This window comes from Engystomops pustulosus, chromosome 1, assembly GCF_040894005.1.
Source record: "Engystomops pustulosus chromosome 1, aEngPut4.maternal, whole genome shotgun sequence".
Taxonomy (NCBI): Eukaryota; Metazoa; Chordata; class Amphibia; order Anura; family Leptodactylidae; genus Engystomops; species Engystomops pustulosus.
The window spans coordinates 212,362,329-212,472,987 of record NC_092411.1 but is presented as its reverse complement, the minus strand read 5'-3'; the positions used below and the strand labels follow the sequence as shown (position 1 = coordinate 212,472,987).

At 42.0% G+C, this 110,659-nt stretch overlaps 1 protein-coding gene across 1 annotated transcript; it reads left to right on the top strand.

Moving 5' to 3' along the window:
- Positions 1-15,793: 15,793 nt before the first annotated feature.
- Positions 15,794-78,021, top strand: MCUB (mitochondrial calcium uniporter dominant negative subunit beta). Its single transcript, XM_072119315.1, has 8 exons — positions 15,794-15,992; positions 60,565-60,634; positions 61,530-61,700; positions 62,093-62,197; positions 67,542-67,702; positions 67,874-68,077; positions 70,797-70,913; positions 77,829-78,021. The coding sequence occupies exons 1-8, from the start codon at positions 15,939-15,941 to the stop codon at positions 77,904-77,906; spliced, it is 960 nt and encodes a 319-aa protein (XP_071975416.1). The 5' UTR covers positions 15,794-15,938; the 3' UTR covers positions 77,907-78,021.
- The last annotated feature ends 32,638 nt before the right edge of the window (positions 78,022-110,659 follow it).

The window sequence follows — 110,659 nt, the reverse complement described above, 5'->3', positions numbered from 1 at the left end:
GCACTCAGATTTACTGTCTATGGGAATGCTGAGTACGCTTGTCTTGCTGCTCCACCTATTAGTTGGAATTGGACCCCTGCTGGTCCTGGCTGTCAAACCCTCAATGATCAGTTTATTTCTATCCTGTGGCTTTTCTTACTTTAATTGAAGGATTATCCAACTATTCTGTCCATGTGTGTGTATATACTCCTGTTGTATAGAATGGAAAAAATACTGCTGAACATCATGACTTGACCTCCCCCTTAAAGATCATTTTCTCACTACATGTATTATTGTGGAAAATGATGCAGAGGCAGCAACTGCTGGAAAATATTTACACACATGATGGTGTTTTCTGAGTTTCATTGCTACTTGTAGCTGAAATAACCTTTAATTCACTTGCACTACTGTCTTCATTGTAATCCACATCGGAAAATGACCTTACACAGCAACAGAGGGAATGAGGGAGATGCTGGCTGTGCGACTCGCTGAAAAGAGAATATCTTAGGGAGGGGTAAATTAGAGGGTTGAGAGAGCACTTGCTGAAGAGAATTCCTGAGGGAGGAGTGAATGAGGGAGCCGATTTCTTTTCAGCAAGTTAGTCACACACAAAGAACAGCAAGGGCAGAAAAAGGAGGATCCTTGTCAATCGGGAAGCTGGAGGCGCGGGGGAGTTTGACTCACCATTTATGCATGTACATGTTCTTCAACCTTGGTGATAGTTGTACTGCTGTATAACAGAAGTTTTCAAAGATATGTTTAGTTAGTGTGGGTCAGGTTATCAGATGGGTTCTTTGTAAGTAGCTCTTACATTATAATTGCCAATAACCGATTTATTGTAATAAAATGTATGTGGTAGTATTACTCTTGAAGGGGTTGTCCAGTTTCCACAAATACATTTGTTTTTTTAATGAAAAGTTTATTGTATCTATTCATTACTGGTTTCTACATCTCTGCTTGCTGGATAAAACTGGTCCCGGATCATGTGATGTCACACAGGTGCACGGCTCGTTAGTATCACACAGAGTAATCAGAGCTGTGTGTTATAGCACGGCATGCACCTCTTTGACTTCACATGACCAGGGACCAGTTTCTATCCACAGGATATAAATAATGAAGTTTCCTATAGAATCAAAACAAGCACAGATCCAGAAAAGTGTGAGGAATAGAGACAGGAAGTATACTAGAAAATTGCACTACTTTTCAATACACTAACGGTAACAATTGCTGAAACTGGACCATCCCTTTAAATGTCAGCTATATGTATGATATGGCAATATTAAAATGTAAAATGTTATACAACTCTGACTTATGTTCCACAGCCTTGCTAAGTGACCAAGTAACAAGAATATGGGCCCAATTAGAGCTTAAAGTTAACAAAACGCATGCTTTAATGCAATGTCAACACATGTGTTAACATTGTTTTTGTAAATGTTAACAGCAATGTAGTTGGGGAATTCTCCTCATCTAAGCTGTTGTGGCAAAAAAGTGGTCCCCATCATCATACTGGACACACAGATTACTTTTTTGGCGCAAGCTTATTGACTTCTATGGAAGATGAAGATCTGAAAAACTGCATACAAAACTATGGGTATGTATGGCATCTGTGAAAAAGGGTAGTCTGAAAGAGCCCTTATGCACACATACACTTTGGTGTTGTATAGGCTTATCCTCCTTTTGCGGCAAATTGTTTGCCAAAATGTGCACTAAATTGATAGAGCGGGATATTTATAAGAATTGTATGAGAGCAGAACTGTTCTAGTTGCCCATGGAAACCAATCAGAGCTCAGCTTTTACTATCCCGCAGCTGTTTATAAAATGAAATCTGAGCTCTGGTTGGTTGCCATGGTTCTGCTCTCTGACACTTCTGAGATATCTCCCCCATAGTCACTTACACATAACCCTATCTTGCCACCAAGTCATCATTCCCTTTTCTGTTTTCCCCACAATTTGTCTCAAAATTACTCCAAAAAAAAAATGTCCAAATTACAGACAGCAAACAGACTAACATGTATCATGCACGATGGGAGAACATCATGTATCTGAAACATTTATAGCTGGCAGACAACCAGCAAGAGACAAAACGCAGAATCCATCCCCAGGGAAAGCTGCTGATCATCCCATGTGGATGGCGTAATCCGGACTCTCACTGTCCTTTAGGCCATTTTCATATGAAATTATTCTGGACACAGTGCACATCTATGAATAAATATAATTAAATGCAGTGTAGTTGCAAATATGAAAAAATCTCACTAGTTGAAAAGTATTATTTGGTATTACAAAATCATGGAAATGGGGTGAGTATACAGTACATTGTAGAATTGGATCAAATGTCAAAACTGGCTAATAGTTCAACAAGATGTCAGTCATTGTTTTCACCTTGGGGGTTGTTCAGATGAGTTCTTCACTTGAGGATGCAATAAAGATAAATAATTGGTATATTTGGCTTTTTAACCCCTTAAGGACGCAGCCATTTTGTAGCTTACGGCTCAGCCCGATTTTTTGGATTCTGACTTGCGTCTCTTTATACGGTTATAACTTTTGAACACTGTTACTTATCAAAGCGATTCTGAGATTGTTTTTTCCCCACATGTTGTACTTCATTTTAGTGGTAAATTTTGGCCGATAAGTTTTGCATTTATTTACAAAAAAAAAGAAAATATGATAAATTTTTGGAAAAATTTGCCATTTTCGAAATTCAAAATCATTGCGTTTTCAGGCAGATCGATTTACCACCTAAATAAGTTGCTGAATAACATTTCCCATTTGTCTACTTTACATTTTCATAATTTCTGAAATGTCTGGATAATTTATTTTGATGTCACGCGGCTTACAAATAGAATATCGCTTTTCCGGATTTTCAGAATTGACTATTTTGGGGATAAATACAGTTTGGAATGAAATTTTACATATTTAGCATCAAAACCCCCTATATAACCAACCCATTTTCAAATCTGCACCCCTCAAGCTATCAGAAACAGCTTTTACGAAGATTGTTAACCCCTTGAGATCTTCATAGTAATTGAATCAAAATGGAGGTGAAATTTAGAATGGTCATATTGTTCCCTTATACGTTCATTTAGCCCTAAAATTTACACATTTCCAAAATATAAAAAGAGAAAACCCACCATACAATTTGTTCTGCAATTTCTCCTGAGTACAAAGACCCCCCACATGTGGCTGTGACTTGTGTTATGGGGGCACAGCGAGGCGCAGAAGGGAAGGAGGGCGCTGCAGCTGCCAGGATTTTAGTTTCCTCATTGGCCCCTTTTGAAGGCTATAAAATTTTCGCTTTTTCGTTATTGGGGCCATGTGATGCCATTTTTTTTGCGGGATGAGATGCTTTTTCCAATGTTACCATTTTGGGGTTTGTATCACCTATTGTTGAAAATTTAGGAACGTTTTTTGAGGACAGGAGTAGAAAAGCATCAATTCTGTACTGGATTTTTTACTTCTTTTTTTTTTGGTGTTCACCGTATAGACTAATAATCATGTTAGCTTTATTCTATGGGTCGATACGATTACGGGGATACCAAACATGAATATATTTTCTTACGTTTTACTAAATTTGTCAAACAAAACCCTAATGTGGGGAAAAATCTATCATTTATGTATTGCCGTCTTCCAAGTGGCATAACTTTGTTACTTTTTTGGCTACGGAGCTGGTTGATGGCTTGTTTTTTGCGGGACATGTTGTACATTGCACCAGTATCATGTCGCAGTACATATGGTTTTTTGATCACATTTTATAGCATTTTTTGTGGGATTGAAAAGGTAAAAATCATAATTTTTGGAGGGTTTATAACAGTTTTTTTTTACGGCGTTTATCGTGCGGGTTCAATAATGATTTACTTTTATTCTACGGGTTGTTACGGACGCGGTGATACTATATATGTGGGGTTTGTGTTATGATTTAGACTTTTTTTTGAGTTATATGTCTCTTTATATGTTTTGGGGGTTTGGGGCATTTTTAGTGATTTATGACTTTATTTTTTTATTGAATAACTTTTTTTTTTACTTTTTCACTTTTATACCATGGGACATGGAGAAGCAATCTTCTGATTGCTTCTTCATGATAATATTCTGCAATACTCATGTATTGCAGAGTATTATCAGTGTCAGCCTATACACTTGCATAGGCTGGCACTGTGCCAGTAAGATGACGTCACAGACGCCATCTTACTGGCAATTCTTGCAGGTAACTCTGGGGTCCAGATCGGACCCCAGAGTTACTATAGCAACGATCGGCGCACCCCGAAAACGGTTCGGGGGGGCCGATCGTGGGGGAAAGATCCCCCAGATACATGTTAGATGCCGCGGTCGCGCTGACCGCGGCATTTAACGGGTTAAGCACCCGCGATCGGAGACAACTCCGATCGCGGGTGTTACACTGGGGTGCCGGCTATCAGTCACAGCCGGCACCCCGTCTTTCCCGATGCCGGTTCGGCTCAGATCTTGAGCTGAACCGGCATCAGCTCAGCGTCCGATATATCGGACGCTGAGCGCTAAGTCACTGCGCTCAGCGTCCGATATATCGGACGCTGAGCGTTAAGAGGTTAATCAATCTTTTGCTGTGACCTCGATCAACAAAAGATCCAGCGCCTGTTTTTCAAATGATTGCCCCATGGAACATATCCTATAGCAGCGGTGGCGAACCTATGGCACGCAGAGCCCTCACTGCTGGCACGCGCCCCATCCTCCCAACCACTGTCCACACCTGGTTGTCATGGCTGTTAGCAGTATCGGAGCTACACTCCGATACTGCTAACAGCCATGACAGAGCAGGGCGCTGACACTGCCTGCTCTGTCACACTGATCACTGCAGCGCACAGGATGGTAAGCGTCCCAGCGCTGGCAGCGTAATGATGTCATTACACCGCCAGCGCTGGGCACCTTACTCCGTGTGCGCTGCAGTGATCAGCCGGAGGAATGCGGAGTCTGAGGTGAGTTTTTTTTTTTTTTAATTCAGGGCATCCACGGGGCATAATAGATCAGCAGGAAGACTGATTTCCTGCCCGCTCCCGCCCCTCCCCTAAGCAACCGGCCGACACTCACTGCGCCCGCTACCACAAGCCCTCCCGCGCCCGAACCTCTGCCCGCTATCGCAATAACACCAAAAACTCCCACCCGCCCGAACTCTGGCCGCTCTCACTACCCCCACGCTCAACTCCGGTCACTGCCCCCCATCACCCCCTCCCCTGGAACAAATGCCTCATAACCCCACTGCCCCGAACTCCGGATGCTGCATTATCCCCCCACCCCCTAGCCCTAACTCTGGCCGCCCACCCTCTGCCCATCTACCCTCTGCCACCACTGTCCTATAGGAATTGCATTTAGGGTGTGTCTAGGATGGACTGAAGGTGTTCATACTGTTTCCACCTATCTCAATTAGAAGTTTCAAAAACGTATTTGATGCTGTATCACATGTGGATTCCCATTGTGCAAGGAGATTCACATCTTCTATATCAAAAGAAGGAAAAAACTTGAACCTGCAGACCTCTTGGGATAAAACCTATAGGGTGCTATAACTTAGCCTTCCATCCAGTAATAGTACGTCACCTTTTAACCATATAAAGCAACGTGCATGTCCGATTACAAAAAAATAGGGCGAAGCCTTAAGTCAAAAAAAGGGCCGAGTCTTAAAGGGGTTAATACTATCATTATTATTTCGACAGTGTATATACATATAAATAATATATATGTTTTATGCTCTATTACCATACATTTATGGTAGTTCATACCAACTGTGTTCTATTATTTCTTTTAGTGCATTATTATTGTACACATAATGAAGGGGACAGTCCGTCTCTTGAAATAATACATAAAAGTATTATTTCAAATTTGTATCTCACCGCACATACCCCTGTGACAGTACCAAGGGGACGCAGCCTCTATACCACTGTACAAGTGACACCACCCAGGGCCTATCCTAGCATATTTGCTGCCTGAGGCGAATATAAAAATGCTGCCCCCCCTGTTAAAGAAAACGTTACTAACAATTAACATCCCCACAGACAGCTCCCTGACACTGTGTGACTGGCTACAGGTTCTGAGAGGCATTGGTGGCATCTAGTACCTTATAGATGACAATCTCTTCCATCAGGAGGACTTTATTCAGGGTTCTCCAATGCACAACGTATCACTGCTGAGTTCAAGGCCGGATATCTTCAGCTCCGTGCAGCATCTCCACCCGACGTCCCTAAAAATACCACAGTCACTTACAGTATAAAGTCTCCTGGATAACAACACTGTGCTCCTAAATAATATATACCCAGCTTAGTAATATACTGTACCCCATATACAGCTCCCCAGCTTAGTAATATACTGTATCCCATATACAGCCCCCCAGCTTAGTAATATACTGTACCCCATATACAGCCCCCCAGCTTAGTAATATACTGTACCCAATATACATCCCCCCCAGCTTAGTAATATACTGTACCACATATACAGCCCCAGCTTAGTAATATACTGTATCCCATATACAGCCCCAGCTTAGTAATATACTGTATCCCATATACAGCTCCCCCCAGCTTAGTAATATACTGTATCCCATATACAGCCCCCAGCTTAGTAATATACTGTATCCCATATACTTCCCCCCAGCTTAGTAATATACTGTATCCCATATACAGCTCCCCAGCTTAGTAATATACTGTACCCATATACATCCCCCAGCTTAGTAATATACTGTACCCCATATACAGCCCCCAGCTTAGTAATATACTGCATCCCATATACATCCCCCAGCTTAGTAATATACTGCATCCCATATACATCCCCCCAGCTTAGTAATATACTGCATCCCATATACATCCCCCCAGCTTAGTAATATACTGCATCCCATATACATCCCCCCAGCTTAGTAATATACTGTATCCCATGTACAGCTCCCCAGCTTAGTAATATACTGTATCCCATATACAGCCCCCCAGCTTAGTAATATACTGTATCCCATATACATCCCCCCAGCTTAGTAATATACTGTATCCCATATACAGCCTCCCAGCTTAGTAATATACTGTATCCCATATACAGCTCCCCAGCTTAGTAATATACTGTATCCCATATACATCCCCCCCAGCTTAGTAATATACTGTATCCCATATACAGCCCCCCAGCTTAGTAATATACTGTATCCCATATACATCCCCCAGCTTAGTAATATACTGTACCCCATATACAGCCCCCCAGCTTAGTAATATACTGTAACCCATATACATCCCCCAGCTTAGTAATATACTGTATCCCATATACAGCCTCCCAGCTTAGTAATATACTGTATCCCATATACATCCCCCCAGCTTAGTAATATACTGTATCCCATATACATCCCCCCCAGCTTAGTAATATACTGTACCCCATATACAGCCCCCCAGCTTAGTAATATACTGTACCCCATATACAGCCCCCCAGCTTAGTAATATACTGTATTCCATATACAGCCCCCCAGCTTAGTAATATACTGTATCCCATATACAGCCCCCAGCTTAGTAATATACTGTATCCCATATACAGCCCCCCAGCTTAGTAATATACTGTATCCCATATACATCCCCCCAGCTTAGTAATATACTGTATCCCATATACAGCCTCCCAGCTTAGTAATATACTGTATCCCATATACAGCTCCCCAGCTTAGTAATATACTGTATCCCATATACATCCCCCCCAGCTTAGTAATATACTGTATCCCATATACAGCCCCCCAGCTTAGTAATATACTGTATCCCATATACATCCCCCAGCTTAGTAATATACTGTACCCCATATACAGCCCCCCAGCTTAGTAATATACTGTAACCCATATACATCCCCCAGCTTAGTAATATACTGTATCCCATATACAGCCTCCCAGCTTAGTAATATACTGTATCCCATATACATCCCCCCAGCTTAGTAATATACTGTATCCCATATACATCCCCCCCAGCTTAGTAATATACTGTACCCCATATACAGCCCCCCAGCTTAGTAATATACTGTACCCCATATACAGCCCCCCAGCTTAGTAATATACTGTATTCCATATACAGCCCCCCAGCTTAGTAATATACTGTATCCCATATACAGCCCCCAGCTTAGTAATATACTGTATCCCATATACAGCCCCCCAGCTTAGTAATATACTGTATCCCATATACAGCCCCCCCAGCTTAGTAATATACTGTATCCCATATACAGCCCCCCCCAGCTTAGTAATATACTGTACCCCCCAGCTGAAATCTGACCCCATATAAATATATAACCCCCCCCCCCCCCCAGGAAAAGCAGAATCTGGCCTCATATAATATATACAGCCCCCCAGTATAAAATTATTCTGGCCCCATATAATATATAGAGCACCCCCTGCCCCAGTATAAATGACTCTGGCCCTATATAATATATACTGCATCCCCCCCCAATATAAAACAATTCTTGCCCCATATAATATATACAGCACCCCCTCCACACACACACAGTATACAACAATTCTGGCCCCATATAATATATACCCCCCCCCCCCCACAGTATAAAACAATTCTGGCCCCATTTAATATATACACCCCCCCCCCCCAACACACACACACACAGTATAAAACAAGTATGGCCACATATAAAATATACAGTACTTCCCCCCACGGTATAAAACACGTATGGCCACATATAAAATATACAGTACTTCCCCCCACAGTATAAAACAAGTATGGCCACATATAAAATATACAGTACTTCCCCCCCCTCCCACAATAACACAACACCTCCCCACTTACCCTTATTAGCCAAATAGAATTAATGAAAGTGCATTAAAAAATAATAAAAAATCATACTCACCTGCAGGCAGCTGCTCCCTCGGCGCGTGGCTCTGGTCTTCAAGCGGCTCTCCTGTGAGCCGCGGCTCCACACAGTGACGCCTGTGTCACTGATTACAATGGAGCGACGCAGCTGCCGTAAAGGCGCTGCGTCGCTCCGCATATAAATCGCGTCTGTGTCTTAAAGAGACAGGCGCGATTTATTTAGCTGGTCGGGCGATTCGGGCGTTAACGGGCGCCCGAATCGCCCACTTTAGAGTGGCGAATTTCGCCGCCCTTTACAGGGATCCGCATTCTGCTGCCTGAGGCGAGATTTTCATCTCGCCTCATGGCAGATGCGGCCCTGACACCACCTCTAACCGGGGCGCCGTACGGGTATCCTCCGATTTCTAATATGCAACAAGTGTCAGCTGTACTACACAGCTGACAGCTGCCAAACCCAACCATGGCACCTAGCATGTCTGTTGCGGTGTGCTGCCATCTTTAATTTCTGGTCACGACCTCTGTGACATCTTCAGAGGGCGTCGATCAGCACAATGGGAGCCTATATAATAATAGCAATGTATCTCTATAGTAGTATATAGTAAAGTAATCAGTCCCCCTAGGGTTCAAGTGCCCTAAGAAGGCAGCAATAATAGTAAAATTTTAAAACGTTTTAAATTATAGGGTGAAAAAAACACATCGTTTTCCCTCGGACACTTAAAAAAATAAACAAGTTAATTATAAACATAAAAGATATTGCCACGTCCAAAAATGTCTGATCTATTAAAATATAAAAACAATTATTCTAAGCATGAAACCCATTACGGAAAATAGCGCCTTAATGTCCGAATCACCACTTTTCTGCCATTTGCCTCCAAATCTGAATAAAAAGCGATCAAAAGGTTTTAAAAGTTTTCAAAATGGTTTCTATGAAAACGTTATGGCAAAAAAATTACACCTTTCACAGCTTTTTAATGCAATGGTTTTAAGGTATTGAGACATCCAGTATTATGTCTAGGTGCAGTTCCACTTACTAAAACTACATGTCTGAAAACAGTTGAAAATTAAGAATGCTTAATGAATTGGTTATTCTGGAGGCATTTATACACTTTAATATAATCAGTAGCAGAAGAGGTTCCATCTCCATTCAAGTGTGGGTCAGGTATTCGCTCATGTGGAAAATTGAATGTAGATGGAAGAATTAGTAATAAAAAGACGCAGAGACCAATGTAATTATAAGCTTTTCGTGTGACCTGAACCCTCGTAGCCACTCACTCATCTGTACACCAGACATTGAACAGAGGGGGAGTAAGCGGCACAGCTTGCAGCCATGGACTGGGTGACAGGAAAGGAACTGGAGCAGCTGTTTCCAAAATCACATAATAACGCACGTCTCTCTCTCTTGTCCCCTCTGCATGTCAATAAGGAAAGTGTCTTGTACTAGTAAATGTCTACCACTGTCACGTATGGAAAGTATATTACAAATAAGTTATTTGAAATAAATTTTAATATGTTTGGTAATTATTTTTCTTGTTGCAATCTGTAATGACTTGAAATGAGGAATTAATGAAAAAAAGGTGGATTGTAAGTGCGACAGGGTACTCCATTTAAATAGAGCTCCACCATCACTCCTTTCACTACTACGAGACATTTGTAAGGTCCCATAGAAGTGAATAGAGTTCTGGATGAACATGCAGTAAGACATACACTCACCGGCCACTTTATTAGGTACACCTGTCCAACTGCTTGTTAACACTTAATTTCTAATCAGCCAATCACATGGCGGCAACTCAGTGCATTTAGGCATGTAGACATGGTCAAGACAATCTCCTGCAGTTCAAACCGAGCATCAGTATGGGGAAGAAAGGTGATTTGAGTGCCTTTGAACGTGGCATGGTTGTTGGTGCCAGAAGGGCTGGTCTGAGTATTTCAGAAACTGCTCATCTACATGGATTTTCACGCACAACCATCTCTAGGGTTTACAGAGAATGGTCCGAAAATGAAAAAACATCCAGTGAGCGGCAGTTCTGTGGGCAGAAATGCCTTGTTGATGCCAGAGGTCAGAGGAGAATGGGCAGACTCAAATCGCCACCCGTTACAACCAAGGTAGGCAGAAGAGCATCTCTGAACGCACAGTACGTTGAACTTTGAGGCAGATGGGCTACAGCAGCAGAAGACCACACCTGGTGCCACTCCTTTCAGCTAAGAACAGGAAACTGAGGCTACAATTTGCACAAGCTCATTGAAATTGGACAGTAGAAGATTGGAAAAACGTTGTCTGGTCTGATGAGTCTCGATTTCTGCTGCGACATTTGGATGGTAGGGTCAGAATTTGGCGTCAACAACATGAAAGCATGGATCCATCCTGCCTTGTATCAACGGTTCAGGCTGGTGGTGGTGGTGTCATGGTGTGGGGAATATTTTCTTGGCACTCTTTGGGCCCCTTGGTACCAATTGAGCATCGTTGCAAGGCCACAGCCTACCTGAGTATTGTTGCTGACCATGTCCATCCCTTTATGACCACAATGTACCCAACATCTGATGGCTACTTTCAGCAGGATAATGCGCCATGTCATAAAGCTGGAATCATCTCAGACTGGTTTCTTGAACATGACAATGAGTTCACTGTACTCAAATGGCCTCCACAGTCACCAGATCTCAATCCAATAGAGCATCTTTGGTATGTGGTGGAACGGGAGATTCGCATCATGGATGTGCAGCCGACAAATCTGCGGCAACTGTGCGATGCCATCATGTCAATATGGACCAAAATCTCTGCGGAATGCTTCCAGCACCTTGTTGAATCTATGCCACGAAGAATTGAGGCAGTTCTGAAGGCAAAAGGGGGTCCAACCCGTTACTAGCATGGTGTACCTAATAAAGTGGCCGGTGAGTGTATATATATTGCTTGTACCTCCACCATTCACGCCAGAGGCACTGTGTATTAGATGTGAAAAAAGTGGAAAAAGTAGTGCAACAGCTGCCTGCTTTACCATGTACCAGGAGCCGAGAGGAGAAATGGAGGCCAATGTTCTTCATGGCTTGTTTATTATTATGTTAATTATCACTGAAGTACATTATCATATAAGAGAATTCTACTGATAATATTTCTTCTTTATATCTAATGTATTCTCTACTAGATTAACTTTATGTCTACGAATTTCATTTATGTGAGCGAGACATATTGTTGAATATTTTCTTTTTATTTTGCAGTGAATAAAGCTAATAAAAGTAATTATAACTAGAGATGGCTATTTCTCTTGCAGAGCAATGACATATCAATAAAGGGAGTCTAATAAACTCAACATGAATACAATCATTTTATACATCGAGCAGTTTTGAAAAACACTTTCCAGTTTTGAAAAACAATTTCCAGGCTTTCACTTCCATGAAATAGTCAGCAAAATTTCCCACCTTTTCCAACTGTTAATTTTTAGTAAACATACATGGATAATTCATGTGGTCTGGTAGGTTACATTGTGTTACATATCATTTTGAGGGCGTTTCCTGATACATAGCTTCAAATCACCTAAATCCCTTTGCCTACCCTTAATTATAAAAGTTCTGTCTGAAGTCACTTCTATGGTGAACTCAATATATATGGATTTCTATAGTTATCTTTAAAGGGGTTTTCTCACAAAACAAGTTAGGCCATATCTACAGGATAGGGCAGCGATGGCGATCCTTTTAGGGACCGAGTACCCAAACTGCAACCCTAAAGCCCCCTCATTTATCGTGAGGTGCCAACCAAAAATAAAGCAGTAACTTATTGCTCCCTGTTCTTCAACAACATTCAATCATACTGGCCTCCTGAGGACACCAACACAGTAGAAAAAAAAGATGGAAAATTTGCGTCATTGTAAATTTATTCCAGTGTCCCTCTGTACACAGAGAATCATGGGGCCAGCAGGAGGTCCTCCAAAGATAATTTGGCCCTGTCTATACATTCCCCTCTTCCTACAGTCCCATGTACGTATCACTTTAAAATATCACTAAAGGCAGCATCTTTAAGTTGTTTGGAACTGCAGGAAAATTCCTGGAGTGCTTGGGCGATGGCCGGGTGCCCACTGAAAGAGCTTGGAGTGCCGTCTCTGGCACCTGTGCCATAGGTTCGTCACCACTGCGATAGGGGCTAACTTACTGATAGGTGGGGGTCTCACTGATGAGACTCCCCAGATCATGAGAACAGGGGTTCTGATGGGGTTCGAGGTCCCTCCATCAGACCCCTTGTCCTTCCCCGAGATTGGTGGAGCAGATTGCCGGGCATGTCTGTCTGCTTTAGTCATCCCTATGGAGCTGACGGAGATTGCCAAGCTCTTCTATCCAATGACAACTATCTTGTTACTTAGGGACAAAATGGTGACCAGGAGTGGAGTAAAAATAAGAGGAGGAGCAGCAGCTTCATTGTATAGGTATTAGCATATACAACTGCTTACAAAACTGCATGGGAACACAGCCTAAGGCTGGATTCACACAACCGCAAGGGGGACGTATATACGGCCGATATACGTCCCCCATAGACGGCAATGGGCGCGCGACGCCCTATGGGAACGGTACGGTGCCGCACACGTGCGACATGTCCTATTTTTTCAGGGCATACGGCGCCGTGCGCCATGTATCCTTATGGAGAGGGGCGGGGGTGAGCAGCGCTCTCCCCCTCCTCCTCTCCCCGCGCACTGCCGTGTGCCCGCCGTGCTACGGTACGGCGGGCACCGGTCATGTGAATCCAGCCTAACAGTGATGGCTATGTGTTTGATTTTACTTTGTTTTACTTAAAGGAAATCTACCATCAAAATCCATCATAATAAACAAGAAACACTAACTCATAGATCCAGACACCGTGACTGAGGTAATCTTACATGTGTTATCCATTTCCTCCATCCTTCTAAAACCAATGTTTATAATTATGCTAATGAGCCTGATGGGCTCTGGGGGGATTAACCAGAGTCCCTCAGTGCTGAAGATGTACTGGCTGTTAGAATGAGCAGAGCAGGGTTCCCCTCCCCCTGTACTTCATGCTGCTGCTAGATTACACAGGCAGAAGGAGGAGGGAGAGAGCAGGGGGTTGGGTGCGATATGTTCTGCTCAATGTAACAGCCTGTGAATCTTCAGCACTGAGGGACTCTGCTAACACCCCCAGATCCCTTCATTAGCATAATTTAAAAATTCATTTTAGAAGGAAGGAGGCCATGGATAACACATATAAGAAGATTAGCACAGTCATGTCCCTGGATCTATGAGTAAGTGTCCCTGATTTATCATGCTTATCAGAGCAACAAATTGCCTAGGCCACTTTAACCAAGGGTATAGGCAGTGAACACTGTAACAGAAAGTAGCTCCCAAATGTCCAAAACTCCACTTTTTTGCCATTCTGCAACACATATTTTTTTTTCTTTAAAAGTGACCTAAAGGTCTTATAATCCACAAAATTGTAGCAATGAAAACATCCTCACTTCCTGCAAAAAATGACTCCTTATACAGGTCTGTTTGCTTTGAGTATGAAAAAGTTATTAGCTTCAGAATAAGACAAATTGAAGATAATAGGTTTTCATTTTTTAAAATCTATTAAAACATAATAAAAACTATACAAATTTGCTATTTTTGTTATCATACCAACCAAAGCAATAAAGTGGAGGTGTCATTTGGAGTGTACAGGGAAAAACATAAAAACTGTGTCAACAAAAAAATGGCACAAATGCCCAGCTTACTATAGCCCTCCAATAGCTTTTTAGACAGAAAAGTAAAAAAGTTATAGATTTGGGGGAAGTGAAAAATGGAAATGCAAAAAATGAATATGGCAGGGTCCTTAAGTGTTAACCCCCAACCTAAACACTAAACCTCCAACCCAACCCTGACCCTAAGCGCACCCCCTACTGTGGCCACTATAAATATAATATCAACCTCATTCTCGCTTTCACACTGTACAACATACCCTTCCTGTACCCTAAAACTGAATAATGTCCCTTCCTGTGGCCCTCACATTGTATCATGCCTCTTGCTGTGCCCCTCACAATGTATTATGCCTCTTCCTTCGCCCCCACACTGTATTATGCTACTTTCTGTGCCCCCACACTGTATTATGCCCCTTCCTGTGTCCCCCACACTGTATTATGCCCCTTCCTGTTCCCCTCACACTGTATAATGCCCCTTCCTGTGCCCCTCACACTGTATTATGCCCCTTCCTGTTCCCCTCACACTGTATTATGCCCCTTCCTGTGTCCCCCACACTGTATTATGCTACTTCCTGTGCCCCCACACTGTATTATGCCCCTTCCTGTGTCCCCCACACTGTATAATGCCCCTTCCTGTTCCCCTCACATTGTATAATGCCCCTTCCTGTGCCCCTCACACTGTATTATGCCCCTTCCTGTTCACCTCACACTGTATAATGCCCCTTCCTGTGCCCCTCACACTGTATTATGCCCCTTCCTGTTCCCCTCACACTGTATTATGCCCCTTCCTGTTCCCCTCACACTGTATTATGCCCCTTCCTGTGCCCCTCACACTGTATTATGCCCCTTCCTGTTCCCCTCACACTTTATTATGCCCCTTCCTGTTCCCATAACACTGTATAATGCCCCTTCCTGTGCCCCTCACACTGTATTATACCCCTTCCTGTTCCCCCACACTGTATTATGCCCCTTCCTGTTCCCCTCACATTGTATTATGCCCCTTCCTGTGTCCCCCACACTGTATTATGCCCCTTCCTGTTCCCCTCACACTGTATTATGGGAGCCCGTGGTCTGCAAATGAATGATGCTGGTCCGTGAATAGCGGACATGTGAATAGCCCCATTGAAAATAAAGGGTCAGTGTGCAAGTTGAAAATCTTCTGGAAGTGCCTTTACGCCCCCTGGTGGGTTCATTCTGATGAAACACATATGATTCTGGAAGGTATGTACAGCATAATGTACTATGAATCACAGAGCTGTGTAAAGTAAAGTATTTTCTCGTATTTCCATGTTCTACATGAATGCAGCCTGATGAAAGCGTCTGCTCACGGTGACCTCTTCCCGCTGCGCCCCCTAGCCGCCGAGTGGGCGCCTGCAGCGGCTGAGAGCGGAGGGGGGAGGAGGCTGTGAGAAGTGTCAGGGAGGAAGTGCTGCGCCTCATCCACATCGGCGGCTGCTGGGAGCCGGGAACTTGTGCTATGAGCGGCGGGAGAGCTGGCTGTGTGTGAAGGAGGATGCCCGCACTCCGGGAGCTGTGGAGGAGACTTCCTCTGGCTGCTGCCTACCAGGTGAGACTGGCACAGGGACCCTACAAAGTCCGGCTGTGGCTGTACAGACTTTCCTCAGCGCCCATGCTGACTACTTTATACCGCCGCCCATATCGGCGCTGTGTTTACTCCCTGCCATCCCATGGTGCCACAGCCCAGCCTGGCATCCCATACCGTGTTCTTTCCTCCCATGATATGACTCATCTGGTAATGGCTCTTCTGCTCCTGTCCTGTGTGTTATAGCTGCCATACAAGTAATGCCAGGGCACAGTGCCCCTGCCTTGGCATCAGGATCACTTTCCAGCATGTCTTTCCTGATCACCGCAGGGAAGGTTTGCATTGGAGCCACTATTCCATACATATGAGGAAATTGCATAAAAAGCAATTCCCAGTATAAAGTCACTGGCAGGGGAGAGCCCGAATTATAATACTATTTAGAATTGGAATGGGACCATATATGTAGGATGGGAAAGGATACAGATGAGCTCTCCCTGTATGTCTTAGTCGAGCCAGTTTTAGAACAGGAGATCAAAAACCGCATCACAATGGTTTCTTTTTATAGAGGAAATGAAATTTTTTGTCTGTTTAGTAAATACTTTAAAGGGGTTGTCTGGTTTCCGAATGTATTGTTTGTGTAAGGAGAAATTATACAGCTTTTCAATATACTTTCTGTATCAATACCTCACAGATTTCTAGATCTCTGCTTGCTGTCATTGTAAGCTTTAGTTATATCCCGTGGATAAAAACTGGTCAATGGCCCTGTGATGTCACATATAGGCATAGCCCCATGCAGTAGTGGATTATAATCCCAAACCACCCACCAAATGATATACTCAGAAGGACCATCACCCATGAAATTCTTGTACGTCTGTTCCTGCTCTCAATACACATGTACACTAGAGATGTTTCAGATTGGAAGCAGAAAGAAGGGACGCATTCTGCATCCCCCAAGAATCTTGAATTTAGTACCATATGTAGGAAGTGATTCAGACTTGTAGGGGCTATAATATTCATACAGCCCACAGCCCACGGGAGTCTTAATCTGCCACGGGTCCCATTCCGCTATTTTAATGCTGGAAAATGTCAATATTAGATATACTCTCCATTTAAAGTCTATGCAGATGATGCAGACTGCTCTTAGACTCTCAATGGAACAGTAATATGCCTTCATAGTCGTCCTTTAATTTAATTGGGGACATATGGCCCAATTTTTGTGATTGGAGCTTTAGTAATAAGATAGTTAATCGCTCACTGACTTTACCATTCATCAGATAATGTTAGGAAATGGACTGGCCATGGTTTGCGATGGTAAAATTAGCTGTTTGGTTGATGTCTTAGGAGCTGTACCACATGAATGTCTGTGATCATATAACCCATTTAAAGGGATTGTCTCAAGCTCGAACGTTATGCAGAATCCAGAGCAGTGGTGGCGAGCCTATGTTATGGGTGCCAGAGGTGGCACTCGGTGCACTTTCTGTGGGCAGCCACGCCATCACCCCAGCACAGAGTTTGCAGGCCGGACTCAAAACCTTCTCCTGCTGTCCCTGGCCATCCAGGATGAGATGTGATCAGGGCTATTTTGAAGCTATACAACCTTAGCTGCCTGGGACTAAAGGAGGAGCAGACAATGCTGCATTATTATTGGAGCTCCTGCTCTAGGCCCCCTGATTCTTCCTGTTCATGGGACCCTGGAAGAAAGCTACAATGATAAAATGAATGTCTCATCTTTCTTTCAACTGTATTGTTGTTCTTAAGCCACTGATACAATTAAAAGCTGTGACAAAACATGCAGCAGCATGTTAACGTTTGAATTGGCATGTTGGCACTTTGCATTTAAATAGATGGGTTGGATTGTAGTTTGGGCACTCGGTCTCTAAAAGGTTCGCCATCACTGGCATAGGCAATAAGGTAATCGGTGTGAGTTTAACTTCTGGGACCCCCCTGATCTGCAAAATTTGGATCCCGTTTTCACTAATGTATGGAGTGGCAGGCCGAGCATGCATTCTATCTGTCAAATCACTAAATATAGTGCCAGAGATAGTTGAGCAAAGGTCTCCTCTCTTCCAGGCACGCCCATAGAATAGAATGGAGTGGCAGCGGGCATGTCCAGCCTGCGGCTCCATCCATGAGTGAGGATGGGATCCCCATTCTCATGATCGTGAGGTTCCAGCAGTTGCACCCTCAACGATCACCTTGTTTTCCCCTATGGACAGCACCATGGCTCAGTGGTTAGCACTACAGCCTTGCAGCACTGGGGAACTGGGTTCATGTCCCAGGTCAACATCTGCAAAGAGTTTGAATGATCTTTCCGTGTTTGCATGGGTTTCCTCCGGGTTCTCCGATTTCCTCCCATGCTTCAAAAACATACTGGTAGGCTGATTAGATTGTAAGACCCATTGGGGACAGAGACCGATTTGACAAGCTCTGTGCAGTGCTACATAATCTGTGTGCACTATATAAATAAAGGAATTATTATTATTATCCCGTGGATAAGGGAAAACTTATAAACTCCGGACAACCCCTTTAATTTAAAGTTCTTTAAATAAACTGCGTTTTGAATACCACAAGCCACATTGGGTCATAAACCACTAGTAACAACCAGCCTGAAAAGTTATTCACTTTGCCCTATTGTGTATACTCTTCATTTTTGGGATTTTGTGCACATTTTATTACTGGCTATAGGTATGATCTTGTAACTGCAAATGTCAGGCATGCTTGTTCAGCACATTTATTGTGTACTTTGTGGGTTTGCCTTGAGAATCTTAGCGTTTTTTTATGAGTTTATTATGTTTTGGGGTGAGGCATCTTTTATAAGTAATTTGTATTCTGCACAGTCCTGACCACAACAAGCACAGGAAGCTGCCGACAATTTACTGAGACTGTGTAGAGAGAATTATGTCTGCAATATTTCTTTTCAAAGCATTGCCGCCTGTGAGCAACTATGCAAACAATGGAGCATTCCGCATAATAAATGTATATACTATCACAAAGTACACAGCATTTTTACATAGTATTGTTTATCTCTATTGCACAAAACATTCAAAAATAACTCTACAATATTATGTAATACATGAGGTGGATGCTAAGTTTCAACCAGCATTTGCAGCCATTTCAGTTCTCTGCATGAATTGGAGAACAATGTGTGATTTTTTTTTTTTAGAAATAATGTAATCTCAATTGCTCAACATTTAATGGAATTTTTTTGTAAGGGATACACTATGCCCCTAGTGTTTTACAAAAAAAAACCTAGTATATCAACATAAAACCTTTATCTTACAAAAAATGTAATGATCGTAATTAGACAACTGCAATGACTGAGCACAGAGAAATATTATAAGTACCGTATATACTCGAGTATAAGCCGAGGCCCCTAATTTTACCACAAAAACCTGGTAAAACCTATATTTTTTTCACGCGAGTATAAGCCGAGTTTGGGGTTTCAGCACATTTTTTGTGCTGAAAAACTAGGCTTATACTCGAGTATATATGTACATTTTCTGAAGGTTACAGCAGTCGCCAATCAGTAGGGAGTGTACAGGCCTTTGCTTTGAATGTGTTCAGTCTCTAGTCTCTCACACTGATCCACTCTTTTTCTTGGCCATAATTTAGTCACTATAGATTTTCCAGCGGTTTTCTATTGGGTTTAGATCAGGCCTCTGGGTTGGCCACTTCATTGTTTCAATGTTTTCTGTTTCAAGGAACTGCTTTACCTGGTTTGCTGTATGACAGGGGCATTGCATTAAAATTGCTGGCTGATTGAGTGATGAATGCAAGGAAGGAAGCATGTGTTGTTAACCCCTTAGCGCTCTGCGCCGTAGCTGTACTGCGCTGAGTCCCGCGATTAGCGCTCAGCGCAGTACAGCTACTGCGCAGAGCCGATGCCGGTTCAGCGCTGTATAGCAGCCGAACCGGCATCGTTAGCCGCGGGATTTCAGCGGTAATTTACCGCTGACATCCCCGGCTAACACCCGCGGTCGGAGTGGGCTCCGATCGCGGGTGTTTAACCCGTTAAATGCCGCGGTCAACGCGACCGCGGAATTTAACCTGCCTTCTGGGGGTCTTTACCCCACGATCGGCCCCCCCGCACCGTTTTCGGGGGGGCCGATCGCTGTTTTGGCTCCTCTGGGGTCCGATCGGGACCCCAGAAAAGCCTGGAGGGTTTACCTTTAAGATGGCGTCTGTGACGTCATCTTAAAGGCAAAGTGTCAGCCTATGCATCTGCATAGGCTGGCACTGATAATACCCTGCAATACATTAGTATTGCAGAGTATTATCAAGAACAAGCAATCAGATGATTGCTTGTTCATATCCCATGGTGGATCATGTAAAAAAATGTAAAAAAAAATGTTTTTCAATAAAAAATTACTTGATAAATCACTAAAAATGCCCATAACCCCCAAAACATATACAGAGACATATAACGCTCAAAAAAGTCTAAATCATAACACAAACCCCACATATATAGTATCACCGTGTCCGTAACAATCCATAGAATAAAACTAAATAACTATTGAACCCATATGATGAACGCCGTAAAAAAAAAAACGCCAAAAACCCGCCAAAAATTATGATTTTTACCTATTATATCCCACTAAAAATGCAATAAAAAGTGATCAACAAAACATATGTACTCCAGAATGCTATTGTTGCAAAGAACAACATGTCCCGCAAAAAACAAGCCATCAACCAGCTCTGTAGCCAAAAACGTAACAATGTTATGCCACTTGGAAGACGGCGATGCAAAAATGATAGATTTTTCCCCACATTAGGGTTTTATTTGGCAAATTTAGTAAAACATAAGAAAAAATATTCATGTCTGGTATCCCCGTAATCGTATCGACCCATAGAATAAAGATAACATGATTATTAGGCTATACGGTGAACACAAAAAAAAAAAAAAAGTAAAAAATCCAGTACAGAATTGATGCTTTTCTACTCATGACCTCAAAAAAAGTTCCAAAATTTTCAACAATAGGTGATACCAACCCCAAAATGGTAACACTGGAAAAAGCATCTCGTCCCGCAAAAAAAATGCCATCACATGACCCCAATAACGGAAAAGCGAAAATTTTATAGCCTTCAAAAGGGGGCAACCAGAAAACTAAAATCCTGACAGCTGCAGGGTGCTCCTTCCCTTCTGCGCCTCGCTGTGCCCCCATAATACAAGTAATGTCCACATGTGGGGGGTCGCTGCACTCAGGAGAAATTGTAGAACAAATTTTATAGTGAGTTTTCTCTTTTTATCTTTTGGAAATGTGTAAATTTTAGGGCTAAATGAACGTATAACCGACAAAATTTGACCATTCTAAATTTCACCGCCATTTTGATTCAATTACTATGAAGATCTCAAGGGGTTAACAATCTTTGTAAATGCTGTTTCTGATAGTTTGAGGGGTGCAGATTTGAAAATGGGTTGGTTATATAGGGGGTTTTGTTGCTAAATATGTAAAATTTGATTTCAAACAGTATTTATCCCCAAAATAGTCAATTCCGAAAATACGGAAAATCGCTATTCGATTTGTAGGCCGCGTGACGTCAAAATAAATTATCCAAACATTTCAAAAATTATGAAAATGTAAAGTAGACAAATGGGAAATGTTATTCTGCAAGTTATTTAGGTGGTAAATCTATCTGCCTGAAAACGCGGTGATTTTGAATTTCGAAAATGGCAAATTTTTCTAAAAATTCATCATTTTTTTCTTTTTTTTGTAAATAAACGCAAAACTTATCAGCCAAAATTTACCACTAAAATGAAGTACAACATGTGGGGAAAAAACAATCTCAGAATCGCTTTGATAAGTAACAGTGTTCAAAAGTTATTACCACAGGAAGAGACACTGGTCAAATTTCAAAAAAAAGTTGCGAGCTTTAACCTGCAAACAGGCTGCGTCCTTAAGGGGTTAAAGAAGGTTCTGATCAGAGGTCACACTGACAATTTTTCAGAAGAGTAATAATGCTAATATTTTTGAGGAGTATTTTTATCCGAGGAGGAGTATGAATATTTAACTCATAGCCGTATATAATGTTATTAGATGCCATTAATACAAGAAAATCATTACAACCAGTGTCTTCTGTGCTGAAATAACAAATTGCGGCAGTAAAAGTAATATTACATCTTGCAGTAAGCAAGGAGTACTCAACATTTTTCTGTCTCCTCAAAAAGTTCAACCTCCAGACTATGACTGACCCTGTCGCCGGTGCACCACCTCCCTGATTCCCCTTGTGTCTGATGCCATTACCCCAGTACAAACTGTGGCTGGCAACGGCAACCAGCGACCCCCTCCCCTAATTTGTGTGTTCTTTTTTATGGACTGTTCTTTTATACAGATCACATACAACAGTGATCTTATGGAAACATCCCATAGGATCACTGTTCCCCAATGGGAATGTGTTTATAGGCATTTTTTGGGACACCTATGTGGACAGGGACTTCCTGTGATTTTGTATTTTCTCTGGTGAACCTTCTCCGCTTCTGGCTAAGTGAACTATATAGTTATAGGAGGAGCAGAAGCCGCACAGTGTGACTTGTGCAGTCTCTGCTGACTCATGACTTTACACTGTGTCCGGTACCATATAGGGACATACCGGGCCAGGGGCGGCTGTTTCTCACCCTCTTACCCTGCTTTGAATGATCATGATCCCCAGAAGCAGATGGCGACGAGGAGGCGGCCTCCTCCCTTCTCACAATTCTAACCTATCCTGCTGCTTATATTTCCCTCCTTTGCAGGATAGCAGCCTGTGCTGGACTGATCAAGTAAGGATATGGAAGATGGCACTCAATCCAATTTTGAAAATAAATGCTTTTATTCTTGAACCAATCCACACACCAATCCATACATATACATGACGTTCCAGTCAAAAAGACCTTCCTCAGGTGCTGTGCATAATATATACAGTATCATTAATAGATGCATAGAAATTAATTTCTGTGCATCTATTAATTATTAATTAATTTTTGTGCATCTATTAATGATACTGTATATATTATCCACAGCATCAAAATTGGATTAAGTGCCATCTTTTATATCCTTACTTTCATACTGGGTTGGGACCCTATTTTGGCACCATCAAATACTGAAACAGGAGTGCAGTGGAATTTCTACAAGTATTCTGCCGGTCCGATCGACCTGCGCGCTACAGGGGAATCATTGCCAAGCGTTCTTTTATGCATGGTTATTATTTTGGGGGGTAATGACGCCTTGTCATGTGTCTATGAGACATGGTGAGACGTTAATGCGACCTCTGATTGTGATACACACTTGCATTCTAGGGTGACCAGCCTTCTTGTGGGACTTGAAGGAGTTTGTGATGTTGTAACAATGCCATATTTTAGAAATCCTGGTTTATCTTGTTATGGCCGATAGTAACCCCTTTGTCCTTCATCTGGCCAACCTGCTGCCGGAGGGTTTTAGTCACTTTGCAACGACACAACATTTTTGCAAGGTCAGTGAAAACTGGAAAGTTAGGCCACCAGTTAAATGGGGTTTGTCAGATAATTATGGAAATTAGCACAAGGTGCCAGATTAACACCAGTAACTTGAAGGTATCTGAAAGTGTTTTCTAATTTAGATCAATGCTCTTTTACAATGATCTTGCTTGAGTTTTTATTCTATGCTTTAGAAAATATTCAATTTATGAACTAAGCTTAAGGGAAATCTACAATTTGTTTTTATGCGTTGTGAACCAAACATACCTTAAAAATTCTGTAGTCACACTGATGCAGAAACATATCTTGTTTAATCTCTGAGCCGAGTGGAATTGCTGAAAAAATAATTATAAAATTATGATAATGAGTCTTCCTCGCTTCTGTGGCTGCCCAGCATAAGCTGGGCATAATTACTGTGTTGTCCCTGACAGGCAGAAGCAATCAATCGCTGCACCATCTCCCAGCTGCTGTATATGAGTTATCCAGCTCCGGTTGATTAGTCCTGTCTCAACAGTTGAGGTTGCTCTGTGTGTAATGTGTTTATCTAGGCACCCAGCTTTCCAAAGTTTTTGAATTTTATAAATGTTTTTTCAGCAAAACTCTAGGCTCAGGGATTAAACAAGATATGTTTCTGCCTCAGTGTAGCTACAGCATTCTCAAGGTATGTTTGGTTCACAATGCATGAACACAAATGGTAGATTTCCTTTAAAATACTGTTATTTTACTCATGTGAGGATATATTCACACAGGACTACACAATGATCTTGCTCCTATTAATTAGGACAACCCCCACAAGCTCATAAATATTGAGGACTATTGAGTAGCAAACGCATTATTAAGAGGATTGTGATTAAGAGCTTGTGAATTAATAAGTGGTTTAACTTTATTATGATATAAGGAACCAGAAGTGATTACTTATATCTGTCCATTAGTAAAACATTACATGAGGTTCATAATTTTCCTTCAGTTTTGTATAATATATTTGTTATATAGATTTTTCTTATTTTTTTTTAAGGAGCACATCTGTATTGTACGTTGTTAAGTTACATGAGTTTACCTGCTCTGTAAGTATTGTGTGGGTGTAAACTAGAACTTCTTTCTAGAGTTTCCTGCATACCTTCAGGTCATGGTCTGATGATAAATAACGCTGCCATCATACCCCTGGTTTCTATGAACTATTTTCCATTCTCTACTGTGTCATGTTTAGTGGATCTTTCACCGTATAATCTAGTTAGATGGATGATGTCTCTTAAGAAACCAAGCAATGATCTCACTGCAACATTTTTCGAAGTTTCTATCATTCTTGGGGAAATTTAAATGTATCGAATATTCGCTTGTGTTAGTTTTTCTCATGTTTATATCTTTGATGTTGCCAACCTTTTTTTTAAAATTTATTCACAAGCAAAACTGAAATATCAAGTATTCAGACCATAAGATATGACTGGAATCGACTTGATTAGAAAAGGCACACACCTGTCTATATAAGACCTCACAGTACATGTAAGAACACATGAGAATCATGAGGTCTAATGGCTCATGCACACGACCACCGGCCATAGCTTGCGGCCATACAAACATCCCCCATAGACGGCTATGGTGCACAGTCTCGGTACATTGTGCTCAACGAACTGTAGCCACAAAAAGATAGAGCCTGTTCCATCCCCGAACATATCTACGGCCGTGAGGCTACTATTGTCTATGGAGAGGGGCCAGGCGAGCAGCGCAAAAAAAACATGAAGGAGTCCCAGACTATGAGAAAAATGAATCTCTGGTCTGATGGGACGAAAATTTAACTTTTTGGTGGAGAAAACCAGGCACTGCTTATCACCTTCCAAATACAATCCCAACAATGAAACATGGTGGCAGCATTATGCTATGTCTGTAGGGACATGAAGACTGGTTGCAATTGAAGAAAAGATGAATGTGGCCAAGTACAGAGATATTTTGGATGAAAACCTCTTCCAGAGTGCCCTGGACCTCAGACTGGGCTGAAGTTTCACTTCCAACAAGACTATGACCCTAAGCACACAGCTAATATAACAAAGCAGTTGCTTCAGAACAACTCTGTGATCATTCCTGACTGGCCCAGTCCCCCAGGAACTGGAGAGGATCCCCAAACCAAGATGTGAAAAACTTGTTGCATCATTCCCAGAAAGACTCATGGCTGTACTAGCTCAAAAGCTGCTTCTACTCAATAGTGATCAAAGGGGCTGAGTACTTATGACCATAATAATAATAATCCTTTATTTATATAGCGCATACAGATTACGCAACGCTGCACAAAGCATATTTCAGTTTTTCTGCTTTGATAAATTAGCAAAAATGTACAAAAAAAGAACTTTTTTGATCTTGCCGATTGGCTGCAATGAAACGCAGAGTGAAAAAAAATGTAAAGTTGTCTAAATACTTTGTTCCCACTGTATACATGTATGGCGTGTCCCGTGTCCATGTCCGGTGAGCGTCTGGTGTCCTCCCATCTGAGAAACGCGCATGTATTAAACAAACAGAGCCATATGAAAATTGGGTGCAAATTGGGAATCATTTATGAGTTTACACGATCTATGATGTATATACACAATGGAGGAGATTTATCAGGGCTTTTACAGCAGTTTTCTGATTATTATCTACCTTACACCAGCTTAACACCAAGGGGGTATAGAGGGGCATGAAGGGGGACATGGTCATGGGTGCACTCGCTACTGATGGTGACTGTTAAAACTGAACAGTCGATGGTTAACACCTCACCAGTGTGTGATGTATTAATATGTATATTGGTAGCACACCAAACTTGGATGTTAACCCCTAGATTAAAAGCTGGCATGTTAGCACCCCCATATTGGATTTGTGCCTCGCTTCCCATGACAGCCTGTGGAATTACAGAAGATCTGTTACAATGTGCCAGTACTGCCATACTGTCCGTTACAGTAAAAAAACACACATACAAAATATACTTCAAATTTAGAAGTAAACAATATTACCAAATTAAAAAAAATCCCTTTCTACACTATAAATATATATATATATATATATCTCAAAGCACACAAATTGAAAAATAATTTAAACATAGCAATTTTCTGCTTTTTGTCACTTTAACCCCCAAAAAAGCTAAAAATGAAAAAGGTCCTTTAACCAATACAGGCAGTCCTCGGGTTACTTACAGAATAGGTGCTGTAGGTTTGTTCTTAAAACCTTCAAATGCCTGGGCAGAAAGCTGTTAAGTTTTCTTTATCAACAGGACAGTAAAAATTCCTCCATTAGAAAGCATATCCATTATTTCTGTCACAATGATGCAATTGCTGGAGATTGCATGACAGGAGTTTTAGTTTGGAGACGGTGGGATTGGTCTTGCAGCCTATATGGACTCTGCAGTTCTTCTCGCTCCATCAAGTTACTCAGGCAATGTTAGGGAGGGAACAGCTATTTTGTACTTTCGCCACAAATTCCTCTTTGGATTGAATCCCTCACATTATGGAGTCCTGAGCAGCAGATTAAAATGTCAAGTCCGCTGTTGTTCTGTATTAGATGTCACAGGAATATTGTGCCATTTTGTTAAATATAGCTGAGGTAAAATTCTAAGAGATTATGCTAGTGTCTACTGTTTTCATGAGTAGACTGCAAATACCTCTAAACTTAGGGAAGGGACACAAGCTTAGGTTTTCACATACCAATTTTTTAACCCAAAGCCAGGAGTGTGAAAAACTGCCATCTGTCCATTATGATGCACACTTGGTATAATAAACCTTAAAGGGAACCTATCACCAGGGACCTGATTTTCACTAAAGACAGGTTTCAGAAGTCCATTACATCTGCATTGCAAGTATGCAAAATCAAGCATGATAAACCAGGATCTAATGGATCCATGCTCCATGACTGTGGTAATGGTATTATATTTAATATCCATGGCTGGCTTCCTTCTAAAGATCAACTTTTAAAATTATGCTAATGAACCAGAAAAGATCTGAGGGGCTTTACCAGAACCCCTCCGTGTTGCAGCTTCACATACCTCTACCACTGGGTGAGAATGCATCAAACAGAGGGAGGGGGGAATGCAGAGGGAGCAGCGGGAGGGGACTTCTGCACCGTGTAACAGCCTGTGAAGCTTCAGCATAGAGGGGCTCTTATTTCCTTTAATTCTCAGCAATGAAATGGTGATGTAGAAGTCATTGAAGCTACTGGTTTCCTGCTAAATAGCCCAGATGCCACCTTACTCTCAATGGTGGTAACTGGTCTCAGCAATAGATAGGTCCTATTTGTTCCATGATGTGTAACGCCTACTGGAAATTTGTGAGGTAATTGCCAATATAATAATATATGGGACTAAAAAGACATATGGGTCCAGTGGGGCTTTTGTTGGTAGAGATATTTGTGTGTTAAAGGGAATCTATCAGAAGTTTGACCATATAAAGTTGCAGACAGTATTGGTTAGGAGCACTGGAGATCTATGTTAACCCATACATTTGTGTGTAATTTGTGACAACAGGACTGTGCTGCCTCAAAATTAATACATTTATATTCCAGAATTGTAGTGGGACCTGGTTCACTGTGTGTGTGAGAGCTCTACACAAAACTGCTATGAGTCACTGCTGCAACAGACTTTTGTTTGCATACTACTGCAGTTACTCAAAGGGGTAGCACCACAGTGCTCCTATTCCAGCTTCAATTCACGGATATGAAGGCATTTTTCACAATCCTGCTGCCATTAACTACTCACACACCGGTCTAGATATACAACTCTCTAGGGTCAATACTGGACACTCTCTGCTGCTTTGTATCTGCGAAACTTCAGGTACATTCTCTATAAATAAGACACAATAATAGTATTTCTTTACCCCCACTGAAGTCACATTTGTGACTAAACACATCTCTGCAGCCACCTGCCAGGACACTACACAACATCCAACACAACAATGAACACCTTGAAAAAAACACGAAAGACATCCAAATGTGGAAATTCAGATCCTATTAAGCAGAAAATTACAAATATCCACAGCATATTCATTACATATGCAAAGAGTACAGATACAAAATGTTTCTGAAGAAGTGGATTGAATATCAGGCCGAAAGTGAAACTGAATTTCCCATAGTAAATGTGTATTATAAATGGCACTTATACTTGGCAGCTATTTATTTTTGTCATTTTCTTGGTTGCTGGTGAGAATGATTGTGATGCCGCCAACTGCACTTCTGACACCTGCTATACAATTACACACAGTGAATGATATTACTTACCGTATATTCCGGCGTATAAGACGACCCCCCCCCTACTTTCCTGTTTAAAATATAGAGTTTAAGATATATTCGCCGTATAAGACTACCCCTTTTCCAACGCATACAAAACACCGGTAGAAATTTAAAAAAAAACAGATTTGAATTTAACATGGTCCTTTTTATAATTTAAATTCTTATGACATGCAGGTATATAGCAGGAAAACTGTCGCTCATAAACATAAGGCATACAACAACAACATTACCATCGTCCATTTTACTGTAAATGTTACCATACTGTACCTTAAATTTTTATTTTATTAAATATTCCATGCCATGTACTCAGAAGCTGGAAAAAAATTCCAAATGCAATGAAAATGGTGAAAGAACGCATTTGCGCCATTTTCTTGTGGGCTTGGATATTACGTCTTTCACTGAGCGCCCCAAATGACAAGTCTACTTTATTCTTTGGGTCGGTACGATTACGGGGATACCAAATTTATATATAGGTTTTATGTTTTCATACATTTACAAAAATGAAAACCTCCTGTACAAAAATATTTTTTTTGATTTTGCCAACTTCTGGCGCTAATAACTTTTTTATACTTTGGTGTATGGAGCTGTGGGTGGTGTCATTTTTTGCGAAATTTGATAATATTTTCAATGATATCATTTTTAGGACTGTACGACCTTTTGAGAACTTTTTATAGATTTTTTTTATATTTTTCAAAATGGCAAAGTGCCATTTTCGACTTTGGGCGCTATTGTCCGTTACGGCGTTAAACGCATTGAAAAACCGTTATCATATTTTGATAGATCGGGCATTTTCGGACGCGTCGATACCTGATGTGTTTATGATTTTTACTGTTTATTTATATTTATGTCAGTTCTAGGGAAAGGGGGGTGATTTGAAATTTTAGGTTTTTTTATTATAATTTTTTTTTTTTTAACTTTTTTTTATTTTTATTTATACTATTTTTCAGACTCCCTAGGGTACTTTAACCCTAGGTTGTCTGATCGATCCTATCATATACTGCCATACTACGGTATGGCAGTATATGGGGATTTTCCTCCTCATTCATTACAATGTGCAATCAGCACATTGTAATGAAAGGGTTAAAACGAAATAGCCTCGAGTCTTCGGAAGACCCGAGGCTACCATGGAGACGGATCGGGGAGCGGCGATCCCAGGTAAGATGGCGGCGCCCATGCGCTGCTATCTTTTCCACGCTGTGAAAACACCCGCGATATGCAGCAAAGACTTACCGGCTATGGAGAGGGCTCAGCCCGTGAGCCCTCTCCATGCAGCGCGACCCGACCGCCGCAGTGAATACACGGCGGGCGGTCGGGATTACCGGCGTATAAGACGACCCCAGAGAAGACAGAAGATTTTTCTGTCTTCAAAAGTCGTCTTATACGCCGGAATATACTGTATATATTGGTAGACTCTTTTAATGTTTTCTAGTCTTTTCTTTTAGGCTGCGTTCACATGTTCAACAGCTGAGGAGAGATTTGCCTGATTACATTGTCTTAACATTTGCATTTACAAAACGCAAATATTAACGCAAAAAGCGACTTTTGGCAAAAGTAGTGCAAACTGCATTATGTGCAGGGTGCATTAGATTCATCAAAACTGGCGCTGGGCCGCCATTGCCGTCTAAGGGGACGCATATGCGGCTGCGTATACATTCTCCTACGAGGAGTTGCGCGCCGGACACAACAGGGTAGGAGGAGTAATGTGGCTACCGGGGCGTGGAGTAGCCGCGCTGTGTAGCCTCGTGCCAGCTACTCCACGCCCCAGTAGCCGCATAACTAAATTTACATATTAGGTTAATTTCCCAAAAGTTAGCGGGGAGGTGAGGATTAGCTCTAAAAAGAGCTCTCCTCACGTCCCTTACATCCACCTACCACCCGATCTACCTTTATAGGTAGATTCGTGGTGGTAGGTTCCCTTTAAGCATTGATACAACTCAAGAAATTTTAAGACAAATTAAAATTTTTCAATGGAACATGAAAAAACACAAAATAACTATCATGGTTTTTTAAAAAAAAAAATTGAATTGAATCAGGAACAATTAAAATAAATAGGATTACGGTAATAGGTCAGGCTCTAGTTAGAAAATGCAGCCTGAAGCTGACCATAGACATTAGATTAACGTTGGTTAGTGCCACAATACTCATCCATATAATTTATATTGGGACATGTGAAAATGCCCTCCTCACAATGAGAAGAGAGAAGGATCAGGCTTCAAATCCAATCCATTATTTTGGTTGTCAGAGATATTGAGAATCGGAATGTCGTAGAAATCTGGCATTGGATCCTCAGCGGTGACCAGACCTTCTACCTTGCCACATGGCATGACCATGCTTGCTGACATTTCATGACCTTGTTACAAGATTTTAACTTTGCAGAAAGTGACATCCTCAAAGCTTCAGGATGCCACACACTGGTCCTGACTCTAGTTTCAGGTTTAAACTCTACCGGAGAAGGTCTTTTGTAGTGGTCTTTAGTTGTTAATATAATTATTTTTGCAATCAAAACACTTGATTCCATGATGTAACCCTGACAAATCCAAATATGAAGTGATGCAGCCAGTGGAGTAGGGCATGCTGACCGTGTCCATCTGTTCCAGATTCTACTCTAGATATAAAACACACACCATATACTAAGCTGCCTACCGCTGCTCAACACTCGCTATAGAAAAATTATTTTGTCCGGAAGATGAAAAATTTTGAAACAAAAGTTTTCTTGTGCCAGAATACTCTAAATAGGGTGCAAATAAAGTGCAACAAGCCAAGTTAAACCGCTTCCTTCCTTCTTTATTACTGCACTGCCTCCCAACCTGACTACTCAACTCATGCAGTAGTGTCTATAGTAAGTGGCTATGGTGGAAGCAGATCTTATACTGGTCTAATTCTGGGCATTATGGATGGTAGAAGCAGTATTTTCTTTAGAATTGTGTCTGTGATTCCCTATTTACTGACTGGCACAGCAGGGAGGGGCAGAGGAAACCCTCTGTGCTGTTCTTAGTGGAGGCATTGATATACTGTTTGATAGCGGATCGGCATTATGTTACTCCAGTACCACAGCCGGTATCTCACTTGCATGTGTAAGGCTGTTCTGTTACCTTGTGTTTTTTTTGTGTTAGTTGTAATAGTTCATTGTTGAATCCTACATTGAAATATAAACTGTACATGACATGATTTCAGCTTACACCTCGGGGTTTCCACTTATCCTGGTAGAGCTAATATTTGTTGAAGGTTGGTACAACTGAAGTTTCTTTATCATGAGCATAAATGTGTGTAGAATAGTAAGCAGGCCCTTATGTAGCTGAGCTAGAAGCTCTTTTGTTACTCGTCTGAATTTGTTCATGGTTTGGTACTGCATTGTGTTTATTAGCATTCGTATTCGCCTTTTTGTTTACTTTGTGGAAATGATGACTGTCAAATAGTTTCTGGCATAAGTTGTTGAACTGTGATAACCCTTTCATCAGCAGGAACATGGCCTTATGTCACGTACAACCGATTGTATGATAACATTAGAATTTGTTGCTGGGAGTAGATCAATATAGTCATATCGCTGAGCACCAGTCTAATTTAATGATATGGTCTTTGGCACTGATCTCCATGACCACAAATGTTGGGTTGTTTCTGTATATTTACATGTCTAAGAATGAGGCATAGATCCATATATGTATTTGCCCACCCCCAACTATGGCCTTATATAACCTTAGGTTGTGGATGCTGATTTTTATTATCTGTTGGCCAAACTATTTGATGGTGTATTTTTTTGTGCTAGTAAAATCTGTGCAAACAAGCATTATTGTGCAGTATTATTTCAAGAGGACCTTTATTATGCAGATCCTTTAGCACTTTATATTCACGATTTTATTCCATGTAATGGTGTGTGCTAACTAATAAGCTAAATTGTGCTGGAGTACAATCCGGCAAACCTCTAAACTCAGCATATTTCCTGGTTGTCTGCATACTAAAATCTCTTGAGAAATGTGGGCTGATTCATGCCAATGTGTAGCGTAATAGTGATGGCTATCCTATGTGTCCACAAGAGGTTCCCCCCTTCTTACTAAGGCCCTACTCCAGATGTTCTTATCACCCCATGTTTTTTTTTAATAATTTTAATCTAGTTTTTCTTCTATTTCTCAGTAGAGAAAACATTAACTTTGCAATGATCATGGATCAGTTTCAAGAAAAGTAATATAAAAAAAGACAGTAACTCACATACAGTGAAATGCTTCTATGGGCCAGTTCATGGCCATTCAGCAGGTTTGGACAAGTAAAGCTGCCTTAGTCAGCTGCCGGCACACTATACAGTACTGCTGTGCAAGTTTACCATTGCCATGATAGATGCAATAGCCCTTGTGCATTGATACTCAAATGAAACCCTTCCATAACATATTATTTTTAAGTAATAGATTTTCTTTTGGGTTCAGGGGTTGAAACGGGGCTATCAAACTTGGATCTGCTTTGGATCGTTGTCCTGTGGAAATATACAATGATGACGAAAAAATAGGTGTACTTCGGTGAGGCAGGACCCCATAGCAGAATTGGGAATGCACACCATGGGGGAGATTTATCAGTAGTCCTATGTAGCTTCTTAGCGTATAATTGCCACAATTTTTTTTAGTGAGAGACACGCAATGGCAGAAAAAATACACCACAGAGTGTGCAACACCACATTTATCAACTGAGAATTTTCAAAAGAACGCAAATTTAATCGCAAAACTACAACACATAGGAGGTTGTGTATGTGGGTCCATTACTACTACAGGGGGAAGTTTTTTTTCTTTGTTTTTGCAAACAGTTAAAGGTTTGGAAATAGCACAATATCTTTGTCTATAAATTGTAAAACTTAGAAAAGTATGGATTACACATTTACTTATGACATTTTCATATGGCTATGATCTAAAATTGCTTCTTGCTAGCTAACATTTTGGAAAACTGTACCAGGGAAGCACACAGTGTTACTGGAGATCATCCAAGAACTGTACAAAACACTTACCAGATGCTTTTTTGCGGAGGATGAGATAAAAAGAGAGAAAAAAATACACATTAAAATATTCAACCTTGGGTTTTTGTGTTTCACGTAATAGGATTCTTATCTATGCTCCTAATGACCTATCAATTGATCAGTTGTGGTGTGACACCTGGCACCCCCCGAATACCAGCTGTTATACACTACAATCGGACTCCATCTAAAGTCTATTAGAGGTCCAGAAACATTGCAGCTCTACGGTAAATGAAAGCCGGAAAAATACTTATGTTTCTTCTGTAAAATAATCTTGAAATGTTTCTAATCGTCACTGTCTGTTTGGCTGTGGAAGGGCTCCATCAAGACAGGATCTGACCATAATTTGAGCATGTGTATGACCTTACTGGACACTAGAAGCTTTGGTTATGTATTATTAATAATAATAATGATTAAAATAAAAATAATATATATATATATATGTGTAAATAAAACTTCTGTGGAATCAATTGTCCACGTAGAAAGCAACACTGATAAATTTCACTTGCTGTTGTGCAAATGTCATAGACAACAGTTGTAAATTATTATTTTTTTTAATCAGATCATTTTTATTAGTTACGCCAACACATTTTCCGTTTACATCAATGTGAATAAAACGTGACAACACATTCCCTTTCCTCCCATTTCTCGGTACAACAATACAGAAGACTTTTTCACGATATATCAATGTAATGATAAGTCTTTCTTAAGAATTGGATATTTACAGACATATACCATGGAATTCCTTTTTATCCTTCTATTCTTCTCATAGACATACAGCGCTCACACACAGGAATATTTGTAACAGTTGTAAATTATTGACAATTAGCAAAACATACCCAATAAAGGCGTGGTCTTGCAGATGGGGACCACAGACAACTTCTCAGTACTTATGCTTTCTGGATGATGTTTTGGTCAATTTTGAATGTTGATGGTGATTTCACACTTGTGGTAGCATGATATGGACAGTACAACCCACGCAAGTGGCTCACGTAGTGCAGCTCATCCAGGATGGCACAGTAATGCAAGCTGTGGCAACATGGTTTTCTGTGTCTGTCAGCATTGTTTCCAAAGGCTGAAGGCGCTACCAGGAGGGAGGCCAGTACGCCAGGAGATGAGAAGGGGGCGTAGAAGGGCAACAACCCAGCAGCAGGACCACTACCTCCTCCTATGTGCAAGGAGGAGCACTGCCAGAGCCCTGCAAAATGACCACCAGCAGTCATGTGTCTGCACAAATGGTTAGAAACAGACTCCATGAGAATGGGAGGAGGGTTGTTCACAGTCTAACTCTGTGCAGAGCACTTGGCATTTGCCAGAAAACACCAGGATTGGCAAATTCGCCACTGGCGCCCTGTGCTCTTCACAGATGGAAGCAGGTTCACTCTGAGCACATGTGACAGACAAATGGACAATCAACAAATTCTCAAAGCAGTAACATTGGTGGCTACATATAAACTTCAATGGATATTTTAGTTAAAGCTAAATGTCGAAGAAAAGGGGGAATAGCTATGTTGGAATTAAACTTGCCCCAACCTTTGCTTCTTAAGAAAATAGGAGATGTATGGCTGCAGCTTATTTCTCTCTCCCCATAAAAATACTTTTATTCTTGCATGTACTTGGGGTGTCAAAAAGAATAAACTGCCTGTTGATCTTCTTGGCCACTTTAAGGACATAATGATTATTACTTAACTCCCCGTGTGTACAAAGCTTAAAGGGATATTCTCATCTGGAAATTTACATGTAATTTGATCGATCTGCCATATACATACATTTCTTCAATTGGCTCTTATTAAACAAAATAAATGTACCTGTGTGAATATAATTTTCCATGTAGCCATTTGGTCCCTTAGAAACTAGTAATGAATGCTGAATCCAGGTGGTCAGGTGCATCAATGGCTCATATCTGGATAGTGATAGAAAAGTGCCGTGGTGGTTGTATCCAAGGACATTTATCTCGTTTCTAAGAGACCTCATGGCTATATTTATGAGCAATTATCTTCACACAATTATATAAACACAAGTTTATAACATATGCAAATTAGCCAGTGGTGCTCTGCCGTAATATAATTTATTCACGCCACAGGGTGGCTGGTACCTGTTAAACCGATGGTAAATACCCTTTAATGTCAGGTGTATGCCATAATACAGTGTTAGAGTCTTCAATCTGTTATGTGTCATAATTTTAGAAGAACTCAAAAATAGAAAGACATCTCCTTAGTGTTATACAATACATACGATCTGAAACCAAATAATATGTAATATTCACAGTGGCAAAATGTTACAATTACACAGAAGGTTTACCGTATATACTCGAGTATAAGCCGAGTTTTTTAGCACAACTTTTGTGCTAAAAATTCAACACTCAGCTTATACTCGGGTATACAAAAATAATAAAGTTGCTACTCACCATTCCGACGGCCCGGACAGCTCCTCCTTCATCTTCGTGCCGCAGGTCCGCGGCAGCTCCATGGCCGCGCCGCTTCTGTCTTCATGCCGGCTCAGGGCCGCGACAGCTCCTTGCGCACGGCCCCGCACTCAACTGTGATGTCAGCCGCTGTTGACGTCACTGAGTGCACCGGGCGGGCAGTGCGCACGGAGCTGACGCGGCCCTGAGCCGGCATGAAAACAGAGGAGGCGTGACCATGGAGCTGCCGTGGACCTGTGGCATGAAGATGAAGAGGAGCTGTCCGGGCCGTCGGAATGGTGAGTAGTAACTTTATTATTTTTTTTACTGGCAGCAGCGGGCTGGCAGGCTATAAACATGCGGGGGCTGGCAGGCTATAAACATGCGGGGGCTGGCAGGCTATAAACATGCGGGGGCTGGCAGGCTATAAACATGCGGGGGCTGGCAGGCTATAAACATGCGGGGGCTGGCAGGCTATAAACATGCGGGGGCTGGCAGGCTATAAACATGCGGGGGCTGGCAGGCTATAAACATGCGGGGGCTGGCAGGCTATAAACATGCGGGGGCTGGCAGGCTATAAACATGCGGGGGCTGGCAGGCTATATACTGGAGGGGGCTGGCAGGCTATATACTGGAGGGGGCTGGCAGGCTATATACTGGGAGGCTGTGACCAATGTATTTCCCACCCTCGGCTTATACTCGAGTCAATAGGTTTTTCCAGTTTTCGGTGGTAAAACTATGTACCTCGGCTTATACTCTGGTCGGCTTATACTCGAGTATATACGGTAATAAAATATAAAGTTTAGTAAGTTTTTATTTTAGAAATTTTTTAAAGGAAATCTACCATCAGGAATCTACTTATTTAACACAACTACAAAAAAAATGTATAGGATAACTAAATTACTGCTAGTGCACTATATTCAGGCCACACAGAGGTAGTATAAGCTACTGGCTAAGCTCAGGGGCAAATACAACAAACAAAAAAGAAAAAGGAGAAAGAGCAACACCAGCAATCAAGATTACTAAAAAAAAAAAAAAAAATTTTTTCAGCTATACATTAAAATTAAACAATAAAATATAAATATAGGAAACATAAGTAGAATTTCATATGTTGAAGTGCATGCTAAAAGGGAGCCACATTCGCAACCACAAGGGTAAGTATAATCATGTGCAAAACTGTAACAGACATATCTGAAGTCGGGGTAGAACAAAGCGCAGTGAGCGAGGCTGCTCAGCACCTCCCCGACACATGTTTGTCTACCAACAGATCTTTGTCAATCTACTTTACTTAGTAGATACTGATGGTAGATTCCACACAAATGCCTCTTCCCTATTAATTTCTAAACTGTACCTTATGTACTCTGTGCGTGGAGTAGCCTCTGTGAGCTCCAGGGCTAAGGTTTATATGGAAACGCCTGCGATCGGGAATGATCCGCCATGTGTTTTGCGTTAATTTAATGCAAAACATCGGCGGCTCATTCCCGATCACAGCCCACCCTGGTGGGAGCGGCTTTGTCTGCGTTTGCGTTTTCAAACGCAGACAAAGCGGTGTGTGGCACCAGCCTTGGGCTACTCCATGCCCCTAGTAGTCTCTGGAGAGTTGTCACCTGTGAACACAGCGCAAAGGATGTAGAGATACTGGCATGTGCAAAGCTCCCCTCCAGCAGTCACTGCGCCTGCACGGGCCATGCTGCTGTGTTCACCGGTGGCATGGATGCGCAGGAGGCAGCTTTTCAGAGGCTATTGGGGATATGGAGCAGCTTTAGGCCTGGAGCTCAGAGGCTTCACTGTGCCCTAAATAGCTTCTGAAGGTAATTGTCAGGTCATATTTTACAACAGCTTTACATATCATAACAATTTCTACTTTAAATGAAAAGGGTAGTTTTATTAATAGTTTTTTTCTTGAATTCGCTGAGAATGGCTAAAATGCAAAAAATAAGTAGTAAAACTGAATAAACCTTTATTAAAACATTACTCTTCCCTAAAGATGCAGAGTGTGCATATAGTATTCTTTTCAAACTGTAATCTCTGACTCCATGCAGCTCCTTTTTCATTCTGCCTTCATCTGACAATCTAACACTTGTATCTGCAGAACCATGGCACCCAGAAACATGTCCTCTTTAATATGACATTAACTGTGTTTTTAGGTGCCACGGTTCTGAACATATAACTGAAGTGGGCCACTGTCATGAAGCTATCCACCTGCTATATGCACAGGCTATGTGCAGGGATGACGTACCTTATATACTCGAGTATAAGCCTAGTTTTTCAGCACAAAAAATGTGCTGAAAAACCCAAACTCGGCTTATACTCGAGTCAAAAAAATAAATCAAAACTCACCTTTCCGGCGGCCCCCGTAGATCTTCTGTGCGATCCATCCGCTACAATGGTATTGTTGTGCTGCACAATGGGGGGGGGGGTGTTATATACACTGGGGCAAGGCCTATCAGGCTATATACACTGGGGCAAGGCCTATCAGGCTATATACACTGGGGCAAGGCCTATCAGGCTATATACACTGGGGCAAGGCCTATCAGGCTATATACACTGGGGCAAGGCCTATCAGGCTATATACACTGGGGCAAGGCCTATCAGGCTATATACACTGGGGCAAGGCCTATCAGGCTATATACACTGGGGCAAGGCCTATCAGGCTATATACACTGGGGCAAGGCCTATCAGGCTATATACACTGGGGCAAGGCCTATCAGGCTATATACACTGGGGCAAGGCCTATCAGGCTATATACACTGGGGCAAGGCCTATCAGGCTATATACACTGGGGCAAGGCCTATCAGGCTATATACACTGGGGCAAGGCCTATCAGGCTATATACACTGGGGCAAGGCCTATCAGGCTATATACACTGGGGCAAGGCCTATCAGGCTATATACACTGGGGCAAGGCCTATCAGGCTATATACACTGGGGCAAGGCCTATCAGGCTATATACACTGGGGCAAGGCCTATCAGGCTATATACACTGGGGCAAGGCCTATCAGGCTATATACACTGGGGCAGGGGCTGGCAGGCTATATACTGGGGAGGCTGTGACCAATGCCTTTCCCACCCCCGGCTTATACTCGAGTCTACAGATTTTCCCATTTTTTTTGTGGTAAAATTAGGGGCCTCGGCTTATAGTCGGGTCGGCTTATACTCGAGTATATACGGTATATAGCAGTCATAATGAGAATAAGTCATAGTGTGCTGGGTACATTTCAAAAGAATGAAAATTGTAATGGCTTCTAGAGCAACAAACTTTCCTTCAAAATAGTTAACATAAAAAAAATACCTATACAACCAGCACTGTATAACTGTGAACCCAACAACGCAGAACAAAAACTGAAAGCCCTCATCTTGTGTGTAACGAGTGGTAGGGAGTAAATGCAGCATAGCCAGTTAAATTCACAGCTGTAGATCTGCGCATTTCATCAGCTTTATGCATTTCTGATCCACTGAACTGCAAGAGCAGGACAATCAGGAGAACATTAACTCTGCTGTAAAATAAAATGTACAGCTGCATGGGCAGGAGGCGTCTACAAGGAGTACCGAGATATGATACATCAGAGATGGCTGCAAACACATCATCCTGTCAGTGCAGGAAAACAGGAAGGCCACACAGAGAACATGCCAAGATACTATTGCGATATGGCTAAAGTTGGCATACTGCTACCTCACTGAGACAGACAACAATTTTACTGCTTTATTATAAACAATATAGCTGGATAAAAAGGTAAATAAGGCTTTTATATGGCTGATAAAAATAACTAAAAGCAAATATTTGCCTCTCCCTTGCTCTCGTTAAGCCACGGTGCTGCCAGTCGCTGCCACACCTCTTTATACTTTGGTCCTGACCACAGCAATGTGCATGTTACAGAATTAATTTCAGAATGTAGCCGGACCAATGCTGTGGTTGGGAGGGCACTATTGGCCTCTGTATACAAACAGAGACCAGAAAAGATGGGCGGCTGCACGGGAGCTTAGAGAGAGGCTAGTATAAGAGGTTCATTGTTTTTAAAGCTCCTCCCGCTGTCTATAAATAAAAATGATGTACCTGAACAAAGCCTTTAACATTAATAATGATGGAAGAGAATAAATAAAAGTGAAACACATAACAAGTTTTACTCTTGTATAATTCTGGTATTAATGCCATACAGTGTGTTGCAGGCTGACATTGTACATTTTACTCTAAATAATAGGTGTATCAACTATGGCAGTGATGGCAAACCTTTTAGCGGCCGAGTGCCCAAACTGCAACCCAAACCCCCCTTATTTATCGTGAGGTGCCAACCAGAAATTAAAGCAGTAACTTATTGCTCCCTGTTCTTCAACAACTTTCAATCAGATTGGCCTCCTGAGGACAGCAACACAGTAGAAAGATGGAAAATGGGCATAATTTTAGTTTCTTTCCAGTGGCCCTCTGTACACAGAGAATCGTGGGGCCAGCAAAAGGTCCTCCAAAGATAATTTGGCCCTGTCTACTCTTTCTCCCTCTACAGTCCCAAGAAGAGAAGAAAGTATCAAAATATGACTGAACGCCGCATATTTAAAGTGGCTTGCAACTGCAGGAAGATTCTTTGAGTTCTGACTGGTGTGCTGGGGCGATAGCCCAAGTGCCCACAGAAAGGGCTCTGAGTGCCGCCTCTGGCACCCGTGCCATAGGTTCGCCACCACTGAACTATGGTATTATTACGATACATGAGTCATTTCTAAAAGTCATGTGCATCAATATTTTGTGCAGCAGATGTTCTTATCTGTAGGGTACTGTAAAAATTTCCAGCATGCCCAGCCTGTAGACTAATGATCAGGCAGTCTATTTCTGTCTTTAGCTGCTTTGTGAGAAAGTCTATAATTTTGTTAATTGTAGTGTGTTAGTCCACTCACAGTAAACCATTTGTCCCTGGCATTGTGTATTAAAGACACAATTTATAAAATATATATATACGGTAGTTTACAAAATCTGCATCTGTAATCCGCAATGTATGCAAATGTACTAATAGCCCAGGTGACAACCGCAGCCATACTTGCTATGACTAAGGGCATGGGCAATGAGCCAGTGAACCAATCACTGTTCTGAATTACCATATATACTCAAGTATAAGCCTAGTTTTTCAGCACAAAAAAATGTGCTGAAAACCCAAACTCGGCTTATACTCGAGTAAAAAAAAATATAGGTTTTACCAGTGTTTTGTGGTAAAATTAGGGGCCTCAGCTTATACTTGGGTCAGCTTATATTCGAGTATATACGGTACATTTTAGCCTGGAAAATGAATGAATAAAACTTTTACATTAATGAGTGAGTGCCATGCAATGTATTCTAGATTTTTGACCACCTCTTTTATAAATTCTTCTCATAAAAGTCAGTTATTTAAACAACTCATTATATGTGACATTCTATTTCTTATTGAAACTACTTAAGTTTATACAAAGTAATTTATGCAATGACCATCCAGCAATGTGCCATTGAAGGCATGATCATATTTCTTCCTGAACACCTCTGTGGTCAGCAGCTTCTGCTTACATCTCGGCTTTGTGCCTGCGTAAGCTCTCCAGTCATGAAGGCAGTAGGATTTATTCATTGCGGAGGCCAATCTCTTTCATTCCTGTGTGCTGCAGTTTCTTATAGCTTTATAGAAGTTAATGCACATCTGGCAAGTTGTACAAGATCATGATTAAAAAAAAAAAAAAAAACTTTAGTAGATGAAATTGATCAGTTTGCCTGTTCCTGGGAAAGGAAGCAGAGTGTTAAGATGATTTGTCTACCAAGTTCCAACAGTATTGATTATGGCCGTGATCCTTGGAAACAAATATGCCAACTGCTGATATCTTGAAATATGCATCACCCCTGGGTACACATCATTTACAGTGCCAAGCCGAAACTGAAATTTCATGCTGCCAAAGCATCTGAGAAATTTTATCTTCTGAAAGGATTTTAAGCTGATTCCCAATTTTTTTTGTATGAAAGTGCAAATTGTAAAAAAAAAAATAATGCTCATTAAATGGTTACCGAAGGTGTCAACTTACATTGAATACATGTAGCTTTGAGAACATGTAACTATAGGCAGGATACGTACGTACAGGATAGGTTCTGTAAGATTGTTCTCAAGTTGAATTTGTATGCAAGTCGGAACTGTATATTTTATAATTGTAAATCCAGACAAATTTTTTTGGTCTCTGTGACAATTGGATTTTAAAAATGTTGGATTGTCATAAGAACCAGGAGTAACAATAAAGCTTAATTGCAGACACCTTTAATAACTATTATAGCTGTTTATTGCAGCCTAAGGCTATATTCAGATGAACGTGTGCCCACCATACGACAGCAGGGGGGGCCCACCTCGGCGCCGGGGAGAGGAGGAAGAGGAGAAGGTGAGCGCCCCTTTACCTCTCCCCTCTCCATAGAGAAAGTTGGCGAACGCCGCCGTATTCCGGGGAAAGTTAGGACATGTCCTATCTTTTCCCTGGCTATGGAACGGTGCAGCACACTTGCTCCATACGGCGCTGCTTGGCCATCACCGGCCTGTATAAGGAATTTTATATTCTGAGAAAGATACTTCTTTCCCCACTTTCTGCAAAATGAACTCGCTCTACTGTCTCTGCTGCATTTAGTGAAGGTAACAGAAGTGTCATATTATAGCTCACAATAGAACTCTAGGAAGAGGGGAGAACTAGAACAGGCCAATAAGAAAGGAGTAAATCTTGCTGAGACACAGCTATAGATATTTTGTATTTTGGTCACATTCACATTGGTCTGTACATCTCTCCATTGTCCTACATGATTCAGTTAGCACTACTGAGTGTGTGAGAGAGTCGTGTATCAGACTATATTTTACTTTTCAAATGGTGGGAGACCTAATAGCATGACCAAACAAAGAATAGGACTTTATGAAAAGGGGTCGTAAAGGATAGGTACGACCTCAAAAAGTACTATGACCAAACAAAGAATAGGACATAGAGACCTAATAGCATATAGTCTCTAATGGTAAAATTTAGGGTGAACTGAGAATTAATGAACTCACAGGGAATAAAATGTAAATCATATATGGCCAGAAAGAATACAGTACTGTATCACTATAGTACAAGTGCACACACTACATTACAAGTACAACTACACATTTTTCGATTTAACTTATGATCTTCTATCATACCTAATCATACCATATGACAAAGCTTGCATGACTTATTGTTTCAAAAAAAGACTCCAGGGTTGTAGATTTCATATGTTGTAGTTTTTCTTTGTTACCCCATTGTCCATAGAATGTTATTGGAACGTGTTTGCTGTTTTATGTTATTTTCCAAAAACAAAGCATAGCTTTTAATCTTTGGTAACTTTACCATAGGCTTTTCTATGAAAGGAAAAACTTTTCAAATGTTCATTTTTTTAAATGCCTTAAAAATCACTGGAAATCAATGCCATATGGTACTCAAAAATGATGTATGTGGTTGTAAAGCCCTAAAAAGACAGTGCATTGCAGTAAAGAGGTATTTACCCTCTCCCCTTAGCCCTCCAACCCAAACCGTATTCCCTAGTTAGGGTACATTCACACAAACGTATGGGGGATGTATGTAATATATATGTGTGTGTGTATATATACCGTATAAAAAAATGTGCTGAAAAATGTTCCCTCGGCTTTTACACGAGTCTATTACAAAAACATTTACCCACTTTAAAAAAATAAACTTATATACTCACCCTCCGATGTCAGCGCGGCTTCCCAATGTCTGCGTGTTCCGTCTTCTTTCTTCTCCACGGCTCCTCTTCTTTCTTCTGGCATGGACGCAGCAATGTTTTCTTCGTGGCCGCGCATACTATGACGTCAGCAACGGCCGCGTCATAGTATGCGCCTGCTAGAAGAAAACATGGCCGCGTCCATGCCAGAAGAAAGAAGAGAGAAGAGGAGCCGCGGAGAAGAAAGAAGACTGAACACGCTGACATCGGTAAGCCGCGCTGACATCGGAGGGTGAGTATATAAGTTTATTTTTTTAAGGGCTGTGGGCTTATACTCAAGTATATATGGTATATTATACACACACACACACACACGTCCCCCATACATCACAATGACCTCGCGGCGCTGTACCATTGTGCTGTGTTTTTCTATCGAGAGGGGCGCGGGTGAGCAGTGCTCTCCCCCTCCTCCTCTGCCCGCCGTACTACGGTACATGGTTTAACAGTATAGTTAAAGGGAATCTGTCATCAGCAAATAACATTATAAACCACTACCAGAATATTATTTCTTTCATGGCCCAGTGTGTTTGCATCATCCAGAAAATCATCTTTTAAGTGAGCTGTAAATTGGTTGTATAACGCCAAGGAGGAGGAGAGTTTAACACTGAAGTCGATCCTCTGTGATCGACACCATGCATTGGACTTCTGGAGACCTGGTTGTCTTTTGATGCAGGACCATCACTTACAATGAAGGGGGCTTTCTGAGGAAGAGAGAGCTTGACTTCAGTGTTAAAATCTATGCTTCTTTGACTTTATACATCCAATTAACTTCTCACTTCAAAGTAGATTTTCTCAATGATTCTACCACACTGGGTCATGAATGAAATGTTATCTGGAAGGTGCTCAGCTGCTTGACAACATACTGGTAGTGGTTCATTAGGTCAATTTCTGCTGGCAGGTTCCCTTTAAGTGTAAGGTGTAAGAGCAGAACAACCTAAGGCTGTTTTCATATCTCTGTTGCAGAATTTATCTTATGTGACAGGAGAAGTAGCACTCAGATGTGAACATGAGATGTGACCACAAAATATAGTTTTGAAATCTATTTATTGACACAAAGTAGTTTTTTTTTTTCTTTCATACTAACTAGCCAAGACCTTATGTAAGAAATAATTCCCTCAGTCACTTGAACATGTATCTTGTGTCAGGTTGACAGACACTTCCTTGTTGTTGCCCGCCAGCCCATGGCGTCCGGTACACATTATGCACTCAATGAGTATTACATGGCAGTGGTCAGGAATAAATGTTCATGCAATGCTCCAATTGTCCAAGGGGCTGATGGCACAGGGCCCCTAACTCATCCCTGGAGGCTCCTATCTTGTGACATGAGGAGATATATTAGGCATTCTTCTTTAATGTTTCTCCTGCAGAGCACATGCCTAGTCATGCATTGCTCTCATACTTGTTTTTTTTCTTTCCACAGTGACATTTGAAGGACACATCAGTGTGTATATTATTCCCCTCACTCTTAACCACTGCTTTCCCCCTAGATAGCAGTTTGATGCACATACAATGACCTAAAACAATCTGTGAAATATAAAAGCTCGGCTTGTTGTGGAGGACACAGCTGTGCATTCAGAACTATTTTTAATCCAGTGAACTTAATATAGAAAAGCATCCTCCAGGATAAATGCATCTGGCAGCACGTCTGCATTGTGCTGTAGGCTGTCCCATTTGTCTTATCTGTATATTGTGGAGATATACATTGCCATCTCACCAGGCAAGAAAACCGAAATGAGGCCCATTATTCTTGGTAAAGGCAAAGGGAAGGGAGCCAAATGATTTAGTCACATATAGCAGAGCTAAACTTGTCTTTGAACTTTCCTTTTTGTGTTGTAGAATTTGTTGGCTAAACTGTATGTTGGTAAAAAATCTAATACAGTCAGCACTGACTTAAAGGAAACCTACCACCATGGATCTACCTATAAAAGTAGATCCGGTGGTAGGTGCCTCTGATGTATGTAAGGATAGCCCTTTTAGTCCCCTTTATTTATTTTTTTTTATCTTTAATTGTGGTAATATGCTAATTAATATTACCATTTACCGCGGCTACTCCATGCCCCAGTAGCCTCCTTGATCCTCCTACACAGATATCTTTAGCGCACAATTCCATGGAGCTGCGCACCCTCGTCTGCGAAGCCAGCGTTCTGCGCATGCGCCCTAGCTCCTGCTTCAGACCCGAGACCACATAGCCGGCGGCCTGCATTCTGTGCAGAACTCCGGCTTCGGGGATCTCTGGTGAAGCTCTTTACTTTAGTCCAAGGCTACAATGATCAGCTGTAAGGTGTCTGTAATGAAGCTATATTGATAACCCTTGTTCCCATGACAGCACAACATTTTGAAAATCCAATAGTCGCAGGGACAAAAAAAAATGTTGCCATAAAATATAGCTATTTCGACTTGCATACAAATTCAACTTGGGTACAAACCCAAAGAATCTATTTTGTACGTATCTAAGGATTGCATGTATATTGTTATTTTAGTTTCTGCTAAGACGCAGTTGTCATAGTTCATGAATCAGACAGACAAAAAAAGTTTTTGGTCTGTAAAATGGCATTGTCTTTCATGTATAAATAAATGAATGGACTGTACCAGGAAACATTCAGTGTCCGCTGTCTTCAGCCTCCGCTAGGGGGCTTCTTATCTACATATTAAACCTGTCTCTGCTGCATTATCTCCTCCAATATGATTAATAGCACAATTAACTCTTCTGCTGATTTATATTGTAATAAAATAGTCCCCGACTGTAAGCTGTTTATACAACTCCTCCTACAGGATGAAACACATTTAGTCCTTGCATATGAATGTATTCCTTAATTAATTCTATCTCTGTTCCTTCCATCCAGTTATCGTACATAGAAAATCACATCTGGGGCTGGGAATAAAGAATATCTGCTCTATTATCTAAAATGCTTTTGACAGAACACTTTATCTGGAATTTCAAGCAAATGAATGTCAAAACTGTTTACTTGCCATCTTATGTGACAGATTTTATGCTTATGTGCTCTGCTGGTGTTATGCACATTTATTGAACTTTCCACTGAATAAACCCACATATGGGCTTCCTTAAAGAGGACCTGTCAGGGCAATTTGGGACACTAACCAACCCACAAGTGTATGTATGTGTGTGTATGTATGTATGTATATATATATATATATATATCTATATATTAGGCCCTCTTTAAGGAAGCCCTTAACAGGTCCTTAGACAGGTCCTCTTTAAGGAAGCCCATATGTGGGTTTATTCAGTGGAAAGTTCAATAAATGCGCATAACAGGTGATTTCGAACACTAAACCACTAGTACATAAGAACCTAGTTTAGTGTCTCAAATAGCCCTGACAGTTCCTCTTTAAAGGCATTGGGGCAGATGTATCAAGCTGTCTGAAATTCAGAATATTTCTAGTTGCCCATGGTAACCAATCACAGCTCCCCTTTAAAATATTCATGAGCACTGGTAAAATGAAAGCTGAGCTGTGATTGGTTGCCATGGGCAACTAGAAATATTCTGACTTTCAGACAGCTTGATAAATCTTCCCCATTGTATCCATTGGAGAATTGGTCAAATGCAGCTTGGTGGGAGTTCAACCCTCAGAACTCCCACATTGAGCTAACTCCAACAGTCGCAATAAAAACCGTAAACAGAAGTCCAGCTCTATTTTCTGTATAGTGGCAGGCCCCAGGAACTGCAGCTGCGCTTGTGTTCATAAAGTTGATCTAGAGTGTAAATGTTTTCAGTGGGTAGAAGAGAGCTTGTCAGATACTTTGCTTTCCCACACAGAAACATGGAGCGGGGGATTATGCCTATTCCTATGTTTGATAATGTATTAGATGGTCTGCTGTTCTAGTACCTGCTATTATTGCTGGCACTGATCGAGGGTGTCAGTTATTTGAATATATTGACATGAGTGCTACCACGCTGCCTTAATTCTTCACTAACTGAAATGTACAAAACAGGCTGCATTCAATAATGCCAGGGCATACACCTTAAATAATTGTAAAAAACAAAGACTGGTGTATATGTAAAACATCCAAGCAAAATACAAGGAATAAATATACATGGTAACCCTCTGTTTGTATAATTTATTTTCTTGTTTACTACAGGAATGGATTCGGCACATGCACTTTATCCTTATTCACATTGATACAGCAGCAGGGCTGGTGCACAGGCACGTATTTATTTGGATATATTGTGATTGTGGTCACCGCACAGGGTTAATACAAGTACTTACCTTGAGATAGAAAATGTATGCTTCTATTCCAACAACCTTTATCAGGGGTGGTGGAGGTAGAAAACAAATATGCCTGTTTTTCTCCTTCCTTTGTTTCTGTGTTGTACTGGTGTACTTTTTAAAGGTAACCTGTCACCAGGAGACCCATTTTTAGCACCCCCCCCAGTCCCCACAGAGCATAGTACTTACACTACCAAAGTGTTTTTGTATAAAAAATAGGTTTTACAGAAGAAAAGATATGTTATATTGTACCTTTCATTAGCATCTGCATCTGCTATACAGGCAGTCCCCGGGTTACATACAAGATAGGGTCTGTAGGTTTGTTCTCAAGTTGAATTTGTATGTAAGTCGGAACTGTATATTTTATCATTGTAATCCGAGCTATCGGCACATTGTAATGAAGGGGTTAAAACGAAAGGCTACCATGGAGACGGATCGCCACTCCCCGATGACGTCACGGGTAGCGACGATCCTAGGCAAGATGGCGGCGCCCATGCACCGCTATCTTTTAGAGGCTGCCGGCAGCTTTGCCGGCACCGATCGCTATGATAACACCCGGCTATGGAGAGGGCTCAGCATCGTGAGCCCTCTCCATGCAGCGGGACTTGACCGCCGGCGTGAATACACGGCGGGCGGTCGTGAACCAGTTAATTAAGAATTAAAATCTAATAAAACCAATATAATTTTGGTATCTTTGTGATCATAGTGATCCAAACAGTAAAGGGGAAGTATTTGGACCGCACAGTTAAAGGGCATCTACCACCAGGATGAAGCACTGTATGCAAATGAGCCTGAGGGGCTCCAGAGCGTTAATAGAGCCTGCAGGCCCTCAGGCTTATTTGCATAAAGTCTTTCATCCTGGTGGTTTCATCCTTTAATACTGTAAAAACGGAGCTCACAAGAAAATGGCGCAAATGTGTGTGTGTTGGGGGGGGGGGGGTTTGTCAATTTCATCGCTTTCGGAATTTTTTTTTGCAGCTTTCCAGTATTCTGTTCAGAATAATTTCTGGGTTATTAAATACAGACGCTAGGCATTGGAATTTTGGAATAAACAAGGGGTGCCAAAAACTACATCTAAAAAGGGCATTGGTGGGAAGAGGCCAAAGTACAACTCCATTGGAAACAAAATCTTCTATCTCTGCATTTCTACCTGACTGTATATTATACTCTGCCCTTCATACACTTAACTTTTTCAGTGCATCATCTCCTGTACTTAATCCCTTCTAGACCAGGTTTTTCCAGATTTTTGCATTTGTTTTTCACACCCTCCTTCAGCAAGCCATATCTTTTAAGATTTTTTCCATTTACAAAGCTATATGAGGACTTGTTACCTGTGGACAAATTGCACATATTTTAAAACTTTCCTTAAAATAAAGTCTTCATGACAAAAAGGTTGTGTTCGACCTTTTTATCACCTATTTTGCCTCCCATAAAACTTATGATAAAAAGTTTGGATTTGGACTTTTTTTTTTCAGTTAATGCGTTTACCACATAGGATAATGGTTTGGTCATTTTAGGACCAGGGGATACCTAACGTGTATAGTTTTGTTTTAAGTTGAATGCATGAAAAAGAAAATTCACAGCATTTTATACACACTAAACAGTGATCATCAAAGGATATTAAAGGGGTTATCCGGGTTTAAAATTTTTTTTATGGCTGGGCTGGGGAGGGCTAGTTAAACATAATAAACATGTACTTACCTCCTCCGGCGCCGCCGATGTCCCGCACCGCGGTCCCTTCTATTGTTTGTTTACAGGGGCACAGAAGCCGCGCACAGGGAGCTTCCGGTCCGCGATGTGGATGGCTCCTCCCATCCGTCCCTATCTCTCAGCGTTGTAAGCGCTGGGAGATGGTGTCACATGGGAGCATCCGGCCGGAAGCTCTCTGTGCGCACTTGTAATGAAACCGGCGCACATAGAAGACCGGCCGCGGCTCGGGACATCGGCAGCACCGGAGGAGGTAAGCACATGTTTATTGTGTTTAAATAGCCCTCCCCAGCCCGGCCAGAAGAAATTTTTTAAACCCGGATAACCCCTTTAAAAAAAAAAAAACCTCTAAAACAACTGATAAAAACAGGGACATCTTATTTACAACAGGATGGCAATAATAACATTAAAAACTGAGACACATGAGCCCTGGCTCTTATCTGCTTGTGGCCTCCAGGTCAGAGGTAGGAGGTCATGAAGCTGGCATGAATGTTAAGACCACTTTGCAAGGTGTTGAATCTCCTCATTAATTTATACTCCTATTCTTTCCTTTCCCGTGTCTAAAAATGTCCCATTAAAATAGTAACCTGCAAATCTTCCATAGTGTGGTCCTATCTGGAGAAATGTGCAGCCACTGGCAGATCTTTCCTTTCATTTTTAATATTAGATCGGTGCGAGTTCATACGTTGATGGAGTCTCTGACCTGTTTCCCCAACATAAAGGCCTGTGGTTGGACACTGCTGACACATGATAAGGTAGACCACATTAGAGGACCTGCAGGAAAAGGTCCCCTTGATCTGATGTACCTGCTGTGATTGAGGTACAGGTACCTGGTCACCTGTGCGGATGTACTGGCACGTTTTACACCTGCTTTGCAGGCAGGGTGAGGGACCATTTTCTGATGGAGGTCTCAGGGCACTCCAGACAACCAGTTGTTTCAGGTTTGGTGGTTGCCAGAAGTACAGGAGAGGAGGGACTGGGAATATTTCTTTTAGTCTTTTTTGTCTTTATGCAGAATCGGTTGGAGTTCCTTGGCAATGTGACGTAGGATCTTCAGTTGTGGGTTATAAGTGACTACTAGGGGTACTCTGTATTCAGCTTCAAGCACATTCACTTTTGTCTCCAGGTTCAACATTACATGTTCAATGCCAATCACAAATATCGTATCATCCCAGCATATGGACGCAGATGAAAAAACAGCATCATATTTCCTAATCCTTTAGGCTGGGCATGTCAGATAATTACAAGTGATATTTACCTTTCTAGATGTCTCTGCAATGTTTAGTATTTCTCTTGCAATTTGTATCCTTCTTTTTAATTACTTTCTCTGTGATCTAAGTTATTGTTAGTGTTTAACCCCATATGTTACTTGCTTTTATCTATTCATGCAATGCAATTTTGATGGCTGGGTTTAAACCTTCAGGTTTTATTGTTGCAATTCTTGGCATCACCAAGAATGTAGGCAAAAGCTACAACAGAATAATCAAAATGGTTTATGTGATCACTAGACTTGTGGGACCCAAATAATTATGCATTGTGCCTAATACATGGGTACACCAGTGTTAAGACCCAGAAAATAAGGTAGTTTATTATTAGCAGTTGTGTATTAATGCAGTTGTGTATTTTAAATGGGAACCCCCACTTTCACCAAATTATTGATATTGTCTATGTAATTAAAATCCAAAATCCAATTTTCTAATATACTTTCTGTACCTATACTGTACTGTTTTCTGGATCTCTGCTTATTGTCTTTCTATAGGAAGCAGAAATCTAGAACACTGTGGGAAATTCATACAGAAATTATATTTTAAAATTCTGTAATGTGCAATTATACAAACAATTAGAAACTGGACAACCCCTTTAAGTATTTACTTTCAATATGCAATAAGAGGAATGGTTTGCTGTAATAGATGGAGCATTTTTCCAAAAAACCTCAAAAATGTATTTGTGATGAAAATCTGAAAAATTGTCTCATTACATTCTTAGCAGTTTCATCTCACACATTGGAACATTATGTTCTTTATGTGCTTTAATTAAAACAGCATGAAAACGAGCTCTCAGCAGAGGAGAAAATGAGCCTTGCTTCTATTTCAGAACAACATATAGTGCTAGTCTTTCTCTGTATGTCTTGTTTAAGTGCCTCTTATCTCACAGTACAGCATATTTTCCACAATGTAAATGTGGGTTGTTAAAGACAGGGACTGTAGTTAAAAAGGAAAGGCTCTCTATCCAGTTAACTATTATAGAAACTCAATTGAGAATCATAATTGGGGAAAAAAAGGTGTAAAAATGTTGCCACAATTTTTCAACGATTGCAAAATAATTTGAATTATGGACATAACATGTGAATCTATTCGAAGTCCTAATTTGCACAGCCATGTGTGTGCTAAAACGGATGCTGGGCAGTAGTGGATTAGTAACAGCCACCCGGTTTGGTAACAGTACAATGAGACAAGTGTGTGTAGATGGCTGCTCATCCCGCCACACCCCTCTCCATAGGGAAAAGTCCGGTGCGGTCTGAAGAACTCGGTAACCTCCTGGTTTACATGCTGAATGTATCCATATAATGTATTCACAGAAAAGAAACAGTAACATAGTATTCTTTTTCTCTTTGTCAAAGATATACTTCAGGAGATCCTCCCTAATGTACTTTACAACAGACATTGCAAAGCACAATGCAAGAGCACCATAAATTACTGTTCTGTATTTCTTTTGGTTATTGCCTAGCAACAGATCAATGATTGAGTTGGTGACACTTTGGGGCAGATTTAACTAATGGCCATGCGTCAGTTTTCTGTTGGACTTTGCACAGTTTTTTAGGTGCAAACTGCTCGCGCCACATTTATCATGCAAAGTTTGACAGATATGTGTTGCATGCACTATGTTAAAGGTGCACTCTGTCAGGGCAGTGCAGAGGGGCGCAAGATTCATGAAGAATGTGGGCCAGAAATCCTAAATCTTCCCCTTCTTCTTCTCTTTCATCAGAAGTCATAGAAGTTGTGTATTGATGGATATTTCCTGATCTCCACTCATTCAAAGCAAAGGATGAAGACTGAAGTTATGATATAATGGAAACCTACCATTTGATTTAATGCATTATGAACCAAATATACTTTGAAAATGCTGCAGTTACAGTGATGCAGAAACATATCTTGTTTAATCCCGGAGGAAAGTGGTATTGTTGAAAAAACTATAAAAATAAGTAAGATAATGAAGCTCTCTCCCTTCTGTTCTGTACTCCTGGGCTTCTCCTCTTACATGAAGTTTGCACTGCTGTAATGAATGATGTAATCACTATGGTGTGCCTGACAGGCAGAAGTAATCAATCGCTGCACCATCCACCAGCTGCTGTGTGTGCTGAGTGATCCAGCTCAGGTTGATTTGTCCTGTCTGGACAGTTGAGGAAGCTCTGTGTAATGTGGCAGGTTGAATACAATCCAGCTTTTCCAAGGTCCTGAATGTTATAATTGTTTTTCCAGCAAAACCACTCTCAGGGATTAAACAAGATATGTTCTTGCATTAGTGTAGCTACAGCAGTCTTGAGGTATGGTTGGTTCATTATGCATGAAATCAAATGGTAGATTTCCTTTAACCCTTTAAGGACCTCACTCCCCACAATCAAAAATCTATAACTTTTTTTTTTTTTACACGTAAAGAACTTGTTTTCTGCGTAATAAATTGCACTTCATAGTGATGGTATTTATTATTCCATGCCGTGTACTGAGAAGCGGGAAAAAATTTCCATATGTAGTGAAATTGGTGAAAAAATGCATTTGTGCTGCTTTCTTGTGGGCTTGGAATTTAAGTCTTTCACAAATGACACTGTATGGCAGTATATGAGGATTTTCCTCCTCATTCATTATAATGTGTAAATGGCACATTGTAATCAATGGATTGAAAAGAGACAGCCCCGGGTCTTCGGAAGACCCGAGGCTGTCAACGCAATGGGTCGTCGCTCCCCGATGACATCATGAGGAGCAACTATCTCCAAAAAGATGGGCGGTTAACCGATCGCGGGCCGTGCATGACCGTTCTGCTCCATTAATCTCTATGGAGCTGATGGAAATTGCCGAGCGCCACGGCCCTATCCTGTGGATAGTTGGAATCCCACCAATCACAATATTATCTTCTATACTATGTAAAGGGTTTAACACTCTAACTTTATAGGATCACTTTTAGTCGATTCTTCTAACCCATTGGGGCACATTTACTTACCCATCCCGACGCGTTCCCTGAAAGCACTGTGCCGTGATTCACTGAGATCAGACGCCCGATATCCTTCGTGTTGCTTCCCCGCTCAGGTCTCAACAGAGTTCACCTTCTTCTTCCTGGCGTATGTAAGTGCATTGTCTTGCGACACAATTAAAATCTTAAATCCTGCGTTCAGTCCGAATCAGTCGGATCGTCCGATGGCCTGCCCCACGATTTCTGTCACATGGAAGCCAGCGCAGCTGTGCCGAAATCCAATCATGCACGACACAATCCGAGCGCAAACGCCTATTAAATACCTGTCTTAGCCGCGCAAATACCAAAAACTGCGAATAGTCCGGCGAAAGTTCGATCGACAACCCTTTGTAATTAAGCCCCATTGTGTCCCATTTTTAGTGTAAATCGTGTTGTAGAGTACCTAGTACTGCTTACATTTTTGGTGCCTCAAGTTATCTGCAGAACTGCTATAATATAACATGGAAAACCAACCACATTTTACAATATCCAGCCTAACCTAGCTGAACTGAGTCCACCCAGTAGTACGTAATGTAAAAGATATTCAGTGCCCTCACTCCATGGTTTCCAAAGTTAACCTGTGTATTTCATGGCTTGTGCAGGGTTAAATGGTTCTCATTGTAAAACAAATGCTGCGGGGGTTTTAGAATTACATGTCACTGTTGTAATCATCCAGGAGCATAGTCCTGAGAGTCTGCTGAGTTATGTTACCTAGCCATAGTATATAATTAACCTTATCGATTGCCAGGTTCAATCAGGTCCTGTCAGAGGAGTGAACTACAGCCCTCCTGCTTAGCAGCGCTCTCTTAGGTATTCACTGGCCTTAGTTTATTTCCTCCACACCCAGTTGCAGTCAAGCTTTGTGCAATACTATTGATGTAATTATGGCGGAGGTTTAAGGAGGCACCATTTGTTTTAGTAAATTATTGCAGTTACCTTGAAAGTCATTAATTGAGAAACAAATTGCAAAATGAATTCTCAGTAATGTGATGGTGAGTGGTAATGTGACCCTGGGGCAGATAATGAATGTATAGAACCTTGCATAACGCACACAATCCATAGTCTGGGTGATGAATGATGTACCAAGACAGCAGAGACAGCTTTTGAATGCTTGTATACATGTGGCAAGACTGAGTTCTGTGATTTTGGTCTCTTCAGCTAAGACTTGTGAGGTCCGGAAATTCAAACACAAAAGGAGCCTGGTCTGAATTTTCCCGGGTCAGTGTGCTAGCCGTTTAAACAGCCAAAACTGTTTGTGTGTGAGGCATTAAGGCCAGGGGCGTAACTACATCGTTGGCAGCCATAGCAGTCACTATGGGGCCCAAAGTGTCAGGGGGCCCTGTCATCTAACCTGACACACTAAAGAACAGAGGATGTGCAGCATTATATAGATATTTATAATACAAAAACCAGAGGACCTTATGTGTCGGCAGGGATATAAGACTCAATAGTATTTACAAATTTGCCACTGGCAAACTGGATTACCCATATCCAGACACATATTTGTATGTTTAAAACGTAACTTTTATTTTAATGGCAGATTTAGATGCTCAAACTAACACAGTAATTAAAAACACAGTGTCACGCATTCTCATAGTTGTAGCCAGGCTGAATGAACTAGTGATGTGTCTGTTAAGGTACTGTCGATGGTTATTGTACTTGTGGCTGTACTATGAGTCACCGCAGGGTGTCCCTCTATGATTGTTTTCACTCACTCCTGTGTCAGTATCGGTAGCAGTGAAATGTAGCAGTCACTTTTTTTACACCTCTGACATGGCTAGAGGTTAACTATTTATAGTAAGTGACGACCTCTATGACACATGTGTAGGGGATATTGCAACCGAGAATACTTGTTGCATAGGATAGCCTCTGTGCCAGCTCAAAATTACTGTCTCAGACTGGGAGCTAATCCTGATACTGTGCTGCTATCGTGCTAGGGATCACAGCTGCGGACTGTATATAAATTTCCATTCATCCGCACGATAGTACTAGAATACTCCCAGGTCTCTGTTTAGGCACACTCAGCAGACTCAGTCACAGCTCACTTTATAATTGATTCTGTAGCACACACACACTTAAATCCCTAGTAAGCACAACTGTTTAGATAAAGCTCTGGCTGCCTAGAGAGTGATACACTGCTAGTTAAAAGTTAGCTATATTAGCCCCCCTATAGATATTTATCAGCAGAGGTCGCATTAACGCCTCACCACACATCATAGACGCGTGATGAGACACGATTACCACCCAAAATAATTGCCATGCGTAAAGATACGCTTGGCAATCATTCCGTGTAGCGCGCAGGCTGCGCGGCACAGCGTGCGCTGCAAAGGAGGGCCTCTCAGCAGGATGCAGAGATCTGTGGGATATGTGAGCGCCGACCCCGGGGGAGACATGTGGGCTGCGATGCTACTGCTCCAGCTCTCAATGTGATCCTGGCGGGACCTGAGAGAAGTCCTGGGTGAGTGTGAGAGCCGCAGCCGGGGGTACACTGCACTCTGTGTATGTGTGCTGTGTGAGTGTGTCCTGTGCGTGGGTGTGCGCTACGCGCTGTGCGTGGGTGTGCGCTAATTATATACGGCTATTCTATATTATTTAGTTATAAGCATTACCGAAATTTTCATACTCCTCCTCGGCTAAAAATACTCCTCAAAAATAGTAAAAGGAGTATTTTTACCCTTTGGGAACAATGTTAGTGCGACCTCTGTTTATCAGTACATAAATGTATAAATGAGTCTGTGTAAGAGTGTACAAATGTGTGAGTATAGAAATATATATATATATTTTGACGATATAGGGGGGAAGTGTAGAAGTCTGCTATGGGGCAGTGCCTCTACAAGTTACGCCCCTGTGGACCACTGATCTTACATTCTGCTGTAAAGTGTTTTGATGCACCTTGGAATTCATTATTCCTATAGTCAAGAGAGAGACCAAATTTGATGCTCCCTCTTCCATGCCCCATAGATGAGACCTTTTGGTTTTGGTGTTGATAAGTTTTTTTTTTTTGGTCCCAAAATAGTATTGTAAATTTATGTGTACTGTCATGTCTGGCTAAATATTTTTTCCAAAAGCTCTGAAACATCATGGTGGTCTCAGGTGCACTTAAACAGAACATGTGATGCAAATTAACCCACCCCAAATAAATACTTCATTAAATACTATGATTAAAAACCATTGCTTTTATCCCTTAATGGTTCCTTTTCTTGGCTGGCAAAATCAGTTTGTAAAAGTAAATGCAACTTATCTTATGCATATTCATGAGGTACTTGCATTGCCCTGCCTCCTGGTTTCTGATTGGCAAGTCTCAGTGTTACAGAACTGCTGCTATATGGAGCATTGAGTTGGAGGACTGTTACATCATTGGCAACTTCATGTTGTGTGACCAGGGTTATATTACCTAAGGTCCTGTTATATTTGCACAGTCTACCCTATGTATGTATCTGATCACAGAAGGAGGATGGTGAGGATTAGAAGTCCAATGAGGCTGCTGTAATCATGGCATGTTACTACCATGTTATCAGATATATGCATGTTGTAGAGTTTGCTAATGTTAGGAGGCTAAAGGACCCTTAACGAGGTCACCCGAGTCACATGACATGCTGAGAGGAAGCATGGGACATAGAGAGGTGTAGATGGGAGGGGCCAGCTAAAACAAGGGTGTCATATAGTTAATAGAGCTCTGTGGGAACCTGTCACTAGCTTTTTTTTTTTTTTTTTTTGTGAAAATGTGGTGATGGGTTCCCTTTAAGAGGGGTTACATTTTTTTTCTTTTGGAAAACCGAAGCTTTCCTTGTGGTATACTTTCATGAACAGCATTCTTGTCAGATGACAATGGTTATGCAGTTTCTAGAGTCTTCCATAGAAGAACTTGATTTTTTTTTTATTCATCTTTTCCAGGATTGCCTTAGTGATCTGAGACCCAATTCAGTGCTAAGTCAAGGGATTCCATTACACTCCTCCATTATGGGAATTATGCAATTCATTTTTTTGAGGATGGGACAAGGAAAACCATGCCTCTTTTGCGATCTTGAAAAGGCAGCCCACTCACCATCAATCATGACTTTCAGGAAGCGCAATCATATGAAGTGGGATTGATGGGAAGGGTGCTGCCTTTCAAAGGGAAAAGGAGGCATAGTTTTCCTTTTCCTATCCTGGAAAAACTTTTTGTATATTTCCCAGAATCCCCTAGTGGCGCATCAGCGGCTATAAGTCTCCAGACACCTGCAAGGCGGCTTAATTGGCAATATGTCATAAGGAGAACTCTTACTCCCTGACCCTACTCATCCCTTATAGAAGAGTATAACGGAAACGGAGGTGCACCATCAATAAATGCCTGCTAAACAGTCTTGGTTCATATATAAGGCGCACCTGATTATAAGAATGAATGACCAGCAGGTGGCAGACCTGTGCACAGTGCAAGGCAGCTGCAGTTCCAGGCAAACGTGTCTCCAGTGCACAGAGCTCTGTTCTCAGAGGTATGGGCTGTCAGGGGTTAATGTTGCAAGGAAGATGCTGCAGGGGTTAAGCTGTCTCCCTCTGCCTCTTCTCTTTCCCTCCTCAGGCATCCTCCCTCTTTCTCCTGTTACAGAGATGGCAGGTATAGGGGTAAAATTGCATACTCAGGCGGCCGATGAGGGTTGCCGCGTGATCGGCACTATGGCGCTGGTGGTACTACCAGCCCACAAATTGCATGGTGCAGTGAGAGAACTCTGTCTCACCGCACCATAACTGGACCTGGCAGCAATGTCTCAAATTATAGAGCAGGTCTTATTCCTGTACTGGTGGGCCGGTTCCATCACCACCATCATTTCCTTGTTTGTCTCCCTTTTCAGCACACAGTTGTGTACATTTAAATTGAGGATTGATGTGCACCAAGGTCTTTTAGTAATGAATTTTAGTACATTTGTGTACATGGATCTTTATAACATGTCTTGGATGGTCATCTGAAAATGGTTTGCTTTGAGATATGGTTCAGTCTCAACGTGTTTGTCAGGACATGCTTTGTGTGTCTTATTTAATGATTAGGGTAGCAATGATCCTCTTTTTCTTAATTGAAATGTATTATGCCATTTATCTCTTGGAGAAGACATTCAGAGTTGTTCACTTTTTCTCGCTGCACAGTTGATATTGTTCTCAATATGCTCCATAAAAAAACATAAATGGAAACTTTGCAGAAATCCAGGGGATTCTATTTTCTTAGATCCTTTGAAAAAATGTATAATATATAAAAAAATAAAATCTGCCTCCTGTTTCTTCTCATTCACTAAGAACCCCATTTATCATTGATGTCACAAAGAAAGGTGGCCTTGTCTCCCAAAGCCACCAGTCAGATCTCTCCTTTAATTCATTTTACAACAGACTGGATAGAATGAAATATGGACACTTTTACGTGGGATAATTGTAAAACATGAAGTGTTCTCTCCATCCATCACAGATGCTGAGTTACATTACCCTTTCCTGTCATTTAACGATGATAATCTATAATGTGCAGAAGCGCTTCTGTGGAAGACTTTGTTATATATACTAAAATTTATATCACCTCCAGTAATTTCTTAAACTCTTTTCATAAATCTGAACTACTGTAAATCTACACATTATTCTTTTAAAGGAATCTACCATCAGAATCTAGCATGGATTAACCAGGGACACTTTCTTATAGATATACACTGTGACTGTGCTAATCTTCTAATATTTGTTATCCTTGGTCTCCTTCCTGCTAAAATCCTCTTTTTAAATTATGCTAATGAGCCCTGGGGCTTCTAGGGCGGTTCATGGGCTGTTTCATTCTCACTCCCATCCCCCCTTGCTCCCTCAGCACTTCTCCCTGCCTGATATAATCTAAGTTTCAGCACACAAAGTGCTTCTTGCACACTTTAACAGCCCAGAGGGGCTCTGATAACACCCCCCACAGCACTTCAGAGTCACTGGCATAATTGTAAATGTAAAAATGTAAATTTTTAGAAGGAAGGACATGGGCAACAAATATAAGATGATTACCACAGTCAAAGTGCGTGGATTTAAATTCCCCTGGTTTATCATACTTAATTTTTATAATAAATTTACCTCAAGTGCTGTCATTTTGTGTGGTGGGGTTTGCATTGAGAACTATTTTGCCGCACGTCCCACAGATGATTGGTGGGTCTAAGATTTGATGAATTAGAAAGCCACATCAACACCCTTAAATATTTGTTATGTACATAAATCTATGCCTAGATATTTTTTTGTCTATGGGAGGGCACATTATCTAGCTGAAAGAGGTCACTGTGAATAGGGAATTAGGGAATACCTCTCTCTCCTAAGATAGTTGGCATGTGTCAGTGCAAAATAAAGATACTATGATTCAATGGGTGGATTGTATCATCATGCAAGCCTTGTGCATCAGTTTATGGTGTGTTAAAGGGGTTGTCCGGGAATATAAAGACTGGTGGGGCTATAAAAATAATAAATCTCTTACACTCCTCTCCTGTACAGCCACTGTACCACCTTTCGCTGCCGGGTCATTTTATGTATACAGAGGCTGAATGCAGAAACATGCTTCAGGTTCCGGCTATGGACTGTGTACTTTTGAAACCTGTCTGTATTTTATTTTTATCTTGAATTTTATTTTCTAACAGTACTATATGTAATTTTCCTTTCTATTGTGTTATAGGCCAGGAATGTAAGACACAGGTTTCAGTTGTGCCCTGGAGTTTTTTACAGCACACAACCGCCCTCTAGTGGTAAGTTGGTATTCACACTATAACTGATGCGTAGTGATATTTGGTGTACTAGAAGTGCTTAAAAACAAACTAAAAATGTAAATAAAATTTGAATTTAGTAGAGGTGAAAGAATATATATTATTAATTAATGTTTTTTAGATGGCCATTAGAAGATTCAACTTGATGACAAACATTCTCCAGTCTAGTTATAGATATAGTTGCTAGTTACTTACTTCTTATGACCTTTTGGTATTGCTTTCCTTCCAAACAGAACATTTTCCTAATGTGCCTGTGAAAAGTAGCCACCCCTAGTACACTGACTCCTGTTAGCTGACCTTTTATAATGGCTAGAAAAGTAGTGAGAACTATATACATTTTTGCAGTTGTCACACTATATGGCTGTGATAAGTTGATCAGAATTAAGGTAAAAACCTCAGCTGATATAAAAGGTGCAAAATGCGCCCTCAAACAGCTTCTCGGATGGATGCCATTAGGTAAAAGATATAAGGTAAAGCAAAGTAATAATTAAACATTGTGTCCATGCACCTAATCTTTAAAGGGAACCCCTCATCAGATTTTAACCTATCAATTTAAGTTCCTGCAGTTTACAATACATACAATTCCACTGTATTTTGCTAAAATGTGTCTAAAATAGCTGAGAAGGTAATTAATGTTGAAAAGCCCACAGTCAAGTATCTGAGTCATGTGGGCTTTTCACAAGTCATGGAGTCATCATAAAACCTCCTGTCAGCTTCCTGTTCTTCCCTCTCCCTTCTGGTGAAGTAGTCATTGGCACAGTTCCCTGGACTGCGCATTTATGCAATGTTTCCTGAAAGACTAGGTTTGCTTCAATTGTAGTTACTTCATGAGGAATTGTGATTTGACGTTACTTTCTGCATTTCGTTGGTCTTTTAGATGTCACCGTTCAGTACAATCATGGGCTCCCTGTTGTAACTCTCACACTACCATCTCGAAATGAACGTTGTCAGTTCACCATCAAGCCATTGACCACAACAGTGGGACAGTTCCTAAAGGACATCCAAAAGGAGGACCAAGGAATTGACAGACTAGCTGCCATATCTACCGGTGAACATTTTTTTTGTTTCATAGACAGTTCTTCTCATGTTTGTCTAAATATACACTTTTTTTGTTTCAAAGTATTATCTAATTTTATGAGTTTATGGTTATTATCACACTTCCAGAATTTGTTCAGCACCCTCCTCTCAATCAATGCTTGTCACATATAATCCGTCATCCTACTTCTGTCATGGGTGGTTTGTCATGCAGCGTTCAGCAGATTTCCTATGTAGCTTCTCATTTGCTTTAGACACATACATTTCACCTTATGTAACACATGCAGATTTGTTACAAACTTTCTGCTAAATCCATGGAAGAAAGATCTGTTTTTTTGTGACTTTGCATTTTTATGTTTCTTCCTGATGGCTCTAATAAATTATGAATCACTCTTCTCCACGCAGATGGAACAAAGTTTTCAACTTCAACACTGATGAATGTCTTACTGAAGAATGACTTTCAGCTGCTTATAAACAAATCCACACATCATGTCAAACCACCTCCCATAGGTAAGGGATCTGACAACTTGTTTCACCTTGCAGTGAATGAAGAGGAAGCACGTGTTTGTCTCTTTTTATCCGCTATTAAACGGAGAATGAAACAGAAAGCTGGCAGCTTTGTTCTAGAAAAGATTACTGCATTTGAATGGACACTAATCTGTAGTTCCTTGCAAAGGTCACAAAAACGCCAGTACAGGCAATTTTACGCCTCAAAAATAGTCCCATGTGGATAAATCAGCACAAGACTTATTCTCATGTCTATCCATTGCAGCTGCAGCTCCTGGCTCAATAAAAGGTCATGTGACCGGAGCGAAGTTATTCAGTATAAGCGGCTGATCTCCAGTCACATGATCTTCTACAGTGGCCGGGAGTGGCCGGGAGTTTGCCATGGTCTGGTCTGGGACCAGTGTCTGCCATGGTCTGGTCTGGGAAAGGGGATCTATGCAGGCGGCCCTCGACTTAAGAACACCTGACTTGCAGACGACCCCTAGTTACGGACAGACCACTTTAAACTTGCTAAAGCTCTCTGGATGCTTTACTTTAGTCCCAGACTGCTGTGATCAGGTATAAAGTTTCTGTAAGTTTTATTGATAGTCCTTGTTCCTATGGCAGCAAAATATTTTGGAACTCTTAATTGTCACAGGGACAATTTTTTTTTGTCTGGAACTACAATTATAAAGTATAGCTATTCTGACCTATACAAATTCAATTTAAGAATAAACCTAAAGAACCTGTCTTGTATATAACCCAGGGACTGCTTGTAGTCCATTCTTTAGGTTGAAAATTCGGAGGTTCTGCAAAATTATTTAAAATTACTATAGTTGTCTCAATTGCCTAATTAAGCACAGAAAACATGGTCTATAATGATTTTCTTGGATAAACAACTATCTATTAATACAATAATATTACTAGGAGTTTTTTTTGTATTGCTGAAAATTTCATACTCCTCCGCGGCTAAAAATACTTCTCAAAAATGGTAAGAGGAGTATTACTACTCTTCTGTAAAAATTTTAGTGCAGCCTCTTTCTTGGTTCAGGCACAACAAATGAAAAACGAGAACTGAGCTATTTGTTTACTGTTCCATTCTCTGGTTATCAATAGATATGGTGGTTGCTGGGTATAGTTCCCCCACCAATCTGATACTGATTACATTTCCTTAGGTTTTCCATGGATAAAACCTTTAATGATGCATTTGTATATTTTGTTGCCTTTAGCTTTTGCCTCTGGATTATCTGAACTCGTACTGTAGAGAAGTAGTGTACTGCAGTGCAAAACATTAAAGAATGTAAGTGAGGCTTTTATGGGTTTGCTTGTCAGAGTCCAGGTTCTGGCAGATTCCAAGCAGTAGCCAGCTAAATAGAGCAGATGTACCACAAAGTAGAGAATGACTGTAGAATTAGACTCATCTGTAACCATGTAAACAGCCCGGCAAATCTTGTGCAAGCTTTCATTATCCCAGTTTTTAGTTGAAATAACTGCACTTGCCATTATCACATTTGGTGCATTTTACTGCATCCCTTAGCTCCATTTCTAGACCCTTTTGAAATCCACTCTGCTGTGACCGTGCTGGGGTATTGAGGCTCAGCAGTCACTCAAGTAGTATGTACCAGCAAATACACAGTGGAAAGAACCATAAGCTTTCAGAACCATTCAGAAAATGTTTTTAATGTATCCTCTTCATGCATATGTAAATCATTCCAGCATTTCTGTTCCCCCTGGAAACACAGGGAGGATGTGAAAGAAACCCAGTCTCCTCTTACTCCTTGTTCTTGCAGCATGGCGCCATTACGTTACCGATCACTCGTCTCAAGGGCATTTGTGGGGATAAAGTTAGGTAGACGCTCCCTCTTAAAATTCCTTTACTTGTCCTTAATCCAGGCCAGGATTCTTTGGCCACAAAACCAGTATCCGCAGGAACCAGATCCAGTCACAAAATCTAATGGTCCAATGGGGGGTTCCATTACAGAGGTCATTCTTTGGGGAACCCTAGTGGATAGATTGATCGCTTATTTCTGCTTTCAAAGGCACAAGACTTATAACATCACTTAATGTAGTAAGTTCTGTTTTAATTTTATCAAACTGTTTATTTTTGCATTGTCTGTATATGTCTGTTTATTGTATGTTACCTTTTTTCCTGATAACCCCTTTGTTTGTAAGTACTGTCCTTTTACATAAGTTGATTGCTTAACTAGTGAGTGTAATATTGTATTTGGGCTATGCAAGGTGTCACTGCAGTTTTATAAGGTGAGTATGGAAAGTATTCAGACCCCTTTAAATTTTTCACTCTGTTTCATTGCAGCCAAATGGTGAGATCAAAAACTTATTTTTTGCTCATTAATGCACACTCTGCATTGACAGAAAAAAATTTAGATATTTTGAAATATCACATGATCATAAGTATTCAGATCATTTGCTGTGACACTCATATTTAACTCACATGCTGTCCATTTCCTTCTGATCCTTCTTGAGATGGTTCTACACCTTCATTGGAGTCCATCTGTGTTTAATTAAACTGATTGGATTTGATTAAGAAAGGCACACACCTGTCTATATAAGACATCACAGCTCACAGTGCGTGTCAGAGGACATGAGAATCACGAGGTCTAAGGGAGCTCTGAGACAGAATTGTGGCAATGCTCAGATCTGACTATAAGGATACAAAAAAACTCTGCAGCACTTAAGGTTCCTAAGAGCACAGAAGCCTCCATAATCCTTAAATGGAAGAAGTTCGGGACGACTACTACTCTTTACTTGACCAGCCAAATTAAGCAATCATGGGAGGAGAGCCTTGTGAGAGAGGTAAACAAGAACCCCAAGATCACTGTGGCTGACCTCCGTAGGGAAATGGGAGCAAGTTCCACAATGTCAACCATCACTGCAGCCCTCCACCAGTCGTTGCTTTATGGCAGTGTGCCTACAGTTTGCAAAAAAATAAAATAAAATTTCTCTGGTATGGTGACACGAAGATTAAACTTTTTGGTGTTAATTCTAAGTACTATGTGTGGAGAAAACCAGACACTGCTGATCACCTGCCAAATACAATGCCAATAGTGAAACCTGATGGTGGCAGCATCATGCTATGGAAGTGTTTTTCAGCTGCAGGGACAGGGCGACAAGTTGCAATTGAAGGAAAGATGAATGAAAACCTTTTTCCAGAGTGCTCTGGACCTCAAACTTGGCCAAAGGTTGATATTCCAACAAGATAATGACCCTAAACACACAGCTAAAATATCAAAGCATTGGCTTCAGCACAACTCTGACTTAAACAAGCCCCGACTTAAACCCAATTGAGCATCTCTAGAGAGACTTGAAAATGGCCTCCACCAGCGTTCATCATCCAACCTGAGGGAACTGCAGAGGATCTGCAAGGAAGAATGGCAGAGGATCTCCAAATCCAGCTGTGAAAAACTTGTTGCATCATTCCCAGGAAGACTCATGGCAATACTAGCTCAAATGGTGCTTCAACTCAATACTGAGCAAAGGGTCTAAATACTTATGACTTTGTGATATTTCAGTTTTTCTTGTAGATATTTTTGCTAGTTTATTAAACATTTCAGTTTTTTTTTCTTTCAAGATGGGTTGCTCATTAATTGGTAAAAATAGAAAAGTTCTTTTTTTTGCTCATTTGCTGCAACGAAACAAAGCCTGAAAAGTTTAAAGGGGTCTGAATAATTTCTGTACCCATGAGTGGCGGCATTTAAAATGGCTCAGGTTTTGGAGGACGAAGAGCTGTCAGGGGATGGTCCAGTGGGACCCAGCAGGCTTTCTTCCTGAACCTAAGTTTAGGATTCCAAAAGTATTTTAACCTCTTAATGCTCTGCGCCATATTAATACGACATCTTTGTTTTGACCATCGCTCCCCATGGCGTCATTGCAGAGCGGCAATCAGTTGCCATGTCAGTTGCCACGACAGCCAGTGGCACATTGTAATGAATTGTACCGTAGAGGATCTAAAAGTAGTAAAAAGAAAAAAAAAAATTTCATTTCACTCCCACTTTCCCTAGAGCTGATACAAAAGTAAATGAACAGTAAAAATCTCATTGGGTATCACGCCGCGTCCCAAAATTCCCAATCTATCAAAATATAAAAACTGTTATTCCTGACAGTGAACTCCATAACAGAAAATAGCGTCCCAAATGTCTGTAACGCTACTTTTAAGCCATTTTGCATCACGTAAAAGATTTTATAAAAATTGATGAAAAGGTCGCACAGTCTTCAAAATGTCTTGCACAACTCCATACACCAAAGTATGAAAAAGTTGTTTGCGTCAGAAGATGGCGAAATTATTTATTTATTTTTTCTATACATTGTTTAATTATTTGAAAATGTATTAAACCAAAGAATAAAGTAGATATATCATTTGGAGCGTACAGTGAAAGTCGGAAAAACTGAGCCCAAAGAAAGCCAATTTTCCACATTTGGGATTTTTTGCCAGCTTCTTGGTGAGAAGTAAAATTTATTATGCAGAAAATAAGTTGCTCACACAGCTCTGTATATGAATAAATGAAAAAGTTATAGACTTTTTTTTTTAAGAGAGCAAAGAATGAACAACAAAAGGCTGTTATGCGAAGGGGTTAAAGGGATTCCCTTTAGAATGGGCCTGTTCAATTGCATGTTATTGGTAAAAAAATGTTCCTGTGTGAAGATAATTTCCCATAAATGTTGTCCCTTAAAAACGAGATAGCTGTCCCTGGATCCGACCACCAGTGCACTCTGGGAGCAGTGGCCAGACATCCGCTATTGAGGTGCTCGACCATGTGGATTCATCATTCATTACCACAGAGCGGTTCTGGCACATGGAGTATGTCTGGGCCATTTCATATGCAGAAACATTTTGTTTCTTTGTGCAATCATTCCAGCAGCCGTGGTCGTATCCAAGGGCAACAATCTAATTACTAAGGGACAACATGGTTACGTTCATGGGAAATCATCTTTACACAGGTACATTGCATGTCCAAATAAAGAAATGTATCTATGACAGATTAATTCAATTAAATATGAATGTACAGATGGGAATACCCCTTTAATGTCACTCAACCTCCCACCCCCCGCTATTTTTTTATATAGTGCCACAGTCAGGTTATTAGAGTGTGCACCACACAGCATTCTGTCCATTAGCCCCAAAATCAGCTAAGTATACTTGCATTTGAAGGTCTGTTCTTAAGATGCAGATCGTGAGGATATTGCATAAATGTCTGACATAAATGTGTGTAATAAGGGATGAGATAAATATTTTTCTCATAGTTTTTGGCTAGACCTCATGTTTGTAGAATTAATAATTCATGATAAATATAATCTGAATGTGCTGTAGCTGTCATGCATCATCTTGCATATGTATTCTTTTTCTTAATAGAAAATATGCAGGCTGAATGTTCTGATCATCTGGACCCAATTAAATGCATGGTTCAAGACTTGCACAAAGTTTTCTATCATGAGGAATACCTGCTGCAGAAAGAGCAGCAGTTCCTTCGAAAGTTGGAGAACCTAAAGGAAGAGCTACAGCCCTTAGAGGAGGTAAGTAAATGATCCTGATTCTCCGGTGGTCATAGGGAATGCATCAGAGAATAACCTTCAGGTTTTTATGGTAACCATTGTTTTGCAGGTTGTCTTCATTTTCTATAGCCATATGTGAAAATTATTATTATATGCTGTTAGAGATTGATAACAGTTTTTCCTCTCTTTTAGCTGAAGAGCAATATAATGGCCCTTGCAGAGGCCAGAACTACACGCCTCAAATGGGTTGGTCTAGCCTTGCTATCTACTCAGGGTGGGGCTCTGGCCTGGTTGACATGGTGGGTCTATTCTTGGGATATCATGGAACCCGTGACATACTTCATTACATATGGAAGTGCCATCTCTTTCTATGCCTACTTCCTTCTAACCAAACTGGTGAGTCTATTTTACCTCCGGATATAGTATACACTAAGTGCCACAGTACATAATAATTCATTTATTAATTGTTCCATTTCAAAATAAAGAGGTTCTTCCTAAATACATTCTTTATGTCATGGAGATTTATATAGTTAATTTATATCTCAATAACGTTTATACACGCTGTGAAGCTGGAGCTGTGAATGATGTTTTTTGCAGGAAATTCAGCTGATGTTATTTGAGAACTGTACAACCATTTATTCACTTTTTATAAATATTTTCATGTTGTGTTTTTTTTTTTTTTTTTTTTCATTTTAACTTTTTTATTGAGAAAAGGCACAATTACAAGTTATGCAGTAACAAGAGCTCGACACACGCAGGCATCTACTCTGCTAAATGACTAATTACAGTAGAGACTTATCATTCTTATGTAAGAAAAATACAGAATAGTCACATATTTAGGCTTACACTAATAAACCAGTTTCTCAAGACTATTTCAATAACTTACATGGGGTAACAATAAGGTGAAGGATAGGGAAGGGGTAGGGAAAGAAAAACATCAATTAACAGGTACTGGCTTGACTACAGTTATTACACACTTTATAGCTTATACATTCTTTGGTTCTGAGTGATTGGCATTATAGATACCATTGTCAGGAAATACATTGGCTACTAATATCTTAAGGGTTCTTAGCACTATTAAACATTATTGCTGGTCTGACCATTAGTTTCTTGCATAGCTGTTTATTAGGAAACGGTTTGCATGAGCTTTCCTCTGTATGCAAACCAAGGGGACCACAGTTTGATAAAGGTATCATGTTTTCTGTCTGACCAACTCGTAACTTCTTCTAGTCTGCACATTTGATCCACCTTATTGATCCATTCAGGAATTGTTGGGACTGTTTTGCTCAACCAGTGTATGGGGATAAGTAGTTTTGCTGATTTGTATCAGGGCTGTGGAAAGACTTTTCTTTGAAGGGGTCCTTGTTTTGCTCGGTAGCCAAAGTAAAACACTAGCTGGGGAGAGAAGCAAAGCCTGTGACGTGATCTGGTTTGTAATTTTAGCCACATCCTTCCAAAATTTCTGGATTTCTGGACATGACCAAAAAAATATGTAAGTGTGATCCGTTTGGTGCGTCACATCTCCAACACTTGTCATGTGGGGTTAGGCCCATTTGGTTAAGTACTTTAGGAGTTCTGTACCATCTGGTCATTAATTTGTAAGAATTTTCCTGGACTTTCACACATCTAGAGAATCCATGCGAGTTTTTATGTATTCTAGATATCTCAACCTCACTAAAATTAAGACCTAAATCTTTTTCCCACTTGCCTATGTAGTCCGGCTTGCTTCTTCCCAGCGAATCTTCCACTAGTTTATTATAAATGTTTGAGATAATGTGATGCCCAGCAGCCTCTCATAGACTAAATGGACTGTAATCCTGCCCCCACAATACCATATCAACAAAATTGAAGGAAATCTACCATCTACCCTTTTGTAAACTTCTTATGTTTGTTATCCACCTTTTAAAATTATGCTAATGAGCCCCTTCATTCTCTGGCTTCACAGCTGTTACACTCGGTTCCCTCCCCTATGCACTCTCAGCACTTCCCCTGCCTTCTGCCTGATGTAATATCGCACAGTGAAAGGGGGAATTGCTCCTTGCACAGTATAACAGCCTGTGAAGCTACAGCAAGGAGGATCTCTGTTAACGGCCTCGGGGCCCTTTTAAAAGTTGATTTTATAAGAAAGAAGGCCATGGATAACAAGTATATGAAGTTTCCCACAGTCACCGTGCCCCTAGTTTATCATGCTGAATTTTTATGGCAGATTTAGGCTTTTTTTTTTAGGAACCCCATTCAAATAATGCAGCAAAATATAATAATTATCTTCCTCCCCCACCCTGGCACCACTGTAGCATGTTTCGAAGGAAAACTTAGCTCACGGACACGCTGTAAAAGACACTAGCCGTGTAAAGAGTTTTCTATATGACTACTCAGTGGGCAACATTTATCATGCCTTGTACACCAGTTTTCTGCCATAAAAGGCATAAAAAAGTCACAATTCTTTGCTGTGTGCCTTCTAACCTCATGGTAAGGGGATGTGGTGGGGCATAGGGTGAATTACTATAGCCTGCACCGATTCTGGCTGAATTCTTTGCTAGGTGTGTCTGATATACTAAGAGGCCGGCACCTTCTAGTATCTCTGGTACATCTGGTATCGATAGGGGAATGTCAAACTGGCACGGGATGTCAAAATGTCAAGGGAACTGGCACAGGATGCTCTGATTTTTGATCAGTTCCCCCCAATGACTACAGTACTGATCAGTTTTTACACTGATGATTGGACTGTGAGGTGCTAAGGGTAAGACTTGAACCACAAACAACACGGTTACTAGCAAAGCAACTCAAATAATACCCTTTTAAGAACCTCTTCGGCATCAGCAACTCAGCCTGGGAAGGTGCCTAAAATATATATCTTTTGTTTCAATAAGCATATGTGAAAACATAGAAGGCATAAAAACCTGGAAGTCTCTGCTGAGCAGATCTACTACTCTATTTTGAAAAGCAAAAATACACTGCTTTTATTATTTGGTAGCCATGAATATATTTCTGTTTATCATACGGTATATAAAAGGTAATGTGGAAAATGAATGTGACTTTCAGTTTGAGGTATTTTTGTCTTTAACTATGTGATCTTTCTAGTAATTCATATTCTCCTTGTGTCTCTATATCTCAGGACTATGTTTATCCTGAAGTCACTGACCGTCAGTTCCTTCATATCTTCTACAAGAAAGCTAAAGTGAAGAAATTTGATATTGAGAAGTACAACAGATTGAAAAATGAATTTGCAGAGGTTTGTAGAATTCTTTCCACATTTTTTTCATGCCTCTATAGAGATATTTTTGCTCAATCTTATTTTTCCAAATCTTAAAGGACGCCTACCATCATGTATCTACCTAATAAGGTATATCAGATTCCTGTACTCTCGCCGAGCCCTATCCTTTTTTTTTTGATTAAATCGGAGTTGGTGTGACGTGGCCCCGTCTGCGAAGCCGGAGCTACTGTACAGTTGCAGAACACCAATTGCAGACGAGTGCTTGCAGCTTCAGCAAGCTGCATGCTGAATACAGGATCAAAAGAGGCTACTGGAGCGTGGAGTAGCTGCTACCGGAGCACCACAGTGCCACTACTCTATGTCCCAGTAGCCTCTAGAGAAATTTTTCATATAAAAGTTCTGTGATGGTAGGTTTCCTTTTAATAATTTGATCTATTAAGTGGCAGATGGAGTCCTATAAAATCCATACCACCTTTTGTCCACCTGATGCTAAATGCAATTGGTTTTAGCTAGCAAAGGGGGGGAGGGGGGACTGAAGATCACTTCTATAAAATGGGTTTCCATTGTATAGAAAAAGGGATATCATTCTTTTCCCAGAATGGTGTATAACTTGCTGGCCAAGGGGTTGTATTCTGGTTGTTCATTCCCAGCTGCTCAATTCATTTCTATTGCACTGCCAGTGTACAGTATTAGGGCTCATTCACACTGCCGTCTGCGGGGCCGTACATGCGGCCGCACACCGATCCGGGCCGCACACCGCAAAAAGATAGAGAAAGCTCTATGCACGGCGGGCATACCGCGTGTGAATGTACCCTTATGGTCATGGACATTTATTCAGGGGTATGTGGACTGTTCAGAATCCTACAGCACCTTAAATACCCTTTTAACCAGCACAGTGTACCATCAAAATATAGAATGGTAACCCAGGGACACTTCCTCATAGATCCAGGCACTGTGACTGTGGCTATCACTCCCCCAGAGCCTTTCAGGTTCATTAGCATAATTTTAATAGTTGATTTTAGAAGGAAGAAAGGCCAGGAACAACAAATATAAGAATATTACCACAGTCACGGTGCCTGGATCTATGACTAAGTGTCCTTGGTTTATCATGCTCGAATTTTATAGTAGATTTAAGGCAACTGGCTTTTTTATTCTCATTTACAGAGCATAGACTGCCTCTTAAAGGTACATTTTCTTTCAATGAAGCAAACATTAAAGGAATCATAAATACACTGTATACATTGTTAATGTGGTAAATGACTATTCAAGCTGCAAGCTCCAGTGGTTTAATGATACATTGTGTTTGCTAACTGTGTAAGAAGGATAATGGATGTTTAGAAAAGCCGTGTTCAAGTATGCTAGCACAGCTGAAAAGAGTTTGGCTGATTATAGAAGCTATAAAACTGACTATCCTTTTGAACTGGTTGAGAATCTGGAGCATCGCATTTGTTTGTTCTATGTAACTCTCACAATAGCCAGAAAAAAATAACTTTCATGTGAAGCTCGACAGTCTGTTGGTTTTTCTAAGAAATAAAGGCCATTCCATGCAACAAATTGCCTAGAAACTAAAGATTTCCTACAACAGTGTGTACTATTCCCTCCAGAGGAGAGCATCAACAGTCTCCAACCAGAGTAGAAAGAGAAGTAGGTGGTCCCGCTGCACAACTAAGCAACAAGACAAGTACATTAGTCTCCAGTTTGAGAAACCGACACCTCACAGGTCCTCAAGTGGCAGCTTCATTAAAAAGTACCTGCCAAACGCCAGGGTCAACCTCTACAGTCAAGAGGCGACTCCAGGATGCTGGCCTTCAGGGCAGAGTGGCAAAGAAAAAGCTATATCTGAGACTGGCTAATAAAAGGAAAAGATTAATATGGGCAAAAGAACACAGCCATTGGACAGAGGAAGATTGCAATCTCAGCAAAATAAGGAATATAATAACTTTTATTAAGTCCTTATCTTAAAATTGGTTAGTATAGGAAAACATTTATTATATATAAAAAAAACTTTTTGGTAATCAATGCAAAAAGCACTAAACGAAAGTGTACATTCTATGATAATTCACAGAGCTTTATCACCTGATTATCCTGTAGGACAAAATATTGTTCCTACCGTGGTTCAGACGTGTTCAGCTTGATGATATGGGCAGGGAAAAAAGGAGGCAACTTAAGCCTGGCTTCACCCTAAGACGTCCCCTTTAACTCCCGCCCTTACAAGGGCAGTCCCTACCAAAAACCGCATGCCCCCTGTAAGTGCCACATTCCCTGACGCGTTTTGTCCTTTCACTCCTCAGCGGGATAAAATCTAGCAGCTTAAAAAACTGATGGCATGCGAAGTATAAGTATGTTCTGGAGCTTGCTGTAAGCCTGGCTCCAGTCTTGAAAGCTGCTCCTCCCCAGTCCTGATGGTGGACTTGGGGATATGATATGCAATCTGTTCGCGCCAGATAGACAGCACTTCCGCATCTTTAAATCCATAGCCCCACCCCCTCTCTGGTTGGATTGGGCGCACCCCTAAGTGTGCCAGCGATCTGATTGGTCCCTTGCGGTGTCTTTTGTACACTGGATCGCAATGAAAACACCCGGGATCGCTCGCGGGCACTTGTGCGCATGTGTACTGTGGGGAGGATGAAAACAATGCGTCATCACTGAGACGCTAGTGCGCCCAGCCCCTTTAGTGGGCGTGTATACCATTTATTGACGGGACGGGAGTCCAATCGTAGCAGATTAATCTCACAGATGCTGATGCAAGGGATTATGGAAATGTCCCTATAAGGTGAGCGATGGTATATTACATTAAATTAGTCCATGGTCGCCCCTATTGAGTCAGTTGAGCCCGTGCAGCTGATGGAACAAATGCACGGGCTCAAAAAGTGAACTCACAATGTGCTCGGTTAGAGAAGGCATAATACTTACAATGTTATGTATAAGCCACTCAGTTCTGTGGTATCGAAAGAGGACTGAAAAATATCATATCATACTTATTGCAGGTCTATATACTTTTTATTGACCTTTTTTTGAAGAAAAAGGAGGAGAAATATCATCATATTAGTTTGCACTTTATGAACAGATTTTTACGGCTTAATGAGTTCGTTATTTTAAAGAAAAGGTGTAAAACTCAATTGATCATTAAGACCCTTAGGGGACACCGTGTCCAGCCTAAAGATCCATTTTGCCTCTTTTTGGAGGATCCTTTGATCCCAGTTTCCACCGCGTTCTGGAAAGGGAACTAATTAAATCCCCATAAAGCGTAGTACTCTCCCATCCCCCTTATGGTGTATCCAGACATGGTTAGAGATCGGTTTGTCCCTTTTATGTGTGATGTCCCCTAAGTGTTCCCCCACTCTCCTACGTAATTCCCTGTAGGTTTTACCCACGTACCCGAGGCCACACTTGCAGGTAACTTTATAGATTACTCCTCTGCTTACAATTTATGTAGTCTCTGATAGTATATTGCGTGCTCATAATGTTACTCGTGAAGGTTTTTCCCATCTGGATGTAAGGACATGCCACACAGCCTCCGCATTTATAACTTCCAGTGACTTGTCTCTCGAGCCACGTCCCTTTAGGCTTGGGGGCTACATAGTGGCTGTGCACCAGACGGTCCCTTATCGAGGGGGCTTTTCGATAAGTGATGGCAGGGGTTGGTCCAATCAGGTTTTTAAGATCTTTATCCATCAATAAGATGGGCCAGTACTTCTCAAAGATCTTTTTTGCCTCCATTGAACCATTATCAAACGTGGCTATGACCCTCATCTTGTTATCGGACTCACTTGGATTGAGTGATGTATGTAACAGGTAAACTCGATTCCTTTTCCTACATTCATGGTAGGCCTCTCTTAAGATCATTCGCCTGGAGACGGAAATCTTTCTCCGAACTACAGTTGCGGCGTACCCGTAGGTACTGGCCTTTAGGGATACCCTTACGTAACGGGTATGGGTGATGACTATCCCATCTAAGCAGTGAATTTGTCGCCATGGGTTTACGATAAATCGAAGATTGTAAAATGCCCCCCTGCGATTTTGTGATCAATACATCCAAAAACGGGAGGCTCGTATGGTGGATTTCTGACGTGAACCAGAGCCCTATATGATTGTGGTTGAGTGAATTAACAAATTCAGCAAAATCACCCCCCCCCCCCCTTCCATAAGATGAATATATCATCGATAAATCGAAAAAACATTTCCACATGCTCAATCCCTGGCGGTGGATTATCTCAGAAGATACACGTGAACTCCCACCAGCCCAGGAGCAAATTGGCGTATGAGTGAGCACAAGGGCTCCCCATTGCCATACCCCTGAGCTGGTGGTAGATTTGGCCATTAAACAGGAAGATGTTCCGTGTCAGAGTGAAACGTAGTAGATCCTGAATGAATCTGTTGTGTGCCCGCAACGGAGTACCCCTAGTCGTCAAGAAAAACTCCACTGCCTCCAACCCCTTATCATGGGGGATGGAGGAATAGAGGGCCTCAACGTCAATACTCCCTAACATCGTGCCCTCCTCCACTGTGATCCATTCTATGTGACTGAGGAGATCTGCAGTATCTCTCAAATATGATGGTAATGAGAGGACAAACGGACGCAATACCCTATCAATATAGATGCCAATGTTTTGACATATCGAGCCCACCCCTGATACAATTGGTCTTCCCTTTAATGGGGTTACCCCCTTGTGCACCTTTGGAAGGCAATAAAATGTCGCCATGACTGGAGTGGTAGGGGTCAAAAAATCAAGTTCTTCATCACTAATCAGTTTAAGACTCTTAGCTTCTGCAAAAATGTGTTGTAATTCCCGCAAATAGTCCCCCGTTGGGTTGGACTTTAAAATTTCATAGCCTGTCCTATCAGCTAATAAGTCCTCACAAAGTCGGGAATATTTAGGCGTATCCATCACAACCACATTTCCGCCTTTATCAGACGGTTTAATCGTCACCCCGCAATCCTGTTCCAGACTGCGGAGAGCAGATATTTCTTCCTTTGTGCAATTATGTACCGCATGAGCTGGTTTCAACTGTTTGAGGACAGCACACACCATTTCTGTGAAATACATCAATGCACGAAACATCCCCTAATTGGGGGCATTTTGTGCTTTTATTCTTTAGTGTGGTAAATGGGCCCTCGCCCTCCTGTTTAGGGTCTGATTGTTCTAGGTTAGCCAATAATCGGACATCCTCAACCATCTCTCCCAGTTCTCTACTGGATTTTTCGTTCTTTTAAATGAAAAATTTTTGCCAATTCTATTTCCGGGTGAAGAGATGGATATCCTTCGTCCAGGAGAAAGCATCATAGTCTGAAGTGGGGACGAACGAGAGTCCCTTAGAGAGAATAGCCATCTCGTCCCTATTCAGTATCTTCTCGTATAAATTTATGATTTGGGGGGAGCGGTCGGGTTCCCTATTGTGTTCCTGTTCTTGAGAGGATATGGATTCTCTAAAAAAGGGTCCCTGTACCTCTTCCTGGGCCCCTGCCCCCTCTTGAGCCCCCTCTTTTTGTGCCTCGCCCTTTTCTGTCCTTATAGGATCCTTCACTGTCTGATATTTCATCAAGCTGAACACGTCTGAACCATGGTAGGAACAATATTTTATCCTAAAGGATAATTAGGTGATAAAGCTCTGTGAATTATCATAGAATGTACACTTTCGTTTAGTGCTTTTTGCATTGATTACCAAAAAGTTTTTTATATATCATAAATGTTTTCCTATACTAACCAATTTTAAGATAAGGACTTAATAAGGACTCTGTTATGGACAGACGAATCCAAGTTTGAGGTTTTTGGTTCACACAGAAGAATATTTGTGAGATGCAGAACAACTGAAAATATGTTTAAAGATGCCTGGCACCATCTGCCAAGCGTGGTGGATGTAATGTATTGGTCTGGGAATGCTTTGGTGCTGGTAAAGTGGGAGATTTGTACAAGGTCACAGGGATTTGGAATAAGGAAGGCCATCACTCATTTTGTAACATCACGCCATACCCTGTGGACAGTGCTTGATTGGAGCAAGTTTCATCCTACAACAGGACAATAACCCAAAGCACCTCCAAATTAGGCATGAACTATTTGGGAAACAAAAACAGGCGGCTGGTATTTAGTAAGTAATGGAGGGGCCAGCTTAGTCACCAGATTTTAAGCCAACTGAGCTGTTGTGGGAGCAGCTTGACCGTATAGTACACAAAAAGTGTCCAGCAAGTCAATCCAACTTGTGGGAGGGGCTTCTGGAAGCATGGGGTGAAATTTCTCCAGATTACCTCAGCAAAAAAGCTTGGCAAAGTGTAACCACAGCAAATAGAGCATTCTTTGATAAAAGCAAAGTTGGAAGGAGAAAATTACTATTTCAAACGAAAAAAAAAAATATTTCAAACCTTGTCAATGTCTGGACTATATTTTCTATTCGTTTTGTGACTCATTTGAAAAAAATAAGAATGAGTTTTCATGGAAAACACAAACTTGTCTGGGTGACCCCAAACTTTTTAGCGGTAGTGTATAATCTTTGAATGATTGTTAATTTTGAAAATAACAGCCATTTCAGCAAATATGTATATCATGATATTATAGATATCTGTACTATGGATATCCTTTTTTATCTTGGTACAATATATCCTTAGATCATGGCATGAGATAAGCAGCTTTGAGAAAAGGATTTTGAATATTCTGCAGAGCGTTGTTAGTGCCATACGTAGTCATTATGATGTGATTTGCCTCAACATAATTTAGCTGAACAGCAATAAGAATTAGACGTCAAAGCTCAGCATATAAACTGCATGTATGATGATGATTCTAATAATGAAGTGAATTTGTTAATGTTTCTTTAAAATGATACAGACTGTCGTTGGCTCATGAGAACCTCGTACAGCTTCAGGTTATGCGCAGAGCTCTCATCTGCTGTGGCATTGATCACTGTATGAGTGTTTAACAAGAACTGCATTTTGTCTTTTAGACCGAGGAAAGCCTAAGGCGGCTGAGAAGTCCTCTACAGCTGAAATTACCCATTGAAGAACTACGTGAGAGAGAGTAGATTTACATTTTTTTTTATGCAGCATAGACCGTTTTTTCATGCTTGAAATAGTTTTGTAAAACTGGATTCTTTTAATCACTTCTTTCAAGACTACAATAAAACTTACATGACAGAAGGTGGATGACTTGTACTTTTTCACTGGATGTCTACATTTCTTGTTTTCATTTCTATGTCTGTGCTTGAAGTACAGACAGACAGGCACAAGACTTTACAGAAGGTGGGCTTGTGTATCAACTATATGGGGATGAGGAACCCATTATTTAGGAATTAACCAGAGTGTAAAATGACTCCAAACGGTGACTTGCGAATAACCAGAATGGCTAGTCATTATCCAGAATGCGAATTGATCTCAATGAGAACTGTGCCATTCTGTAAATGGATTTTAACATTACAAACTTTTGCTGGTTCTCTATTTTTATGCTATCAAAACAGCAATATATTGTTCCCTCTCCTATACCGCCTACTGTTTTAACCACGTAAAATGTAGACCTTTTTAATGCATTTGTAAATCTAACTTTTTAATTGTTTAAGTGGTTGGAGGGGTTTTTATAGGATCAAGAAACTTGGAAAAATTATTAAACTTGGAAAATCATTGCTGTACTGCGTAACCCCACAGCAGAAGCACCAGCAGATGGAGACATACTCTGTATAAAGAAAAAAGGTGACAATGACACATTCTCAAGATAAAAACTGATAAAAGAATAAAATGGGGTCATCTCACTTTGGTTTATTCGGTTTGGGAAAAAATGGAAACATTTCAACTAGAATTTTTCGGATTCTAGATTCTTGAGATGGGATGTTGATCCAGATTCATATTTATGTTATGAACCTGTTAGAAACCAGTCAAGTGAAAAGTGCATCCACTGCTGAATGTGGCTCAAGCTATCAGACTAGACGTGTTGTGTCTAACTTACCTTGCAACCTTCCTGCAGACTAAGACCTTGATAAGGATGAACATACTATGTGAAATCTAAAAGACTTTTTATGTGATCCTGAAAGTTGGAAGTGGTGAATATGAAAATCATAGCATCACATCTTGTAAACTCAGTGTAGTATTCCTTAATTAGACATTAGCCCAGACAAATGCATTATCTCCCTCTCATGGTAATGGTCAAGAAAAATCCATCAGGTGGTAAAGTATAACCCCTTGTAAAAGGGATATAATTATGTACATCTACGGAGACTGAAAACACATCGGGGAGATTGAGTTCTGGGATAGTAAGAATAACTGGTGCTGTGCATTTGATCTACTAATGACTGGAGTTCATCCATATTTATTTAAGACCAGAGGTTTTGTAATGATATGGTCACAGACAATATAGAAAAATGTGCGTCCACAACTAGACTTGGTTCCAACTGTCACACTAGGCAAGTGGTGACAAGCATATACTGCAACATTGCTGTAGAGAAGGGTCCTGCCTCTAATAGATAAACTGTCCCATTGGGGATAAACCCAATATTTGGAACTTGCTAACAGACCATGTGTGATCTTTCCGGGAACGAGATGAACTGATGGCACAGACAGGTAAACATTGGGACTGCAGCTTCAGATACAAAGATGTTATACATTCCAAAGTCACAGCAGGGAATCAAATGAGGTACGTGATTCCAAAAAATAGTGCAAGAGTCAAAGAAACAGAACATTTAAACATCCCACAGGTGCTGAATGAGCCACAATAAAATAATCTCTGGCAGAGAAGTCCAGCACCAGGGAACCTTTACACTAAGCTAGTAAGATAAGGACGACTGAGCAAAATTACTGAAGATGTCTACCCTCACCTACTTATCACCCACACATATTAGCATTATGTACGGTGCTCTATGATTATTTCTCAGTGATCTGTTATATGTATTCAGAAAAGTCTGTTTAATATTTGGCAAATTAGTAACATCACCCCTCTGGACAACCCTTGCAGTAAAAAAGTAAAAAACCTGAGGCACAGCAGACATTAATATTAGCCCTTTAACGACCCATGACATAGTAGTACGTCATGGATTGGCTGCGGTTGCATGGAGAGGGCTCACGGGCTGAGCCCTCTCCATAGCTGGTAAGTCTTTGCTGCATATCGCAGCAAAGACTTACCTGAAACTCCTGCGATTGGTGCAAGCATGAGCGCCCCCATTTTGTTGGAGTTGTTGCTCCCCATGACGTCATCAGGGAGTGACGATTGGTTGACATGACGGCCCCGGATCTTCCAAAGGACCGAGGCTGTCTCATTTTAACCCATTGAATACAATGTGCGATTTGCACATTGTAATGAATGAGGAGGAAAATCCCCATATACTGCCATACTGTAGTATGCCAATATATGGTAGCATCAATAAGACAACCTAGGGTTAAAGTAACAAAAGGGGGTCTGAAAAATAGTAAAAAATAAAAAGTAAAAAAAAAAATTATAATAAAAAAACCTAAAAATTCCAATCACCCCCCTTTCCTTAGAACTGATATAAATAAACAGTAAAATTCACAAACATATTAGGTATCGCCACATAAGAAAATGCCCCATCTATCAAAATATAATACGTTTTTCATTGCGTTTAACCCCGTAACGGAAAATAGCCCCCGAATTTTAAAATGGCACTTTTTTGCCATTTTGAAAAATATTAAAAATTCTATAAAAAGTGATCAGTACAGTCCTAAAAATGGTAGTTTTGAAAACTTCATCAAAAGTCACAAAAAATTACTCCATACACAGCTCCTACACCAAAGTATGAAAAAGTTATTAGTGCCAGAAGATGGCAAAATAAAAAAAAAAATTGTACAGGAGGTTTTATTTTTTGTAAATGTATGAAAACATTATAAAACAAATACAAATTTGATATCCCCGTGATCGCACCGACCCAAAGAATAATGCAGACATGTCATTTGTGGCGCACAGTGAAACCCGTAAAATCCAAGCTCACAAGAAAACGTGTTTTTTTTTTTACCAATTTCACTGCATTTGGAATTTTTTACCCGCTTCCTAGTACATGGCATGGAAGAATAAATACCATCACTATGAAGTGCAATATGTTATGCAGAAAACAAGCCGTCACAGCTCTTTACATGTAATAAAAAGTTATTGTAGGGAGTGAAAAATGGAAAAAAGAAAAAACAAAAAAGGGCCAGGTCTTTAAAGGGTTAAAGAGTGGTACAGATTTTTTTTTTAATTAAAGTTGTGGCTGGAGAAGTTGTTAGTAATAAACTGCTCTCTTAATGTCCCTTCCTATCCGGATTACATCATGTGTCCTACATCATGTAAATATCCCATTATATGTAACTTGTTCAGAATTGAATTTTTACATCACTTCAGTGATTTTGAAGAAGGGTTTAGGATATTGTTTGTGATTTCTTTCTCTTAATTGCTGTACTTGGAGACATTTTCTCTGCACAAAGCATCTTTTAGTCCAGCTCTGTTTTAATTTTCTGCTCCAGTAATCCTGCTGATTCTCATCCTAACCTTTAGTAGGAGGAGGCACAAGTGGCAAAAAGTTGTATAAGACAACTTGCTAACTTGCTATTCAGGCTGATTTGCTCTTTTGGAAAGCGAATTCCTTTGCGATTTTAAGCGATGTCGACCATGATTTATTTAGAAACTGGATGGAATACTATATTGCACACATGCATTTTTTCTATGCTTTCCATATTATTATATTATTATATATTGAGGGGTCACTGCATTAATTATACTTTTTGTGTTATGAGAACTATTTTTGACATATGCAGGAGACACATTGCGGTACATTATGAGAGGGTTGTATTTTATTTAGAAATGCAGTGTGGGGCTTGGTTCTTATCCAGGGGACACTATACAGGTGGTCCCCTACTTAAGAACACCTGACTTAGACTAACCCTAGTTACAGACGTACCTTTGGTAATTTACTTTACCTTGGGCAATAAACAGCTATAACAGTTATTAATGGTGTCTGCAATTAACCTTTATTGTTAATCCTGGTTCTTATGACAATCCAACATTTTTAAAATCCAGTTGTCACAGAGACCAAAAAAAATTTGTCTGGAGTTACAATTATAAAATATGCAGTTCCGACCTACATACAAATTCACCTTAAGAACAAAACTACAGAACCTATCTTGTACGTAACCCGGGGACTGCCTGTACTGTAAGTGACTGTTGTATTTTCTAGGGCACAGTGTGGAGATGTGCTGCAAAAACTAAAGACCTCAAGGTAACAAATTCTGCATTTAAAAATTATGTCAAGAATACTTTAGGTTCTGTACCTTATGGTGCAGAGATGTTGCCTTTGAGTTGCTCGTTCCCACTTCTGCCTGTTTCGCATCAGTGATCTAGTCACTGACTAACCTTCTAATATGTTAGACAACTCTCAGCATGTGATGTTTTATTAACAGAGTGATGGCTGCCTTCTGAATGCTCGCAGACCATGGGTAGTGTGTGTTATTGAAACTGGGCTCCATTCAATTCCATACAGAAACTCTTGCTGCAAGACCCTTGAACCTTTATCTACGCTCATGGCCTTGACTGCATTACCCTGTAAGGCTGCAGTTTTCTTGGAACCCAACCCCACAGAGCAAGAATTTTTTGCTGTTATCAAAATATCAGCTGCAAGAAACAGCTTAATCCTGCATGTTTTTTTTCCAACTGTTTACATACACTGCGACATTGATGGTAAACTTTATAGATGCTGATTGCTGAAACTACAACCGAAACGCACAGTTTTATGACTAAGTACCAAATTGGCAATGAAAGCAAACGGAAGAATCATGTAGCCTGGAGCTCTAGCTCCAATGATAATCCAGCCTTCTCCACATCTACTGCAGTCGGCATAGGCAGCCGTTTCTGACTACAGGAGGCGGCCTTGAGTCAGTCAATCTGACTCTGTTCTGGGGTGAGGGCCTGGGGGTCCACAGAGAGGACTCTGTGTGTGCCACCTTTGGCACCCGTACCATATGTTTTCAACCAGATTTATTTTTTCTGTTTAATGCAGATTTTCAACTGATTTTGCCTATTGTTGTTAGATCTGCAAGACGAGACAGGTAATTTCAAAGCTTCTTAAATAAAGAGTTGAGTACCGGTATTGGATTTCCAGGCCCTTTGCTGTCTCCTGCAGCTCCTATTCCTCTGTTTTGCTGGAACATACCATTCGGGTTCAACAGTAGCCTACACAATGAAGCGCAATGCATAAATAAATTGCAGTGGGTCTAATGGTTGTCGCTGAAGCACCCAATGGCTGCAGTGGTAATTTGCTCTGAGAATTGCATCACAGCAAGACGAGAACAGAGGCTGTTATTAGTCCTCCGGGAATACAACAAAGGGTACAGGGTTATTCCCTGTCTAGATCTGCATATCTAGGATGAATACAGTTATTAGAAGAGCAGAATGTTAACACAAGCAAATTTGAATACATGCTGGATTAAGGTCTGGCACGTAAAGGACACTGATATGATGGGTGTGGCTGAAGAAACTAGTGTGTTAAATACTCTGTTACAGAAAGATAATGTAAAAAGGAAATGTGATAGTAAAGTAATGTGAAAGTGAGTGTGAAGAATAATATGGGTGAAGCAAGTGAAACAGGAAGAGAAACTTTCCGCATGCCAATTAACCTCACTAGAGACCACCTCCGTAGCTAGCAACAACCCTCATGCAGAATAAAGGGAACATACGTGCCCTGACTTGCATTCACTTCATACTTTAGCATTCTGAAATACATTTACTTTGATATGGGAAGCTAAGGATCTACCATCAAAATCAAGCATTATAAACTGGGGACACTTCCTCATATATGCAGGCACTGTGATTGTGCTAATCTTCTTATATTTTTGGGGGTAAGCCTCGGCCCAGTCACATATGTGTTTTCACTGAAATGCATCCGATTGGTAACCAGCACCCAGTGTCTTGTTTAAATGCAAGACCTAGATAACCCTAATTTGTCATCCAGTATCAACCACTTTAGTACAGTAAATCTGCTGCATTTTAAGTAGTCTACAGATGATCAGAGCATGCATACTGCATAGAGAAAGGAAGAAAACCACTACTAAAGGATTCGTAAATATCTGCCATTTTGAGATATTGTGACCCCTTTTCTGACTTTTCCGGGAAAGGGGCGTGACCTAGTCTACACACTAAAATCTTTAATGGGTACACCACAAAATTCAGTCAGAAACTAGATCAACTAAAAGCTGGTCTAAGGTAGACACCAGGTAGACTACTCCAAATAAATCATCCAGTGCAGAATATGACTTTGTACTCTAACGCTAAACTCAGTAGTAGTGGATTATAATTGAGACGGCTTGGGACGTGAATTCTGGACTTGTAGGGGCTATAATATTCATACAGCCCAGGGCCCATGGCAGTCTTAATCCATCCGTCTGCACTTGTCTATTCACAAATACTTTCACAAATCTCCCCCACCAAATAAATCACACTCCACCATGGACAAAGAGCTCTCTGAGGACATTGAGGACAAAATTGTAGACCTGCACAAGGCTGGAATAGAAAAATGTCATTATCAGCCATGTGTCAAAAAGTATAGTTCCAAATAGTTATTTTCCCCACTCCAGGTGAATACTGTATGAAGACTTCATGTGAGCAGTGAGTATTATTTACTTTAAATTATATGTACAGGGTCAACAGCTGCAAAGGGTTTGTATGTTCTCTCCGTTTTTGTGTGGGTAATCTTCAGGTCCTCCAGCTCCAGTAATCCTGCTGATTCTCATCCTAACCTTCAGTAGGAGGAGGCACAAGTGGCAAAAAGCCGTATAAGACAACTTGCTATCCAGGCTGATTTGCTCTTTTGGAAAGCTTATTCCTTTGCGATTTTAATCGATGTTGACCATGATTTATTTAGAAACTGGCTTGGAATAATATATTAAGCACATACATTTTTTTCTATTCTCTGTATATTATGATATACTATATTTCTATATTATGCATTAATTATACTTTTTGGTCACTTGTGTTATGAGGGCTATATTTGACATATGCAAGAGACACATTGTGGTAAGTTATGAAAGGGTTGTATTTTATTTAGAAATACAGTGTGGGGCTTGGTCTATGCTTGGTCTGTGCTCACATGTTTGGTGGGGGTATATTCCTGGGCAAACTTGGCACAAAAATGAACTAATATGGTCCTGACCTTAAAGAAACGATCATAACTGGGGTCATCTCTGGGTGGGCACTGTGTGTTGTCGTTGCTCAACAGCTCTGAGCCCTGCTGTGTCAAATCTAATTCCAGGTTGGCCCACAAATTAAGGGACCTGAGGGGTATATCTGGGGCTACCCATGTGGGGTCAGTGGAAGCCCCAGGCACTTCAATCGCAGAAGTCCCAGGCACAGGAACCTTACGGCGCCTTCTTGGGAGAGAGGGGGGCCTTCCAGGTCACTGGAAGATGAGCAGGAGGATGATAGGTAAAAGGGGACATCATCCCCACTTGCTGACTCAGTGTTAGAGGCAAGCATGTTGTATGCCTCCAACATGGTGTACATCTTCTGAGACATTGCACACAAAAAAAAAAATAAGAATATGCACCAGAAAAGAACAAGAAAACGTACACCAGAAAAATAAGGTGATGTGCAACCAACTATCGTCTAGCCAGCACACAAAAATATTAAATAATGTGCTCCAAACCACACGGACAAACCGCACAGATGGGCCACACAAAAAATAATGCGCACCAAACCACACGGATAAGCTGCACAGATGGCACACACAAAAAAAAGCCAACTGTGGGTACATCTACAGCGCACTGGAAAAAAATACCACAAAAAAAAACTATATGCCTGCACAAATGCACAAGACAACCTAACTACTGCTAAAGATGCTGTGCAGCGCTATTCACGTGGCGCACTGAAAAGTGCGTCCAGTGCAGAACAAAGCTAACACAGCGCACTGAAAAGTGTGTTTGGGTTCAGATGGGACAGACAGGAGATGGCAAAAAATGGAAGACAAGTGTGATCACGTAAGGTGATCACATAGGTAACACACAGGACACAGGAGGGAACAGATAGGGATCAAAAGGGAACAATAAGGATCAGATAGGAAAATAGTGTTTTGGTGCAAACGGTAACGCTCTGCTCCTCTCTCCAGTGATACCAAACCAAAATAGAGCCGCTGGAGGAAGAGGAGGGAGCTAAAAACAAGTTTTCGGCCTATAAACGCTGCAATTGGCCAGTCAGGATTGAATGGCCAATCGCAGCGATCGGTGGGTGAGACCAATCCGATTTGGTCGGGTGACGTCAGCAAGAGGTTCTCCTGCCTCTGTCACGTGCGTCCCACCGCAATGTTACCATCTCACATGAAGTGGTGGCACAAAAGAACCTGGGTGCCGTCGCGTCGTACTAGTACTGCACGGAGCACTAATTGCAGGAGCCAACGCCGTACTAGTATGGCATGGAGCACTAAGGGGTTGAAGGCCTATGTCCCCCATACTTGTGTTCAAGTTGGTGTCTTATGCATCTTATTGTATAACATACTGTTAATAGAAACCACTTCATGTCTGGATTCTTATCCGTGACATACACTACTCCCATACACAGCTAGTTATTAAAATTTTGCCACTGACCTAAAGGTGTCAGCTTATTTTTCTAAGGATTGATCACTAAAGATATGAATTCCCTCTTACTAAATTGGAGTAGCACTTAGGAAAGATCTTTGCACTTATATCGGACCAGCTGCCTCTACATCTCTGGATTGCTTTTAATATTTATAACGTAACACAGTTTATGCCAATGACATGTACTTCGTACTCTTTGCTCTGTAGTAGTCACGTTCATGTAATTCCCTGGCATACTAAACCTGTAGTCAATAATCGTGCAGTTTACATTTCACATGATAAAAAATGTAGACATGTTAAACATTTTATTTTACTGTTCATCTCTGTGTACTCTGTTGCCTCTCTATGTTTAAGGGCTCATTCACGCTGGTGTTGTTTTTCTCATCCGTGATTTTTATGGAGGTCTTACTGCACCATTCTTTTCTATGGATGTTTTTTACGTTTGTTTTTTTTTTAACAATTATTTTTATCCATGAAAAAATTTTTTTAGAAGCAGTAGAAAAGAAAACGGATGCGGACAAAAAAAACAGAATAAAAAAAAACAGAAGTAGCACTTGTACTATGAGCAAGATCTCCAGCTACAGCTGTTCCATAGACCTCATGGCACTGCTGCTGAGGCCAATCATAATATAGTAGCATAGTCTGGAGACCACAATGAAAAGGCATTCACAAGAGAATATCATAATGGTCTTACTCCTAGGATAATGGTGTGAAGGTCATTATGTTTGGTAGCTGCAGCATTCTAGTCTATCCACATGCTGCTTATGCTACGTTTGGCAGCCGGAATTACCTATACATGGTACCATGGCCTGCAGCATCTCCAGACTTGTGAAATGCATAGATAAGGTGGTAGTTGCGAATCAGGCCCTCTCCATCTGAGGATCTATCTGTTGAGCCTGCGCAACTCATCCAGAAGATAATGCTACGAGAACTTAGTGTAATTGCAGCTGTAGATACTGCCTGGAACGTATGTAATTGGTTAACTGGTGTATGTAATTATCCAATTATGTCTCTTATATCAGCTGGAATGTGATTGGAGAGGTGCTACCACCTTACCAGAGGGAGTATTAAAACCCCTGGGTGACAGCACATGGTCGGTCTGTCTCAGTAGAGACAAGAGGAAAGTGTGCTGCCACCGCCATCAATCCCAGGAACTACTAGTGCCTCAGGCCTACTGCCTGGCACGTAGGGCGAGTCTGGAGAATCAAGCCCAGAGCTGCAGCTTCCACCACTTGGACTCAGTTCCACCTGAACCAGCCTAGCCTGCAATGACTATCAGGCTGTGTGCACCTTTCCTATGGACCACTCTCCATGACCACTCCAGTAACCAGAATCTGCTGTTTTATTGTTTTTGGCCATTGCATGCTGTTCAATAAGAACTGTAAGTTGATTGGCACAATATTGCCTCAGTCTGATCCCTGGATCCAGGCTGCTTACAAACACGGGCTTCCCCATCCATTACCTAGTGACTCATCTTACAGACACTCAGGGGTTGCCCCAGGGAAAAACCAATGCATCAGCCTCTCCCTCCTTATTTCTTGCACACACCACCTGCTGGAGACCTCCCAGGCTGTAGGTCAGCTATGCCCAAGGCCACACTAGCCAGCCACTCTGGTAATCTGGGCCCTGGCTGCCTCCAGTCCCCAAGAAAAGACTAGGCCCCAGTGGGGGATGTTGCACTTGTCTTCTACATAGCACATCTGGGATGGTGTTGCTTAGTAATTGTAAACGAAGCTGCCAGCAGTGGATCTTAATGAATAGTGCACCCAAGTGCATTCAGTAGACAGAGCCTCAAGAGAACTGTTAATAATCTCATTGATAGCATGCCAAGTCATGTACATGTGTCGATACTGTATCAGTTGAGATGTCTTGAATATTTTTATTTCTAGTTTTTCATCATTTCAGTGTTGTAATTTTCATAATTTCACAACCGTTCCGTCTTGCAATTTCAATGTTGAACAGTATATTTCTCTTTACGATTTGTTTTTATTCTTCGATGACTCCCCATAGACAAATGAGATATAGCTGTCATTAAAGTCATCATGATGATATATTCTAATCCACTCTATAATTACTGTATGCTCAAAGATTATTTGCTACCCACATTTCATTAGCCCTCATTAAACGTGGAATGTTCACTCATCACACATCAGCTGGTTCCTGCCACAATTTATAGAGGTAAGAAAATGAGCAATACTTGTTCTTCCTGTAATGCTACATTATTAAAGCAGTTATGTGCTCTTATAAATGAACACTTGTATTTACATGATGTCCTAGTGCAGTCCATGAGATGACCTTCTTTTTGTAAATGGAACAACTGGGCTTATTTATACACCTGGCCATATGTCAGAGGCATTGTATGTAGTGTTGAGCGAACCCGAACCCCCAATTTGGGTCAGTACCAAACATGACGGTTTTGGCACAGTCAACCCGAAGCCGGACGTCAGCCTGTTGTACAGGCTTCACGTTCGGGAAAACATGGCAAGCTGGTTGATTGACTATTGAGCAACCGATTAACCAGTTTAAAGGGGACCTGTCACCCAATTTATCGGCACTAGGAGCTGCTTACTAAAGTAAGCAGCTCCTAGTGCTCGATCAAACCCCCCAGTGTTAGAGTGATAGCGTTACCGGAAACCTCCTGTAACGCTATCCAACACTGTGGCGAGGTACAATGTAATTGTCGGACAGCTCGCAAAGCTGTCCAACGTATTCATGAGGGGGGCGGGGCTGGGGCGTGGCTAGGGGCGGTGACTGCCACCTAGTGCGCGGCAGTCACTGCCGGCCTATGGAGCGAGCGCGGCGGTCCGGGGAAGAGGCAGCGCCTCGGACCGCCCCCTCATGAATACATCGGACAGCTTTGCGAGCTGTCCGATGATAACATTGTACTCCACCGCAGTGTTAGATAGCGTTACCGGATAAGCAGCTCCTAGTGCCGATAAATTGGGTGACAGGTCCTCTTTAAGTGACACGTCAAAGGCAAGTAGTACCTTTCCCAGGTTTTCTGCTGGCTTTAGTCAAGGATGTGTCAGCAGTAAGCATAATTTTATCAGGTATCCTGAAAACATTAGCTTCTTCCCAACCTTTAGCGTAATGATACTGCATGACAGGAGGTGTGAATTTTGCAGTATTGTTATGTCAACCTTCTGGCACCGACACCCGCCTCTAACACCCACTATGGGAGAATCCTCCGACTGCGGGTGTTAACCCCTTACACGTCGTGGTCACACTTGATCGCAGCGTGTAAGGGGCATCTTATGTGAATTGGACACCCCCCATGGCTCTGATGGTAGCCCCAGGGTCTACCAGTGCCCGGGGCTGCGCGATCTTCTGGTGCTGGGTCCTGCCTCCTTGCAGGACCAGGCTGTAACACACTGAGCATGCACAGCAGCTCAGTGTGTTACATAACACAGTCTAATACTTCTGGATATATCGGTTTTATGAATGAAGGCTTGAAAAAGCGATAAGAGCATCGTTTGTTAAAGCCAACCTGTTAGAAAGTAAAAAATAAAAGTTAAAAACACTTAATAAAGTTTTTCTAATAAAAAGAATTAAAGTAAAAGTCCTCTAAACACAAACATTCCCTATACACGTCTAATAAAGTAAAAAAAAAAAAATTACAGAAAAACCACACATATTTGGTATCACCGCATCCATAACAATCTGTACAACAACTCGGAAACCTTATTGGAACCACTCGGTGAACGCTGTTAAAACAAAACCTGAAAAACTCTCCAAAAATACCTGCACAAAAATGATCAAAAAAAGTTATGTGCCTCTAAATGGTACCATTGAAAACGACAACTCAACACAAAAAATAAGCCTTAAACCAGCTCTGTCAACCAAAAAGTTCTATCTCCGAAAAGATGGTGATATGAAAATAAATGAGTTTTCTTTATATTACTAGTTTTTTTCCAGTAAAAGTATATAAAAACCAAATATCTGATTTTATTTATTTTCATAAATAAATGCAAAACATACCACCAAACATTTTCAACTAACATGAAGTACAATGTGTCACGAGAAAACTATTTCAAAATCACTTGGATATGTTAAAGCGTTCCAAAGTTATAACCATTTATATTGACACAGGGCAGATTTGAAAAAAATGGGACATGTCAGGTGAAAAGTGGCTTCAGTGTTAAGGGGTTAATAACAGCTGATTACAATAACCCCAGAAGACAGACTTGGCTCAATGACGCTATATCACTCACACATGCTGATAGCTGTCTCACAATCTGGATAGTTAGTGATAACAGGACTGATGATTGGGATGGTCCAGAACTTCATGGAGATTTCTCCCACTGCATTATTTCTTAACCAGATATCTTCAGCACATCTCCTGCGCCCCTAAAGATACCACAGTCACTTCCAGTATAATGGCCCCTGGATAATGGATATGTCTCACACTGTGCTTCAAAATAATATACGATTATATCCCCATACACCAGAATGAAATATACGCTTTATTACAAAAACATGCTGTGCCTCCTGCATGCATCAAAAATGACACTGCAAAATATATTCTAACCTGAAGAAATAATACTGTATCTCTAATAAGTTAAATTATGTTGTACACCCTCATTATTTATATAATATATGGTTTCCCTATGAATTAATATGCAGCCCCTCCAATTAATTAATCAATATAATGCCACCATTTGCAAATTATGGTTGGCCCAGAGTATGTTGACCCATTACTCTATGCAGATCTCCTCTAGAGCAGTGATGTTTTGGGGCTGTCGCTAGGCAACATGGACTTTCAACTCTCTCCAAAGGTTTTCTATAGGGCTGAGATCTGGAGACTGGCTAGGCAGACCTTGAAATGCTTCTTCCTTTGTTGCCCTGGCGGTTTGCTTGGGATTATTGTCATGCTGAAAGACCCAGTCATGTTTCATCGTCAATGCCCTTGCTGATGGAAGGTTTTCAATGAAAATCTCACAAAACATGGCCCCATTCATTCTTTCATGTACACGTTTCATGTTTAGCTGTACAATGCCTTTCTTGGAGGAACGCCCATACCCAACACTATGCTAAGCTCATACATTACTGTACTCCCCAATCAGGGCAAGGACCCACTGATTTGTGCTAGCTACAGGCCAATAGCCCTTCTTAATTCGGTTTTAAAAATCTTCACTAAATTTCTGGCAGACAGGCTAAACCGCTGGCTCCCCCAGGTGGTCTATAAAGACCAGGTGGGCTTTGTCAGATTTTGCCAGGCCGGGGACAATACACGAAGGGCTGCTGAGCTCCTGAAAATAATTAGACATCAGGGACAGCAGGCCCTTAGCCTTGATGCCAAAAAGGCATCCAACACATTTGGACTGGACCTTTATGTTTGCTACCCTTCAACGCTTTGGGCTTAGGGGTCCCTTTCTACAAGTTCTCAGGGCGTTATACTCAAATCCACGTGCAGTAGTACATTTTGCCACATGCTCATTCTTCCCCTTTTCCCATACAGAATGGTACACATCAGGGTTGTCCACTCCCTCCACTGTTGTATGTTATGAGCATTTGTCATTTGGCGACAAATATTAGGGCAAACCCCGACATATTGGGAATATTGGTGCATAATACCCAATTTAAAATTTCCTTATTTGCAGATGATGTCCTACTCACCCTATCTAATCCATAAGTCTGCCAAACCTACACAGGACACTGAAACAGTATAGTGACCTATCTGGATATAAAATTAATAGGTCAAAGACAGAAGCCCTCCCCATTAAATTACCCCAGAGAGACTTAACGGCACTACAATCGGCTTTCCAATATTCATGGAAGAGCTCTTCCCTAAAATACATGGGCATTAACTTAACTCCTACTCCCACTTATGGTGAGCTCTTTGGAGCCAATTTTACACCCTTGCTCCAGGAGATTGAACTTCTTTTAGGCAAATGGAAACCAATGCATGTATCATTTATGGGACTTATTGCGGCGGTTAAAATGTCGATACTGCCTAAAGTATTGTATTTGAAACAATACCAGTTAGGGTACCAATGTCCTGGATGACTAGACTACAGTCTAACTGTCTGGACTATGTCTGGAATGGGCGCAGACATCGTATCCCAAAATCAGTTATGACAGCGAGTGCCCCCAATGGAGGCTTATATGTGGCATAAGTTTCTTCTTGTTTGTTTTTAATGCCAGGATTGGACTCACATCTCCTGTAAGATCGGGACACACGCTGTACCCGCTGGGATTCGCCGTCCTCCCAACTTGATTTTAAACACTCACCTGTTTACATGTATCGACTGTCCACTACCTCATTGTACTTTGTTAAGCCTGTATTTTGATCTTTTGAAGTGCCGCAGGCTAAATGATACATTGTGTGATATCCGGCTGGCGCCGCCCACTGCTTGTCAAGTGTATATATGTGATGTCATCGGTTTGATAAAGCGCTATTATGCGCCGTTGCCAAGGCCTGCTCCCCACTGCATGTTTTCTCTTTTGAATAGAGGACGCTTCAGTTTTTCTGATTACATGGCTGAGTGCCGTCGCTTTCTTCTACACTTTCGTTATGGATTATCTCGCTTGTTGATAGAGCACCACCTTTCAGTCCTTGCCCGTGGATCTTGGTCTCCGGTCTGAGGCAGGACCTACTATGTGCGGAAAAAGAGGACCGCTCCGCATGAGGTAGTGCCCGCCATACCTTTCCTTACAATATTGCCCAATAGAGGCTTAGCTTTCCCTGATTTGAAATTATATTACTTCTTCCCTTTTAGGATCTATGCAATTTACAAGCAAAATTTGGCTTAAATGCAGGGTTTTCTTTCAACTAGCCACCTTCCATTCACTGTTGACCCCGGTCCTATTTACCCCCCCACACCTCCTTGATCTCAGTGTCTCCTCTGCAGGGTTTAAACCTTTGTTTCAGGCCTGGAAATTTCAGATAAGGGACTTTATAGATACAAGACAAATCCTTCCATCCGAATTAGGAGTAGGACTTTTCTGCTTTCAGCAAATCAGGCATTATATATTGATCACTATGGGTCCAGAGACTGTTCAGAGGCCCATCCCTTTTGAGTTACTATGCGCAAGTGGCCCATCCCACACGGGCCTGATTTCTATTATGGTATTCTTAATTCCCCATTGGCCCCTGACCTTTTGACACATAAGTATATGGATAGGTGGGAAGCTTGGTTAGGCAAAAACCTCTCAAAGGAACAGTGGCAGATTGTCTGGGCTACAGCCAAAAAATCCTCTGTCAATACCCTTTATAAGGAAAATGAAATTAAAATCCTTATGAATTGGTACCATACTCCACAAATTTAACCCTGACATTTCTGACATGCTGGCATTGCAATGCAACAGGGGGTTCTTTAATGCACATATTCTGGAATTGACCAATCATACAATCCTACTGGAATTCAGTTAGACAACTAGCCGTAGACCTACCAGACCTGGATGTTCCTCTAGACAAGTGGTGGCACACCTTTTAGTGACTGAGTGCCCAAACTACAACCAAGACCCACTTATTTATCGCAAAGTGCCAACACAGAAATGTAATTAGTGATTTATACTCCCTGCTCTGTCACAGTTTTCATTCATATCAGCACCCTGAGGACATCAATAGAGCAGAAAATCGAAGAAATTTGGATAATCATTGTAGCTTCTCTCCAAGGTCCCATAAACAGGAAGAATTGTCAGGGCCGGAGCATGAGCTACGATGATAAACCAGATCTGCCCCCCCCCCCCCTCCACTCCTCCAGTAGTCCCAGGTAACGCTGCCATGTTAAAATAGCTCTGTGTACAGCAAGTCCTGGGCTGTCTGGGACTGCAGGAAGATACCTGGAGTCATCTCTGGTGATGGCCTGGGTTCCCACAGAAAGGGCTCCGAGTGCCACCTCTGGCACCTGTGCCATAGGTACGCCACTACTGCCCTAGACCCTGAGGTATACTTGCTCAACCTATTATCGAAGACCATACGGGGTCCAAGTGCCAAGCTGCTCCTTCATGTCCTCACTGCCGCCACATGCTTACTCTCCTTATTCTGGAAGAAACCCACTCGCCCTCCACTTTGGATCTATAGACCCAAATTAAAGATATAAAGCTAATGGAGCACCTGACTGCCCGGGTAAATAATCAAATGGATAAGCTTGAAGTGGTGTGGTCCACCTGGGACAATTTCTGTGCAACGCATGTTCCTTAATAGTAGCTTCGACTGCTCTGTTTATTCTTCTCATTAAGTGCTACGAGTGAGACGGGAATACCAGTTTTAGGTTCAAGTTTTTGTTTATTGATGTTACATACTCTATATTCTGATATCTGAACTCAAGCTGTCACATATTCTGTATTTGTGCAGTGGTCCTCCTGCTGCGATAAGAGTAAGGGCCCTGTCTTGTGCTTTCCTTTCGCCCTTGCAAGGGCTGATGCATATGTGTAAATTTATTCTGAAAATCAAAATAAAGAGTAATAAAAAAAAAGGCCTGCACTTTGTCTACCGGTTTAACAGGCTGTGCTTCTTGTACAGAATGCATCAGTAACATACCAATAAGCATGTAAGTATGTCTGCCGCTCCATATCTGATGCATACAAATTATAGTCATTTGTGATTGTGTGACAGAAACACAAAATAAATGAATTTTGCAGCTAATTCTGAAGTTCCCTAGGCTACAGTGGTTGGCAAATATCTGAACAGACCCTAGCATGTTCATAAAACAGATCATTTACCCAGATTTTTAAGAATTGTACATGCTCCAACCTCAGGAAGCTGAAATTCATCAGATAACCTGCGTACACTAGGTCAGTGATGGCTAACCTATGGCACTGGTGCCAGAGGTGGCACTCGGAGCCCTTTCTGTGAGCACTCAGGCCATCACCGGAGATGACTCCAGGTATCTTCCTGCAGTCCCAAACAGCCCAGGACTTGCTGTGCACAGAGCTATTTTAAAGTGACAGCTGTACCTGGGACTATTTTCTGCTTTATTGGTGTCCTCAGAGTGCTGGTATCAATGAAAACTGTGACAGAGAAGGAAGTATAAATCACAAATTAAATTTCGGTGTTGGCACTTTGCAATAAATAATTGGGTCTTTGTTGTAGTTTAGGCACTCGGCCTCTAAAAGGTTTGCCATCACTGCACTAGGTTATTCCATAGAAAACGATGCCACAATTTACAAGGTACCCTTCCCAATTGTCCTGCAGGTGCCATCAGAGGAATGCAGACTAGAGATGAGCGAACATACTCGTCCGAGCTTGATGCTCGATCGAGCATTAGCGTACTCGTAACTGCTCGTTGCTCGGACGAGTATTTCGCCCGCTCGAGAAAATGGCAGCTCCCGCCGTTTTGCTTTTTGGCGTCCAGAAACAGAGCCAATCACAAGCCAGGAGACTCTGCACTCCACCCAGCATGACGTGGTACCCTTACACGTCGATAGCAGTGGTTGGCTGGCCAGATCAGGTGACCCTGGGATAGACTAGCCGCTGCCCGCGCTGCTCGGATCATTCTCTGTCTGGATGCCGCTAGGGAGAGAGCTGCTGCTGGTCAGGGAAAGCGTTAGGGTGTTCTATTAGCTTACTGTTAGGCAGGAGTGATTCTACAACAGCCCTTCTTAGGGCTACAATAACGTTATCCTTTTTTTTTTAATTTGCTTGTGGCTGGGCTTGCTGGCACTAGTAGTGCAGCTAGTACCATATTGTGAGGAATTAGCAGGGGGACTTGCTACCGTTGTGTTTAGCTCTTAGTGACACACATATCCACCTCAAACACCAAAGTGGGAAAATTTATTAGGGGTTTGATTTCAATTAGGCACAGTCTGCCAGTTTCTTTTTATTTTACGTTTATTTTTTTAATAACTCAGTGTCATCTCATCTGGCATAGTAGTGTGCTTTAATACTTGGCTAGAAAATAGCCATAGGAGAATCCAAACGGCTTACTTACGCCTACAGTAGTGTTATATATATTTGATTTCTGGTTGATCTGCTGGTGGCTGTAGTTGTTGCAGTGCATCTACTAGCAAATTGTGAGCAATTTGGAGTGAGACTTGCGACCACTGTGTTTTGCGCTTAGTGACGCACATATCCATCGCAAAGACCGAAGTGGGAAAATTTATTAGGGCCCGGGGTTGGATTTCAATTAGGCACAGTCTGCCATTTCCTTTTTTATTTTACGTTTATTTTTTTCATAACTCAGCGTCATCTCATCTGGCATAGTAGTGTGCTTTAATACTTGGCTAGAAAATAGCCATAGGAGAATCCAAACAGCTTACTTACGCCTACAGTAGCGTTATATATATTTGATTTCTGGTTGATCTGCTGGTGGCTGTAGTTGTTGCAGTGCATCTACTAGCAAATTGTGAGCAATTTGAAGTGAGACTTGCGACCACTGTGTTTTGCGCTTAGTGACGCACATATCCATCGCAAAGACCGAAGTGGGAAAATTTATTAGGGCCCGGGGTTGGATTTCAATTAGGCACAGTCTGCCATTTCCTTTTTTATTTTACGTTTATTTTTTTCATAACTCAGCGTCATCTCATCTGGCATAGCAGTGTGCTTTCATACTTGGCTAGAAAATAGCCATAGCAATAGGATAGCATCGTTTGGTTTTAAAAACTAAAAAACACACAAAAAAAAGGTAAAAAAAAAATTAAAGTTATAACTCTCATTTTCAAAATGTTTAACCCGAGGGCTAGGGGTAGAGGACGAGGGCGGGGACGTGGGCGTCCAACTACTGCAGGGGTCAGAGGCCGTAGTCCTGGGCGGGGTGAGACACCACCTGCTGATGAGGGAGCAGGGGAACGCCGCAGAGCTACACTCCCTAGGTTCATCTCTGAAGTTACTGGGACTCGTGGTAGAGCACTGTTGAGGCCAGAACAGTGCGAACAGGTGATGTCGTGGATTGCCGACAATGCTTCGAGCAATTTGTCCACCAGTCAGTCTTCCACGCAGTCCACCCATGTCACCGAAATCGGCACTCCTCCAGCTCCTGCACCTCAGCCTCCCCCCCCCAGTCTGCCCCCTCCCAGCAAAATTTGCCATTTGAACCGGCATACTCTGAGGAACTGTTTTCTGGACCCTTCCCACAGTCACAAACCACTTGTCCGGTTGCTGATGAGCAATTTTCCGATGCCCAGGTTTTCCACCAGTCGCAGTCTGTGGGTGATGATGACCTTGTTGACGTACTGGAAGAAGTGTGTAAAGAGGTGTCCGATGATGAGGAGACACGGTTGTCAGACAGTGGGGAAGTTGTTGTCAGGGCAGGAAGTCCGGGGGGGAGCAGACTGAGGGATCGGAGGATGATGAGGTGACAGACCCAAGCTGGGTTGAGAGGCCGGGTGAACACAGTGCTTCTGAGACGGAGGAGAGTCCTCGACCAGAACAGGTTGGAAGAGGCAGTGGTGGGACCAGACGGAGAGGCAGGGCCAGAGCTGGTGCATCAGCGCCAAATGTGTCAACTAGTGAAGCTCCCGTGGCGAGGGCTCCTGCGGCGAGGGCTAGATTTTCAGAAGTCTGGAGGTTCTTTAAGGAAACACCGGATGACCGACGGACTGTGGTGTGCCACATTTGCCAAACCAGGATCAGCAGGGGTTCCACCACTACTAGCTTAACTACCACCAGTATGCGCAGGCATATGAATGCTAAACACCCCACTCAGTGGCAACAAGCGCGTTCACCTCCGGCCGTGCACACCACTGCTCCTTCCCCTGTGTCAGCTGATAGTCAGCCCCCTGCCCAGGACCCTGCCACAAAAACCCCATCGTCGCCTCCACGATCCTCCACAGCATCCACCAGCGTTCAGCTCTCCATACCCCAGACGCTGGAGCGGAAACGCAAATATAGTGCAACCCACCCGCACGCCCAAGCCCTTAATGTGCACATCTCCACATTGCTAAGCCTGGAGATGCTGCCCTATAGGCTAGTAGAGACCGAGGCCTTTCGCAGCCTCATGGCGGCGGCCGCCCCTCGGTATTCGGTCCCCAGCCGCCACTACTTTTCCCGATGTGCCGTCCCAGCCCTGCACCAGCACGTGTCAGACAACATAATCCGTGCCCTGAACAACGCCGTTTCTGACAAGGTCCACCTGACCACGGACACGTGGACGAGTGCTGCCGGGCAGGGCCACTATGTATCGCTGAAGGCACATTGGGTTAACTTGGTGGAGGCTGGGACCGTGTCTGACCCTGCGGCTGGTCATATACTGCCGACGCCGAGGATTGCGGGGCCTACCTCGGTCCAGGTGTTTCAGGCCTACTATGCCTCCTCCTCCTCCCACCCCTCCTCCACCTCCTCCTCCGAACGACCATCCGTGGGCATGGCGCCATCAGTCGGTAGCTCTAGGCACAGCAGCAGTGCCGTCGCTAAGCGACAGCAGGCGGTGCTCAAACTGCTGAGCCTAGGCGATAAAAGGCACACCGCCCAAGAACTATTACAGGGCATCACGGCGCAGACTGATCTGTGGCTGGCACCGCTGAACCTGAAGCCAGGCATGGTTGTGTGTGACAACGGCCGTAACCTGGTGGCGGCTCTGCAACTCGGCAGACTGACACATGTGCCATGCCTGGCCCATGTGTTAAATCTGATAGTTCAGCGTTTCCTCAAGACATACCCCAATCTGTCTGATTTGCTCACGAAGGTGCGCCGCATCTGTGCGCATTTCAGGAAGTCCAGCACAGATGCTGCCACTCTCAGGGCAGCGCAGCGCCGCCTCCAACTGCCCGCTCACCGACTGTTGTGCGACGTGCCCACGAGGTGAAATTCAACACTGACCATGTTATCCAGAGTTTACCAGCAGCGCCGAGCGATTGTAGACTGCCAGATGTCAACTTCCACCAGAACTGGTAGTCAGGTCAGTCAGCTTCCTCAAGTCTACAATGAGGAGTGGACGTGGATGTCTGATATCTGTCAGGTGCTGAGTAACTTTGAGGAGTCAACACAGATGGTCAGTGGCGATGCCGCCATCATCAGCCTCACCATCCCGCTGCTTGGCCTGTTGAAAAACTCTCTGGTCAGCATGAAGTCGGAAGCTTTGCGCTCCTCACAAGAGACGGGGGAAGAAGATTCCCTTGTTGATAGCCAAAGCACCCTTAGCGCATATCGGAGGAGGTGGAGGAGGATGAGGAGGAAGAGGAGGAGAATGTTGGCGAGACACAAGAGGGGACCATTGTTGAGTCCTTCACTGTTGAGCGTGTATGGGCAGAAGAAGAGGAGTTGGAGGAGTTGGAGGAGGAGGAAATGGACAGTCAGGCCAGTGAGGGGAGTGAATTCTTACGCGTTGGTACTCTGGCGCATATGGCAGATTTCATGCTAGGCTGCCTATCCCGTGACCCTCGCGTTCAAAGAATTTATTCCAGCACCGATTACTGGGTGTTCACTCTCCTGGACCCACGGTACAAGCAAAATCTTTCCACTCTCATCCCTGGAGAGGAAAGGAGTGTGAGAATGCATGAATACCAGCAGGCCCTGGTGCACAAGCTGAAACAGTATTTCCCTTCTGACAGCGCTAGCGGCAGAGTGCGTAGTTCTGCGGGACAAGTAGCGAGGGAGAGTAGGCGAGCAGGCAGCTTGTCCAGCACTGGCAAGGGTACGCTTTACAAGGCTTTTGCCAGCTTTATGTCACCCCAGCAAGACACTGTCACCTGTCCCCAGTCTCGGCAGAGTAGGGCTGATCTTTACAGAAAGATGGTGAGGGAGTACGTAGCTGACCATACCATCGTCCTAAATGATCACACAGCTCCCTACAACTACTGGGTTTCAAAGCTGGACATGTGGCACGAACTGGCGCTGTACGCCTTGGTGGTTCTTGTCTGCCCTGCCGCTAGCGTCTTGTCCGAGCGGGTTTTCAGTGCAGCTGGTGGCATCATCACCGATAAGCGTACACGCCTGTCGACTGACAGCGCTGACAGGCTGACGCTTATTAAGATGAATAAAGCCTGGATTTCTCCTAATTTCCAATCTCCACCAGGTGAAGGAAGCTCAACCTGAATAATTTATCCACTCCTCCTCCTCCTCATTTTCCTCCTTCTCCTCCTCTTTGTACAGTAAAGCAGAGGAAACTGGCTATTTTTTTACAGGGCCCACTGGCTCTAGCTATAGTACTTTATGCATTTAATTTTTATGGAGGGCCACCGACCCGGTCCTCTGTTTTAAACAATTTTTGGGAGTGCCACCTACAGGCACTCAATCTATTCAATTTTTCTGGAGGGCCACCTACCTGCTCCCCTGGTTTGAAAACTTTTTTGGACTGCCACATACAGGCACTCAATCTATTCCATTTTTCTGGAGGGCCACCTACCTGCTCCTCTGGTTTGAAAACTTTTTTGGACTGCCACATACAGGCACTCAATCTATTCCATTTTTATGGAGGGCCACCTACCTGCTCCTCTGGTTTGAAAACTTTTTTGGACTGCCACATACAGGCACTCAATCTATTCCATTTTTATGGAGGGCCACCTACCTGCTCCTCTGGTTTGAAAACTTTTTTGGACTGCCACATACAGGCACTCAATCTATTCCATTTTTATGGAGGGCCACCTACCTGCTCCTCTGGTTTGAAAACTTTTTTGGACTGCCACATACAGGCACTCAATCTATTCCATTTTTATGGAGGGCCACCTACCTGCTCCTCTGGTTTGAAAACTTTTTTGGACTGCCACATACAGGCACTATCCAAATTGAATTGTCTCCATAGCAGCCTCCACACGTTGTCTCCATTGCTACCTCCAAAAGTCGTCCATATAGCTGCCTCCATACATCGTCCCTTTATCAAACGAGGTGTGTCAGGCCGAAATTTGGGTTGTTTTCATGGATTCCACATCAAAGTTGTTAACTTTGTCGCCACCCTGCTGTGTTATCCACAAAATACACTGGCAAACTTTTACCATTTACGGATATTATTTCAGCGCTTCTTGCGCATCTGTTTACATTCCCCTCACCCGCCATATCCTAAACTTATAAGAAAGCTACTACACTTGATCTTATACAAAAGGTTCTTAGAAGTGCTGTTTGGGGAGTAGCCTAGAGACAGGGGCTTGGATTGGCGAAAGCTCGCCTGGCAGCGGAGCGCCAGCTCCATGCCAAGAACCAACTAACATAGTTTTAACTGCAGCACCTTTAATCTACTACTAGTTCACTGCCTCCATACATGGCCGCCTTATCAAACGTGCTGTGTCAGGCAGAATTTTGGGTTGTTTTCATGGCTTCCACAACAAACTTGTTAACTTTGTCGCCACCCTGCTGTGTAATCCTCAAAATATACTGGCAAACTTTTACCATTTACGGATATTATTTCAGCGCTTCTTGCGCATCTGTTTACATTCCCCTCACCCGCCATATTCCAAACTTATAAGAACGCTACTACACTTAACTTGGTGCAGGCTGGGACCGAGTCTGACCCTGGGGCTGGTCATATACTGCCGACGCAGAGGATTGCGGGGCCTACCTCGGTCCAGGTGTTTCAGGCCTACTATGCCTCCTCCTCCTCCCACCCCTCCTCCACCTCCTCCTCCTCCTCCGAATTACCATCCGTGGGCATGGCGCCATCAGTCGGTAGCTCTAGGCACAGCAGCAGTGCCGTCGCTAAGCGACAGCAGGCGGTGCTCAAACTGCTGAGCCTAGGTGATAAAAGGCACACCGCCCAAGAGCTATTACAGGGCATTCCGCATCAAACTTGTTAACTTTGTCGCCACCGTGCTGTGTAAGCCACAAAATATACTGGAAAACTTTTTTCATTTACGGATATTATTTCAGCGCTTCTTGCGCAGATGTTTACATTCCCCTCACCCGCCATATCCCCAACTTATAAGAACGCTACTACACTTGATCTTATACAAAAGGTTCTTAGAAGTGCTGTTTGGGGAGTAGCCTAGAGACAGGGGCTTGGATTGGCAAAAGCTCGCCTGGCAGCGGAGCGCCAGCTCCATGCCAAGATCCAACTAACATAGTTTTAACTGCAGCACCTTTAATCTACTACTAGTTCACTGCCTCCATACATGATCCCCTTATCAAACGAGCTGTGTCAGGCAGAATTTTGGATTGTTTTCATGGCTTCCATGTTAACTTTGTCGCCACCCTGCTGTGTAATCCACAAAATATACTGGCAAACTTTTATCATGTACCGATATTATTTGAGCGCTTCTTGCTCACCTCCTTTGGTTCCTCTCTGCCACCCATTGGTTTGAAGCCTGAGTCCATTTAGGGTATGTTGCCATGCCACTCTCTAGCCTGCCACTGCTGCCGCTGCCTCTGCATGCCATCCCCTATAGTGTCAGGGTCAATTATTGGATGTTTTAGATGCTATCTAGCCTCATTCGGTCACTCTGTCATGGCCATGCTGTTGCCCATAATTTTGGCATAATGGTGCGATTAAGCAGCCTCAAAGGCATCCATGCATGCTGCCCCTGCTGTTTCCTGTCCATTTCCGTGGTGTTTCCATCCTTTTCTGAGGTTCCCAGGTGTTTGGCCAAGCTTTCCTGTGCAGAGCCTTGGTCCCCTTGTAAAATGCTCGAGTCTCCCATTGACTTCAATGGGGCTCGTTACTCGAAACGAGCACTCGAGCATCGGGAAAAGTTTGTCTCGAATAATGAGTACCCGAGCATTTTAGTGCTCGCTCATCTCTAATGCAGACCACTAGAGAAGCCTGTGTCTGTCAACAGGATAAAGCCCATCATCCTTTATTTTAAATATTTGATATAGAAGTGTTAAATCTGTATAATTTGCTCCTTGTATTATGTCTCCCTTCATATTAAACATCCTGTGTTTGTTTCACTTTAAAGCTTGAAAGACTTTCACATCCGTCTTCCATCCTGTTGTCTTCCTGTAACATGAGAGACATTCCCTGCCCTAGAACTCAGCATGGCCACTGCATAGTTCCTGTGTATATTTCATACATTTCTGGGGATTGTTCCAGAAAACATTCTCATTCTCTTTCTTTTGAAGATGCAAATCCTTTCATGCATTAAATTATATTCAGCCAGCCCCACATAGTGGCACACATTTATTAATGTTTGCTCATATTAAAGGGGTTAAGGGGCGGGCTATTTAAAAATAACAAACGTGTACTTGCCTCCTTCTGCGCCTCTGATATCCCCTGACGCGGTCCGTCTCATCTGTGCAGTGGTTTGTTTACAGCGGCGCACAGGGAGCTTACAACGCTGAGAAATAGGGACGAATGGGAGGAGCTGGACCGGAAGTTCCATGTGCGCTGCTTATGTGCCCCTGTAAACAAACAAGGCAAGGATCAAACGGACCACACGCGGATCATCAGCTGCGCCGGAGGAGGTAACTACAAGTTTATTATTTTTAAATAGCCTACCCCAGCCCGGCCATACGCAACTTTATATACCCGGATAACCCCTTTAAATTGTCCAACAGTCTAGATGTGTGTCTAAAGGTACGGTCACATGGTGCATTTCCAAGCACAGTGCTAGCCCAGTGTGCCCTGCCTCAGCCTGATCCGATTAGCGTGTCCAATGAAACGCATGTGCAACACCCCTGTTCATGCAAAGGGTTAAGTAGGTGTTGCGAAAGTGTCCCTCTCCGTGTTAGAAGCTTTAACAGGAGAGATTTAGTAATTACGGCCTGTGAATGCTGCCTGAAAAGGCAAGAGTTAACTATGTGTAAGTTATCGACCACTGATTGTGGCTGTATTGTAACCTGGAGTGTGATTGGAGAGATGTTACCACCTGACCAAGGGAAGTGATAAAACCCCTGTGCAGTGAGAACACAGGTCTCTTAGGCCCCAGGCCCTTCCACAGAGCGGAGAGTCTACCTTCGCTCTTTGGCCTCCGCTCTTACCACAAGAGCACATGCTCAGAGCACACAGAGCGAAGAGAGACAATGGGGCACATTTACCTACCCGGTCCTGTCGCGATCCCTGCTGTGCATTCCCCGACGATGATGGTGCGATTCAATAAGAATGTGCGCCTGATATCCTGCATTTGTCGCTTCCCCCGCTCAGGTCCGCCGGAGTCGGTGGCGTAACTAGGAGAGACACGGCCCCCTAGCAGGTTACTGCATGGGGTCCCCCTTCCCATTTAAAAATATACATATTAGTATACTCACACATGCAACTTCTAATCACATATAAATACTCATGTGCATATACACATACATACAGTGCCATATGCAACATACTGACATACAGTGTATACAGACACTATATGCACATCACAGATACTGCATATAAACATTACAGTATATGTTATATAAATATTATGCTGGACATGTGCAGTACAATATAGATATAATGGTGCACATCCTCATAGCAGCCGCTATGGGGCCCACAGTGTCAGGGGGCCCCTTCATCCGACCTGACACAATAGCCCCTGGCCGGAGTTCACCTTCTTCCTGGTGCATGTAAGTGCATTGTCTTGCGACACAATTTTAAATAATAAATCCCGCGCTCAGTCCAAATCCATCAGATCGTCCGATGCCCCCCCCCCCCCATTTTTGCCGAATGAAAGCTGGCGCGTACGCCACAATACCCTTTTAAATGCGCACAAATCGGTAATCGTCGGAATATCCGACGTTTGTGCGGTCTGCGGACCCTTAGTAAATGAGCCCAGGTGTCTGTGCATAATCAGCACTGAAACCGAGCTTATGCCCAGGATTAGAGTCAGGACACTCAGACACAGCGACATCCCAGCCTGCATCTACTACCAGGCTGGTGAACCATTCCTGAGAACACTCTCCGTGACCACTCCAGTAATCCGGAATCTGTTCTGAGATCGTTTTGGCCGTTTGCCTGCAGTTGTTCCAATAAAGAACCGTGAGTTATATAAGAATTATCTGGCCCCTATATAAATATACACAGCCCCAACCCCAGTATAAGAATAATGTGGCCCCATATAAATATATACAGCCCCCCCACCCCCAGTATAAGAATAATGTGGTCCCATATACAGTCCCCCCATCCCCAGTATAAAAATAATGTGGCCCCCATATACAGTCCCCCCACCCCCAGTATAAGAATAATGTGGCCCCATATATATATATACAGCTCCCCCACCCCCAGTATAAGAATAATGTGGCCCCATATAAATATATACAGCCGCCCCCACCCCTCTATCCCATTATATTAGTATTCGCCCCATATATATATTTAATTAAAAAGTGTATATGAAAAATAATAAAACTTATACTTACCTCGAGGCAGGCTGCTCCCACGGCGTGCGGCTCCCATCTTCACGCAGCTCCACTCAGAGACACAGGTGGCGTGACGTCATCAGCCGCCACCTGTGTCCCTGCATAGTATGGAGTGACGCCAGCAGCCTTAAAGGCGCTACGTTGCTCCGCATGTAAATCGTACCTGTGTCTTAAAGAGTTCGAATCGTCCCCATTAGAGCGGCAAAATGCCTCTCTTAAAGGGCTCTTCATTCTGCCGCCTGAGGCGAGATTTTCATCTCATCCTTGTCGCTGCTTACTGAACACAAGCATCTAGGTCTAAAGACAAATGTGCTCTAGTAGGAGATTCTCTAGATGCGCTTGATATATGTTTCCAAATACAATTCAATCACATCTTGTGCCCCCCCCCCATCTTGTTGCCCCCTCTTTTGTGGAACCTCCTCCTCTGTAGCATAGTGGAAAAAAAAAAAAACCTCTTCTGTGTACAACAGGGCGGCAGGCGATACTGTCATCATATCACGCCTGCCGACCTGCTGCCCGTAGCTGCAGAGAGACACAATGATGGTATGGAGAGCTCACAGCTCTGCATCACGATTGCTTTCAACTTCAAAAGGGCAAAGAGTTTAAGCCGTGAACGATAAAAAGGATCGACGTGGCTAGGGGGTGGAGTCAGCAGGTGTCAGGGCCCACTTGTGGTTTCACCTGCACACCGGTGGGCCAGTCCGACCCCGAGTCTCCTTATAAAATAGTGAACATGGCCAGTTAACAAAAAATAAATAAAATCAAACTATATAACATATGGGGGGGGGGGGGCGGCGTTTCTATATGACTCACCTCGGGCAGCAGAAAGGGTTGGTTCACCCCTGCGCATGGCCCTTCAGTCTTCTGGCTGGCACATGTAGGCCCCTCCTTCCTAGGGCCCAGCGCACTCCCTCTAATGATCCATAAGTTCCTGTTATTAAATTATTCAGTGTCAGACTTGGGGAGCCTAGGGCCCATCAGTGAAATAGATTTTGGGGGTCCACCTACTGCTACAAAGAAATATTACATTTTTAAGTTATGGTCACACAATGTGTTTGCATTGGATTTTGCAACACATCAGGCAAAACGCATTCCAAAACACATCATGATGGAAAAAGTTGGATTTTTCCTTGTGTGTTTACACTGCAAACATGTTCACACTATGCATTTTGAACCACTTATCAAGCACATCTGAAGTTACTCCGCCCTAAACACATGTGTTTAGACTTAAACACTTGCATAAGGTAAGTAGACTAAGGGTGCATTCACACGTTCAGTTTTTTTCGATGCAGTTTTCAAAGCCAAAAGGGGTGGATCATAAATGGTGAGTACTTACCACTGAGAGGTGCTACTCCTCCTTTTTTCACTCCACTACTAGTTTGGATATTGAAAATTGCATCTGAAAAGCTGAGCGTGTGTACACGCCCTAATGTATAAAAACAAAACACTTGTTTCTTGTTTCTTATGCAGTAAATAAATAAATGCACATTCTTGGAAAAATAACTTCTGATGCACTCTAAATGGGTTTCAAAATGCAATTCAAGAGCATTCTGTGAACGTAGCCTTATGATCCAGGTTTAGACAGGACTTTTTATTAAAAGCAATCTTAATGCCTTCCCCAGCTTCCCCTCATATTTTAGCCCTGTCAGAATGTGACCCCCTCATATTGTTGCTCTCTCACCTTTTCCTCATACAATGGCCCCCATTACCTCCCCGTACTATTTGCAGTTTACCATTCAATTTAGCTATATCAGTGTCTTGTAGAGAGTCAGTTAGTGTATAGCCACACATGGCATTTTCCTTTATTAAACACCTGGAAGTGTTGAGTTGAGAGTGGGCCAAAGTCGCTGGGCCTTGGTAGCACCGCTCCCCTCCCTCCCAGCAGCTACAATTCTGCATCCAACAGAAAACTTCCAGTAGCCTACAGCCATGTGAGAAATGTTGGTTACCCATGTAGGCAATAGGTTTCTTGGTAGGCATGTAGAGTAAAATTTTCGTGAGCTGATCCCTACTATGTCATACACCTCCCAGGTGCAATTAGTAGTGGATAATTGGATCAGCTTGCAATATTTTCATCCCTTCTTTCCTCTTTCGCCCTTGCGCTCCCTCTCCCAGTGTCTCTTCCTCCCCCCCCCCCCCCCTATATCCCCGAATGTGCTTTCCCTTGTCTTCTCGTGCCGTGTATGTTTAATGTTGTTAATATTAGTTTCCTAGAGACACAGAGGTTTTCAACTCTCTTTATGGATCCCAAAAAAGGAGTTGGCCTTGACACCGACATTATCACTGTTTTGACCATGATGAGACCATCCATGTACAGTTCAGCTGTGTTACTCTGTGTCTGCATGCTTTAAGTTACATATATTGCTTTGGTTTGTACTTATTTCATTTGAAATGCTTTGATTTTTGTTCATTGTTAATTTCAATAAAGTTTAATTGAACAGAAATTTTCGTGCGCTTCAGACCTACCATACCTGAACCTTGAATGGTCCTTACAAATTAACATGACTGTAAGGCCTTTGGTGATCAAAACAAAAAAAAAAACAAGTAAAAGGTCATCAAGGGCCACTTGAGAATCTGTGCAGCACGAAGACAAGTTTCTTAAATATACTCAGGATAACAAAATAACACATTCTCTAATTCACGGTTTCTAACAAAAATACAGCATTTCACAGATCTAATTCCAATCTGTCTACCAGTCCTGCTGTACACAATTTCTGTTGCCCCTGGATCTTCTGGCCATCTTTTTTTTCTGTGATGCTAAGGTGTCTCTGCCTCTGGCCCTCACTCTTGCATTCCAGTACGAGCTCACTCTGATACGCACTCACTTCCAGCCAGGAAACGGCAGCATTGTGAGGAGAGCTACAGGCAGATAAGTTCTTTATATAGGGCACGTCATATCTAACAGTGTGTGGTGGAAGAGCAGGGATGTAGCAGAGCAGGCTGTCATTTTGTGTAATATACATCTCATTTCTAATCTATGTGTCAGATACTAGTACAATGTTCAGAAGGCAAATAAAAGTGTAGATAAACCTGGACCCTGATAATCCAACCACAGTATCCCCTCTTGCATAGCCTTTAAGTAAAGGGCAGGGATGAAATAAAACTACAATCATATACAGGCAGTCCCCTGGTTACATACAAGATAGGTTCCATAGGTTTGTTCTTAAGTTGAATTTGTATGCAAGTCGAAACTGTATATTTTATAATGGTATATCCATACAAAAAATGTTTTTGCCCCAGTGACAATTGAAGTTGCCATTTTTTTTTTTTTTGCTGTAATTCGACCAAGAATTATCAATAAAGCTTCAATACAGACACTTTACAGCTGATTATTTAAGTCTGGGACTATAGTAAAGCATCCAGAGAGCTTCACCAGAGGTCACAGTGGGTAGAGGGGTCCATCTTTAACTATGGGTCGTCTGTAAGTCGAGTGTCCTTAAATAGGGGACCGCCTGTATAACAAAATTTCCCATAATCTGCACCAATGATTTGTGAGCCAGTAAACCATCTTCTATATACAAGCATATAATATTAATATTTCTCAGTCTCTGTTGTAACATCTTTATTCTAGGCCACAGAGACATTATTCCAACAATTATTCTTGGACAGGGATATTAATACTTTGTCTTGATGCTGCAGGCAATACTTGATCAGATGTCTTTGAAAGTGCACTCTGTCTGCATCATGTACATTCCAATATTAGACACAGTAAATGCATTCAGATCCATTAAGTGTTGCACTTCATAAAAGAACAAAACCTTTCATCTGCAGTGTCTGTGCACAACAAACTTTAATCCATTTAGGCCAAGAGCATAATAACCATGTCTCCTGTTTAGTTGTATTCACACATCACACATAGTACAGTCATGGCCAAAAGTTTTGAGACTGACACAAATATTATATTTTCACATGATCTGTTGCCCTCTGGTTTTTATGTGTGTTTGTCAGATGTTTTATCACATACAGAAATACAAGTGCAATGATATTATGAGTAACAAAAGCTTTTATTGACAGTTAGAATGAGTTAATGCAGCAAGTCAATGTTTGCAGTGTTGACCCTTCTTCTTCAGGACCTCTGCAACTCTCCATGGCAGCTCTCAATCAACTTCTGGACCAAATTCTGACTGGTAGCAGTCCATTCTTGCACAATCACTGCTTGCATTTTGTCACAATTTGTTGTTTTTTGTTTGTCCACCCGTCTCTTGACGATTGACCACAAGTTCTCGATGGGATTAAGATCTGGGGAGTTTCCAGGCCATGGACCCAAAGTCTCTATGTTTTGTTCCCTGAGCCATTTAGTTATCACCTTTGCTTTATGGCAAGGTGCTCCATCATGCTGGAAAAGGCATTGTAGATCACCAAACTGCTCTTGGACGTTTGGGAGAAGTTGCTCTTGGAGGACATTCTGGTACCATTCTTTATTCATGGATGTGTTTTTAGGCAAGACTGTGGGAGCGGATTCCCTTGGCTGAGAAGCAACCCCACACATGAATGGTTGCAGGATGCTTTACAGTTGGCATGAGACAAGACTGGTGGTATCGCTCACCTTGTCTTCTCCGAACAAGCCGTTTTCCTGATGTTCCAAACAATCGGAAAAGGGATTCAGAGAAAAATGACTTTACCCCAGTCCTTAACAGTCCACTCCCTGTATCTTTTGCAGAATATCAGTCCGTCTCTGATGTGTTTTCTGGAGAGAAGTGGCTTCTTTGCTGCCCTCCTGGACACCAGGCCTTGCTCCAAGAGTCTCCGCCTCACAGTGCATGCAGATGCACTCACACCTGCCTGCTGCCATTCCTGAGCAAGCACTGCACTACTGTTAGCCCGATCACAAGGCTGAAACACAAAAAAAAAAAAAAAGACTATCCTGGAGCTTGCTGGGCCACATTAGGCGCCCTGGAGCCTTTTTGGAAACAATAGAACCTCTCTCCTTGAAATCCTTGATGATGCGATAGATTTTTGACTGAGGTGCAATCTTTCTAGCTGCGATACTCTTCCCTGTTAGGCCAGTTTTGTTCAGTGCAATGATGACTGCACATGTTTCTTTAGAGATAACCATGGTTAACAGAAGAGAAACAATGATGCCAAGCACCAGCCTCCTTTTAAAGTGTCCAGTGGTGTGATTCTTACTTAACCCCTTACCGACATGTGACGTAATACTACGTCACATGC

Bases quoted from the DNA above. Each gene is read 5' to 3' on its own strand.
- MCUB (XM_072119315.1), top strand. From the start codon at position 15,939: ATGCCCGCACTCCGGGAGCTGTGGAGGAGACTTCCTCTGGCTGCTGCC. The intron at 15,993-60,564 runs GTGAGACTGGCA...ATTGTGTTATAG, and splicing joins CTCTGGCTGCTGCCTACCAG to GCCAGGAATGTAAGACACAG. The intron at 70,914-77,828 runs GTTTGTAGAATT...TTTGTCTTTTAG, and splicing joins TGAAAAATGAATTTGCAGAG to ACCGAGGAAAGCCTAAGGCG.